At 40.7% G+C, this 112,666-nt stretch overlaps 5 protein-coding genes and 2 long non-coding RNA genes across 11 annotated transcripts in view; 3 read left to right on the forward strand and 4 right to left on the reverse strand.

Moving 5' to 3' along the window:
• Positions 1–7,584, reverse strand: part of pah (phenylalanine hydroxylase) — a 13,354-nt gene extending 5,770 nt beyond the window's left edge. The window contains exons 1-4 of the mRNA XM_034074933.2: positions 7,474–7,584; positions 6,327–6,504; positions 4,575–4,691; positions 742–925 (exon numbers count right to left, since the gene is read on the reverse strand). Coding sequence (XP_033930824.1) covers positions 742–925; positions 4,575–4,691; positions 6,327–6,398 — 373 coding nt within the window. The 5' untranslated portion in view covers positions 6,399–6,504; positions 7,474–7,584. The remainder of the gene's footprint in view (positions 1–741; positions 926–4,574; positions 4,692–6,326; positions 6,505–7,473) is intronic.
• A 1,403-nt stretch (positions 7,585–8,987) lies between these two features.
• LOC139432962 (uncharacterized) lies at positions 8,988–10,969 on the forward strand. Its single transcript, XR_011642531.1, has 3 exons — positions 8,988–9,090; positions 10,249–10,328; positions 10,872–10,969. It is a non-coding gene; the product is annotated as an uncharacterized lncRNA (long non-coding RNA).
• Positions 10,970–11,320: 351 nt separating this feature from the next.
• Positions 11,321–12,600, reverse strand: LOC139432963 (uncharacterized). The gene is made up of 2 exons (XR_011642532.1): positions 12,452–12,600; positions 11,321–11,638 (listed from the first exon to the last, which is right to left on the reverse strand). It is a non-coding gene; the product is annotated as an uncharacterized lncRNA (long non-coding RNA).
• A 14,433-nt stretch (positions 12,601–27,033) lies between these two features.
• Positions 27,034–86,718, forward strand: LOC117439237 (uncharacterized). 5 transcript variants are annotated; one of them, XR_011642561.1, is made up of 17 exons: positions 27,034–27,338; positions 33,780–33,845; positions 44,792–44,978; positions 46,734–47,171; positions 47,863–48,336; positions 53,132–53,284; positions 56,592–56,792; positions 58,867–58,943; positions 59,845–59,950; positions 66,767–66,997; positions 78,011–78,081; positions 78,301–78,411; positions 79,114–79,211; positions 82,650–82,719; positions 83,472–83,744; positions 85,481–85,526; positions 85,645–86,718. XR_011642561.1 is itself a non-coding variant. In XM_071201824.1 (16 exons), exons 1-15 carry the CDS (start codon positions 27,177–27,179, stop codon positions 83,721–83,723), a joined length of 2,697 nt encoding a protein of 898 aa, XP_071057925.1. In that variant the 5' UTR covers positions 27,034–27,176; the 3' UTR covers positions 83,724–83,744; positions 85,481–86,718. The 5 variants fall into 5 exon arrangements, 3 of the variants coding, with proteins under 3 accessions (XP_071057925.1, XP_033930954.1, XP_071057926.1); XR_011642559.1 differs by having other exon boundaries at positions 83,472–85,526; XM_071201824.1 differs by having other exon boundaries at positions 85,481–86,718.
• Positions 86,719–89,614: 2,896 nt separating this feature from the next.
• LOC117439378 (achaete-scute homolog 1a) lies at positions 89,615–90,229 on the reverse strand. Its single transcript, XM_034075290.1, has one exon. The coding sequence runs from the start codon at positions 90,227–90,229 to the stop codon at positions 89,615–89,617; it is 615 nt and encodes a 204-aa protein (XP_033931181.1).
• Positions 90,230–97,923: 7,694 nt separating this feature from the next.
• LOC117468258 (achaete-scute homolog 1a) lies at positions 97,924–98,538 on the reverse strand. The gene has a single exon (XM_034112274.1). The coding sequence runs from the start codon at positions 98,536–98,538 to the stop codon at positions 97,924–97,926; it is 615 nt and encodes a 204-aa protein (XP_033968165.1).
• A 3,334-nt stretch (positions 98,539–101,872) lies between these two features.
• Positions 101,873–111,952, forward strand: itfg2 (integrin alpha FG-GAP repeat containing 2). The gene is made up of 12 exons (XM_034075300.2): positions 101,873–102,277; positions 103,132–103,227; positions 103,309–103,350; positions 103,445–103,622; positions 103,702–103,841; positions 104,389–104,537; positions 104,621–104,715; positions 104,834–104,887; positions 105,587–105,678; positions 106,009–106,126; positions 108,002–108,175; positions 110,913–111,952. Exons 1-12 carry the CDS (start codon positions 102,182–102,184, stop codon positions 110,978–110,980), a joined length of 1,302 nt encoding a protein of 433 aa, XP_033931191.1. The 5' UTR covers positions 101,873–102,181; the 3' UTR covers positions 110,981–111,952.
• The last annotated feature ends 714 nt before the right edge of the window (positions 111,953–112,666 follow it).

Raw genomic sequence — 112,666 nt, forward strand, 5'->3', positions numbered from 1 at the left:
CCATCATTAATCTACATTTGTGCAGTGTGGTCCAGCCCGAGGCCTCAGGAAGACAATATGTCCCTGGCAGGCTCCTCTTTAAACAGGCAGGCTCCAAAACTGGCTGTAAATACCCCCTGGTCTACTTGACCATGACCAGCAGCCCTCAGTGTCTCCAGGGGGGTCAGAGGAGGATCCATGGTGGCCCTGTCTGTCTCTCTGCCGTGACCTTGGCATGTTCTCTCTGCCGGGACACAGAGCTCTTCTGTTCCTGCCGAGCATGTGGGTCCTCACACGCTAAACTAATGTCATTCTGGAAACAACTAATAAGGGGGTCTTAATGTGGGCCGAGGGCCATCAGTCTAATCGGCGACGCTGGCTGTCCATTACCCGGTCTGGCTGGGGGGTCATGGAGCAACAGCCAACACTGAGTACAGTTGATAAATGGACAATTGAGCCGTTTTGATCTATTTAATATAATAATTAATATACTAGCTGTGTGGCTCCACGGATGTCAGAGTTGGTTAGTCGGTCAATGACTTTGACCCAGACTCTGAACATCTATTCACTGCAAAATGAAGCATTCCTTGCCTCACTTGTACATGTACTTATTGTTAAGTGAGGTTCGTGTGCTAAAACACTGTGTAACATGGAGAACATGGTAAAAATACATCCTAAAATAAAATTGGCATTGGCAAAAATGGTTAATAACTGAGAAGATGGTATTATACCCATTCTCTGATTATAGTTAATAGAGCTAACCTGTGTCCTTCAGCTTGTTGCGGGACAGCTCGTGCACGGGGCCGCTGATCTGGGTCCGCAGGCTGTCGATGACCTCGTCCAGGGCCTGAGAGCAGCTGGAGTCCACGCTGATGAAGAACTCGTGCTGATCTTTCTTCATCCCCGACGGACGGGACTCGATGTGCGTCAGGTTGATGCCCTTCTCCTGAGGATCACAGGGGAAAAAAGGAGACAATGTGTGTCCTGATTTTTTGTATCATTAAACTTGGTTCTTTTTAATGTACAATGCTTTACTGAGGTCCATTCGTGGATTAAGAGTTTTCCTACTAAGACCTGTGTTAACTGGTTCTTTTCACTGTACCTACTTGTGAGTTTTTATGAAAGAGCCAGTAAAAATGTCTTAAAAGTACTTCTGGATTCATGACTGGGAAAAATAAAAGTTCAATTTTAACCTACTTAAATATTAATTTATATCTCATTACTACTATACATTGCCTTCATTTCCCCCTAATTCCAGTTTCTAGTGATTTTCTTAAAGATCTACAAAAAAAATATTTATCCATGGTCTGGTGTGTCTGGTGTTTGTGTCTTTTATTAGCTTTATTGTTGACTTGACATTTCATGTAATTTTCAGTTTGTTGTTTAGAAAGTTTCATCAAAGAAAGAAAGTGGAACAATTGCAGCGTGATTGCTGCAACAGGCTGCAGTACTTTGTTCTACCACTAGAGAGCGCTGTGTTGTAACAAAACGGATGCTTGTTAGATATGTTTACATTTACTTCATTGCTCCATGTTGGAATTGCTTTCTTACAGTAGCATGTAACAAGTTATTGCACCGGAGTTGAAAACTCAAATAAAAAAAGAAGATAAACAATAAATATATACATATTAAGAAGAAGAAATATGTATATCACAATCGAATAGAAAATATAAATATACAGAGTAACCACTCTAATAGACCAACCTATTACTAACAAAATACAAACACATGCTACTAAATACATTATATTTAAATGCAATGAGGTACAGTTTGAGAACAATATAAACCCGGGTAAATTAAATGGAAAACAGTGGAGTCTGGTTAAAAATAAAGAGAATTAGGTAGGTAGGAAAGATTCCCTGTATCGGTCCTTGTTATATTGTACCTGAGCCAGTCTACATTTGTATGAGTCCACCATGGAGGTCATGGTCTACCTTGAACTCCCTCTCGCTATCATTCTCTTTCTGTAAACTGACCTTGAGCCGGACACACTGGACTTGCATAATAAAGGAAACATAGTGGTTTAGTGCAGAGTAATTCAACATGTACTTTTTGCATTTAGGCTTTTTTCATTATGCAGCATGAACCCAAACTCTTTTGGACATTCTTCCAAATACTGTACACAATACAGATGGTGAATAGCGTGACTACATACATAAGTAGTAATAACCAACACAAATGTATTTTTACTTATGTAACTTTGGGGAGGGAGAGGGAGTATGTAGTTATCTGTCAACTATAGGCTCAGCAAAGAGGAGGGTCTCCTGTTTGCTCCCATCTGGATCCTATTATACATTTTACAGCTTTTTAAAGGCCCATGTGGTCCTAGTACATCCCCCCCAGGGACTACCGTACAGAGATGATTCCAGGCTGGCATAGGAAAGACAAAATAACTCGTTTTCTATTCACTGCCAGCAGATGAAGAGTACATATATGAGGGGTGAATAGCAATGTTGTCAAATTGAAATTATAAAAAATTCAACTTTATCACTGTAATTGTTTCCCATAAACTCAAGAATATTATTAAAAGAACATTAGACTGGCCAACACTTAACACTTTATTTCACCTTCCAAATCTAATGTAGCGAGTTCAAGTAACATCTATATCCTTCATTATTTTATCTTTTTAAAGATAATAATTGTGTGAAATTGGCTGCATACATTTTTGGAATGTATGCAGCAATGTTTTGTACATGTATTGCAAATTAGAAAAAATGATCGGAAGAGTGAAATACTTGTGTGCGTTGTCCAACTTAAAGCCCAGGCTAAATCCTGAAGCGAGCAAGATGCAGGGGTCATTTTGTCAGATTTCTGTGCAACTCGGAGCCTCCCTCTACTGTATGTCAGGCGGGTGACACCTCCTCCTGTCGCCGGCCAATGGCTCTGTACGTCACATGAACGCCACGCTGCTGTGTCACATGGGCTCCAGTCAGTGTGCAACTTTCTGACTGAAATACGGAGATTAGACATTCACAAGATGAAAACAAAACCGTGGTAAGATGCCAGTGCTGAGCTAAACGTTAGCACATGGCCAGGCAGAGCAGACGTTTTCAATTTGACAGAGAAGAAGAAGATGAAGAAACAAGTATAGGACTTTCTATTCAAAGCTGTGATTTTACTGGACCAACATGTGTAACATTACTGTAAGGAAGAGAGGGATGGGTGAAGATGGGTTGGGGGTTGTTTTGCCAACTTTATAGAGAGGCTGTTTAAAAAAAGAGGATATTTGCGGGAGGAGTAGGGGAGGATCAGGAAAGTGAGAGCTCATAGGTTCGAAGAGGTGCCTGATGTTTACTGCTGTTAGGAAAGCAGCATTTGGCACATATTGGATATTCAAAACAGTCTGCCCGCCCACATCTCCACCCGCCAAACTCACATGTTTCTTTAATCTAAAACATCTTTTGACTGGGATTTGTTTTGGATGTTTTAAAATGTTTTGCTGCAAAACGTCAGAGAGACAAACTGTGTTTTGTCTGCAGGAGAAAAACTTGTGATGTCCATGTTGAAGGTTAAACAAGGAAAGCGCTGCCAATCAGTGTTTACTTTGAGCCTTCCAACTCACATACACAGAGGCAAAAGAAATGACTGTTCTTGGTACTTTATGTTAATCAATAACTTAAATAAACAGATAAAAGACCTTTAAAGTGTCATCATCGTGTCCATCTGTTTGGATCAGGCTGACATTGACATTTAGGGATCTTTGCTTATTTCTTTTCATGCTGACAGTAAAGCACACAACTGATATCAGAAATGTATTAGGCAAAAATTAATCTGAATATTTTTAAGTTATATTGGTTTATTATTACTGATGTATTAACTTGTTTAAAAGGAACAATCCCCAAATTTGACACATTAAGTTTGGTTTATCTATCACACGTCTGGGCAAACACGGTTATAATATTTAACTGGATGTGATTTTTGTGAAGGCTGTTTGATTTTCATAGTAACCCTGGGGAGGTTAATGGATCATAGAGCCATCTGTCAGGATTGCACCCTGATACACAAACACATGAGATAAGATCAGTTTGTTTAGTTTTCTTCTTCAAAGGGTCACAGAAAGCCACGAGCATGAAAACTGCACTAAAGCAGCTACAGATAATTATATATTTGGAACCTAGCTATGTCTTCTCTAAAACTGTTCAAATCCAATTACTCATGAACTAGATCTTGTTCAACTGTAATGTAGTTAATTCATGCATTATGTTTGTCATGTTGAATGTTAATCAGTAACTTTATAACTTGAAAGACCTGAGGAAGTTTCATCATCAACTCATCATGACCATAATTGTTGACACTTTGGGAATTTAGTTTCCTGTTTTTGTAGAGATAAACAATTAAACAATGAGCTTTAGAGATCATTGTAGGTGGATATCTGCAGCTTTTCTCCCTTTTTTCGCTAAGCTAATTTACAGACTTCTCAACTAACTCTTAGGAAATTGTTTTAACAAACCCCAGTGATAAACTGCATTCCTTCATGCTGAAGCTCTATAAGTGTCAATTGTATTGTCTGTAAGCCTAAATCTTGAGGATGACTTAGCAAGATGCATCCCCTGAAGCATCAGGGCTGCTGGTCAGCAGTTAAAAAACATAATTACCTCAAAGAGCCGCAGGCCTCTGGCTAATGCTCCGACCTCCTCCTTCAGGGAGAAGATGCAGGAGATGACTTCTGACTTGTTGGTCTCCTCCTCCAGGTACATGGAACCCCTTCTCCGCTGAGAGGAAGAAGAACACAGAACTTGAAAGTGAAGTTTATGGGTGTCCTTCAGGCATTTAGATGTACACAAGCAGAATCTCAGGGGAGCCGCTTACACTTCTTCTACTGCAGGAGTGAATGAAAATAAGAGGTTAACTGGATGTGGACATTTTTTTAATTTGTTTTGATTTTTATATCATCTATGATGTGATGAAACACATGTTTCTAAATCTGGCATAAGAACAGTTTTGATAATAAACTTAACCAGAACAAAGCTTCTAAAACACCACAGTTGCCTTAACTCAGATTTTCAGATATATTCTAATTGCTATAGTTCATCTGGGTTGTCCCCTAATTCCTCACATGTGTGATTAAGTAAATCCACATTTCATGCCTTTATTGTGCATGAAATCTAGCTTAAAGGCATGGCATGTGAGGCGTCTCATCGAACGGCTTGAAACCCTCACACATTGAACCTTTTGATACTGACCTTTTCCGCTATCATGCTGGCACAGACCATATGATGCACACATGAGAGGATTTATGACAATGAGAGGACAACTATTCAGGTGTTTAACAGCTGATCTGAATATCTTACAGATGTAGGAATTCCTGCACTGACAGACTGTTATTTATCACAGCACACATTTCATAAGGAGTCTTTACTTCCAACATTTTAAAATTAAGGTTTAGGTTAGGTAAGTTAGTGAATGTACCTTTTGAAATGTACAATAACAGCATGAAAACGTATATTTGGGAAGCTTAAACACTTAATATGTTTCTGTTGGTCGACTAAAGCTCTGGCTTTTATAAACATAACATACAGGACCTTGTTTTTATCCAGGCTGCCTAAATAACTGTGCATAGATTATTTTGAATATGTGTGCTTTTGCATTGCCTTTAAAATGTCCAGGTATTTAATGATAGCACAAATTGTCCTTTTTCAGGAACATTAGTTTTTCTGAGTCAACCTGCGTGGTCTGCTGTAGCATACCTGGAATATTCCAGCTAAGCCTGCCTCTATTGTTGCATTAAAAACAGACTAGCAGAAAGAAGATGATTTACAATAACTTGTTTTGCCTAACATTTCCGTGTCATAACATAACAATACAAATAATCATTGGTGCGAGAAGTACTAAAATATTGTACTAAAGTAAAAGTATAAGTACCAGAGTGTAGAACTACTCTGTTACAAGTAGTACTGGAATCAAATTGTTACTCTAGTAAAAGTACTAGCATCAAAATATAATCACATTTCCAAAAGTTAAAGTGCTCATTATTCAGATTGGCCCATTACAGAATAATATGATATGTTTTGATTATAATTATTGATTAATTAGAGTGTTATCAAAGCTGGTAAAGGTGCAGCTAATTTTAATTCCTTTGTATGCTGCAGGGGTAGTTCATGAATTTAATCCAGGTGTAAATATAGTCTTTATGTGTTGATTATTTTTCACATCATTAAACACATCTGCAAAGTAACTAAAGGTACTAAATAAATATAAGGGAGTAATAATACACAATTTAAGTACAGTACTTGAGTAAATGTAGTTACTTTACACCACTGCAAATAATTAGCTGGATTTCTGGAAATGAAAAAGCCAGATGCAAAGAAGTTTGAACGTTATAGCAGGTATCATAACATGACATTTACCCCTGTTCCTGGCTCCTCTGTTTCTCCATCTTTCCCGTAGTTTCCATTAACTTTCTTGTGTGCTGCGTCCATCCTCTTGCTCTTCAGGTGATCACAGTGAGTGTGCTGATGCTGGACTCGAGTTCGGCTCCTGCCTATAAATCCGCTGTAACGTTGGCCCACGTGACATCACACCCCCCTGTGCGCAGCATCGGTACGGTTTGTCACGGGACGGTTGTTGTGAAACAGAATTACAATGGCACATCTGGGTTTTGTTATATGACGGACCCGGGTCTGCCCTGTTGGTTGTCAGCTGAAACATTTTCGTTTTTCTGCTAATCTGAAGCGTCTCAGCTGACTTTCTAAAAAGCCTTTGCTGAACATTAGGCTACTCACAGATATTTTTTAACTAGGCTATAGATTTTTGCTTTAAGCACAAGCCGTAAGGATCACAACACAATTGTAATACCAACACAATTGAATCATGCTGGCTAGAGTGGCCAGATGTAGTTAATTGAGCCGTTTCACACACAAAAAGTCTTACTTCAAAGTTTTACGGCAAAACTTTTAAATTGACAAACATCATATGTTTAATTCGTGGCACAATTCAAACGGGATCGAAAGATAACTTTTCTCTCGCCATTGACTTCAATACATAATTTCCGACATAAGGTCCACCGGAAAGGGAGGGAAGTAAGTAAGTAATTTTCAAATCATAAATCTATCGATCATAAATCTATCGATTAGATTTCTGATTCGAAAATTATAAAAGTATGGTAGACATGTGGAGATTATCCGACTGAACAAAACGTGATCCGTCTCTTAAATGTGTCAACCACAGACCTTATTTCGAGCTATTTTCCAAAATTCTATGGAGAAATTACTTCCGAGTTTTAGGACGCGTCACTGTGGCAGATATTATACATGTGCATGCAGGCTGCATGGCGTAGTGTTGCCATAGACTGTATAAAGGTTGCAGCAGACTGTGAGTTTAGTTAACAAAAATACATTTGAAATGCGACACATTTACCGAACAGATTTGACAGGGGATGCAGATGATACTAAACAAAGATGTAAGGTTACACGAACAAAATATTAAGTACAATTAGCAAGAATTAACGTTAGCCTGAAATGTAAATACTTAAGTAAATGCAAATAGTCTACTTACAGTTAATATCTTTAGTAGTTTGTGCTGGTGCCATTGTGTTTAATGGGCTGTCTCCTCATGATCCTTCCTGATCAGCTCTGCATCACACCGCAACCACAACCTCATCACACCCAGGGTTGCCAACTCTCACGCATCTGGCTTGTGACACACGCTTTCACTCTCAATCTCACGCTCTCACGCTGCCCAAACTATTCTCACGCCAAAAACAAGAATACCGAAGACTAGAAACGGTTTTGAAAACTTTTGTCAGGTAGTGATCGTCTTCTCAATTGAACATCTTTGATAATGTCTTCTGGCCAATCAGAATCAAGATAACGGCGTGGTGTTGTTGCAGGAAGTCCTGACGGAGAATACTTTTGCGGTAGTACATCTCTATATACATCGATCCAATATTACGTGTTGATATAAATCAACACGTAATGAAATAAGACCCCACGGTTTGATGATTGATAGGTGTGTGGGCTGTCTTTCATTTTGACACACAGAACAATGGGGGCTATCCACCCTTATCCAAAAAGTAAAGTAATTCACACAGCCTCGTCTCTCTGTGAAGAGCAGCAGGTTCAGCTTTCAGAACACAGTAACAACAAACTAAAATGGCATTCATTTTTTAAATATGTCGTGTAGTAATAAGATTTATTTATTTTTCTTCTCAAGAGAGTACCAGAATGTGTATTTTATTAGTATTTCTCCTGGGGGAGAATCCCCCAAGACCCCCTTGCAGGGGTTGGGTTTTCAGCATGTCAACTCTTTCACCTGTGGGGAAATTGCAGGATTGGCTCCAGGTCTCCCTTTTTATTTACTACAAGACAAATGTGCCTTTTTATTTCATACAGTTAAATTTGGATTGAGACAGGGAAATAATCTAAACCTCACGCGTGGCGTTTCACTGTCAAGGGGAGCGTGTATGTAATTACATCGCAAATACTGATTTGAGCTCCCCCACTGTATGGGTTAGCCCTACCATAGATTATCCAACACAAATACTATGAAGGTAGATATGGTGCAAAATGCGAGAGCGTGTAAAACCTGATGTGAGCACTTGTAGAAAAAAAATCTGAGTTTGTGTGCTTACATTTACACTTGTATAAAATATCCACGTAACTGTGAACCAAATGTACACTTGTATAAAATATCCACGTAACTGTGAATCAAATTTACACTTGTAAAAAAATATCCACGTAACTGTGAACCAAATTTGAAGTCACAGAAGAAAAAAAAAAGTGTTGTAGCTTGTAGAAAAAAAATGAACTTAGAGATGAAATGTCCACTTGCAGAAAAATACATATTTTTTAAATATATTTTCCATTACAACTGCAACTTTATTTATTACAAGCTCTCAAATCAGTCATTACAACTTGACGAATCTGCTCTGTGGCAGTATAAATCGACGAATCTGCGGTCTTGACTTTTGCTACACTTCTTGCGATAAATGTGTCGCAAAAGTAATTTTCACCTGTAGATGTGGGGGGTTGGAGCGAAGGGGCGGAGCTATCAGAACAACGAGGCTTGGGTCAGTCACAGTCACAGTCAGGTCGAACCGGATGACAGCGGGGCTAACTGTTCGCTAACGGTTCGTGTCGCTACCAGTCCGCTGACATGGCGCATCAATCAACGGTAAATGTTGCCCATTACTTGCCCAGTATTACTTTGAATATTATTATTGTGATTGAGGATTTGATCCGCTTTGAAGATCACCGTTTTATATCGTGCAGTTTAGCGGCGAAATAACGTCAGTCAGCCAGCTAACGCTAGCTCTGTTGAGTTTATGCTAGCTAAACAAGTAGTGGTTGTAGTCTATACAGCAGTAATTCATATATTATAGCCTACTGCTTTGGCACTAACGGTTGATAACCGTTTATGAAAATAAAACCAATTGAACTGTACTGAAATAATGACAAGTTTTATAATTGTCTTGGGCTCCTGCTGTGTTTTTAAAGCCTTTGTAAATTATCCATGCTATTTTCTATTTAGCTAACGTCGAAGTAGTGTATGTGAAATCAACCTCACAATAAGATGTGTGCATATTACAATTATTAATGTCATATTTCAAGATGATTACTTAGATATTACAATATGGTTGGTTGAGCTGGAGTTCATTATTGAGCTTACAAGTTAACGTCACAGTCATCTGAAGAACGAACCCTAACCTTGTTGTTTTTATTAATTGTATTACAAATTGATATCAAATAAACAGTAAGCATTGGTAACACAATTTCTAAAGTTACAGTAAAATAAAAAGGACCCTGACTCGGACAATACACAATCCAACATGTTCAACAGAAGAGAATCAGTTATATTGTTTGTACACATGGTACTTTACATATATATCTGTTTTGTGAGAGAGATTTTCTTTTCAGCAATGTAGATGGAAGGAATGGAGGCTGGAGTCCGCTTTATATCAAACACCTGAGTTTATTGAGAGCCACGGCCGGGAGCATTGGCAGGGTTCTCACACGACTTCATCATGTGATTCCCCAGCCAACACTGAAGATTACACAGAAACACAGCGCAAATCTACACAGATAATCAAGGAGGAGCCTCTATTTCGCGCGTCTTCTGATCGATAATCACAAAAACACATGGATTCAGAGACAAAGACAGTCTGTTAAAGTCCTCTGGCAGTTAGTCACAGTCCCCCAACAGGAAAGCGGAACCTTTAACCCTTTAAACCTTTAACCCCCTGCTCTAAGTTATGGCAGACCTATGTGAAACACAAAATGCTTTTTTGGTACAAACACACAACAAAATATTTCCCTCACATGTTTGTTTAAGGTGTCCAGGTGATGCAGACAGGCTGGACCAGAGAGTGAGAGACAGAACTGGACTCCTCACAGCAGTGAACTTCAGCACAGGTACAAATACTCTTTTTTCATACTGTACAAAGAATCAAGAAAGATATTGGTTTAAATGAATGAAGTATTGACTTGAATACACTGATATACATTCCATTAAACAATACTAAATACTAGATCACCTACACATCAGTTAAGTTGAGGGTTTTTTCCATGCAAAAAGTCACATTTAGATGTTAACAAGCAATATGACTTTGTCAGCTTTCTAATTTAATGTATTGAAGGCAAAGATATTTAACACATAGTGAGAACTGCTACTATTTATCTCTCAATATTGTCTGTAAAAAACTTGGTAAAAGTTATTCTTTCAGTGAGACAACAGAGCAAGCTTCTACAGTTGCACTACGTTTTGATAACAGTTAAATATTATTTTGATAATAACATATATTTCAATGTTGATGAATTTCATACTGTTCATTCATAATCTGATTACAATTAAAAAAATAATTATATCAACAGCCCCATAACACACAAACACACCTCTTTCATAAATAACACACTTGTTCTGCAATAATGTTTTATGTGTCCTGTAATTTTTGTTAGGAAAGGACATGCCCGAAAGACACGACATCTTCTCCTTCTCTGAGGGTCAAGAAGAACATCCAAGAGGAACATTAAAAGCTGATGTTATGAGACTTTAAGACCAGTACAGGACATTCACTAAGAAACTACTTTTATTGTGAAAACAAAGATCTGCACACCGAATATTTTTGTAGTCTATCAGGACCATCATTTGTTTGTGACACTGCCTGCACCTCAGAGAAGGGGTGGTTATAGTCAGGCTTATAAAAAACAGTCAGCTGATCGAATGCACCTATTTCCACATCTACACTCCATCAGCTGATTATTTCTATTTGCCTCACTTTATGAGCTTCACATCACTTGTACCTTGTACCGCAGACTTTGCAACGTCACAAATAAATGGGGCCAATCTTCAGTCAGATGTGAATGTGTAATCTAACATTTTCAGTAAGAATAATGGACAAAAGGAGTGCAAATACAAATACAATTTATTGAAATGTGAACCAAAAGTTAATCAAATGTTTTAAATAAAAAGCACATATGGACAGAAGGTGTAAACCTATTAAATGTATAAGTAAACACATTTAGTCAAATAACGTGACAGACTAGGCCTGTGCAGTTGGTATCAGCTTTGCCCAGCATGGGCTCCTTCATCAGCCCTGGTCCTCCTCGCTGAGGAAAGACCCTCAGTCCTCTCCAAACCAACAGACAGGACTTCCATCACACGGAGGTTTCTCCCTGAAGTCTCTGCTGCTCTCTGAACACCACGCTGTCTCAATCCGTCCACTCTGAATATGAGAGGGGGGAAATGAAAATAATAAATGCTTTAGACAATAAGAAATATAAAGTTGACTGTTGAGTTGCTCAGTTTTTTTAGATTGTCAATACTATTACTGTATAACTAATATCTCAGGTTAAGAGGCACCTTCAAATAAAGATTGGTCTTTAAATACATGTTGTCTTTTGAATTGTTTGTCTAAAATCAAGGATCTAGAACTGGTACTTAGTTTTAATGATACAGTCTGGTTATTATGCTGTTTGGAGGAGGCCTCACAGGTAAGAGCACTAGCTACCATCACATGTACCTTAGCTTGACTTAAATGTATTAAACGTATAGTTCAGTGATGGCAAAATATAAATAACTAATGTCATGCAAACATATTAATATTTGCTTGATTCCAGAGTTGAATTTAGCACAATTGCATACAAACGTTAAGGGATTTTAAGATTCGGAAGTCTTCGTTCTAAATAGAAAATAGCATGGATAATTTACAAAGGCTTTAAAAATACAGCAGGAGCCCAAGACAATTATAAAACTTGTCATTATTTCAGTACAGTTCAATTGGTTTTATTTTCATAAACGGTTATCAACCGTTAGTGCCAAAGCAGTAGGCTATAATATATGAATTACTGCTGTATAGACTACAACCACTACTTGTTTAGCTAGCATAAACTCAACAGAGCTAGCGTTAGCTGGCTGACTGACGTCATTTCGCCGCTAAACTGCACGATATAAAACGGTGGTCTTCAAAGTGGATTTAATCCTCAATCACAATAATAATATTCAAAGTAATACTGGGCAAGTAATGGGCAAAATGTACCGTTGATTGATGCGCCATGTCAGCGGAACTGCGGTCAACTCAGCCGTCTCTCGCATTTGCTTGGTCAAATGAGCAGCGCTTCATTTTTGAGTGCGCGATTAATAGCGTATTTACGGTAATCGCCGAGAAGTGGCGCTGACGCTAGTACAAGTGTTTATGCTATATTTGATCAATCAATCAATGATATTTGATGAGGGATACAATGATTTTTAGCCATAAGTTCTTAATACAATTGGTACTGTTGGACTCAGTACATGTTAGACTACTACCAAAAATACAATCAAGTACTTTTACTGTGTACTATTTGAGTAATACTCTGTCAAACTCCCCTCCAGAGTACAATAATGCATGTTTTCTGCCCTTTTTGATGAGAGATACAATCATTTTTTGCAATGAGTTCTTAATAAAATCGGTTATGCTGAATTCTGTACTACTTGGACCACTACTACCACGAGTACAATCAAGCACTTTTACTGTGTACTTTTTGAGTAATACTTGTTTAAACTCCTGTCCTGAGTACACAAAAGAATGTATTCTGCCATCTTTGATTTGAGATAAAATGATTTTGTGCAATAAGTTCTTAATGAAATTGGTACTGTTGGATTCAGTACTACTTGGACTACCAAAAGTACAATCAAGTACTTTTACTGTTTACTTTTTGAGTAATCCTTTGTCAAACTCCCCTCCAGAGTACTGTGAGAGAGATTTTCTTTTCAGCAATGTTGATGGAAGGAATGGAGGCTGGAGTCCGCTTTATATCAAACACCTGAGTTTATTGAGAGCCACGGCCGGGAGCATTGGCAGGGTTCTCACACGACTTCATCATGTGATTCCCCAGCCAACACTGAAGATTACACAGAAACACAGCGCAAATCTACACAGATAATCAAGGAGGAGCCTCTATTTCGCGCGTCTTCTGATCGATAATCACAAGAACCTGGATTCAGAGACAAAGACAGTCTGTTAAAGTCCTCTGGCAGTTAGTCACAGTCCCCCAACAGGAAAGCGGAACCTTTAACCCTTTAACCTTTAACCTCTTAAACCCCTGCTCTAAGTTATAGCAGACCTATGTGAAACACAAAATGCTTTTTGGTACAAACACATAAACAAAAATATTTCCTTCACAAGTACAATAATGCATGTTTTCTGCCATCTTTGATGAGAGATAAAATGATTTTGTGCAATAAGTTCAAAGATGGAACTTATTGCACGAAATCATTTTATCTCAAATTTAGTGAACATTTAGTGAACATTTCATCACTAAATTCATTTTTTTTCTACAAGCTACAACACTTTTTTTTTTCTTCTGTGACTTCAAATTTGGTTCACAGTTACGTGGATATTTTTTACAAGTGTAAATTTGGTTCACAGTTACGTGGATATTTTATACAAGTGTACATTTGGTTCACAGTTACGTGGATATTTTATACAAGTGTAAATGTATGCACACAAGCTCAGATATTTTTTTCTGCAAGTGCTCACATCAGGTTTTCACGCTCTCGCATTTTGCACCATATCTACCTTCATAAATACTCTCTCGCAACTGCCGACCCGTGTTGCGCATGCGCAGATCTAAGAACCAGTAGAAATGATAAAAAAATAAAAGTCTGCTGCTTATAGGCCAAAATAGAGTCAAAGAGTATATGAGAGTGAGAGTGTGTTAATTAATATGTTTGGCAGTTTGGAGTAAGTCTGTAGATTTGTGTGTGTGTGTGTGTTTCATGTATAGGCCTCTCACGATAATTAATTTTGTTGGATACATTTTCCCGGAAATTATTGCGATAAACGATAATATTGTCGGCACCGTTGTATGAGCATATTAGACTACTGACATAATGATAATATATAATAATAATTCAAGTACATCCTTTCAAACTGCTAGTCACATTCTCATGTAAATGGCAATTTATCGAGTTCATTTTTATTTATGGTACGATAAGTCAATTAATTGCTTATCGCGACAGGCACACAATAAAACAGTGGAAACAAACATGTGTTTGACTTTCATTAGTGAATGAAACGGTGTGCCCTTTATAGTCTGTGTCCAATATTGTGTATTTGTATATATATCCTAAGGTCCCGCTGCTGACACGACAGCAGTCATTTAGTAGAACCATTTAGTGCGCATATGTGTAATTAATTAAATTAATTAAACCCATGATATCAAAATCTCACTCCAGCCAGGTACCCCAAATTATCAACCCTGCATTACATTGCCATTACAATTGTGAGGGATTAATTTTGTCTTTACTCATAAGTGTCAAAGAATAATTCTCCTTACTCCTAAGATATTTGATCTTTCGGCCTGTTGACGTTTTACGACCAAGCCGAAGTCTGTCATCTGTCTTAAGGAGTGGGAACGGTCAGCCGTGGCTGACCTTACCAGTTTTATGGGGGTTGACTCTGAGTGAAGCTAATTAAAGGTCTGCCAAGATGAGTAGACATTCAGATTTGACATGGCAACCCACCCGTGCAGTCAGAACCTTTGACTGTGTGACTTGTGATGTGAATTTCTCCGGCCGATGATTGCTTGCAATAAACTGCCAGTGTTTGACATCAGAACTCCTGCTCGTCCTGTGTCTCCTTCATGAGTTGGTGACTCCTAAAGCATTGCTACACAGAAGTTTCCTCCACAACAATCATAATAGCATTACATTTTGTCAGAAAAGGACGTCATCAGTTCCTGAGATGTTCTAATACTGTGTAGAATTAACGTTTTCTTGTTAACAATTTCACCACCACCTTCACTGCACTGGTAGCTTTCATATGTAGAAGTTGTGAGAAAATAGTCTATAACAATAATGAAAAGGCATAGGCTATATGGTGATTGCTAGCACCAGGGACATTGGTAAATGATGTCCTTTGTACAAGCTATTCAATTAGATCAGTTACACACCATTTAGATGCAGATAAACTGTATTTTTTTTTCTAGGAATAACTATTATTATTTTTCTTTATTTCTATGATATAATTACCTTTACCACGATCTGAACCTGATTATCTCAAAAATGTTACACTAGGTAGGCTACAGGAACTGTACTCTCAGTGCAGTTATCCTTCTAAATTTCTCTGGCATTAGTTAAAGGCCCTATCTAGTATTTATAATTTGTAGAAAACAAAATCCTGCAACTTTCACATCTGGGACATATACAGACCATTGGAGACGCTAGCAGCTAGCTTAGAATAAAGCTTATAGGTTGCGCGAATATTTTCATGAATATTGTGAAATTGCTATTAATAAAACAGGACCTACAAAGGCAGACATATACGCTTCAGTAAAGACAGCAACTCCTGCTGAAACAGAAACAGATAGGTGAGGAAAGTGCAGTAAAAACTCCAAGAGCAGCAGTCACGGCCGACATACTAATGATAGCTTCGACTACTCAAGCTACACCACTTGTTTTTACCGAGTTTTATTTATCGGAAAAACGTTGTCGGACACCCTTTTAAAGAACGTAGTTGTAAGTTAAACCATTGTTGTAAATGAAGGTAGGCCTATGGCATTGAAGTGCCATAACCTCATTTACTATGTTTTTTAGGTAGTTTAGTATCTAGCCTTGTACTTAAGTGTTTTGAGCTAAATGCTAACATAATATAGCCATTAGCCAAAGTGCTAGAATCATTACGTTCATGTTTGCCATTATCGTTTTCTTGGTGAAGCGTGCGTTAGCATGATAACATGTGTTAATTATCACTTAACACTTGAGGTGCCCATATGTTAGTGTCATTAGTTTCCAGGTATTAGATCAGTCATTATTCTGACATGAGGGTGCTATATAAAAAGTGAAAGAGCTTTGCTCTATTTTTTTCCAGAGATTAGTCTTGTTTTCCTTGGTTGAACAGCAAACTTTGGCATAGTGAGATTTTTTGCAAGTCTTCTTTATTTATTTACGTGTTTAATGAAAACAATTAGGTTGAACATTTATTGTGATTCGGATATGTACATGTATGATATTTATTTTCTTCTTTTTTATTATTATTTGGTAATATATTATTCAGTCCCTGTACATTACTTCGTTTAATTCTTTCCTTGAATTTTTTTAGATAATTGATACTTATTTCGCCTTAAGATTTTAGGTATTTGAGGGAAATAAATGGAAAAACACAATAACATTTCAAACAGTTGTTACATGATTGGATCTAAAGTCACTGACTTTAGCTTCAGCTCCCCCTATAGTCAGCCAAGTAAATGCTGATGGAGGTTTGAATAGTTTCATAGAAAGGCAACAATTGATCCAAACAAAAATAACATCTAATAATCTTTATATTTCCTTTTTTTGGAGTAGACTGGATGAGTCATGCATTTGATGCGATGAGTGGCGCGAAGAACTACATCACCTGCATGTGTACACTTGAAGTATAACAAGCCTTCAGTCCATTTTTAAAGGTAAGGAGTTTAGTTTTAACATTTTCCTTATCTGATTGCATTTTGTGTCGTATGTAAACTGTGATTGTAAGCATTTTCTCAGTTTGGCATAGGACTTAATCGTGGTAAGACAGGTGCTAATCTAACACATTTTCAAAGAACATGTTTCCTTTATTAGAAAATAAAGGCCAGGCTACAACTAGCACACATCTGAAACTTAAAGAAAATCAAATTGCAGCCATTACACTATTAAAGCCATACCAAAAAAACTCTTAGGAGAAGAGAGGACACACATACTCCTACTATCCCACCTGAAACTGAGGAGATCCACAGGTGCCACACGAGGGCAGTGTAGGTTTGATAATGCTGAGAGAAAACCCCCAGTCCAGCACACAGAGAAACAGACAAAAATGTGTAAACTTATTCTAGCAGTAATAAACATCTGATCAACCCAAAATGTTTTGTCAAATAAATGACATATTATAGTTTATGGAATTAGCTGGAATATTGTATTTGATTGATAAACTGAACGTACAGTTTTAGTATCGAAAATACAAAGGGAATCACATTCTTTACTGTTACAGGTTTTATGTATAAGCCATCAGTTAGCTACCTTTTATATAAATAGGTTGACAAAATAATTCAATATATTATATCAGGTTATGTAAATAAACCTTAATGTAGAAATTGGACAGTATACATGTGTTTGTGATAGTTAAGTGTTTAGTTTAGTTTGTTTAATGTCTGGAATCATTTCATAGGCTGTTTGGAATTTGTGTTTTTATTGTGTGTTCTGTCACGTTGGGCTATTATTTATGTTCAGGATGTTAACTTCAAATGCTAAAATCCATTCTTACTTTAGTGGACAATTTAGGCAACTGTTATCAATACTGTCAAATCAAATCAAATCAAGTTTTATTTATATAGCACATTTATAAACGATTTTTGGTCGAGCCAAAGTGCTGTACATATAATAAAATTAGCCTACAGTAGAGACACTTTACGGACACAGATTGTTCAGAATATCAGTATGAGAAAAACGACACCCTCTATCCTTAGACAGGAAACACTTCCAGAGAAAACCCACAGTTTAAGGGGAAGAAATGGGAGAAACCTCAGTGAGAGCAACAGAGGAGGGATCCCTCTCCCAGGACGGACAGACGTGCAATAGATGCCGTGTGTAAATCGAAGAGATAATACATTTTGAAATATATACATATAAACAAATAAATTACTAAAGCCTGTGTAAACATAAAAGTAACCCACAGCGAATCATCACCAACTCTGTAGTTCCCCTTATAGCTTCACAAGAAAGCCTTCTGCACTCAAGACAAGAAGTTAATAACTGCCTAGATGCACAAACACAAATCCAAGTAAATGTTGCTCTGTGTCTGCTGGATGTGTAACATGATCGCCTTATCATCTTTATACGGTTAATTTATGCCAATGTTGTGCTTTCAGCTTGTTGGTTTGCCATAAGATGCTGCAATCGATACAGCTTCAAGTTGAGTCTACTAGCTTTTTTTAAATGCACATAAAATCATGCTGTAGCATCCACTTTTTCTTGCACAGGACTCATAATGGGCCACTGTGTTTGTGCTGCTTGTGTCCAGCGGTCAGTAATTTGGGACGTGATGTCACATGAAACTGCCATGGTTTTTTTTCAGTGTCCTCTTCACATTGTACAAAGGATGGAGAGCTCCCCACTGCGTCATTTACTGTCTTTAATGGTGATGGAGACAATTGCTCATTTATCACGAGAAGTGGTGCAGTGTGCGTCTACAATGGTGCTCTCCATAGGCCCTCAGTCTTATTCACACACTGAAGATCCATTCTCACACTAATGATGAGCCAGATGCAAGTCACTTTTTCTGCTAGGAATTAGCTCTTTTACACACTGCAGCTGTCCTCACTTAAAAAAACACATTTTTGTTTTGTCGTGACTTTGCAATTACATTTTTCTGATAATAATTGTAGTATAAAAGTGAATTAGGACGTCTTCAGCACAGAGCATTGCTGAGAGCAGGAGTAGCAGGGGTGCTTAGAAATGATAATCTGTTATAGAGTTGTGATGTTCCTAATTGTGCTTTCATGAGATGCTGTTGATTAATGGACTAGTTGACGGACATCCTGTGAATGTAGTCCACATGTGCACTGTCCACAGGGGTGCTGAAGAATCCACTCCAGCCTTCCAGCAGCATTGTGGAGGCTCTTTTCTGAGAGCAGGAGAGCAAGAGAAGGAGGGGGGGGGGGGGGGGGGGGGGGAAGAAAAGAAGTGGGAGCAGAGAAAGAGAATTGAACTTTGGGGCTTGCGGCAGTGCCGTTGTAAAGGGGAGTGAATGAGAGCGGGGGCTGTGCAGCCAGCCACATGGACCGTTCTCACTCGGGATAATGGAGGCCTTTCTGTGGTTCTTAACCCCCTTGTCGCATGCTGGGAACAGGCAGTCGTGCACCCACCGCTCACAACAGACACGCTCAGACACGCTCACCCGCTGGATAATTGAATTTACACCCAAGAAAGTCACCCCCTTCCCTGGCCGGGGCCCCGCTACACGTGGCCCTGACAGGAACTCTCCCAGGATCAACATCTCATCCAGGGGAGAGTCTGAGGCAGGCCCAGGGGCAGTTTAGTAAGAAAGAGGGAAGTGGTGCTATATCCAAAACCACTTTAAAATGGATTTCCATGAGTTTTGGTGCCAACACTCGTGTTCCTCTCAGGAATTAATTCGGATACTTTGTGGTCTTGCCGTCATCATGTGAAATTTTCATTCTCCATATTTGATTTATGACTTCATACCTTTTACAGTGAAACCATAGTATACTATACTTCCCAATAACCCCAGCTGTACTTTGTGTGAACTCTAGACTGATAAACAACATGTTTAGTATGAGCATTTTTGCCTATTGACATTAGCTTTTAGCGACTCCTGCCAGCATGATCGAACTGTGGTTGTGCAAAGCTGTACACATTTCCAAAAATGTGAGTGTGTGTATATGTTCCAACTTATACCTAATATTTTGTGCATCGAGTTTATTTTTCTGAACATATAATCCTTGTTTTAATCAATGCCTCTGATTTGACATTAAAACTAATGCATGCTGTCGCAGGACATGCAATAGATAACAGGCAGGCATAGTGTTACCTGCAGGTGGACTCTGTTTTTGTAGTGCCATCTTGTTTCCTACACATGTGGTAGAGATGGAGATTAGATTAGAGTGTTTTAAAGGGGGAGAGAGTGGAGGTCCCTAACTGAGGGGGATGACATGTTAAGGTTGTGATGCTTAGGGGGTGTATTGTTGATGTGAGGAGAGAGCGATCCAGACCCTCCCTCCGTGCCCTCAGGCTGATGATCCCGTCAGCAGGGGGACCCGGTTCACCGCCCTCACCAGCTCTCTGACCAAACACAAAAGGTGTTTCCTCCCTGCAGCCGTGGTCACTTTCACCTGTCAGTTAGACTTTCTCTGTGGAGAGCGTCTCCAGGTGAGCGCCGGCTAGCGGCTCCTCCTGAAGGGCCTTCTGTTCTGCCTGTTGGGTGCCCAAGTAAGGGCAAAAAGCTACTTTTAGTAAAGTTTAAACTCTCTCCTGTTCAATTCGAAAGAAATTAAATGATCACCAAAACTTGTGTGTGTATTTTAGGCCAAAGCTGAACAATGATTGTGAAATTACAGATTGACACCACCTTGGGAGTAAATTCAGTGGAGATGCTAATATTCAAATATCATTTATAGCTACATTTATTTCTTGAATAGGTAAATTCAGCACTATATCAGCCCTCTTTCAATTGTGATAACAACACAGAAATGTATGCCATATTTAAATAGTTTTCTTAGACTTATAGATGATATTCATATTTAGTTACAGACAAGTAATGTCATCAAGCTTCTCCGCAAGAAAGAGTTCAAAAACTGGGATAAATGATTAACCTCCACTGCCCAGACATTTTTGCACCATTACTAATTTGTACACATTTAAAATGATCAATACTAGAATATTTGAACTAAGCATGTAATGTGTTACTCGTTCAGAGATTTCCTAAACATGAGTCTCAGTCATCAGCGGTGTTTCATCTCCTACGTGTTTGCCTTCTCAGCTGTCCTCAGGTCTGTGTTTACGCAGCCGTCCCTGGTGCTGTAGGTGGAGGAACATGGAGACTTAATGAGAACTCTGTGACTGACCGACATTCATGCTGCTTGTCACACAATACCTGACAACACCTTCATGACGTCCCACAGCAAACACAGAGGGACTGTCACTCTGCAGCAGATAATCACTTTTGAGTTTGACAAGTCTTTTCCTCGCTATACTGTAGATGGTATGCACCTCACCTTCATGGTCAGTGCCACACTTATTTTTAGCATGTGAATTTCACAAAAATTGTGAATGAATACATTTATATCTAGAAATGATCAGAATCTGAATTCCTTTATTCGTCCCACAGAGGCCACATTTCCATTTTAAAAGCAAAGCATAGATAGAGACGAAAAAACTATTAGATAAAAGGCAGGCAAGTAGTATTTAAAATACACATTTTAAATTATTAAAATGTACAGAAGTACACATTCCGGTAGATAAGTAAGTAGCAGCAGTATTTATTAAATAAAATAAGTGTATCATCAGGTTAGTATTGGTTATAAGTATCAGTACTACCCATAATAACTTGTTTTGAGTGTTAATTTTTCACCCAATTGAAAAAATATACACAGTTTTTATTTTAGCTTCAACTTTATGTACTAAATACTTATTTTCACACTCTTTCTTTGACATGTTCAACACGTGGTCTCAGTCGGAGTAAATGTTGATGTGTTGGAAGACTTACTGTAACTCTCTCCACCAGCAGAGGACGACATTTGCCCGGCAGCCTCCCTCTCATCCGCCCCCCCCCAACCCCCCTCCTCCTCCGATCCTCTCTCTCCCCAGCGACAGCCCCTCCCATCATTGCCATAACCTCTCCTAATCCCCCCCACCCATCGTTGCCCTGGAGACGGCTCAGACGAGCAGGTGATGCATTGACGGGGAGCAGATGGTTCCCTGTGGAGGTAAGCATGGCTGAACAATGCTTCCATATTCATCATAAAGTCTCGCTTACTCTCTGTGTCTCCCTCCTTCAAATGTGAGTACACACATAACTTCAAAGCTGAATGAAATATATGCTTACACACACATGTGCACACACTCACAGATATTTGCTCAGTCGCGCTGTTTGAAAAAACGACATTCTGATGGGCCTGTCAATACAGCGGAGTGCAGACGGAGCGAGGTGACAATGTTGTTATTCCAGTCTACTGGATGAATAGAAGCTCCTGCATTCAGAAGAAGCTAATTTACGATACCTCGCAGGGACATGGTGTTATTTACTATGCAGAACTCCCCATTCTACAATGATCAATCCCTGAAGATTTCTCTCCTCATTTAAGTGTTTAAAAAAAAAAACATATTTAAACTTCTAAACCATTTCATCAAATAACAAAGAGCGTTACCAAAGGACTACAAATGTTTTAAAATTAAAACCTTATGTATTTATCTATTGGATGATATATACAAAAATGGACGTACAGTACATGATCTTGATTCCTGTTGATCCAATGTAAGATAGGGGCGAATTGACACTTGTAAGAGTGGCTTATGAAGTCACAACTTACAACATTCTCAACTGATGGCTTTGTCAATACAACAGACAGAGAAGGTGGTCATGTTTTGACAGGTTATTTGACAGGATTTGTGATGAATAGAAGCTCCTGCATTCAGTAGAAGCTAGTTTACAGTACCTCCGAGGCTGTACAAGCAAAGTAAAGACGAACAATGGGGTTGCGTTGCCTCGGCCTCGTGTTCTGCAGGTGTTTTCGGGCTTTTCACCGCAGTAACTCACTCCTCTAAAGAAGCTCCTTTTTGAGCCCCTGTCTCCCCTGGAGATAAAGTACAGACACCCCACTCTCCCTGTCTCTTTCTTTCAGCTAACTCTTGAATAATCCAGCAACAATACAGGGCTCTGAGGCAGTGTGCAGCGATTCGCCGGAGGCCTGACTTGTTTTGGAGTGGAGGGGGGTGTGGGGGGACGGCATTATGGAGATCAGCTAATGCATGTAAAACGCTGCATCCATTTTATTTGATCGGAACAAGTGGTTAAGAAAAAGTCGCCACAATGGAGGTTTTGGAGCGCTACGCTTAACCCACCACACCTGGAGCACACAACAGGGGGTGAGAGTGGCTGCCCCCCCTCCCCCCTCCTGCCTCACCCATCATCACCAGCACCACAGCACCTATCAATACAAGCTGTAAGGAGTTTGGTTGGGCTTCAGGAGGAGGGGGCCGCCTGTATTCACGGCCTGACTATGATAAAGACGCACAGTGAGGAGCCATTCAAGAGCCCTGTGCCCATAATGGAGTCACTAATAGGTGCCTATTCAGCAAGGAAAGTGTTCTGGAGGAGAAAAAAAAAAGTTTTAGGGAAGCAACAATCACTTTGTCTGCTGCCTTGTGTATGTCAAATGTATGCAGCGCTCCACCCCTCCACCCTTTTCCAACTCTTTCTGCTGTCTTTATTTCTTTCTTTAAAGAGCGTCAGCAGTGAATAGACGACATGCATAGTTTGGAGTCTTCCTTTCATCCTTACTTGAAAATAAATTCAATGGTCTGTCCTCGAGTGAGTCCAGTCCAGTGGCAGGAGTACACACACTCTTTTCCCCCTCCCTATTTCCATAAAACTGTTTGCCACATTCACAGGTGGCCAACTTTTATTTATACTATCTTTGTTACTCTGTCAGTATTAAAAATGGATATTTAATCAGTGATGGGTTTTATAGTAAGCAGATGTGGAAAAAACACATTTAGAGTTAATGAGAAAGCCTTTATTGGTTGTTTAAATCTCACAGAGAGGTAGACATTTGAAAAGAAATCTAATAAATTATACTTTATTCTTATAGTTTCCTTGAACACTGAGGAAGTGCAGCCATCAGAATGCAAATTCTTTGTATATTTAAATCATTATCTGAGTCTGAAATTTAAAAAAAGCAAACAGTGTGTTAGCCATGTCAAAGAAAACATTTAAAGATGCTACTGAACTAAAAAAGTCAAAGTTCAAACGACTGCATGTTACAAAAGTTGTTAAGTATGGTCAACCCCTCAGCCTCCAAAGATCAATCCCTGATGATTTCTCCTCTTATTTTGCTGTCTGAAAAACGATTTTGAACTTAATGAAATTAAAAACAAGCTTGACCAAGGACTGTACTCAAAATGTACTTTGTTTAAACTCTTTAGTATTTATCTATAGTTGGATTGACACTTGACACAAGTGTGGCTTATGAAATCAAAACTTACTATTTGAGCAGAATTTGAACATTTCATGATGAAACGTGTTTGTTCTGTTTGAACTTGAGTTAGCTTTAACATAGATTTGGTCAATTTGAATGAAGAGAGTTTGAAATTAATTTGTGTTTTAAAATGACACCTCCAGATGCTGTTCAAGCCCGATTTGTGCCATCACTTTGCTTCTAGCATCTATATTTGCTGCAGACCCCCCAACCTCTCCCTTTGATTGGTCCCAAGGCACCATGGGAGCAGGCCTTGTGGGTGAGCTGACTAATCTTGAAATGCTGAAACCATATTGAAAAGAGGGAGAATGAACTGAGAAATACTGGGACCATATTGTGCTGCGTGTCAAAGGGCTTAGCTGACAGATTGATGGGATGAGGAAATAACGGAGCAAACCAGGGGGCAGCAGGAGGGAGTCGAGGGTGGGGGGGGGGCCCAGCATGGCATAGTAAGCAGGGTTTGGACTCAGAGCAGGGTCCCCGCAGGCCTGCCGGGCAGAGCTGAGGCAGGTCAGCGCTCTTTGATTCTGGGTCTCGCTGCTGACAAAGGGCAGCACGCAGTAGGCTGGGCTGCTTTCCTTAGAACAGCATGAAAGCCCTTGTAATTGTATTTTTATGTGTTTGATGAGAGGCTTTGTCAGCTGTTGGGTGCTGATGTATGTGTTTATTTGTATGTGCAAGGGAGCTTTTTTGACTATTATTTAGTCTAATGGAGAAAAAAAGATTGAATGTGAATCTCAAAAGATAGATATTCACTCAACGTGTGCCAGTGTTAACCAGCGTTGCTTCCACCCGCAGACAAGAGAATGGGACGTAAGTTAAGTCTCAGTATGTCTCAATGTGAGAAGAGATTACAGTTCTAGTATCTTCATTTCTTTGTTTGTTTTTTCTGGCCCATTTGTACCATTTTGAATCAGTCTCCATTATCTCACGGTGCTTTGCTGTACCTGTCCAGCAGCACATTACAGGCATACAAAGTGAGCCACAAGCTGATGAATAAAGTGTAAATATTGAGTATTTAGCAGTTCAAGAGACAGATATTTCCTTCAGACAGAGGTTTCAAAGGATACAATAAACATTCAACATATTTCATTTTACATTCTGTTCTTGTATATCTTATTCTATGTACATGTACTGTATGTCCTGCATGTACTTGGTCACTTACAACATTCTCTGCATTATTTAGCTTATTTTATTTATTTATTTGTTCTGACATGTATATAGGTTTAGAGTTATTTCACATCTAAATGTCACCCTTAAGAGCTTTTAAGTGTTTCTCTGACTCAGTTAAAGCTTAATAAAACACACTGGTGACAGTAAATCAGGTATCAAGTAAAGCAGTTGCATTTCTCATAGTTGCATACATGGACTTTGCTTTAAAATCATACGCATTGATGTGAATGTACCAGTGTTGTATCATTTAGCCAAATTATAAAGGAGCCATTAAAATAACAATAAAACGTATCATAACTCGGATCAAAACAAATGCAATCAGTTTCAATACTGAAAGTATACAATATATGAGAAGACCGGTTTGCATTCTTATGGTTATCCAATGCAATTAAACCTGTATTACAACATCTTTAAAATATACACTAGCTTCAGCTTGCACTGAAACAGGAATTACGCTGTTCTTCATTAGAAAAAAACCTCCACATCTATGCTACAAAACTCTTCCATTTCCAACCAAACATCCCGTCACACAATGCATTTTTTGGCAGTGTCTTAGCAACTGGTATTGTGGCATCTAGATTACCCGAAAAGCACTGCAGAGCCCCTGTAGGGTCAAACAGAGGGAGACTTTGGAGAGTGTGCTTTAGGAAGGAAGATGTAAAGGAGAGTTTGATCTTAGAGGGTCTCAAGAAGCTTTAGTACATGTCATAAGTCACGCTAGGATTTTCTTGTTTCTTGTTTTTATTCCCTTGTCAGTTTCAGAGAAAGCATATTCTTCTTTTTCTTTTAAGCCTATTCTGAAAAGGTGACATGTCTTTAAAAACTACAAAGAAGTTAAAATATTTGTTTTGTAGCTGAAGTTTGACATGGTGTGTAGTAAAGGGGTGGTTGCTTGTGTCTCCACTCCAACTGTTTGGTCTGGTCACCATGGAAAACACTGGCGACTCCCCAATTATCCACAGCCCTTGTTAATATTACACCAAGAGCGTATTTACTCAGTTTTTCCTGCACTACAAATCTTAAGATGAAGAACCTCCAACTCAAGTCACTCTCACATAATAAGCTTTGATTGGAGTTAGAGAGCTGTTGAGAACGTGCACACACACACACACACACACACACACACACACACACACACACACACACACACACACACACACACACACACACACACACACACACACACACACACACACACACACACACACACACACACACACACACACACACACACACACACACACACACACACACACACTCCACTGAGCTCTGATTTGTGGAATTGATAGGGTCCATTGTTTCCACAGAGCCCACCACTGCATGCCCTGTAATGTAATTAAGGCCAGGAGATTTATGCCGCTGTATAGCAGCCCAGAACCTGATCCATGTTGTGTCTGGAGTTGGCCTGAAAAGCCCTCTCTCTGTCCAGCTGCCCCTGATTTCTGCTCTGTTCTCTATCACTGTATGGGGGGGGCAACAGTGCTGTTCACTTCTTAATCGAAAGCTTTGTTTATTGTAGGACTTCTTTTTCTGTTGCATATAGAAGGAACACAGGGTTTACGTTTAATGTGCAATCTCACAGGGTATGTGTATTGTATGTGTGCTTTTTATTCCTTCCAGGAAACGACATGCATGATGAGTTGCACTAGTTCAGCAGGGTTGTAATTATTAACAGCTATAAGCTATCTAAATAGAGTGCATTCTTTGAGCCTCCCACAAAGAGGTGTTGCTCGGTTCCTTGAATCAGTCCACTACAAAGCGTGACGGTATATTACTGAACTTTTCTCTTGGAAAAAATGGTGGTCAGTGTTTTCCTATTACTTCAGGACTTCTATTGTGTTTTTAATGAGAAAAGTGAAAGACTAGAGCTCATTGGAAATGTCTGCTATCGGGAGAAGAGGAGCTCCGGAGCCTTATTGGGGAAACACACCTTCCAGAAATCCGGATTTCAAGCGACCCCGAAGGCTCCTGGCTCGGCTCATGCATCCCGTCAGCACCTGGCTGCCTGACGGCCCCGTCTCTGCACACCAAGCTCACAGGGTGAGTCCCTCCATGCCCACCCAGCTCTTCTAAATCCACAGCTGAGCGGCCTGCTGCCGCCACCGCCCACAACTCCAATATCCCAAATGAAAGACACGTCAAACGCTGCTGAATGCGCCCCATGTGGAGAACATGTGAGAGAAGACCCGTAAGACCCGGAGCATCTGTCCACCTCTCTGACACTAATGAATGTTAAGTAGGTTAGCTGCTGGTGTGCCACTGTCCCACAGGTCATTGTGGCTGGTGGTGGCAGCGGGGCTGTGCTTTTGTCAGGGTGCGCCAACCCCCTGTGAGACATCTAAAATGGCTGGACCGCTTACTCCTGCACACAATCCCAGCACCAATAGTTTCCATATTGATCCCCCTTGCTTGCAGATTAAAGAATAAAAGGGGCTCTGTCCTGCCAGCGGGGGTCTCCACTGTCTCCCAGAGCTCATTTCAGGGTCACAGAGTCCTTGCAGCCCCCTGACCCGAACCCCAACGTGAACACACACAAACACCGGTGCGAGGCAGGACAGAAACCTTTCCAGGGATGAAGCCCATTAAACAGGATTGGTCGGATGCTCACATTCACGGCTCATTATAGCTGACCCCGGGCTTTCTCTCTCTCAATCTGGGTGCTCTCCTCTTCTGTCCCTGCCTCTAACCTGGCCCAGGGCCTGCTGAGGTGGTCACACTCGCCTTTTGTATGCCATTGATAGCTTGGCCGTTTGCTTGATTGTCTTCAGAACTGGATCTGCTCATCGGTTGTATTGCGCTGCATTGCCGAGTTCCTGTGGTGTGCTTTTAAAGTTTTTGTCTAGCCTTTAGTAACTGTGTAGCTCTTTTGTCTCAACGGTAGTTGGTTTATCGACAAATCCGGCAGCTGATTTATTTGTTGTGATCTCAAGCGCTGCAGCCATTATTTCAGTGGCAGACTTGAATTAAATGCATTTACCCTGAGAGTAGAGCAGCGATATATATATGGGTTATCAGAGTTGGTAGTCTGTTAAAGTAGAAGGTATAATGCACTTGGCAGTAATGAGTTATGACACAAGATGTGGAAGAAAATAACATTAACACAGTGCTTATGTTGGATCTCCACAGGAGGATGTAAAAGAGTAACTAATTAACTCAGCAGGAATTAACTTGCTAGCTCATGCTTTATGGTGATCTATATATTTATATCAAATGAGAGAAGGTGACATTGCATAATAAAAGTGGAACTTTGGCTGGGAAACAAACCAAATTCATCTTGTTTCCCTTTCACTGCTATCATAATGTGGTTGTACAGTTAGCCACACGTTGGTAGACACCATAAACAGCCCAAAGAGACAGCATATTAGACTTAAAATCACCATGTGGACAGAAAAAGATTCCAACAAACCCAAAGAAAAACAACCAATCAGAGTTGAGGAATCTCCATTGCAGCTTCAATTTTTAAATATTCTTACTAGGCAACGCTCAAATCAAATCAAGTTTTATTTATATAGCACATTTATAAACGATTTTTGGTCGAGCCAAAGTGCTGTACATATAATAAAAATAGCCTACAGTACTAGAGACACTTTACAGCTAATACAATTAGTAAAAAGGAATCAAAATGTGGGTTCTTGATTGCAACCAATTTAAAAAAAATTGCTAAGCTGTAAAGTAAAAGAAAATGGCTTATCTCAGTTGCCGGTGCTTGGTTTAGGCTGAACTGTTTTCAAAATGGCGGCTGGTTCACAAATGTTCTCATTGCCAGCCAAACGTTTTTTTTGTCCGATTATTTTTCTCACGCACTCCTGTCATCATATCGTGACAGTTTCAGCAAATAGGACTGAAAGTAATTTTTATAAAAGTTTCCAGCTTAATTGCAGGGCTCAAAAAGGGAAAATCCTTTAATAAATGACAATGTTACACACAGGTATATCCGTGAAATGCCGACCCTGTTATGGCACCTTGTTTGTTTCTTACTACGCCTATATTACATGTGTTAGTGAGTCTTTGGGGCTGACCTCAACAGGATGCAGCTCTGATCTGCGGCCCTTTGTTCAATGCCTGCTCCTGTAATTAAACGTTGATTAAATGCCTATTAATGTGCCCTGACTCCCAGACAGGGTGTAATCAGGTGAAACAGAATTAATAAAACATCCAGTGTAGTGCTCAGCAGAGAAGGAAGGGCTCCCATGAGAAAGACAGACAGATGGCGACAGGAATTGCCGGAGAGAGGAGAAAGCAGAGTGGGAGAGGGGATAAAGCAAAGACCGGTCACCACTTTGGTGATTAGGTCTAAATTGGTAATTTGATCTAGCCTGCTCCACCTACTCATTATTGATAAGACCCACCATATTTGTCCATATTTCCCCCTGCTGGCTCAGACCGGCACCACATCACTTCCTGTCAGTCCCACGCTGCTCTGTGCTCAATGGATCTGACAGGAAGTACCTTGAGGTGGAGTTTTAATGGAAAAAAAGAGAAAAGCACGTCATAGACACATGCACAGCGGACATCCCATCTGCTAGGAATCTCCCTAATCTCATTATCTTAATTGAACAAGGAAAAGAGGAGCAGCAATCACTTTAGACAAACCCTATATGGGATTATGTGGTGTATTGGCACTGATGGGTCAAACGATGACATCAAAGGCAGAGGAGACCATTGAGTAATGCTTTTTCATTAGAACTGATAAAATGCTAGCTCAATCTATCAATGTTTATTTATATAGCCCAATATCATAAATGTTACATTTGTCTCAGTGGACTTCACAATTTGTACAGAATATCAGTATGACAATACGACACCCTCTGTCCTTAGACCCTCACATCGTACAAGGAAAAACTTCCGGAGAAAACCAACAGTTTAAAGGGGAAAATGGGAGAAACCTCAGGGAGAGCAACAGAGGAGGGATCCCTCTCCCAGGACGGACAGACGTGCAATAGATGCCGTGTGTAAATTGAAAAGATAATACATTTGCAACATAGGTAGTCTAAATGTTTGGAAATGCATGTGTGTATAATAGGAAGATGAATCCACGAGGATATCCATCCAGGACCTATGATCCAGGACCACAGCCACGACTCAAGATCCAGGGCTCGCGATGCAGGACACAGGACCGCAGGATCAACCATGACTCCGGATCACAGCGTATATAGACACCAAAAAGAAAGACATTTGGGGAAGCTGGGTTAATCGGAACATGAGAGTACACAGGTATAGACAGAGAGAAGGAAGATGTCCCCCGACAAACTAAGCATATATCAGCAAAACTAGGGGCTGAATCTAATCAGCCCTAACTATAAGCTTTATCAAAAAGGAAGGTCTTAAGCGCACTCTTAAAACGGATAGGGTGTCTGCCGCCCGAACACAAACTGGAAGCTGATTCCACAAATGTGGAGCTTGATAAGAAAAGGCTCTGGCTCCCATTGTACTTTTAGAGACTCTAGGAACAACCAACAACCCTACATTCTTGGAACGCAATGCCCTAGTAGGACATTAGGGTATAATGAGTTCTTTAAGGTAAGATGGCGCCTGCCCATTAAGGGATTTTTAGGCGAGAAGAAGAATTTTAAATGCTATCCTGTGTTCTATAGGGAGCCAGTGTAAGGCAGCCAGAACAGGAGTAATGTGGTCCCTTTTCCTAACTCTGGTTAGTACACGAGCTGCAGCATTTTGAATCAGCTGAAGCAACTTGACTGACTTCTTGGTACACCCTGATAATAAGGAGTTACAATAATCCAGCCTAGAAGTAACAAATGCATGGACTAGTTTCTCTGCATCGTTTTGAGGCAAGATATGCCTAATTTTTGCAATGTTACGTAGATGGAAGTGGACGGTCCTTGAAATTGATTTTATGTGGGCGTTAAAGGATAAATCCTGATCAAATATAACACCAAGATTCCTTACAGTCTCACTGGTGGCCAAATGAATGCCATCCATAGTTAGTATATCTTTAGATAATTTGTTTCGTAGATTCTTCGGGCCAAGTACAATAACTTACAAATGTACAATAACTGCAAATGTAAGGTCATCCACGTTTTTAAGTCCTTGAGGCAGTCTTGAATTTTATTTAGATAATTAATTTCATCAGGCTTGATTGATAAATATAGTTGAGTATCATCCTCATAACAATGAAAATTTACAGAATGATTCCTTATAATATTGCCTAACAGAAGCATATATAATGTGAACAAAATAGGTCCGAGCACTGAGCCCTGTGGCACTCCATGGCTAACTTTGGTTTGCGTGGAAGATTCATCGTTGACACGTACAAACTAAGAGCGTTCAGATTGATAGGACCTAAACCAGCCTAAAGCAGTTCCCTGTATGCCAACTAAGTGCTCTAGTCTTTGCAATAAGATATCATGATCGATAGTATCAAATGGAGCATTGAGATCGAGCAAAACAAGAATAGAGACAAGTCCCTTGTCAGAGGCTATTAGAATGTCATTTGTGACTTTAACCAGAGCTGTCTCTGTGCTATGATGTGTTCTAAAGCCAGACTGAAAATCTTCAAATAAATCATTGTTTTTTAAGTAATCACACAACTATTTTGCGACTGCTTTCTCAAGAATTTTTGAGAGGAACAGAACATTAGAAATAGGTCTATAGTTGGCTAAAACCTCTGGATCGAGGTTGTGCTTTTTAAGAAGCGGTTTTATCACTGCTACTTTGAATGATTGTGGAACATAGCCTGATAATAAAGACATATTCATAATATTTAATAAAAAAGTGCTAATTAATGGAAAAGCTTCCTTCAACAGCTTCGTTGGAATTGGGTCTAACATACACGTTGATGGTTTAGGATAGAACCATTGAATTTAATTGTTCAAGGTTTATGGATGAAAAGCATTCTAGTTTACTATCTAGTGTACGTTTCCGGGAGCTGTTGCTAACACTATACTGGTCAAAGGCAAGAGGTCATTAATTTTGTTTCTAAGAGTAACAATTTTATCGTTTATCGTTAGCTCTGCTATCGATGTTATTTTGATACTTTTTGTATGTAGTTTTATTCTTTATTGTCATCAAATTACTTAAATAATCATACTATACTGTAGATGTAAAGATTAAGTTCCATTTAGTAGTTTTGATGGAATTTACAGTAGATCACATTTAAGTAGTAATAAGGTCATTGTTATTGATGAAGCACATTTCAGTTACAGGTTGCTGTACAATTTGTAAAAATACAAGAGCTGGAGCTTTGGTCGGGCCCTAAACAGTGACCCTAAACTGTTTTTAATTTACCAAAGTACTTTACATTCATTTCCTTATTGACTTGGATTCTGCTTTCATTGCTTTGCCCTATTCATGTTTCTTTTCACATAATTTCTCTACATTGTGGTCCCAGGCCAACCCCACCCCCAGCCACTTTATCCTTTACTGTCTCAAAATGTACTTGATTTAACATTCAGCATATAATTAGTACCAACAAGGTCATTGGGCACCAAGCACCCGTGATTTGCTGGGAAATTGGCTGCTTTTCATTATTCGGCATCAATTAAGGGTGGAGAGCCTGCGAAGTATTTCTGGCATAATGTGCATAATCACATGTGATGGGCTTTGTTAAATACAACAGGTACGGACTAAATGAAGCTGAGAGACAAAGGTGAAGAGATGGCCAGACCCGACGCTGCCCTCTAGCTTCTCACCGGGCCACTGAAAGGCTTTGAGAGTCTGGCACAAGCTGGCAGAGAGCTCCACACCAGTGCACTCCAAAGGAAAGGGAAACCCACACATGTATACACACATCAAGCTCCATTGTCCTCCCACCCTGGCAGCCCCTCTCGCCCCTGTCACCCACTCCGGTCTGGGGTTACAGCCCATGAAAGAAGGGTGAGTCCTGGGAGGATCTGCTCTCCTGCTCCCTGCAGTGGCTTGACTCTGGCGCTGACTCTGGGCTTCTGGGAGCTGCAGAGAGAGATGGATGAGCCGCTCTGCTGACTGCTGGGCATCGGCTTGTGATGTGTCTCCAGTGATTGATGAGTTAACACACTGCCCCTTGCTCCACGGGTCAATCTGACGCACCCTCCCCATTAAACCACCATACTGTCCCAAGGCAGCTACATGCTCAAAAGAAGGAAAATAAATGAAGAGCAGGCGTTTTGTTAACCGAGCAGATGTTTGAGAGCGGACTTCACCATCCAGACTTCTGCTGCTCAAACCACTGGAAGAGTTTCACAGCAGCTCAATAAGCAAGACAGAGGGGTTATTAATGCACTGGTGGGGGTTTAAATGTCTCTGAAGAGACTCTCACTGTGTGGCTTTGCATTTGTTTTGCCAGGCTTCAGGCATTATTCTCAGCCCGGGGCCCACGGAGCAGGAGATTGAGCTACTCAAGGCAGTTCATTTTCTGAACTCTTTTGATAGATCAATCTCAATCTGGCTCTGACAAATCTGCTTTTTATTTCTTAAATAAACATGTACCTGCCCTCTCTTTCTAAATGTTATTAATTTGGCTTAATCTTTCTCCTTTTCTTGCAGAGCCCCAAATACGTGTCTTTTGTCAACAAGGCCATCTTGTGGGATAGAGGACTCTGTCATTACACTGTGAGTGCCAACAAACGATTTTAAGTTAATAACAAGAAGGCCTTTTTATGTTCCTTTTATGAAATGGTCTGACCTTTTTCTAAAGCTAAATGATATACCTATTTATATCCACCAATTTATTATAAAACATGTTTTTAATGAATATCACCATTTCTGTGTCTGCATTTGTGAGACTTGTTCATTTTCATAAACAACCTATGTGAGCACAAACACTTTCTCAACAAATTTGAAGTCCTGCTGCTGGAAATCAGCTAAAGAAAACAAAGCAAAGTTAGCAATGGTGGTGGGATTAAAAAAAACATAGGTTCCAATGTAGGGGATGTTACACTGCACAATATAACAGAGGATGATTACCTGGACAGTGAACTGTATAAAGGCCCTGAGGCAGCTGTTGGAGGGGGAGATCTTTTCACAACTTAAATGTAAAAGGGTTAAATCCATAATACTCATGCCAAAATAACACTAAACAAATAACCCTGTTCTAAATTGGTTTGTTATCGTGTGCTGTACATCACACTGATATAGTAAACAGAATAATGACACTACTTCATTTATGTTTTCTTAAAATGCCCTGTGCAACAAGTCTGGTTCACTTTTATAGATTGATATGTGCAATTTGTGACGGCGGTTGTAGGGTTTACAGGATTCATTTGACTGTTGATAAATTAGTCTCATATTTATTACACTTTAAGATTTAAAAAATCTTTAAATAATAGTAAAAATTGGCCCCAGAAGTCAAGGTGACATTTGGAAAGTGCTTTGTTTTTTGACCAACACTCAGCAAAAGGTTTCAAATTTCAAAACAGAGAATAAGTCTGCAAATCCTCACATTTAATAAGCTGAATCCAGCAACATCTCAGGAAAGATACCAAAATAAAACTAAATCTGAATATTCTTTCACTGCCTTCACTCTAACAAGTGAAAAGAAACACACACACACACACACACACACACACACACACACACACACACACACACACACACACACACACACACCACACACACACACACACACACACACACACACACACACACACACACACACACACACACACACACACACACACACACACACACACACACACACACACACACACACTCTTCTTCTTTCTCTCCTCCAACACTCAAAAGTCCCCACCTCTCTCCTTCGCTGAAAAGACTCTGGGAGTGGATGTGCCACAATTAACAGTGGGGTTGTCATGGGGACAGCAGAGTTGTGTGGGCTGGCTTCCTGTCTTGGCCTCTGGTTAAACAAACAAGTAAAGTCGCTAGACAAAGATGCTGGCTGGTCCTTACAGCCTCATTTACATCCTCAACTGCCTTCAGCACTTCTGCATTCAGCAAGTTCATCGGGCCTGGCATCACCCTCTGCTATCTCTGGATCTCCTGCTATATCTCATAAATCAGAGGGGCATTGTGATGGGGAAACTGCTCCCGTCATACAGCAACACAGCTTTTACAGCAAGAGGGTCCCTGTCTAAACAGACAGACAGCCGACAAGAGGCTGTTGACCCAGCAACCTGCGTTATATAGGCGTCAAAGCTCCTGTACGGTCACCCGGGACACAAGCTGCAATGGGACGGTGCAGGACAGAATGCACAGGTGCCCAAACAAGATACAGAGCTGCAACATAAGACTATATAATATATGCTCTTTTGACACCAGGAGTTGAACTAAGGTTTTATGGTTACATTAATGTTTTCTTGGAAATTGAGTCATCACTCTACATACTTGTCTGTAGTCTGAAAATCCTTAGCGATAAACAGCGTAGTATTTATTAGACTTTTCAATACAGGTTTATCATGCATTATGACAACGGGGTGGACGGTTTAAAAATGATGAAACTTGGGAGAGATTTAGTTTTTTCACAGCCACTGTGAAGGCTATTTTTTTTTTTTGTATGTTTGATTTGAAGTAGGATTACAGGAAAAAAGACTAATAGGGTTTAGCATGAGTCAAGCAACACCCCATTAGAAAATCGATCCCTTAAAGCGGATCCTAAACACAGGACGGATAAGGAAAGTAGTGTTCAGTTTTGGTAACATTGTGAAATATGGAATTAGGCCTTACTGGAGGTCTGCCCTCCCTGATTGGCTTTGCAGTTGTTTACATGCATTCTTCTTTTAAAGTCCTAGTGCCTACATCACCCACAAAACCACCAAAACAATGCCCAACAATTTGGTTAAAAAGATTTGGTGTGTTATTCTAATATCAACTAATGTAGTCTTGAGCTGCTAGTCTCAATAAGAGGTTGAAGTTAACTTCTCTAAAATGTAGTAATATAGATTGGTTGACAGTGGACCAGCTTCCTATAAATCTTCCTATAAATCCACAATAGGCTTATGTAATAATGTTACATGAGCAGCAGTTTTGCCCAACGTCTGAAAACAGACTTTGATGTTTAAAATCGGCTCCCTTTAAGAAAAGTATCTTGATATTTCTTCCACCCCTGTAGGAAATGCTGTATTAGAGTCATATCATCCTGTTCTGTGTTGTGTTGTTTCAGGATGTGAGGGCTTCAGGGGAAAAGTCGCCGGGCCCTCTGGGGCATGTGAAGGGGGGTCATTGTCTCACCATCGAAAGTAGAAAGTTGCTCTGAATGCTAAGCTGTATCTGAGCCTGGCTTCTGACACGAGCTGATAATCAGATTTACTCCCCTGAATCCGCCGGACTCCACAATGCACCTCACTGTCGTCGGCCCCTGCTCGCCTCTCGCCGGCCCCCTCGCCAGCATCCCGACCCCTCAACCACCCTCCCTCCTCCCCCGCGGCAAAGCTAATTACACCCCGCAGAAACACAAATCTCCATGATTTAAAAAGTCACTCTTTTTCAGGGGTTTAACCTTGTTAGAGCCTAAGCCTGGCTTTCTTGTGCATCAGCTCTGTGAAGAATTCTCTGTTCCTGCAGACACTGGGACATAGACACACTTCTGTCTCTGCCTGTCAGAGGGTTCGCTCCGAGCCAGTGTAATTAACTCTGTGTGTGTGTGCATGTGTGTTATGTATATGTGTGTGTGTTCAGAGGTGAAGGGGGGTGAAGGAGCACACGCAAGTCTGTCCTCTGTTGGCCATCTGGGACTCTGACTAACTAATAGACTTCCTACATTCATGGAGGCTTCTTGTACATCTCAATCAGGGAGCTGTTGACCACAAACAGGCCCGTAATGACATTAGGCAGTTCTGGCTGTGTGAGGACAGCGTGTGGGTTGCCTGACGCCAGGAGGTCAGCCTGCTTCCTGGGGGTCTGCAGGGGCCCCGAGGAGCCCACACGAGTTTGATGGGTGTGTGCAGAAACTACCATTACCTCAGTCTGTGATGGAAAGGCCTTACTACATGCCATGCAGGGTTGGAGGAGTAGTAATCAGTAACCTTATCTAAGTATCACATCATTAACTAGAGAATGCAATTCCTGAAGAAATTGCTAGTGGGAATGCTTTATGCTGAAAAGCTGATGCTAAACTGCTATGCTGAAATGTAATGTGTAAGAAGAAAGTGAAGAATTTAGATTGAAATGATACATGAACACTGGGGGTTTGAATGTGTGATAAGAGAAGAAAAGAAAGTAAAAAGGATTGGAAAAGCAGCAGAATATTTGAACTGCAAACTTTTGAACTAACTTGATAGCGAATGATCTGTCGCCATGCCAACGGCATTTGATGACATCCCATAATACGCTTAGATGCGTTGATGGCTGCATCGTTACCAAACCTGTTTTGGGCCGTTTGGAGCATTTTCACTGAAGTTATGAGAAACCCATGTTTCACGGCGAGCATTGTGTTGCCATGGCAACGGCATTTGAAGAAATCTCAAAACTGTCCCGTAGATGTCTTCACGGCAACATCTTGTTTTATGGCGAGGGATGCGTTTCCCTGGAAACGGCATATGGTGAGATGTCAGATTTGACGTAGAGCTGTTGAGGCATGGAGAGGTGATATACAGGTGAAGATTGTGGGACGACCGGACCGTGTCCATTGGAGCTACAGCGACATCGTGTTTTATGGCGAGGGATGAGTTTCCATGGCAACAGCCTATGGTGAGATCCCAGATTTGGCGTAAAGCTGTTGAGGCATGGACCGGTGATATACAAGCGAAGTTTGGGGGACAATCGGACCGTGTCCATTGGAGTTACAGCGACATCGTGTTTTATGGCGAGGGATGCGTTTCCATGGAAACGGCATATGATGACACCCCATAATTGACGTAGAGCTGTTGAGGGCAGGACCATTAACCATTATCTGAAGTCTGCTGCTCTGAGCATGTCACTTGGAGTTATGACATCGTCGTGTTCCATGACACAGGTGTTTATATTTGAGCTAACGATGTGTCCAGAGATCAAAGGTTTCCATATGTTTCTATATGTGGTGTGGCTGAGTACTTTAAAGGGTTCATGAATAGAGGGGACTTGAATGTGAAATAAGAACAAGAAAATAAAAGTCTAAATGCATGAAAAAGCAGCAGAATATTTGAACTGAAAACTTTAGAACTAAAAGCATATCACCAATAATGTCTAAAATATGTTGAAGTCAGTATCAGAATCAGACGGAAAATAATAGGCTGAGACAGTCTGTTAAACTCCAGTGACTATGTCATTAGTCTGCTGCTCTAATTATGTCAATTGGAGTTATGACATCATCGTGTTCCATGACACAGGTGTTTATATTTGAGCTAACGACGTGTCCAGAGATCAAAGGTTTCCATGGTGATCAGTGAGAGGAGAGCATTTTCATTGTTCTGAATGAGAGATAAAGCTCTTACATGTGAACGTTTTGTTGAAGAACCGTAACAGATATCGGTGACATTTCAAAGCGTGAAGCATGTCAAGAAACTTGAGCATCTGAAGTGTACTTTTTGTGTACTTCCGGGTTAATAATGTGGCCTTTTTGGCAGATTAACTAAAGATGTGCGGCTGCTGTGGTGGGGAAAGGTGAGGCTGAATTTACAATGGGGTTTAATGGAGACATGTTGAAAGTTTTTGTCACCTCATGCCCTCAAGAGGCATTTTATTTAATTATTTTGCTTAATTTTTTTTATCTTTCAAGCTACGAGATGTTTTCCTACGTTTGTCTTGAAAAATTATGTCTCAGGAATGTAGGGTTTGGGAATTATGGCAGGTTTAAAAGAAAATATGAAGGCAAAATTAAATCTGTCCTCCACTCTGTGACATCACGCACTCTAAAATCTGAAGAAGGCCTCTTTACCAAGGTCTAACAATGTTTAATATCTCTAAAAGTACGAATCAGATTTAAAAGTTGTGTTACAAGAATAATGTCAGAAAAATGTGTAACATTTTAAAGTTGGAATGAGGTTTCTGAGTGAAAGTATGAAGGAGCAGTTAGCAGTTGAAGAAGGAGCAGTTAGCAATTGAAGTTGCATGAAGATTGTTGAAGTCTGAAGAAGTTCTCCATTGACTTCCATGTTAAAAATGTGATGAATTATGGGATGTATCTCTGGAATTATGAAAGTTATGAATGATAAAAGTAATAGCCATGGATTCCCGACCGAGCTGAATGTTTTGATGTTTGAACGGAGTTTCTGCGATGTTCAATGTGGGAGAATAAGTGGTGCAAAATAACCTGGCGGAATAATAAAGAATTTCGTGTTTAGCATAACAGGTAGTGGGAATGCTGTGTCAGTGGGAATGCTGTGTCAGCATTCCCACTAAATGAGTACTTTCACTTACTTTTGGATTACCTCAAATGTATTGTTACATTGTAATACTGCTAATAATCCCCTTTTCTTCATTTTTTTTAAGTAATCTGATTACATATTTTTTCTTTAAATTAAAGAGACTACAGTTCCCTTCTTTTTCTATCCTCATTCTGTAATCCTGTTATATGTTACTCTTCATGCCTGGTGCCATGTCAAACTTTTTCAGTTTAAGGAGTAGTGCTGCACATTTTTTCCTTTACATGGTAGTCTTAATTGATTGTAGTTTTGACTCGAGATCCTGTAAAAATATGAATGAGGCAACAAATAATTTACAATGCTCAAAGTTTGATTTATCTTCAGCAAGTAGTCCTTGTCTTGAGATAGGCACTATCACTATACATTATATCTTAGTTTTTTAACTTGTTCTTCCTCTCCATATGGACATTTTATCTGATCAATCACAGAAATGAAACGCTACAGAGGGCTGATATGATTGAAAGTAATATCACTATACTAAAGTATTATTCTGGTTCATTATGTCTGGGATCTTTTTCTTTTTAGTTTTTCCATCTATCAGGAGCAAAATCGCTATTACAAAGTCAGACAGCAAGAGAAACCAGCAGGTTGTAAACAAAACACAAGTTTAACTAGATAAACAACTTTATATTGGTGTAAAACAAAAGGTGAGCGCACCAGACAAATCAATATTTAAACATTAGTAATGTCAAGCTAATTTTATTTAAAATCTGTATTTTTTGTAAGAAAGACAAATACAGTTATTGTGCACTAACCCTGGAATGCAATCACCATAGTTAACATAATTTCCATCATCATTATGGGTTGATCTTGCACAAAAACTCATCAATGTGACCGTATATGATAAGAGACACACAGCTTTGTCCTATGCTGTATGTGCCATAGTGTTTGCGTGTGTGGATGCATTAAAAGAGCTTTTTTGCGTAGGTTGTAATGAGACACACACGTCAAGCACTCGTGCCTGGACCTGTTCTGCAGAAGGTCGCTAGTTTGATGACACCAGGCGAGTCTATCCTCACAAAGCTCTCCTCAGCCTTTTGATGGCCTGAGTGACAGGTAATGAGGAGGGGAGGAAGAGGATGGTGGAGGAAGAAGGGCCCCCATCAGAGGCTCATGTCGGGCTGTTTCTACCTCACTTCTCCTTCTTTACATCACAAGAATGCAAATCTTTAAAGCCTCCAGATCTGAGAAAGGGACTCAGTGGAGATGGTGCAGGGATTTAAAAGTTGATCCTCCCTGTGTGAGTCACAGACAGTGATCCCACCTTCCTCCCTTTATTTCTCCCCTTCTCCTCTCCCTCTTTTTCTCTCTCCCTCTGGTTCCTCATTGTATTCAGACAGATGTATCTGTGCATTTTCTGTTTGTTTATATAGTGTGTTAAAAGGGTGAGGAGCTGAACTTTGTTTTGGATGAAGCCTAAATCCAAGTCAAATAAAGTGTGCATCATTTATTACAGCTGTTTGCTCTCTAAAGGCCACAGAGGGACTGAATGCTGTACGCTCCACTCATTTTCACTGGCTGGCGTGCTGCCGGCAGCCGTCCTTTCCTCCACATTTCTAATATTGACCGTCCTGTATGCTTTTATCTCCCCTGTCCCGACAGTGTACTCTAAAGAGTTTTATCACCCTTGAGATAATTGTATGCCTCCTTTCTTTAAAAAGAAAGGACAGTTGTGGGTGTGATAGGAGAAAGCTAGAGGTAGTGTGTGTTGAGGAAATAAAGGTGTGTGTGACCTGTTTTCACGACACAAGGGGGCAGTGGTGGCACCATGCATCATTTGAATTCTCCACCAGCAGAGTTTCTCCATCAGGCTTTTATTTTGTAGTAGCATGGAACACAGATGTGTCTCAGAGGGACTTTTAGTTTGAATTGATAGATTTTTTTGGATCAGAATTAATGTTTGAATTGGTTAAATATGAGAACAATAATAATTTGTATTGTAAAAACACTGCAAATATTTTTATGTTATATATGTTCCACACCAAAACAAAGTTAGTACAATCAAAGTGTCAAGATCCTTCAATTTGGAAAAATATTAAAAGTTTTGACAATTAGTCAAAAGTGTGCTTTCTTTTTCTCACGTCCAATGAGAGGGAAATACAATTTCAATGAGGATAATCTTTATGTTTTAAAGATTTAAAAAACATGATATCGATCCGCTGCAACAAGTCCTCCAACTCATACGACCAAATGGGTCGATTGTTTAAGCCCTTATTACGACCAAATATGTCGTTTGTTCAAGCGCTTAATACGACCTATAATTACGTTTTAAAATTGTCGGCCTCTAGTGCTCCCGTTGAATGCAAACGTTACAGAGGGTTGTTTATTCACAAATAACCCTCTCTGTACAATCCTAAATTATAGGATAGTTTTGCCATTAAAACGCTTTATGGTTAGATTTCTAGCGAGAAGTATATATTGTACTTTTAGAATCCATGTCCAGTCGATATGTAGGATCTATAGTTTGATAGATATTACGAAGATGATTTGAGGTTTCGTCAGGAGAACGTGTATATGCGGCAAGCTTCCATGTAAAGTTACGGGTTGAAAACAGTATTTCCGGTGTCGACGTTTTCATAATAAAACCAATGATCAAATGATTTAACAGTGATATCTGCACTACTCATCCACTAAAAAACATCAGTTTATCCTAGTTAATTATACGACATTAATTGGTTTACATTGTGTACAATGCTTTTGTGTTTTTCCCATAGGTTTTTCTCTTTCGATTCTGAGAGACACATTTCTTTTTTCAGAGGTTTTCATAGGCTAAAATCACGCCGCAATGCACGTCGGGATATGGTGTTTATGTGAAATGAAATCGGAAAACATTTAAAAAAAATTAAATAATACTTTATTCCGAGTGTTCTTGCTTTTCTCTTTGAAAGTCATCACATAACGGCATTGTAATACACGGTTCGGCTGCATTAAATATTACATATCTGCCCTAGATATGTATTTATAGAGCCCTGATCAGAAGACCTTTTGACAAACTGGAAGAGATACCGCCAAAACTGAATACGTGACGTGGACCATAAATATATCAACAATTAAACAACATCTTCCATTTCTTTTCAAACAATACGTCTCCTTGCTGTATCAACACTAATTCGGCTGACTTTTATATTTGATCCAATTAGTAGATAGTCTGTATTTACACCATAACGGTGCACAGCTGATAGAAAGGGACTTTTTTGTAGTTTTTAAAGATATTACTGATTTTCTGAACTACCTTTCCAACTCCTCGTGCAGTTAACTAACTTACAGGTCTGTACAAGTTCATGGTAGAATGCATAAGCTTCACATCGAGAGACTGAAACTGTATTTTCCTTTAACGTTCTGTTTTCTAATTTCACAATAAAGTGAATAGTCATATTATGTTTGATATATTATTATGTTTTATTAACTAGACCACTGGTCTAAACCGCACCTCCTAGTGGTTAAAGCACGTTATTGAATTTAGTTGTTGAATAAGTTATATTTGATGAAAACATTTAAATATTAAGAGTAGCCTACATACAAAATAGGGTTCGATGATAGAAATATATAATAGAAAATATTAAGAAGATACTGTAGTGATCTCTACAATAAAACAGTTTAGTGCAGGACGTCCAAAGATATTAACAGGAGGATGTGCAAAACAGACAAACTGATAAGGCTGCATTTTACTCAGGTGTAACTAAAGTCTGATTTAAGGGTTGTTTATATTTCACATCATTAATCAGAATCTGCAAAGTAACAAAAATAAATGTAGTAGAGTAAAAATACCAGGTTAACCTCTGAATTGTAGTAGAACAAAGTAGTACATGCTGCTGTAACAAAAACATTTCCCAACTTGGGATCAATAAAGTATCTTATCTTAAGATGATCGATGGCTACTGCCATATTTGCTAAATGTGCATCTGAACCTTGACAAGTGCATGTTTCAGGCGTATCAATTAACAACAGGAGGGGTCACAGACATAAGACCAGCTGTTAAATAAAGCTCTTCTGACCTTAGCTGTCATGTGGGTATATTAATGCTGCCCATTATGGACACAAGCAATTTTCACCCATGTATTAATTATATGTTTTAAATGTGATAACACCAATGTGTTAAAACCTCCAGGGATCTATACAGTTTAATACTGGAAACTTCTAATTGTGGGAAATACGAAAACATCTTTTTAAAACTACAATTCCCAGAAGAGACGTGCCATAGAACATGTTACGAAACACACAATAGCCAGCATGTGTAATTCTGGGGGGGGGGGAGGGCTGGGCTGGACCCGTCCAAGTCCAGTTTTAATAGTCTGGCGTGGTTCCATTCCATTTCAAAGAGCTGTTTGACGGCGTAACCTTGTCGCACTGCCACTCCAACATCCAATCACAGAGCATGAGGGCTAATCACGGGGTTTGTAAAGCAAGGCGGATGTTGTAGTCCCAAACGATAGCTGGGGATTCTGGTTAGTGTAGTGTCTTCGAAAACTCTGTAGTGTCTAAACTCCGAAAAAACTATTTGTTTCTCCGAATCGAAGGTTAAAAACACAAAAGCATTGTACACAATTTAAACCAATCAATATTGTGTAATTAACCAGGATAAACTGATGTTTTTTAGTGGATGAGTAATGGAGATATCACTGTGTAATCATTTGACAGTGTGGGGAATACTTCCGGTTTTATTATGAAAACTTCGAGACCGGAAATACTGTTTTCACCCATGCTAACTTTACATGGAAGCTGCCCCATATACAGTACACGTTCTCCTGGCGAGACCTCAAATCATCTTCGTATATCTATCAAACTGTAGATCCTACACATCCACTGGACGTAGATTATAAAAGTACAATATACACTTCTCGCTAGAAATCTAATAAAAAAGCATTTTAATGGCCAAACTATTCCACAATTTAGGATTTTCCAGAGAGGGTTATTTGTGAATAAACGACCCTCCGGAGCGTTTGCAATCGACAGGAGCATGTTGTTTCTTACACGACCACTAGAGGTGCTACACTTTAAAACGTGACTCTGGGTCGTATTTAGCTGCTGAACAATTGACCTATATGGTCGTTTTTTGTAGGAGGACAGGCTGATCCGTAATGTATATTTCAGATAATACAGTGATATTTTACTTTAAGCTATTTATTTACCTTTTTTACTTTAACGTTGTAGTATTTTCAATGTATTCTTTAAATGTTTTAAATATTTATTAGTTTAATGGTTTGTTAATGGTTTATTTGCCTACTTATTTTAATATTTTCTTCTCTAAATCTTCTCTTCCAGGCCCACGATCGTCCAAATGATCGTCCCTTAATGTGTCCTCGGTTCCTGTCTCACATGAAAGCTGGTCCCTCAGACCTCAGACCTCCTTGTTTCCTGAGTTCCAAGTCCAGACCATCGCCTCCATCCCAGGGGAGGAGGCTGAAAACACACATTCTCATTACAGCCCCGCAGACACAAGCGCTGGATGGTGAGGCTTATCAACAAACACCTGTTACTTTCACACCATCAGAGCCACAACAGGAGGAGGGCTCTGCCTCCTTTGACTCCCCAGCTCTGCTCATTAACAAGTTTTCTCGCCTTTTCTTCCTCTCTTGGAGCAGTGGAGGTAGAGGCCACCAAACTTGTCGTTAGCTCTTAATCTCTCTCTGTGGTTGTGTTTGGTTAAGTGCAAATTCCCTCTCTGGCAAGGAAGTGCCCACAGCGCCGCCCTCCTGGTGCTCTGCTGCTGGGAGTGAAAGGCCCGGGGCTGGGGAGACATGCCGCTCCTTTCAGAGCCTGGCCTCTGATGTGAAGGCATTTCTTCCCGGCACACACCTCAGCCCACAGCAGGGCCCTGCTTTCACCATGCTGGGGTGTGTGTGAGTGTGTGTATGGCAGAGGAGGGGGGGCATTTCTCAACACCAGGGTCTAATACTAATTATTCTGCCATATGGTGGTCGGCTCTCGCACAATCGCCCTTAAACCCGCTCCCTTAAGAAACGTGCTTGGCTTTGCACTCTGACACATGTACACACACACACACACACACACACACACACACCCACACACACACACACACACACACACACACACACACACACACACACACACACACACACACACACACACACACACACACACACACACCCATTCACGTTCACTTGTGTGTGTAACAGATGGGAATGGCAGCGCATTGTAAGAGGAGGCAGTGCAGAAATGTGCTCTCCAATGTGTTCTCTTTATCCCCCTGTGCTGACTTCTCTTGGCGGCAGCCCCCAGGAAACAAGAGCAGATTGTCTGACACCCTCCAACCCCCCATCACACATACACCCTCTCAGTGGTCAATAAAAAAGTAGGAAGGGAGAGAAAGGAAGGGTGTGCAGAGGCAGAAGGGGAAGAATGGAGGAGGCGGCGGCGGGGAAATGGGCGGCGCTGGTTGGAGTTGATGTTTGTGGAAGAGAATCTTAGAGGGATGAAAGGAGAGGTTCAGAAGAAGAAAGAGGAGTTGGAGAAGGGGAGATAATTATTGTTTTAAGAACAGAGAAGGTTGTGCAAGGGCTTTAGAAATTAGTTATCTCTTTAGCGCTCAAGAGTATTAATCAAGTCATTGATTAGGTCACTTATCAAACAAAAACAATTGTTCTATGTTCTCTCATGCATTACATTTTATACCGTTTCATTCAGGTTTTACTTCACTGACACTCCTCACAAACTTGTTCCCAAAGTGTTTTAGGACATCTGTTAAGGACATGATATCCTGCACACAAACTCCCCTGCCCTCAGGACTGATTGCTGTTCTGGATATGCAGTTTAGAAACAGCCAGCTGCTCCAGGGGGGCGATATCTCGCTGCCATTGTTAGCAGACCGACCCTCCCAGCAGGAAACAAACATTTACTCCAGCAGTGAGCAAAGTAGGAAAGAGAGTGTCACAAGCAGACATGAAACTTGATCCACAACATCCGTCTTTGTTGAACAGCGAGAAGAGGCATGCTTTTATAATGCTCTGAGTCAAACAGCAAAATCACTTGTAGGAAAGAATAAAAGTGATTGGCCAGCGAAGGTAGGAAAATAGTAATCTGATTTACACAGAAATACATACAAAGAAAAACAGGTCCACAAATTCGAAAAAATAACATTAACAAAGATGCTCCAATTTAACAGAAATTGCTTTCATATTCTGGGATAAGAGAGATACTCTGAAATAAATAATACATATCTTTCATGTTTTTGTCTTCCTTAAAGGCTACTTCCACCTTAATCCAGACAGGAGAGGAAATCATGTGCAGATTACAGGAAGGCCCTCTTCTGTTTTTGTTCCCTCTCTTCCACTGCCTCCTACTCCCCCATCATCCACCATCAATCCAACAACTCCCCTCAAAACCAACCTTCACCCTGACTTTGAGAGACAAGAGAGCAGGCCCAACTCTGTGCCAGCGTCTCCCTCCTACCCTCGTCTTTCTCAGGAAGAACAACATGAACATCAGCAGGAGGAGAGAGCGCCACAACCTGCTGTGGAGGAGTCAGACTGGAAGCTGCATCTTGGGCCTGCTGGACCTGAACTCTCCCCGCCTCCAGCTTCTAAAACCTCACACGGGTCTCTCTCAGATTTAAGTCGTCCACCGTCGAGTATGTTCAGCCGCAGCACCAACCTCGCCAGTGGCAGGAGCAGCTTCCTGTCTGGTAAATCTCCTATTGGTGGAAGTCGTTTTAGCTTTGGCTGTAACCTCTGTAGCCTTTAGAAGAACCCATGGAGGGGAAATGTACATTTGTTACAGCAGAAAAGAGCCAAACACAGCTCAATGTTAACTAAGAAGCATGCATACAAAAAATATTAAAGATAAAAACTATTTAAAAATTACACAATTTCCGAAATACACGTATACAATAAATAGAACAAAAGTACGTTAAATAAAGTAAATATAAGGAAGCTACTCAGTGGTGAGTAGGAGCTGCTGTAACAGGCTGCCACTCACCACCGGGCGCCAGAAGCTAAAGGAAAAGACAAAAAATACTTTTTCAGGATCTTAACACTTCTATTTTTCATTTTGTATTCCAAATGAATTTCAGGTATGACTCAATGACTCCATTTCACAAAATAACATTTATGATTTATTGTACTATTTTTGCGTCATACAGGGCTCTATAGCATGCTTATGCACAGGTAGCATTTGAAGTATGTTTTGATTAGTGACATGTTTCTAAATGATCAGGATAGGAAATGATGTCAAATCACAGCTTGCCTGATGAAAGTAAAGTGGAACTGGACCCTGAACTGATAATCAGGACTGCAGTTTTCCAAATGATTCTTGCATTAGTGACTTCAGGTTGAAAATGCTTTGTTAAATAATGTTCCTTTGTGGTTTCCGGGCAGATATCCGAGACTCTGATCCAGACGGGATCTTTTGCTCTCCGCCGCTCCATCCTCGTCCAGGGATAAAGACACCTTTGGCTTCTCCCCCTCCAGCAGGATCCAACCTTTGCCAATCATCCACAAATACTACAACCACCCCTCCGCTCTATAAACCTCTATTCGGCCATACGACACCCCTAACACCTCGCCCAAAGTCAGGTGACCGTCCTCAGTCAGATAAACCTCTGAGCAGGCGTGAAACTGCAAAAGCAGAGAATCTTCACCGAGATGCTTCTATAGATCCTGCTCTCCACCCATCCTTGGAGTCTGATCATGGCCTCGTCCCCTTAACTTTCCCCTCTGCTACTTGGTCTTCGTGCCCGAGTCCACAGATGACCACCCCCCGCTCAGGGTCAGGACCAAAGCTGACCCCCTCCCCATCTCTGCTGGAGTCTAATCGCTGGCCTGTCCTGCCTCCAATCTCCCCTGTCAGAGGTGAGAAATGAGCTCTGCCACATATGGCTCTTTCACAGCCTCCTCCCTGCCAGGCGCTACCCTCCTGCCCATGTTCTTAGGGGCCCGATTATACTGAACATGGCTGGACATCCACCCGCAGACAAAGAGGCTGAGCCAGACACAGAGAATTCAAAGCATGCTTCCATAGTGAGGCGTTATGATGCTCCTGCCCCCATCAATACGCTGTGAAAGCATTGCTGTCAGCCTGTTTTTCCCACCTCCTCCCACCCCATAATAAATAACGCAGAAAGCCTTTCTTTTTCTTCTAAATCAGCAATAGAAAGGAGGGCTTTTGATGAAAAGCTGGTACCGTTTGATTCCCCGTTCAAAGGCATGAGGCCCCAACAATAGAAGTCGGGGTGCCTACCTCGTGTGCCGCAGCTCCCCCGTGCCCTCGCTATTCTCTGGGCTATGAGAGGGAGACGTGTAGCCGATGGTCATAAATCCACACTGACCAACGCTCGCTGACGGCAGAACACTGCGGAGCGACGCCACAATAGAATACCTCTGCAGCTTTCCTGCGGACACTAATTTACCGTTCCCAATAGGGATAAAGGACGGGGCCACTGACATCTGACTCCTCCTGGAACTTTATGAAAGACGGCAAACAATGTGGAAATTGTGTAGGGATTTTCTCTTTTCTATCCGAGACATCTACTGTTCTCTGTGTGGTGCTGTACTGCGGGGGGCCCGTGCTGTATTGAAGCACGCTGTTCTCTTCATAGCACACACAGTGCGAGTGTCACTGGTTCATTTATTTCCCTGCAGATGGAGGCACCTCAGCTTAGTGTGGCCTCAATGTAGCAGTGTGTCAAGCTGAAAGGATTCTGGTTCACTACATCTTGGGTCTATTTTCATGGTTTTGCCAATCATTTGTAATTGTTATGATGACTCACTAAAGTTGGCTGAGATTTCAGAACACAGCGACACAGCGAGACAGAGAAAAAAGGCAAACTCTTTGCGGATACAGGAAACGACAAACACTTCTAGTGGCCCATAAGTGATTATAGGGAGTCCACTAGGGATGTAACGATATATCGAATATCGCGATATCGCGGTAAATAAACGTCTCAATACCGTCGTGAGGCTGACAAAATCTACCTTTTTCTTTTATTATTATTTTTAAATAATTAAAAAGGAAAAAAAAACTTTATTCAACCAGATGGTCCCATTGAGATCATCGATCTCTTTTTCAAGGGAGACCTGTCCAACATGGCAGCAAGTAGATTACAACATAAAACAACAGATAACACAAAAGGACATCGTATTTACATTTAGAGACATTGACAAGTACCAACAGTATATTTATATCTCGCCCTGTCAATAAGCCTCACCTTCTTGGCAAAAACTGTATTGTTTTTGAAGTGGTGGAGAGACAATGCACAGTTTGACCCACTGCTGTTACCCATGGCCAAAGCATATCTCTCTGTCCCAGCAACATCAGTACCAAGCAAGAGAGTTTTTTCCACAGCAGGGGATTTTGTAAACGCCCAAACATCCCAGCTTCCACCTGGAAATGTGGACATGCTCATATTCCTAAAAGATAACCTTGATGATGCTGAGTGAGTGAGTTAGAGTTGAGTTACTTGTGAAACATGATTTATTCTATTGCAGGGTCTGATTATTATATTGTTGACACTTTAAAATACTACTATCCTACTAAAATGCTGTACAAATCAGATTTATTATTTAATAAAGAAAAAAAAATTCAATTTAAAAAAAAAAAAAGATTACATTGTTTTCCATTTATTTTTCAATATCGCGATAAATATCGTACCGTGGACTTTGTATCGCGATATTATCGTACTGTGAGTTGTTGGTATCGTTACATCCCTAGAGTCCACACATTGTTTTTTGGGAAAAGCCTACTCATTGTATATCTAAAGGTCTCCTATTATACTCTTTTTCATCAATACATTATAGGTCTCAAATACAAAACATGTCTCTGAAGTGTTTGGCTCGAAACACCCAACAGATCCTGCATTGTAGCATCCCTTAAACCCCTCTGTTTCAGCCCTGTTTCCAAAGTGCTGATTCTCTGTCTGTTACTTTAGATGAAAATAAGGAGCCACTCCCCACGCCCTTCTGATACCTCATTCACACCAACGCAACTCCGGTTCAAGCTCCGTGCTAGAGCTTTTCAGGTTCAGAACCGGTTCTTCGGTTTAGCTCCGGCTCTTTTCACACCGCCCAGAGTCCGACTGATGCTGCGTCGTTGCGTCATCGTTTGTGTCATGACGTAACCGTTTGCGTGCCTGCTTCATAAAGCCAAACCGCACGGAAACCTCTCACAGCTGACAACAACAACAATGGCCGATTGTGCTCCAGCTTCCTCTATACCTCTTGGGAAGACCAGATTCCCAGCTGGTCTCTTCAGTGGACCACTGTTGCTTGTTAAGTTTCTCCATCGTTGTGTACAAACTGGATAAAACACCGGCTTTTTGTTGTTGTTCAGGAGTTGATCCCGCCCCTGCTCCCGCCTCGACGTAAGCGTGACGTATGCGGTGCTTTTGCTCTAGCCGGACAATTTTTTGGTGCTTGAAACGAACCGGATTCCGGAGCTAAGAGGCTGCTCCGCTGCGGTGTGAACAGGAAAACCCGGTGCATTTCAAGCTCCAGCTCCGAACCGGCCCCGAAACACCGTTGGTGTGAATGAGGTATGAGAGATATTTGGTTAAAAAGAACACAATGGTGCTCTATGAGAAGATTCAGGTGATAAGGTGGGGGGGGGGGGTTACCTTGGTTGGTGATTGGCTAATGGTTACACAAGCCAAAAAATAGTTATGACATCATAAAGTGGCCAAAATCTGATCAGCTCATTTTCAGACAGGTTTTTATATAAATGGATCAGGACAAAAAGAGAGCAAATATTTTTTCCTGAAGCATTCAGAGTCTCTTTATACAGAGGGGACACATGTTGATGTAGAAGAAACATGAAAAGTGGATTCTGCATAATAGGTGACCTTTAAGGCCCAAGTTCTTCTTAATCAAAATCTTTTAAGAAGTTTTGTAGAGGGATATTTGTGTTCAAGAACTGATTTTCTTAGAAATAAAGACCCCTGGAAAATTAGAAAAAAAGCAGTAGATGAGGAAGTTTCTGCAGGATCCAATTGGATAATACATACTGTATATGGCTGATGGGAGTCTCATCGTCTCACTCAGCCCTTTTTGTCCCCAGCATGGTTTGTTCAGACCTCCTACAATGTACAGCGTGACCCTGAGCTGACCTGTGTTGAGCAACATCTCCAGAGTGTAACTGTCCTTGACAATGAAGCAGGGCCCTGTCCTGGCCTGGCCTTTCCTCTCCACTCTGGTCCTTTTGGCCCCGGCACAGAGAAGGCCTTGTCTGCCTTTAACTCTGTCATATCAAACCCTCTGACCCCCCCATCGCCACCTTTAACCTCCCCGAAAAAACTCTCCCTGACTTGGTGCAGCCTTCCTCATCTGCTGAGAATGACAGCTGAGTTGACAGCAGCAATATGCTTTGAAGTGTCAAGTCAAGTCCCGCCATTGTTTCCCTGAGTAGAGCACCGAGCCGCTCAAGTGCACAATAGTGCAGCGGTGTGTGTGTCGTTGTTCAGATACTTGACTGCGTGAGGGCGGTTCCATGTGTACATTTAAACTTGTCCATGTGGGCAGACACCGAGGAGCTGAGTTTGCCTTTTTTCATTTAGAGCCTCTGTATAAATTATCCTTTTGTCCGAGCCAAGCTGTTGTGCATTTCTAATGTGAGAAAAGCCCAGAAAAGCCTCTTTCAGGAGAAATACAAAACACGCCACCCAGCGAAACAGTTTCTCTAACTAATCCTCTGATTTCTAAACCAGGCAAAACGTTTTTTGTTTTGATGGTTTAAAGGAGATAAGTGATTACTGATTAGCCTGACAGTTTTAGCATTCCTTTGAGTGGTAATTTGAGTTTAGGTGAAGAGTTTGTGTTTCGTGAAGGTGAGCTCTGACTAAAGCGCTGTGCTACTTACCTGGCCTGGGGGCTGCACTCATGGAGGTCCTGGGCTTGTGTGTCCACTTGTCAGAGTGTCAAACCTGGAAGGGACAGCTTCAACTAAACCCACAACAACATGCAACCCAGATTTAAAATCTGATAGCTGCACCAGGAAACCTCCTTCAGGAGATTTGCTTTAGCTCTCTTCTTCTAACTAATCCAGTCTACATCCCTGAGATTTACTGAAATCATAACGATGGGATGGACAGCAATTTGATGCATTCTTTTTTCAAAATATAAAGCAATGAGATTATGAATTAAGTGTAAGGCAAGGCAAGTTTATTTATGTAGCACTTTTCAACACAAGGCAATTCAAAGTGCTTTACAAAAAATGAAAGACATTAAGAAAATGGCATTTAAAATCAGTCATTAAAAAGAAAAGCTAATAAAAGAAACATTAAAAGAAAAAATACATGGATAAAAGTTACAGTGCAGTTTAAGATATGAATAGTTCAATTAAACATTAAAGTGTAGTGAATCTTTTTTTTGTATTATTGCTATCTTACTAATTAAAAAGGAAAAAGATAACCTTGAAGCAAATACATCTATGTATCTTATATAAGAAAGTATGTAATATTACTTCCTACATTTCCCTTGTTGCTTGTGCTGATCATTTCTCCCAGTTATTTTATTATTCATGCACCTTTTTGCTGTTTCCTATTATTATTATTATTCCTAATGAAACAATCCGCTGTGTCCACATGTATCATTAAAGCTGCGTCCAACCCTCATCCTTGTATTTATCATCATGCCTCATTCCTCCCACTGCGTGCAGGTCGCTGTGGCTCAGCAGCGTCTCGCTACTCGGAGCTCAGCTGCAGTCAGTCTCATGCGTTCGATGAACTGGAGGCCATCGCCCCTCGGTCCATTTCCTGTCAGTCTCAGGACCTGCCCTCAGACTCATCCTGTAGCCCTTCACCTAACACAGGTACACACACACACACACACGATTTAGATTTTCCAATACTACTGTTTATAACAAATGACATCAGCCTCAGTGGTATTTTTGTTAGTTGTGTCTTTTAGTCCTAATTAGCAAATGTTAGCGTGCGAAGATGCTATGGTGATTTTGATGGTAAACACTATACCTGTTTAACATCAGTTTGTTGCCGTTGTCATTGAGAGCACAAAGCCTGCTGACATTACTGTTAAGCTCAAAGCACCTCACAAATTACCAGCTAAGTGGAGTCTTAGTATTGTTTTCCATTATTATATCAATGGTTTTGACAAAAAAAATACAACACTTTCATAGAAGAAACACCTAAAAAAAGCTTTTTAGTTTTTTTACCAAAACTCCAAACCTAAAAATGCTTTTAATTTACAATGAGACAATACAGAGACAATGAGACAATACAGAGAATACCAGCAAATGATGAGATGTTTGCCATATCAATTCAATTATACAAATTATACGTTTATCAAATCCATTGATTAATTGATTGCTTTTTAAGGTTCATAACGTGAAATTCAAACCTCTTCATCATGAGATTAACATTATAAATGTTCTATTTTGTTGTTTAAATATATCATTAAACATATTGTGTACATTACATCAACGCTCGAAAAGTTAGCTCGTGACTTTTTTTCTTTCTGGAGATGAATTATTCGGACAAAAGTGAAAAAAACAACGTAAAGCGACTGATTGCCTGAGCTGCCAACATGGTGATGTAATCAATGTCTTAATGCGTTGCTGTTTGTTTGTTGCTGTTTCCATCTCTTTGTGGCTCCCAGTAAAGTCTCAATTAGACATGCCCTCTTCCTCTGACTTCTGCCGTGTTACAGACGGGGACGGGCTTATCTGAGCGCTCACTGTGTCCGCTCTTTGTGTCGGCCCATGTTGCCCAACAAAAGCAGAGTAAATGCAATGTGTGTGTGCATGCCTCTGAGAGATAGCGTGTGTATGTGTGTCCTGGAGGTGGTTCAGTGAGCTGCCGAGAGAGAAATCAGCCAATGAAGACCTCCTCCACCTCCCTCATAGCCCGCTAATCCCTGACAAGGTGTTTAACCTGCTTGCTTGACCCGAACCTCCGTCTGACCCCGACAACCTTTGCCCCGGGGATGTGGATGGATCAGGGCGACCGCTGCCGTAGCAACCACAGGGCGATAACATCAATCCAAATGCTCTGCCCAGTGGAAGCTAATGCTAGACTGATTGTTATCACACAGAATCATTTGCATGTATATGGAACAAGGCTGATTTAGAGCTCCACTGAGCAGGATTTTTATTGAAAAATACAGATATGTTATCAGCCAGTCACAAACTGGAAGAATAATAGTTGATCCTCAAAAACATGATGGAGGGGACTAGGCCTCGTTTTAGATTGCAGAAAAGGACAATTTAGTTTAAAGCTGCTGAAGCACAAGGCAAGGCAAGTTTATATAGCACTTTTCAACACAAGGCAATTCAAAGTGCTTTACAAAAAATGAAAGACATTAAGAAAATGGCATTTAAAATCAGTCATTAAAAAGAAAAGCTAATAAAATAAACATTAAAAGAAAAAGTACATGGATAAAAGTTACAGTGCAGTATAAGATATGAATAGTTCAATTAAAACCAGCGGACCTGCAGGTTTCTGGGAGTTTGTTACAGATATTTGGAGCATAATAACTGAACGCTGCTTTACCATGTTTAGTTCTGACTCTGGGGACAGAAAGCTGACCAGTCCCTGAAGACCTGAGAGATCTGGATGGTTCATAATTTAGCAGGAGGTCAGAAATGTATTTTGGGCCTAAACCATTCAGTGCTTTATAAACCAGCAGCAGTATTTTGAAATCTATTTTTTGACACACAGGAAGCCAGTGTAAAGACTTCAGAACAGGACTGATGTGATCCACTTTCTTAGTGTTAGTGAGGACTCGAGCAGCGGCGTTCTGAATCAGCTGCAGCTTCCTTACATACATTTTTTAGTGAGACCTGTGAAGACACCATTGCAGTAGTCGAGTCTACTGAAGATAAAAGCATGGACAAGTTTTTCCAAATCCTGCTGTGACATTAGTCTTTTAATCCTAGATATGTTCTTTAGCACAGAGAGAAATAAAAACAGTGCCTTCATTGGAAGATTCAGATACAAGAAGAAAAATGTTTCTCATGTTGCATCTTTTCAAAGTATACAGCATTCGAACTAGAAGTGTGACTTCCTGTCTGACTCCGAGTGGGTGGTAACAGTATGTCCAACCCCTCGATCACAAGATTCGTTATCTGCCACTGTGTTTGTTAAGTGTCTTTCAATCGTGTGGCTTCTTTTGGCTAATGATGGGCTAATCACTGGCCTAACTGAAAGTGTGTGCCGCCACATTAAGTTACACCTGCAGTTATCCCCGGGATTTCCTCTTAACGACTCCTTCATTTATCAGTTCCTTTCTCTCACCTGAGAGATCACCTTACCAAGCGTCAGTGTGTCAGTGTGCAACTGAACACAGCCTCACTGGAGGGTGTGTGTGTGTGTGTGTGTGTGTGTGTGTGTGTGTGTGTGTGTGTGTGTGTGTGTGTGTGTGTGTGTGTGTGTGTGTGTGTGTGTGTGTGTGTGTGTGTGTGTGTGTGTGTGCGTGTGTGCGTGTGCGTGCGTGCGTGCGTGCGTGTGTGTGTGTGTGTCATGGGGTACCTGCAGCAGAGCGTGTTGTGTGAAATCCCCACGCGGAGGAAAGGCATCTCCACACCCAGCCTGCGTGGGCCGGGATTTGCATGTTCAGCGAGCCACACTGTCACTGATCCGCTTTTAATTGGGTGTGACGAGGAGAACTTGGGAGCCTGGGGGGGACAGGGGAGGCGATGGGGGTGAGATACTTTAGGGGGGAGGGAGCACAGTGTTGTGTACAGTAATTTCCTAATCCAGTTCAACAAGTTATTCAATTTATGGTGGCTATTTGCTTGTACAGGTCAACGGTTGTACATATATTCAAATTGAACGCATTAATGGCCTTTTGATTCTATGATTCCATCATTTTTGGACTTCTTGAATTTTTGCAGTTTGACTTGCAACCTTGAATGTTGCTATTATTTGTTGTTTAAAGCGTCTTTGTTCCTATTTTATATACAGCGAATAGTAGTGGACAATAAAACTTTTTGAATCTAATTGATTATATGAGGGAAATTTATGCAGGATTTTCTATTCTTCAAGGACTTATTTTATCCTCGGGACCTCCAGGACAAGCTGGCAAATCAATTTGTTCTGCTTTGTTCTGCAGCACTGAGGATAGTTTCCAGTATTTCCGACTCTGCTGTCTCCCCCCTGCAGAGCTTTCTCCAGGCCTTGCGGCGCTGACGGTGGGCTGTGACTCGGGGAATCTGGGCTCCCTGTCCCGGGTCCAGCTGCTCCTCCTGGACCGCCAGGAGCCCGAGACCCTGCTGAGCCCCTTCCCTCAGGAAGAGGAGCTCTCACTGTGGCAGGACTGGTCCGATGTCAGGATGGGAAATGAGCAGGGATTGGCTTCAGGAGGTACAGCTCTTCATGAGAAATACGCATAGAGAGATTGAGAGAAACTTATAATATTGTAAAAATGAAAGCCTTTAAAAACATAAAGGATCAAATCTAGCTACAACTTCACCCAAAACACAATAAAATAAATGTTATTTATCCCTAAAAACAACAATTTGAGCGTGGAAATGAATTAAAACAGAAGTTTTACGATTAATATATCCCGTAAAATAATATATATATTCTTATTACAAGCAGCGTGTTAAGGCCAGGGGCTAAAAGAGGAAGTTCACACTCAAAATCAACTTAGTCAGCAATTGAAGTTTTCTTTCTAACTATTGAAATGTGTTATTCAGTCTAAAAGTTAAAATGTGTGTTCTTGTGAAATCATTATTTGTGATTTTATTTATATTTTCTTTCATCACTGATAGGCAATCTCAGTTCACTGAACTCTGACGAATCTTTCTGACAGTTTGAAAGAGATCGTTTGATAAGCAGAAACCGCCAACTTAAAAACAATGCGTAGTTGTCTGTGTGTCCGTGTGTGTGTGTGTGTGTGTGTGTGTGCGTGTGCGTGTGCGTGTGCGCGTGTGTGTGTGTAAAAACCCAACATTGTAAGCCGGCCTTGAGAGTAAGAGATACCTTTATGGCGTGGAGCGGCTTTTCTTTTAACGATCCGTGATACCGCCTCTCATCTGCTCCCAGGCATGCCGCTGTGAGCTTTAACTGCCTCTACCTGAAGGTGTGGCCGCTCAGAGGAAAGGTTTATAGGGATATCACGATGTGCCATATTAATAGAGATCAAACCGCAAAAGTGGATCATTAACCGGGAAAGCCCGACCGAGATAGCCGGAGACACTTGGAACCAAGCGCTGCTTACATAAGAGAGGATAAGAAACTGAGACGAGTGTGTGCGGAAAAGCGATTCAGTCTAGCGCCTGTCGTTTATAGTCTGATAACATGAGATAAAAACTGTAGACGTTTAAAGGTTCGGTGCAACCAAATTACATCTCTTACTTAGTGGTATTAGTTAGTTAGTAAACCCTTAGTTTAGGGTTTATTTATCTAGGTTTTAACATATCTGTCGCAGAGATTTATCACACATTTTTGTGAAGATTGGCTAAGTCATTTTATCTAAGACTTTTTAATCTGTGTTCACCTCTGGCCCGCACATTATCACGATTTGCGAATAGCAACAGTTTCAGCCCCCGGTTTAAAAATTGAGAAACAATTTCTAGTCTCAAATGTTTGCATTCTTTGTATCATAGGGAGATACTTTAAATGGGGGGGGGGGGGGGAGAGTAGTATGTTATGTGCTAGGTGTCCTCAGACTGCAATAGAAGCCAGGACACTGCTGTAATGTTGCAGGCGCTGTAAACACTTGGCTTTCAAGTCTCTTTGGAGATGTGCTTTCAAACGTTTAATATCACAACTTTTACCAAATGCGAAAAGTAAAAGTAATGTTTTTTCAGACGGCCAAACAGCTTTCCAACTGCAAACAAAAAGCTGTAGCAACTCTCCGATACCAATGAAAAATGTGATTATCATCAAAACCATTGGCATACCATTTAGCTCCATTGTATCGGCATTGCTGCAGAAATCTCTTTGCCAAATATCTCAAAACCTAAACAAATAAATCTATTTGCTCGGCTAGATTTCACCAGAACTCAATGATTAAATGTCATTTTTTGCAAAAGGGAAATATGATAACCATAGTGACTTTGTGTTTTATTCGAGTGCCACCAATGTTTACAACTTAATCCGTCTGAATTCTCTAGAAGCCTGTCTTTCCTTCTCTCTGTGTCTCTGGAACAATGTTCGCACCTGGCACACGTCTGTAGACAGGTGCTCCTCCAGGGTTTTGTGGCTCTGTGTTTTGCCATTATTTGCTCAGAGGTTAAAACCATAATTGGAACTAAAACACGACATTACTCATATCTGTGCACACACTCAAGTACAAAAGATAAGTGGGGTTTGGTGTGCGCCGGGGGCTAACACTTATGTACACACATGCACGGGAGCACGCCTGCCTGCCTCACACAGAACTGCTTCCTCTCCTTTTAGCCTGACGCTGTCTCCTGTGTGCCTTTGTCAGGTGTTCTGAGGCCCCTCACAGCTGGCAGCATTTCTGAAAGGTGTGACTCCGCAGGGAAAGTCCAGGAAAACAAATCGGTGAGTGCCGCTGCCCCTTGTGAAACCGCTTTTCACTCTCTACCCCCCTCCTCCGTTCATCTATCAGATTTTCTCCAAAAGCAGGACTGCTCCTTGTCGTGAGCAAACACTAGACCTTGGATAATCAACTCCTATCACACAATAACCTCAGACCTGCCGCACAAAGACCCCCTTTTACGAACTTTAACTGGCATGCATTTATAACTGTCGTTCCAGTAAAGCGAGCCAAATTGTTGTTGATAATTGAGACACAATATAACAGAGGGCATGCGGCGTGCAGCAGGTGTGTGGTTAATCAGTCACGGGCTGGGTGGGGGGGAGACTGTACACAAGCAGGCAGGCTTTTACACCAGCTCATTGCAGGGGGGTTCACTCGGCGCAACGCCCGGCGCGGTGGGATTCTTTCAGAGGATGCTCCAGCAGCAGGATCAGACAGGGGCTGAGGGGTGAGGGGTCAGGGGGGTAAACAGGGCTTGTGCATGCTGCACTGCGGTGGAATGGACGCAGGTGCTCCACGTGATCTACGATTAATCTCCCCTTTATGACGAATGAGAGAGGGCCCCTGAAAAGCATGAATGAGACTCATAAGCCCCCTGCAATTATGTCCAACCACAATGACGGGCTGGAGTGCTCCGAGCAGGATTCATACCAGCATTTGCATAATGCACCTCACTGAAGCAAGTATCAACACACTGGATTATTTATAAAGAAGAGAAACTGATAAACCAGCGGCATGTCTGACTTGGGGAGTGGGAGGAGCTGCTGGTTCTGGGTAAGGGTAAGGAATATTTGTAATGTTCTTTTGGCGATACCCTCGATGTTCTACGAAAAGTCAATTTGTGCATAATACAAACTAGTGTTGTGCATTCGCTTGCTAAAGGTTTCTTCTGTCTTCTTGCAGGACGGGTCTGACGGGGGTTCTGGGTCACCATCATCATGGATCATAGATAAGAGTCCATCATGCAACATGTCCACACCCACCTATTCTCCCTGCAATTCCATTCCGGGTACTGTATCCATTAAATCTATCTTGATCTGTGTGTGCTGCTATGAAATATCGCCTCTCTGTTAAAACGCTCTCTTAAGAGCCTTTAGCAACAATAGTTAATCAATACAAGAGCCCTTCTCCACCATTAGCGTCTGATCTGGTAAAAGCCCACTCAGTCCCGGTCAGCTCTGGTTTTGGAGGAGCCATTGTTTCCTCACTGTCAGCGCTGTGTTTGGCGTTCCCTCGCCTCGGGTACACTTAAGCCCGCTAATCCTTTCTAGGGCCAGCTGGCTCGCAGTATCACCTATACCTGTGTGGCCCGCTTGTGCACATTCATGAATGATGGTTCAGAGGCAGCGCTTACTGTACGGACCACAAACACTGGAAAGCTGGCAGCCAAACACAGGAAACATGTTGCTGACGTACTGCTAGCTCATGGAAGTGGAGAGCCATCCTTTAGCTCAGTGGTGTCAAACCCAAGGCCACACTAGGACTTGAGAATCACATCAAGGGCATGAAATATATAGTTTATTCACATGCTTTACCTAAATTGAAAAGGAATTTTTCAATTGAAAAAAATACAAAGAAAGGTTGCTATGCCATCATAGAAGTAAAGCAAATATGATGCATCAATGTTGGTTAATACCACCAGACATCTTTTCTTTGGAGCTAATTTGACTTTAAGTTGGGCCAAACATTTATTAAGAACCTAAACAAACCACAATAAGTACATTTTCCGAAAGTTTCACACATGCTTTAGCTGATAGCTGTCTCTTTTTTCTTCCGTCTTCATAAACCACATCTGTCAGACTCAAATCACACCCCTTTTTTTCCCACCTCTAGCTAGTGAATCACTCCAGTGTCAGTCATTGCTCTGTATCACTAATGGTCCATGCTATGCTGTGTTCCTTGAGGATATTACAAACGCATCCATCATGTCCACGATTGATATGTCTGAGGGCCAAGCAGCAGCTAACCGTTTAGGACAGGCTCACAGTCTGTCTTTCTACTCCGATATTCCTTATGTCAACTTTCAAGGATGCTAAAGTTAATTATTATATTACTCAGTGATTTTTGATGATGAAATAAATCCAAGAGTAGAACTTTAGATCAGGCTGTTGCGGCAATCCATTTTTTTAAAACAAGAGACAACATGATCCTGTTGTGATTATCCTGATTTAAGGCATCATGGTGCTCCCAGCTACCTCAGATGTCAATTTTTTGTATTCTTTTCAAATGTGCCAGTCCATCAAACATGCCCAATGTATAAGGCAATCAACCAGGCGTGTGAAGGGAAGACAGCTGTTTTCATATGATCCCTTTTTTCTTCTTCACTGAGCCACTTTCGTCCCATTTTATGTTTAAAATCGAGTGAAACGTGGGAGTTTCCCCGGTTATCTCTATTTGTACTGGTCCTAGGGTGTCACCCCTTTCTACGACAGCAGGCTTCACTTCCCACCTTTGAGCCTGGCAATTCAGAACAGCTACAAACACGTTTACCTGTTTGGAAAACCATTTCCACTAACCAGTTTGTTTGATCCCATTAGAAATTTAAATTCACGGTCAAAACTTTCAACTAGCAATCCAGATATTTCTAAAACAATATCAAAGACACTTGAAGGCATTATGCAGTGTCTTGGCACGTCTGTGTAGATGGTGAACAATGATGCAACCTTATACTGTATAGCTTAAGGGGTGACTGCATCATTGCATCACAGGGAAGTATTAGTTTTCAGGGCTGCTGAAATACGATCTCCACCAATTTAAAGGTCAAAACCACTTGACTAGTCGTAGCAATTATTACTCGTCCTGTTAAAAAACATTCAGGCAGCCTAAGTTAGTCTGGGGCCCTGAAATGAATAGAAACCTTTTTACTATACTGTGCAATGTGTTACTTGATTTCTTGGTTGACCACACCTCTGTTATCCCTGCCACTAGGAATGAGCTTTATATGTTTGAAGAGTTTCTTCATTAACGAGAATGATTGATTTATCAGCTTGTTAAATGAATACAATGTACATCCATTGTCATGGCACACAATGTTTTCAATTCCCTGCCGCTTTAAAACGTTTTTCAGCTCCTTGCGCATTTTACGACAAGGCTTTCCCTGTTTAACTGCCCCATAAGAATTAGGCAAACCTCGACTAGGGAAAAAAGATGTCCCTCGGAGGATCATGGTGATGGCTTGTGTGCTTTGACCTTTGGTCGGCCAAAGGCATGGTCACACTCTATGTGGGGCAGAAGGGGGGGGGGGGGGTCATCAGCAGGGCGTGGAGGGGTCACGTCTGAGGTCACGGTCTCTAAAAGATGCCCAGTGTGTGGCATGTCTTTGTGGGGAAAGGTGAGATTTGGTTTCCCTGGAGGTGCGAGCAGTTCAACCTTTGAATAGAGCTTCCTCGTAATAGAGGGAATGACCCCATCACGACTCAATGGGTATGAGAGAGTCGAGAAAATGGGACTGAGACGCTGTTTGCATCTGCAATAGTTGATTTTAGGTTGAAAATGTTGTTTTTATGTTGAAATGGCTGAAGTTCAGTTGATAAGTGTTGGTTATTTATCAAGCAAAACAACCAACAATGTACTTTCCTTTAGTTATATATCCCTTAGTTATCCTTTAGTTATATATGAAATGAGTATGTATAATTTGAAATTGTTCACTTGGAGTGACAAGCCAACAGAGAATAACCTCCTAACTTTATTCCACATTGCCCTAGAGAGCATTTGACTGTCTGCTCAGACAATAGGCCTTACTGTTTTGATGTGTGAAAAGCGTCTCTATGCTAACACGTTCACCATTAACGACTTTATGATGGGTCAGTGTTGTTTAAACAACATTGTAAAATGCAGCTTTGGTATTGTTCGCCTTTTGGACTGTTTGTGCAAAAAAACGTTTTTGTCTTTCTTTTCACTCTCTCTGAAATATTGCAAACTAAAAGTGGTACTCCGGATTCATTATTGCAATTTGGGGAAACTCACAACACATTTCTTCAAATGTTGTAAAGCTTCTCCAGAGCCACGGAAAACCTTGTGCAATGGTCTGAAAGGGTGAAAAGTGTTTAAAATCACCAGCACGTCAGAAGATGAAGAATAAGAAGAAGGCAGACTATTAATACACAAGGGCAAATTCAATTCAATTTTATTTAATTTTTTTATTTATCCTGATTAACCATTTTTTCTGATGGTTTTTCAATTTCAATGAATTACCCACCTGTCTCTAAATAAATCGTCAATTGTCGAGCAATTCTGAGATTAAAGCACAGCCGGATATCAGCTGTGATGAGATGCTCCTGTTCCCCAGTGAGGCTCATGTTTAGACCTTTGTCTGTTTCTGCTCATCAGGAATTCATAGGTAGAATAATCCCCCCCCCCTCATAATTGTTTCTTGACTGTTTCCCCGCTGCCCCGGTCACTCTGCCTTCACTCCAGTGTTTAGCATTCAGCTGCTACTAAAGATGTTAGCATCCAAATGAATGTAGCGATGTGCTGGGCCACAAAGAGCACTAATCTGAACTGACCCTGGTGGATTGTTCCAGAAAGCTGAGGAAGCTACGGGACAGATTAGCCTCCAGAAAGACAGAGATGGTGCAAGCAGAGATTAGTCGTGTACTAAGCAAGGATCGTTTCCCCCACAGAGGACCACACACTGACAGTGTAGCCATGTCACCATTGTCTCTAAGCCACCATCTCTGTGGACTCATTGGCTATTGTCTCTGAAATCCTCCAGCGATTCCCCAAAAACCTGGACTCAAGCCCTTTGATTGGCACTTGTCAGGGCTGATAGAGAGAGTGACGTGTTGGGAAAGGCTCCGATAAAGGAGCCCTGAAAGGAAAATCCCCTCCCCATGAATAATAAATTGGTGAGGATTTTCTATTCTGCCTTTCTTCCAGCAGATAGAGGAGTGAAAGCTCTGGGTGGCATCAGTGAATAGCCTCTGCACGCTGATTGTCTCGCTGATGCTCATCCCTTTCCCAAACATTTGAAGAAAGAGATACAAGTCCGACCTTCTTGCCTGTGCCTGGTGCGCTGGATGGTAAAGGGCAGGCAGTGTGTGTGTAGCAGAGGGTCGGACGTAGGGTGGGCGGTGTGTGTGTGTGTGTTTATTGTCCTTGCCGGCCTTTTTTAGATCAGCGAGGGGATTTGACTCGGCCACTCGCAGCCAAATCCAGCTATCTGCTGTGTTCAGATGCTGCTGTTGGTATGGTAACCTGCTCTGTGTGTTTTTAGATGGGCTCTTGTTTCCAGCTTTAACTGACCAGTAATCACTGCTGAGCATTCATGGATTAGGCCACGGTGGAGGTTAGGATAGGAGGGTTTCAAAAGGAGGAAACCAAATCCTGAATAATTTGTTGCGGTTTCAACCTGCTTTAAACTTTTTAAAGATGGTACATTACAAGATCTGTTTGGATTTATAGATTCAGTGCGAGAAAAAGGATTGGACAGGTTTTCTTTCAGTTTTGAGTTGATCCAGAAGTTGAGCATTAGTTTTACTTAAAGGGGACCTATCATGCAAAATGCACTTTTCGATGTCTTTTATACATAAATATGTGTCCCCGGTGTGTCAGGGAACTCACGCAGCATCAGAAAATAAAACCCTCTTTTCCTCCGTACCCAAATCTCTAAAAACGGGGCTACAACGGAGCTGATCCAGATTTGCGTCCGATATGACGTAATATCGGAAATGTAGGCTGGCTTTACACCCACCCACGGCCCTATCGGAAACAATGCCCGACTGTTTTGGATGTAATATGGTCGGTGCATGTTTACATTAGCATCACTAACACTCAGAGCTAACCTGTACTGGAGAGCATGTGTGTGAAGAAGCAGGAAATAAAAAGGAACTCACCTTGTGGTTTAACCGGCAAGAGAGAAAGCCTTTGAGCTCCATACTGTTTCAGAAATAATCCTTGATAATCCATGATATGGCGTTTCATCACCGCAGTATTTAGTTTAGACAGTAGCTGCCGGTCCTGCATGAGCTCAGCCCCCTCCTTTTTTATTTGTTATCAATTTAAATCTTTTATCAATTTTAATTGTATTAAAGCTTTATACCCAAAATCAGCACTTTTGAAACAGGAAGTGAAATAGAGGGATATGAGGCATGGCTAGAATTGGTGATCTGTTTGGTATTTTGAGCAAAACACTTCATAGACATGTTTTTGATATATTTTTATATATCTGAGACCTGTGCTATTGCCTAAAAATAGCATGATACTTTAATTAATCGTCAGGATAATTTTATTAAGAAAAAACTCCAAACATTTGATGCAACAAGCCTCTGACATGAGAGGATATTGTAGCTTTCTACTGTTCAATATGTCTGCAAAATTAATAGCGTTGGATTCCCTTTCTTTTTATCAGACAGAACAACCAATGTGAAGACGTCACCTTGGAGACTCAACACAATACAACTAAAGAAAACACAAGGGAACAAGGAAGACGTCTTCACTCGGCTGACACTCAATTGCTGCATGTATAGAAAACACAATCAAATACAGAAATGCTGCAAGTTGAACCGGAATAAAAATATTGGGACCAAGTTTACAGAGGACACTAAAAACTGATTTACATTTGATTGTGGCTCAAGGGCTGTGTCGAAAGTGCATTTTTTGTATACTAGTTATGACGTAGAATTAGGTATTTAGTTAATTGACACGGCTTGTGGATGTTGTGTACGTGAGAAAATACCCGTATATATACTTAAATAGTAAAAGTATGCGGCGCCCACTTACTGCACCAACTCAACTGCCCCACAATGCATTGCTTCTGAGCGCCTTGAGTCGAGCTAAAAGCGGAGTAAACTACTCTGCTGGTAAAATCACTATTTTCGAATTTATAAAACATTTCATCAATCAGTTAAATTAAACAACACATCAATAAACATTTGATAAATATCTTGTATTTTATGAAGTTAATATATGATTTTTGAAAAACAGTATTTTCTCATCACATTCATAATGATGTCTCTAGAGATATCCTAGACATTTACTTTATGTTGCAGATTAAAAGATTAAGACATTTGTAATCTCTTGTCAAATGACGGGTACATTTCTCATCCCGTCGTGTGTTTTGGTGACATTGAGACTCGAGCAGGACGATGAGGCGGACGTGAGCGTGTGATTGTGTGCAGCCTGGTGGAAGACGGCCTGTCAAATGAGACATGGCTGCATCAATCTGGGCTGCTGACCTCTGTGCGCTCACTGACGGGAAAAATGAATCCACGCCACCATGTTGGGAAGCCTCGATGAATCTGCTGTCAGCTTCCAAACTGGTCAAGCTTTCTCCTCCTTATTAATGAAACCATCTCAAAACACATCGCATTTGAATTATCGCTCATGCGAAGTACCACTCACGTTTGCATAAGTAACAAGAAAAGAATCCAAAACTCTGATGGAAGACAATCAAAGCCCTCCTTAAGCTCAAGTCTGCATTGATGGCTCTTTGTCTCTGCGCTGCTACACCTAGAAGTGTATTCTGTGGACTTTATATTCACAGATAATGGGGCTCTTAATTGGCTGTTTAAGTTTCAGGGAGAGCGTCCGTTCCTTAGTGAGACCCTGAAAGGGCTGAAGGGAAATGTGACTGTGGTATTTAAGAGAACAATGTGATGAGAATTAGTGTTTGTTAGAGGAACTGAAATGGGTTTTCAGTGCTTTTTACCAAGTGGCTACATCCGTGTGGACGACTATGAATACAGATGTGTTTCAGGACAGTATTGATTACAGTATTTCTATATAAAAAGCCAACCCCTGTCCGATGCAATAAGAAAAAAGACTGCTCGATGCAAGACTCCATTACATTTCTAAATGTATTTTATGTTGTATCTCTCCGCTTCAGGTTCAGATGAAGGGGGCCCCATCGAAGAAGAGTCCAATTATCCTGGTCGGGGGGAACAAGTCGAGTACTCTGACGGAGGAAGGAGGCCCGGGAGTCTTGACAACAGAATTCAGGAGATTCACAGAAGGATGGAGGAGAAGAAAACAAAGGTGCTGAGCATTCTTTCCAAACTGCAGGACGAAACGCCTCATCAGCAAAGTAGCAACAACGGTCGCTCCAACTTCGAGGACTGTGAGTTTGTTACGTTATCAATACAAGATCGTTTAAACCTCACTCCTACTTTGTCCCTTTTAAACCCACTTCCTATTTTGTTTTTTTATCATATTCCTTGAAGCCTAGATATTTTGAATTCTCTACATTTTCACGTCTTTAAATCTTTCATACTAATTTTGAAAAACATGTGCTCTTATTCATGCATTAAATGAGACATAACAACAGCAAACACACATGTTTAGACCTTGGGCAGACTAAATCAGATTAAACCTTTTACTAAACCTATTAACCTTAACCTGTCTTACACGTGTAAACCCCGACCTGGCAACACTCCAGATGACAGTTAGCTATAAAACAAAGCTAAATATATGGAAACTTCCACATTAAGTTGCAGCACTTAAGCCGTTCTTCTCACAGGCTGTTTTGGTCCAATTTGAATAATACTGTACTTGGAAGATCATCTTTTCAACCTCTAGCCACCACAAGTTCCTTTCCTTTGTCGTCAAATAAATATTTTCAACGCTTCAGGGATTCATCGATGGGCTATTTAGCACCAATCAAACAAGGTGCTCTGTGATTCATTTATATATTGACTTTTCATTTAATGTTTGTTTTGTAGGGGTGAATACAATACACATCCAGGGTCCAACGTCATACCAAGAGATAGATAGATATAATAAAGTGGCTGAATAGATTTTGATAAGAATTAATCAATTTCTGAAATACTGTAGATTTAAAAATAACTAAACCCTGGGTTCTCCTCCTCCTTTTAAAGCTGAATCTCTCTGCTAGCCAACACTCTTCTTTGCCTTGTGGTTCAAACAATAGACCGTGCAGGGAAAAACACAAACACCTGACGCTTTTACCAATACTCCTCTCGACTCTAAAAATGTCCCCTCATCAACACTTGAGCAGCCTAATTCCTGGCTTCCCAGCTTTTGTGAATGCGCTGGGGCTGGTGAGTCCGACAATAAGCATCCACACCTCAGGTCAAGGCTGAGGGGCCGGCCCTCTACAGGGGTGAGTCGGGTTAGGGTCCTCCCAGTGAGTGCTGGGACCATGAATGGGACTGATTGGACTGGTTTGTTCAGACGGTAATCAAGCAGGATGAAGAACCCTGCAGCTGTTCTCAGGTTTCTACAGCAAGGTTATTACTAATGGAAAGCTTTTGTTGTGTTACAGGAGTATGGACCTGGGTCAGTGTATGTGTGGCGTTGTATTCCTCTAAAAACCAGGTTGTTTTAGAGATATGGTTTAAAGTTGGAGAACTAAGTGAACAATAATGCTAGCACAATTAATCAGGATGGCATGCAATCTGTTGATGGATCCATTACTTTGTTTCAGGCTGGAACAACTATTGGATGGATTGCCATGAAGTTTGGAAAATATATTCATGTTCCCACGAGTATGACTTTGTGGATTTTTTGACTTTCTCTGTATCACTACCATGAGGTTGATATTGGTGATTTTCAGTTAAACGTCTCTTAAACATAAAGTTTCATCACCACTTTACCATACAATTTGGTTCAGACATTTATTTTCCCCTCAGGCAGAATTATATATATACTTACAATTATAACGTTAGGGATCCATGTTCTTTATTAGTGTCTTCTTTGTGTCTATATACCTGTAACGTTAAAGACACTCCCATCAGCCTCAGCAGTACTTTGTTTTGAATAATCAGCAAACATTAGCACGCTAACCTAGCATGTGAACATGGTAAACAATAAACCTGCTGAACATCAGCATGATAGCATCATTTCTTGGAAATGTGTTCTCATGCATATCGATTCCAAACCTTGCTATCACGGTGAACATAAACACGTAAGGTTGGATTTACTTTTAAAGAAACATAACACTTGAAGCACAAAGACAATTGTCAGTGTGTATTTTTTTTGCGCTGTGCTCTTCAGAGAAAGACTCTCACTGACTATGCTCTTGTTGATGGGTGTGGTGTATTTACAAAGCGTGTCCTGATACAATCTGTCATTATCCACCATTGAATATTCACCGGGGTCCTTTTGTTTTGTTGTTGTGTCTCAAAGCAAGCATGTACACACGCCCGTAGTTTGTGTTAGCACAAAAGTGTTTGTGTCCGTCCCTGTGTGCGTGGGTGCGTCCAGCGTGTGTTGACTAGCTCTTGTGCAGACCCTTGTAATTGTGGCCCTCATTAGGCTGTGAAACTAACTGGTCATAATTGTCCCTTATCGGTCCAACGCTGAGCACTTGCCAAAGGCTTCCCAAAACAGAGAACCCCCCCCCTCACACACCCATGGACACACACACACACAACGTTAACTTTCTGTACCCTGCCACCATCCATTCACTCTTCACTCTTTCAACCAACTTATCTACTCCAGTGTTTGTATTTGTGGATGTTTTTATTTATTCTAGCCACAGTTGTTTATGTGACATCTGCACTTTTGCTGGCTCCTTAGAGACAAATGCCTCTCAAAAAATCAAGTATGGTGGGCCAAAGATTGAGTGGTAAGTGCTTATTGTCCCTCTTTATCTTTGGTTCTAAATTCTCATATCTAGATATCGTGTTATATAGTTGTCATGGCAATATATTAAAAAAATATCCACATCATTAGATCGGAAATAAAAGGACATAGATTGTTTTGATCATTGATTTTTATTATAATAAAAAAAAGCCTTACATTCTCAAAGCAAAGGGGACAGTGAAGATAGAAGGCAAGGTCAAAAATAAGTAGACTACTTAAAGAGGCAAGCACACATTAATACATTTAAATCAAATCAAATAAATACACTTCCATGATCAAAATAGGAGCAGCATTATGAAGAAAGTGAACATATAAAAGCAGTGAAGTAGCCGCCAGTCATAGCAATAATAAATTGTAATAAATCAATTGTAAAAGAGTGTATACAGCAGCTTTAATCAGTATTAATATAAACTGTGAATGGATCCGGTGAGTACTATTTTAAAGGGGTCAATAGTAGGGACAAACCCACAGAGATTTATCTTTGTCAGCTTTTACTGAACTTTTCAGCTTCTTTCAGCTAATTGTTTTGGTTTGCTAATGTATGTATTCCCTTTCTAAACTTTTAAAATGTGACACTTGTGTGCAGCACAGGCCGATCAGACTGCACGGGTGTAGGTAGAGTACAGGGTAACACTGATGTCATGTAGCTGTGGTCTCTTTTGTGTTTCCACCGAGCAGCAGCTAGCGTCTGTTAGCACCTGAGTGCGGTGTGAGGGACTCTGTGGGTTGTCTCTGATGAATGTCAATGTTGATACCAAACACCTGGGGGCCTTGAAGCCAGCCTAGTGTTGACCCCACCCACCTCTAGCCTATCTTCCACCTGAGGGCACAGACATAATTGTTGTTGAAAAATACTGCGGACAGAATGAACAAGAAAGACTAGTAGCTTAAAAAAGACATGAAGGGAGGTTACGGGTGTGAGGCGTGTGTGTGCGGGGGGGGTTCTCTAATGCGTGTTTTGGTACAGTGCCTTTATGTAACCCCTGTGTGCTCAGCCTTTGGTCTGGAATACCTCTATGTATTTACCATCAGTCCAGAAGCAAACAAACAGCTCGCCTATTGATGAGCGGCGGCGTGGAGTATGCACGCTGTATTCACAAGAGAGAGAAAAAAGGACGGGGTAGGGGCAGAGAGAGCAAAGTAAATCTGTCAAAGAGTCTATTATACGATGTCCAAACAGAGAGCGCCCTCCACAATGGCCTTATTAATGGCACAATGTCAACGAACGCCAGGCAATAATAGCAGATGATTTTGCTTTGTGAGGTTATCTCTGGAGATCTGGTATTGCATAGATGATTTGGGCTCTCAAGGGCGTATCAGTGTGGATCTGCGGAAAGAGCTGATTGGGCGCGCGAGTGTGTGTGTGTGTGTGTGTGTGTGTGTGTGTGTGTGTGTGTGTGTGTGTGTGTGTGTGTGTGTGTGTGTGTGTGTGTGTGTGTGTGTGTGTGTGTGTGTGTGTGTGTGTGTGTGTGTGTGTGTGTGTGTGTGTGTGTGTGTGTGTGTGCAGTAAGTTGTGGTTTGTGGTGAGGCACATGGCGTGCAGCCAGAGACAGGAGTGTGGCCGCTATGGTGTCTTTGTTTGTTCTTTTACCAGAGACATAACCCCCCTTGAACACACACACACACACACACACACACACACACACACACACACACACACACACACACACACACACACACACACACACACACACACACACACACACACACACACACACACACACACACACACTCACTCACTCACACACTCCTCAGTCTTTTTGGAGAAAGTGAGTGGGAGGAGTCGTGTGTTCATGGAACAACAACAGCGCCTGCAGGAGAAGGCTGCAAACACTGTTTACCACTTTACATTGTGGTGGCCAGAAACACCAGCACACACTCCCTAGTGCACTCAGAATATTGATGTACCAGTCTTTGTAAGAGTCTGGATCCGTTGCTGCCTTCCAATGGATATTGTTAGATGTGGGTACAACAGCAGAAGTCTATGCCGTCATGGACATTAATGTCGGCTACTAGCGAAGCCAATACATTATCAAGCAATGTGACAGGCAAAAGATGAGGCCCTGGGTACTATCAACATTTACCTATTATAGAATTACCAAGAAAAACTTGATATGACTGTAAAAATGATATAATAATTTACCTTAACTTTAAGAGTCTGGAAAAACTGTGAATCGGTTATCTTATAAACTTGAAAAACGCTGTTATTTCGTAAGATTATTTCTTGCATCACCTGAATAATTCGGATGGAAAATCCCCAGTTGTAATTTCATGTTTTAAACCAAGGAATAAAAGAACAATGAATACCTCTTAAATGACAGAAAAATGCACTTAAACACAAATAAAAACAGATATCTTGAAAGTGGTCTAAATTCATTACATATGACAAAAACAATATAAACATTCATGAGATGTTATGAATGTGTGAGAATCTCTTTCCTGTGACAAGGACTCAGTTTACTTATCCTTTAATCTTAATCCTTTAATCTTCATAGGCTCAGTTAAATATGTATGACATACATATTATACAATATCATAGCATCAAACTCATAGTAGAGAAGATAGAAAATAAACTTAACTGATACATTGATTTTCACTACATCAATGCCTATAGCATTTACTGCAGGTGTTTATACTCTTTGTGCATATATGGCTCCATCGCTCCTCCTGCACCTCCTGCTGGTCTGCACTGCCTCTCCTGTAACGCTTTTATCAGATAAGATTTCAATCTTTACCTTTGATGTGGAGCGTGGTCCGAACGCGCAACAATAGCTCATTCTATACTATTGTGAAATGATACGCTTGGCCTGGTTCACAGGTCTGCTTTGGCGCTCAAGACCTCTCACCTTCTTATATTACAGCTCCACACATCACACTTTACGCCTTTGTCTTGCCGCGTTCAGGCATTATTTACAGCATCATCACATGTTTGAGGACTTAAACCAAAAGCATCCCACAGACCCATTTCTCATCGACATGCTGCGGTTGAAAACGGTTTAGACTCTTTTTATCTCTCTGTGTGTGAATGCTATTTGCTCTAAATTCGCGCTCTCAACCTCGTGTTTCGGGGCTGTATATGTGGGGCATGTTGCACTCTGACATTCTCCTGCTATTAGAGAAGGGGGTCATCTCCTCTCCACCGCTGAATGTGACCTTTGTTAAAGGAATTATGGGACACTTTATACAGTGTGATGATGAGCAGAAACAAAAGTCTGGGATTAAGCGGGAAGGAGAGAAACAAACAAGTGAACTCATTAAAAACACAATAGGCCCTTGTGTATTTGTGTGTGTGTGTGTTTTATATTTTATATAAGCAGTCAGTAGGGCTGAGTTTATTTTAAAGGTCCCATGTCATGCTTTTCCGGTTATTACCCGTCCCCTTGTTGTTATGAAGGTTTGTCTGCATGTAAACGGTCTGCAGAGTCAACAACCCTCAAAGTACACCCTATAGCGAGTACAACTCTAACACAGAAAATACCTGTCTATGTTGCCCCAGAACGCCGCGTTGGAGATTTCTCATTTTCCATTGTTTGTTTCCTGGGTTCTGTGACGTGTGAATACCCAAATCAACAACAAATGACCGGATTGGCCGAAATGGACCAATCCGTGGAGCACCTCACACACCAGGATCCCTTGGCTAACTAACAGGGAGTCCCATTGACTTGCATAGAGCTCCCTGAACGCTGGTAATAGACGAGTTGGGATGGCGGAGAAATGCTCTCCGCAGATCCATTCTCACAGCGTTATAAACCTTTTTCTTACTCAATATCAAGCCACACTTATTGTTTTTACTTCGGCTGTGAGTGTTTGTGTGTGCTCAGGATGAGTTTCGCTTGTTCTCGCTGTATCGCCGACACGGAAACCTGTCCGCTCCTCGCAGCAGCTCGCAGCAGCTTGCAGCAGCGGCGAGCAGCAACGAGCCTCGCAACGAGCCTCGCAACGTCCCGACCAATCAGAGCACACTGGGCTCACAGGGAGGGGGGGGCAGGAGCTCCAACAAGCCGTTTAGGACAGAGAGTGAATACCTGGTGAATACACATACTATACAGAGATGCTGGATGAGAAACCAATGTGAGTTTGGAAAATTTCACAATTTAAATCTATTCTAGTAGACCTCAACAATGGAAATATGATCAGTAGAAATGGCCATGACATGGGACCTTTAAGATACAGTACCTGACTTGATACTAAGATAATACTTTGATAATTGTGTAATATTTCTCTACCAAAGTTTTCATTTTAAAAGAAGCCAAAGTTACCAAAAAAGACATGATCTTTTAACACAAACAACCAAACAATTAATAATTAAATGCAGTTTAAATTAATGACGTTACTTTTTCTTTGCGGTGAAAAGTTATCCAAACTAGAATGACTTTGCGGCTAGCATGTATTCTCTTCCTGTTTTTAATGCAGGATGAGTCGTTTTTAGGTATATTTGTGGCACGAAATATCTGAGCTGTTGCTAGGAGATTAGACGATGTTGCTAGGAGACATGCCTTTAACTTCCATGGTGACCTACTGACTGGAGCTCCTCTTAGTTCCGTAAAGCCGTTAAAAGTTGATACAAGATGTCTTTTTAACACTTTTAGCAAGCAATAATGCTAGTGATGAAGGTGCCAAAAGATGTCCCTTTACAAAATTCAACATTAACAACTATTAATGACGTCAAGGTCTTATTAATACTTTTATTTCTTTTTTTATAGATTTTTATAACATTTCGGAAAGCAGTGAAAGAAGAAGTTTCTAAAAAGTGACGTTTGTTTAATCACAACTAAAAGAGCAAAACACAAAGATATGCAACAAATTCTCACATAAGAGAAGTTGGATACAGAAATGTTTGGGCATTTTCGATTGAAGAAATTATTTAAACTATTATCCAAACAAGTTGCATATTGGATTTTATAATTGGTCTATTTTGTTGCTTTTCACATTTTGGCCCTCCAGTATTTCCAGTTTTTAACTTTTAAGTCCTGCCCCGTGGAGAACACTAATTTAACTAATCTCGCTGCTTTTAAAAGTTATTTAATTCCAACAAAATGTTTTTTTCATGTACCCAAAGAAACGATATATGAAATATTTGATACCACCTTATATCAGGCAGTTTTGTTACTCAGAGCTACGGTCACTTTTCAGCTTTACCAAAAAAAGCATTACAAAAGGAAGTATAAATCATACACAGATGACTACCAATAGGTGTCAGAGGAGCAGTCAGCGGTGGTTTTCATCTGTCAACTGCAGACATGGAAAATGACGTCCAAGTGTGTGTTAAATGAGTTGTGACGCACGGCTGGTTGCAGCCCGCAGACCGGGGCAGGAGCCGTAGTTCTGCAAGAGAAAAGGAACAAAACACAAAAACAAACGCCAGTGAAAGAGTGAACCTCCCTGCTCATCATCATCATCATGGCCCCATTCTTCGTCTCTCAATTGCAACTGAATCACCTCGGTCTCATTACAGATTATGGCCTCAACAGAGTGACTCTCCCCTTTCTCTCGCCTCTCTCCACACAGTCCCTCTCTTGATTAACATTTTCTGCTAGGCTTCACACCAAAGGCACAACCTGTGCGCTTTAAAGGCAGGGTGAAAAAAAAGCCATCAAGCGCTGGAGTGGAATCAGATAAGGCTATCAGGCAGGAGGCTTTACCGCCTCGCTTTGTCCTGCTCCTCCACCCGCCCTTGCTTCCTCCCTCAATCTCTCACTCCACTGCACCTTTTGTCCGGCTGATTCCCTGACGGAGTGCTCCCCTCAGCCAGGACCCCCCCGACCTCCACCACTGCACTTTGTATGGGGCTGTTTGTGTGTGTTGGTCTGATGTTGAACTTCCTTACACTCTGATTCTTTCAGCATTTTCTCTTCACCTTAGTATACAATTTAAAATCGAACTTTTAACATTATATGTAATATTTTCAAATCAAAGTCAAAATTCAAGCCAAAGTCAACTTTATTGTCATTCTTCTGCGTGTGAGACAGACAGGCAGATCAAAATGCTGTTTCTCACAATCCCGAGGACTAAAAGTTAAAATATCACATTTTGCCTCCGAACACATGCTTTTCAGACACTGTTTCAAAAGATATCTTATATCAACTCGTATATCTGTATAATATTTCATTTCTTGTCATGTATTTGCTTGATTAAATCAATATTTCTACAGTGGCAAAACATTAAATATAAAAATGGCCCTGTCAGAAAGCAAACGCGAACTTGTCTAATGTCGGCCTGAAACCATTAAATGATTGCCTCGTAATGTGTTGGTACATATTTAATACAAACATATGATGCCAAACAGATTCGTATTGAGCAAGATGAAAGCAAAACAAAATAAGATAACTTTATGAATACTACTGCACAATGTAATGAAGATTCATATGTAGCAGTATCTGTTAATCATACATGTATATGTTATGTGTTTATCAGGTTAGATCCTGATCTGCAAAGTGACCCATGACTAGAAGAAACGTATGAACCAGATCGAAACACATAAATGAAGTTAAATACTGTTAGTGCTGACTTTTGGGAATTTGGCTATTTTACAATGAATTCCCTCAAAGTGAATTTAAGTATATTATGTTAGTAAATGCTCCTCCACCTGTGGAAAAAACGGTAGACTCAAAAGATAATAATGCATCTGTATGTATCCACACACACACACACACACACACACACACACACACACACACACACACACACACACACACACACACACACACACACACACACACACACACACACACACACACACACACACACACACACACTCATACCATGTATACATCACTTCAGGAGACATTGCATTGACTTACATGCATTTCCTGGAGACTTATCCTAACCTTAACCATAACCAACACATGCCTAACCCTTACCCTAACCCTAAACCTAACCAAGTCTTCACCCTAAAATTGATGATTCCCCTTATGGGACCTCCATTTTGTCCCCATAAGGGAGGCGAGTCCCCACAGGTGACTATGTAAACAGATTTAGGTCCCCACAAGTATAGTAATGCTAGGCCACACACACCAAACAAACATTTGAATGGATCTCCAGTATAATATTGAAGTAGAAAAACACTTTTAAAATATAAATGTTTCCATTTCTGTGTTGCTGGCTCACTTTCTCACTTTCCTCCAGATGGCCAGAACCTCAGTTGTAAAAGAGAGAACGTGGATCTATTCACTCTCACATAAGCTTCCATTTCACTTTAGCAAATTGACCGGTGCACTGATCCATCCAGCCACGGTGTGAATGTGTGTTGGTGTCTTTTGAAGAGCTAGGACTTTCAATCTGGTCCCATGCAGGCTGAGCAGGGGCTGCAGATCAGGGTCCTGCAGCCCCTGCTCATCACAGATATTTGCAAACAGATGCGTGAAGCAGACTGCAGGTTTTTTTGTTGATCAACCAAGCTTTAACAAGTCAAGTTGACTAGATGTGAATGTAACATTTTGCATGTGAAAGGACGAGGCCGGGGAAGGCCTGGTTTCGATTAGGCCTAAGCTGATAAATGGCGGATTCAAACAGCCCCCCTGCTATTGGGGAGAAACCCCAAAGGTCCAGGGGTTTAAGTCCAGACTGATATCAACTCTGTGGCTCCTCTTTCTTCTCCAAACCGATGAATAGATTCATTATTCAGTAGACTCATTCTCATCTCCTAAATTGAAGTGGCAGCAGCTTAAAAGCCCCCATTTTCTAACTCCTTTTTTTTCCAAGTCACTTTCCATCCCAAATTTGCCTACTGAAATATTCATGGGTGTGGTTAGCCTCTGTTTGCTCCCCCTTGGGTAATCATTGTTTTTATATCGGACACCTTAATATTCATAATTTGAGCTAAGGAAATCGCCTTTTTGTTTAGCTTGTATATAATAATAGGACATGGAGTCTTTAAAAAGGCAGTAATATGAGATTAGGTACTATTTGATGAACACGTAGGACTGCATCAATTATATTAAAGATCAATTGTTTTGCCAATATTTTTCTCAATTATCTGTTTGGTCAATAAAATGTTTCATATGATGTTTAAAATGGTTGAATATTAGATTGCATAATTGGTCTTTTAGAGCAATTCAGAAGTTCCAGTTTCTTACTTATTATTCACTTTTTCTTTCTGTTCATGCTGTCTTCATTTCCCAGAAGAAATTCCCTTAGAATAAATACTTTTTTCAAGCTCTTGGCCGCTGTGCCTCCATCATCTATTCATCTCAATTTCTTTCTTTATATGAAAAAAAGAAAGACTCAGCAGCCAAGTGCCACTCTGCCCCCCCTTCATCATGGCCAACTGGACGCCTGTGAACCCCTCGCCCTGTATTGTCCACACTCCATGACCCTGGTGTGACCAGAGGAGAGAGATATTGCTCTAATCCACTCCGCACACACAGAGAAGCCTAATTCTGTTACTCAGGCTGGAGCCCACTGTTGTGTATGGTATAAAATGTATTGCACAAATGAAATATTGCTCTTGTGCAGTCAGAAAGTCCAGTTTATATGCATTCCACAAGCTCTAAAGGTTGATCTTTGTCTTCTTCTCTTCTGTTTGCAGTCGACTTTTTGGCAAAGTATTGCATTTTCAGTCAGGAGAAGCTGGCTGAATACAAAAGAGCTTTTGAAGCAGTAAGTGAAAAGGCTTTTAAACCCTTTTTATATGGATATCTTCTTTCACTCACTGTAATGTGTTGCACCCTATTACGAGCAATGAGACTTTCCTCAATGACGAGGATGATAGGGCTTCAACTGACATTTAATTTCAGTATTTTCTTAAATAGAACATTAAGTGTTTGGTGTACTTATTGGATCTTTAATTGAGAAGTTTTATTTTGTATTTCTTTGCAGGAGGACAGTGATGGCGTCGGCTACCTCTCCTGCCTGCAGGTTCTACTTGCTCTTAAAAACATCATCCCACCAGAGCTGCTGTCGGACAAAGAAGAGATCTATGTCTATAGGGTACCGTAGACGCACCGTATAAAAAGAATACATACATTATTATTTTTTTTACAAACTTTTTAATAAATCCATAGTGAACAGATTGTTAAATTCTCTCTATCAAGTTGTTGATCATTTTACATTAAATCATGAACGTTCAATAACGCTTTTGCAAGAGATCTAAGCTTTTATAGGTCATTTACTGCAAATAAATATGAAAGTATAGCCTTTTAAAAGAAAACAAAGTTGCAAAATAACATTTTAAACCACATGATGGAGTCTCTGTAACATAGCAAAGTCAGGATGCGAACATGTCGATGTTGAGAAGGTAAAATGTTTGCTATGGTCACCATCTCAGTGTTGGCATGCTAAAATGACCACATAACCAATGTAGTACATCTTGAGCTGATGGCAACGTGTTCGTTTTGCAGGCCTTTACTTTAGTCTTGAAATTGGAAATATCTTACCGTGCTATAGTGCGCTATAAGTCAAATCAGAGGATCACCGACGTACAGTTAATTACAGATTTGTGTATCAAGTTTCTCGGCAATCTATTAGGACTCAAAACCACACATTTTAACCTTTTGTCTGGGCTAAAGGAAAATGTCAGGGCACCCCCAAATCATCACTCATCATCTGTGGATCATAACATGTCATGGCAATCCATCCCATACCTTTGGAGATGTCTCAGTCTGAACCAAGGTTCTGTTCTTTTTGTCTTAGATCCTGGAGATGGTGGACTTCAGAGTGACAGATGGGCTGGTGGACCTGAGGCTCTTTGCTGTGATTGCGAGCCTGGCACAGAAAATAGCCACCATGGAGTAAGTGACCTTCAGCAGACACACTCTGAACTCCTCAATAAAGCAGGAAGACGAGTCCACGACCTGCCATAAATAAGAATAAGTGTGTGTGTACGCACATTTGTTCCAGCGATTTTGTCGATGTGTGGGGTTCTCCCTCTGATCCTCTTCTCCTTGTGACTTCAAACGTATGACTTCAGAAGTCAAAGTCATGACATTGGATGAGATAATGGCAAATGCCTGAGCACTTAAAATAATGATTTATATCTTTTTTTTTATTGAATATATGTGCTTGCATTTTTTGGGTAGGAGCACTTTCTGGACTCAAAAAGAGTGTGTATCTTTGCATTTTGATACATCTAAAACCCTTTACTCTAAAAAGCAATCCTTTTAAACTTAAAAATGCCTTTATTGTAATAAAAACCATGTTAGACCTAAAGAAGAGCAGATACTTTTGCCATCAAGCTTTAATCAGGGAGTAGTGTTTGAGGTCTATCATGAGTATGCGATAAAAATATAGGCATTTTATTAATTGAGTGCCTTGACATTTTTCGTATGATAAATACATGTGGTTATTAGACTGGCTTTTAGAACAAAATAAACATTTGAGGAGGTATAAAAGCATTTGTGATATTTTCTTGTCAAAACAGTTCATTTTGCAAATATTATACAGATTAATTTATAATGATAATTCTTTGCAGCCCTACATTGAACCCAGTGCAGACAGAAAACATGATTCTCTATAACCCATATGCCGCAGATTCCCACACACATCGCTTTTTTTTTTTTTTTTGCCTGAGGGGGTATAGCTTCCTACAGACAGGAGTGTGTGGAGCCATGCCTGCTCTGGAGGTCTCTGAGGGTCAAAGCCTGCTCCCGAAGCCCTCACCCTGCAGTGAGAGCTCCCTCTCAGCGAGGACGGGGTCAGGGTCATGGGTCCTCTGATTTACGGCCTGCCCTTTGTGTGCCGTATCAGAGGAGGACTGGAGACTGGAGCAGAGAAACCAGGGTGTCTGCTCTCTATGGAGGCAATTATAGTAATGATAATGAATGACCATATTAAACCTCTCTCCACAAAACTCCCTTTTGCAATTTAAATAATAAGAAGATCAGGGTTCATAATGCCGGCTCCTAAACATGGCGAAAACAATAGCATCCTTCTGTCATCTCGTCCCAACTGAACTAAATTGATCCTCTTACCTGCTTCACTTAATCCTGTTGTCTCTAATCCTATTTAAGAAATGAGCTGCAACGGTAGTTACACAATCAGATGTTCTGATCATGTAAGACTTTGAAATCTGAGGAGGTACTTCCTGAATTTCTTCGAATATTTATTTTTCTTCTTCCCATTTTACCTCGCACTAATTGCACCGTTCCCCCCGTCGCTCTCCTCTTTTCTTTTCAACTTTAACTGTCCTCCCCTCTCATGTCTCTAATCTCCCCCGGCCCTCTTGTTGCCTACCTCTCGCCCTTGCTGTTTTGGCCCTTGACTCAGCCCATCTGTCCCTGTGTAGCATTGTGCTCCCCAACAAGTCCACCTCACACAGCGCCACATTCCCTCAGGGCAAGTCACATGACCTGCCAAGAAGCACATTGCCATGCAGGATTCCCAAACGGCATCAGTGGAGCCGTCAGTGTTATTGTCACTGTCCTTAATGCTTGTGTGCTGTGTGAGCGTGCATGCGTGCGCGAGGAGAGTTACTGTAAGCGTCCTCGCTCCGGGAAACTCTCCGGACTAAATTAGTCAGGGAGTGGAGGAGCACTAATGATGGCACTGCTGGACAAAATACTTACATCTCTTACTAAACTGAAAGTAGAACAACTCTGACAACATGTAAAAGTCCACATTTTAAAAGAGGGAGTGAGTCAATCTGCCCAATAGCCACAAAAAAAAGAATGTTTGATTATGTATTATATTTGCACATCTTTACGAACTGCTTGGTAGCCTGTGAAATCCAACAATGAATCAATAACGTTTTATATTAACCTGTTTAACCATATTAACCAATATTTGTTGTTTATGTTTCATGTAACTCATCTCAATCTGAATTTTCAAAATGACTAAATTGATCAAATAAATGTAGTGGAGTTAAAAGTTACAATATGTGCCTCTTAATTTTGTCAGGAGCAGAAGTAAAGACTAGCAGGAAGTCTAAATACTCAAGTACAAGAACTTCAAAATTGTACGTTATTGCGACAATTACATTAATTTAATTTCTCTCCACCTCTGAATGTTGGTGAAAACATGACACAGCAGAAACTAGAGCAGCCCCCCGCCACAGAAACAGTCTGGCAACACGAGTCCCGCTCAAATATATCCCAAAACAACTCTCAATTCTGTCAAGTCAAACTAGGTCAGAATGTGTTTGCATCCCTTCACCCCCCGCAGGTCTGTATACCAGCCCCCCAACGAGGAGAGCGCCAAAATGTTGGGCATTACGTAAGCGAGAAGTCTTCTGTGTCGGCCCCAGCAGGGGGCCAGAGGAGGGCGGGCCAAAGGAAATGGGTTAGGCTGCTATTATCATCCCCTCAGTCCATCAGCGGACCCCAAGCACCTCGTTTACGCTCGCCATTATCACGCCAGTGTCCTTAGCACACCAGCCTTCGGACTCTTTTTCTGCAAACCAAGTGCAATTAATGATCATTAGCTGCCCTGTCTCGCCTCATCCCCGTCAAGCCCCCGCCTGCACCGGGTTGGAGGACATGGGCCAATCACAGTGCAGGGAGCAGTCAGGCGTGCATTGCACTCGTTGGCCTAGCGCTTGGCTATTCTTCCCTCTTGCAGGCCATTGAGCGAGGAGGGGCTCATTAACACCGGGCCCCTCGTTAGAGCCGCGCTGACGGTCGCTGTGCCACACGCTGCAGAGGACAGCTCTGTCCCAACACAATTGGTCGGGTCTCCCTCCAATTATCCCAGTGGACCTACATTTTGTTGGTCTGCCAGTATTCACATTGCACCAGAGTGTGCCCAGGTCCAGATTCCCCTCCCTAAATAAACCTCCACACGATCCCCCACCCACCCTGCTCCAGCACCCCCCAACCACACCCACTGTCCCAAAAACCAGTTTTATCCGTTACTGTGGCGGGGTGTCCACGTGTGCGCTCGTATTGTTTGTCCGCCAGGCCACTGTGAGCAACCACAATGGGCTCAGAACACTTTACCATCACAGAGCTCTGCAAACACAACATTGCACTGGATGACCCGCCAAAAATCACCCGCCACCGCCGAGTGTCCTCAATATGTCTACAGTGAGAGCCAAGTATTCATCAAAAGCCAGTTTGAACCGCACAAGGGACAACATATATTCACCTCCGCTGACCATTCTTGATGTATTCTCTGTCTTCCCCCCACTTTATGAAAATGCAACACTAAATCAGAAGAGCACTTCTTTGGAAACCATGCTCACATGTTAGCAGAAGCAACTTTAGCCAATTGATCACTTTTCTTTCTTATTCCAGTGAGTTTATGCGATCACAAATCACCAACATGGACTTCCGCTCCTTAGAAGTGAGGCTCTTCAAAGCAAAGGTAATGTAAAGGTTTGGCTTAGATTCTCTTGAACTGTTTTACGTGTGCTGAAAATAACTCCCCACCACATGTTTGCACTCTGTTTTCACAAGGTGCACTTGATTACCTTCGCGCAGTATCAGATTAACTCTCCCATGAGTCACATTCACGACACAAACAATGTCTCTGCCTCTCTTTTAAGGCTCCGCAGGTATAATTATAATGTAATAAATACTAGTAAACACTTTGAAGAGCAATTCCAAAGCATGCTTTGTAAAGCTAGCTTTTTTTTCAATGAAAGACACTCAGCCCTCATGCATAGAAATGAGGGAAGCAAGCCAGAGAGAGAAAGAGAGGGGTGCTTTTCCCTTTCATAGATTAGCAAGACACTAATCTCATTAAAGTGCCCAGCAGTGAACATGCCGTCCACTCCGCCCTGCCCTGTAATCAGCCCGGGACACACGGCTGATCTCAGATGGATCGGGACTGGCTAGCAGCTGGCCCAGGCCCGGCCCTCTTTCATGGAAGGAAGTCCTTACCAACTGAAAGGCAGGAGGAACATGAGAATCGGCAAAATGCCAGAAGGATTATTCCCCCTCCCCCAACAATTATCACCTTGACTGCGTTAACAGTGCAAACAGGTGCACTCAAACAAGGCAGGTAATACGAGGCTACCTGAGTCACACACACAAACACACCCACTTGTGCTTAGAGTGAGGCCAATTGACGTTTTTACACTGTTATTTATGAAAATTGTTATTATTATGATGCAGCAACTGTTCCTGTTCCTCCTGGAGGAGCAGCATGGGGACGCTGGAGCTCTGCAGGGCTTCATCAGCACGGAGCAGCTTCTTCTGGAGCTGAAGGCCGGAGGAATCCATCTGGAGCAGGAGGAGGCCATCAGGCTGGAGCTGAAGAGCACACCCCCCCTCGACCTGCTGGACTTCCTGGCCCATCTGCCCCTCTTCATGCTCATCCACAAGTCTGTCATCGCCAACCCTCTCGATGACTACAGCAACCTCTGAGCTCTTTCACTGCAATGCCAGGTATCAGCCTCACTGCCACGATACAATCAGTACTGTACGAACAGAGAGCTTAGATTCAAGGGAATGAATTAGGCACTGTGGTATTATGAAAAAAGCTTCACAACAGCTTCTCCGAACTCTTTCCGACATCCACGATATCTCAGACTTGGAGAAAAGAACTACAGGAATGTCAACAACATGTTGGAAAGATAGCTGCCAATATAAATCCGCCAAGAGCCAAAATAGTCAGCTTTTGACATATCTGATGCCTTTGGAAATAGTGTTATAAATTACTGCAAGCTTGTTAGTGGTTTACAACAAAATAAACTGTAAAAACATTCAAATAAAACGTGTGCTCTTGTTTTAGGCATGGACAAACTGTGTTTTTGGGCCAGCTAGACATTTTAAAGGGGACCTATCATGCAAAATGCACTTTTTGATGTCTTTTATACATAAATATGTGTCAGGGAACTCTCAAAGTGACAGAAAACGAAACCCTCTCTCTTTTCCTCTGTACCCACAGCTTTAAAAAAAAAAAAAAGGGGGGGGGTGCTTGTCACTACCCGATAGGCGATGACTGCAGAAAGGATCAATTTCCATAGACCCCCATGTTAAAATGCCCAACTTTACAGCAGAAATAAACATGTTTACATGCAATACAAATTATTCGGGATATAGTTAGATTCCACCTTCATGATTATGAATTGGTGAGTGAATTTTTTTATAACGCAACCCTTTATTTATATTAGGTCTTAAAGTTTCTGCATAAATTAGGGCATAGTCACTTTGATGAACAGGTACGTGCCTCACTGTCAGCTAACAGCAACTTGTCCACTCTGCTAGGCTACAACGTTAGCTAGTTGTAGTTACTGTACTTGATATATATACAGTTTAGTTTATGATTCAGCCTTGGGTAATACTTTTATAGTCTATCGCTATGACGCCCATAATGTTAAACGGGAGCAAATGTTAAAAGGGGACTGTTCTCGCAGGGCTGCAAAAGAGGGGCTATGAGCAGTGTGAGGCATGGCTACAATGGGGGATCTGTTTGGTATTTTAAGCAAAACACTTCACAGACATGTTTTGTATAGGTATGGCCCTACAATATATGTTTCCAATATAGAATAATAGGTCCACTTTAAATGTACTTAGTTTCACTTATGACTTCCCCAGAAAGCTTGATATTTGCATCATCAATGGGATAATGAGAGATGTGTTTCGAACATTTATCAAGAAAACGCACATAAAGCTGTTTCCTCTTGCCACATTGAGTCTTATATGGCTGTAAAGTGCTGTCTATGGTCCTGAAATGTTCTGCAGCACTGAACAAAGTATTGCATTAGAAACAGCTTTAAATGTGCCACAGAACTATTATATTATTTGCAATAAATAAATGCTGCTTTGGCGGCGAGGTTCATTTCCTGATGCAACAACTGCTTATTGTTCTGCAGTGAACAACAATATTTGAGCCGCTCAGCCTGTTGTTCTCTTCCATCCAACTTAATCAACACTGATGAATGATATTCAATAAGATATTCATCTGAAATAGTTTGAGCCATTGTTTTGCTTCAGCTTTGCCAATTAGATTCGGCCTTTCTCCCCTGCGGTTCGTACACGCTCGACAGACATAGAACATGATGCAGTGTGACAGGCAGCAGAGCAGGATGGTCACATCAGGAGCGTTTTGTACACAACATTTGTCATCATGGAAAAAACCTTCACTAATGTTGAACCTGTTTTTTTATTGACTTTTAAAGGTCCCATGTCATGGCCATTTCTACAGATCATATTTCCATTGTTGAGGTATACTAGAATAGATTTAAATTGTGCAATTTTCCAAAATCACATTGGTTTCTCATACAGCATCTCTGTATAGTACAGTATGTGTATTCACCAGGTATTCACACTCTGTCCTAAACAGCTTGTTGGAGCTCCTGCTGGAAAAAGAGAAATGTCCAACGAGGCGTTCTGGGGCAGGATAGACAGGTATTTTCTGTGTTAGAGTTTTACTCGCTACAGGGTGTACTTTGAGGGTTTGTGACTCTGCAGACCATTTACATGCAGAAAAACCTTCATAACACACAAGGGGATGGGTAATAACCAGAAAAGCATGACATGGGACCTTTAATGTTTATTGTACTGCATGGAACTTACTTTTATGTCAAATGTATCAGAATTAGATTTCTTCATTTATTTCTGGGGAAGTTGGGTTTTGTGACAGTTGTGCCATTTTAAAATATAATAACAAATAGATAGATTAAATAAACTATTATACAATTTAATACAAGCATTTATATAAACATAACATAAGAAGTTAAAGTTAGTATGTTCATTTTAAATAATAAATAAGGTTAAGATATTTCTAAAAACATAAGAAATTAAGTAAAAAGATATATAAATATTACTATCGACTTTGTCTTCAGTCAGCATTTTCTTCCTCATTTTACTTTCACTTTTGAAACACAGGCAATTTGTGTATACTACATAAGGTTATTTATTCTTTTTAAATGACAGTATTAGCTCTGACACAAAAGACGTCTCCAAAGTTTAACATTACTCAAATAGTTTTGTTTGGGCTCTTGAGAACTGACTTTTTGTGTATTTGCGCCATTTATTAACAGCTACATACTTGTACTGCTAAATCTACCACAGAGCTGAAAATGTTGCCCTTAATTTCTTCTTCAAATCTGATACTATTTCTAATGATATAATACAACAACAAAATCTATTTAAAGTGAGTTGTATTGTAAGTCATTGGGAAGCAGGCATAAACATTCCAGTTATGTTTTTGCCTCAAAGAAAGATGTCCACATGTTTGCATACTGATTGGTAGGAATGAAACCCCCCAATAAAAACCTGTTGCCCCCCCTGACCAGAAGCCTTAGTTAGGACTAAGTCAATGTTTACAGTGAATTAGTGCTACAATGCTACATCAGAAACAGCAAACCTTTTTCTACATGTTTAAGTGAAGCATATGAGTTGAACCTGCTAATATGCTAAACATCGTAGTAAAGTATTTTATAATCACATGTATGCATTAACTTTGGTCTAATACACACACAATGTACTTAATTAACTTCTTGACATGTTGTTTGTGATTAGTATTCATTTGTATTTCATTGGCTATTTGTATATTGTCCTTTATTAGAAATGAATTGTTCAATTATCATTTATTTGTTTATCCAAATAAACAAAAGAAATGAAAAATGCCAATGGATTTGAAGTGTGTTATGTTAAAAGCCCGACTAACTGAAAAGGCTTGTCAATCAGAATAGGGAACACAACACAGTATTTTTGATTTAACATGATGAATGTGCTAATCCTAAATATTTAAAGACGTTTTAACATTACCATTCCATAGCTGACGAGCACTTTGGAAACCAGTCATACTTAAAGATTATACAAATCTGGCGATACTTTTGTAAACATGTTCATATCTTAACCAAAATACAATTAATCCCTTTAATGATTTGTATTGCTGTTATTAAATGACTTGGGACAACTATGTTTTAAAAAAAAACATAAGTCTATAGTTTAAATGGAAATTAATAAAATGTGCTAATGTATACTACTCTGACTAGTTCTGCCTCACCTTATTTTTGCACTTTTCAATTTTTCAAGGGACCCCCTTATGGCCCCTTGGTGGTCCATGACATCCTTTGAGAAATCCCTGTACACGCTATCTCTGTGGATGAAATGTAAAATGTTGGTAACATTCCATTTTATGTTTGATTCAATAAGAGTCAAATGTGGAAATTTCGTAATTTTATAAAATATCTAAGTTAAATATTTCAAAACTTTAAAGACCAGCTAAAGTGCTCTGACACACACACACACACACACACACACACACACACACACACACACACACACACACACACACACACACACACACACACACACACACACACACACACACACACACACACACACACACACACACACACACACACACACCCCTTTCCAGGTGGTGAGTTCTTGTGTGTTCAGCCTGCTGTCATGAAGCACACGCCATCAGCCAGTTCAGCTCTGTGTCTCCACTCGACCACCGCACAGACCCATTCACTCATTAGAGCAGACACGCGTCCGCCGGCAGCCTCCGCCCTATACCTGTCAAACTTAGTTTTGCAGAAACACACAAGCTCTACCTCCACATCTGTTGGTGGTCGCAAAAGTGTGGTCATTCCACTGCCATTCCCTTTGTGTAATGTAAAGTATGCTATAAGACGGTTCAATCAAGTTTAAATAAGTTTTAATCAAAGTTTCACTTCATTTGCGAAGTTTGGATGAAAAATAGGCTCATCTATTATCTATATTACTGCTTTGGTGCTTTCTTAAAGTGTATCCTGTTTGTGTGCACGAACTTTATATATCGTGAATTCACTTTATTTATATATATATTTTAATGCAAGGAACAGTTAACGCCCCGTTTAAAGCTGCACCAATCTCTTCGTGGTATGCAGATCAAACTACGAGGACATAAAACTCGACTGAAAGAATTAATAACTTTTTTGAAAGTGATACATTATTTTTGCTAGGATTCTGATACTTTAAAATACCAAATTTAAGAAAAATACGTCGTCAGTCATTGTATCTTACGGCCAAAGGGTGTCATAACTGTGCATACTTTGAAATAAAGAGGGATGCCTTTAGTTTTACGCAGTTACACCAGATTTACTTTTCGCTCAACATGTTTGATTCTATTGTAGATACTGTCCAATTTAAAAACGGGATTAGGCACCCTCGGACATTATGACCAGAGACTGTAGCTATTTTGATGTGAAATTGACTGACTTGACTAGCAAATAAAGCGTGCGTAAAGTGTGCGTAAAGTAGTTTCATTTGATAGCTCCCTCTCGCTTTTTTCTCCAACTACGTTGAAAGCTGTAACCAAAAATGTCCCCCCTCCTTTGAATACACCCGAAATAACAAGACAGAGAAAATAATTCAGTAGCAAATCATTTTATTGTTGGACTAGATGTGTAGAAAATATGCTTATAAGACTTGTCCAACATCAGTTTATGTGAAGACAATAAGAGCTGGCAGTGTAAAGAGACAATGCATGGCCATCGCGCTCGGTTTGGACAATAGCTGCATACGTTTTGATCATTGTGAACTTCATAACATAATGCAATAACATGGTTTTGCTATTAAATAAGACACATTGGTGCTAGAATAAAACTTCGGAGTGTCAAACTCCTTCTGGAAACCTCATGAACAGAAGAGCCAGAGAATAATAGACTACACGTCTATAGGCAGGAGGTATAGAAGCAACTTCGTAATATATAGACAAAATATATACAAAAGGATGTGTACAAAACATCTATAAATCTCTTACATACAAAATATCTTAATATATTTCAAAAAAGCGTTTGATATAGACATTTATAGAATAAATCCTCGACTTGGAAGCATTTTCTGAATTGAAACGTCTGCGAGGTTTACCAAAGGGTTTGAGTTCTGTGATTGGATTTAGCATAGTTAAAGAGCCACGTATTAAAATGTCTTTAATGTGAAGAGCACGATTTCACTTTTTTTGTTTATCATGGGCACAGAAGCGGATTCCCACGCTGTCAGGAGACTCGTCTTCCTTTAATCCTTTGGCGCTGATCTCCGGCCTGAGTTTTTAGGACTTTAAGGCCGTGTTTGTCTGGGAGAGCCGGGGGTAACCCGGGACGAAAACACGTTTACAGTGCGTCTTGTTCATGAGGACAGCCTGCCTCCTCCGGGACCATCCCAAGCGCACCTCCACAGTAAAGTGAGTAGATCTATACATCTGAGGAGAGGAAGGAAATAAAGGTTAATGCACTGTTCAGGACTGTTATTTGAATCATCTATAATCATGTATGTTATAAATTCTGATATGAACTTGTCTTACCTATTATAGATGCTCAGAACCAGTTGGTGAAGTCTAGCAGCTCCTGCTCCTCCGGACTGAGGGCGTCGTATGAGCCCTCGTCCGATGAGTACGAGGACACCGGTGAACCTGCCATAGAGTTCATGTCAGCGGTGTATCCCTGCGACATGGCGGGCGACAGGACGCCGGACTGAAAGGCTGCGCTCACCGCGTCGTGTTCATCCAGCAGCTGCTGCAGTGCCCGGATGTACTCCACGGCTGAGCGCAGCGTCTCCACTTTGCTCATCTTCTTGTTGGCGGCTCCGTTGGGGACGTGCTCGCGCAGAGTAGCGAACCCGTTGTTGACCAGCTTCACCCGGTTACGCTCCCTCTCGTTCCTCCGTGCCACTGCGTGCGGCTGCTGTGGTGGCAGACTGTAGCCAAACCCCGCGAAGTTCAGTCTCCGCTTGCACCGCAGCAGCTCCGGGGAGGATGAGCGCTGCCTCTTGGGCTGCTTGGAGCCTGACTTCCCGCTGCTGCTGCTGCTGCTGCCACTCGGGCTCAGAGGGACGCTCTGCGCGGATGAGAAGAAGCAGGCAGGCGGCATCAGCTGCTGCTGGCTCATGTTAATCTCCATTTTAGCTGTGTAGTCCATTCCCAGTAAAAACATAAATAAAAAAGATTCAGCAAGTCTTGAGGAGGTGCGTCCCGCTCGTGCCGTTCACGTGTTGACGTGTGCTTGTTTCAGTGGGGGCAGTCCTCTGGGATGATGCCTCGCGCACTCCTCAAAGCTTCTCTGAGTCCTCGAGTTGAGACGCCACTGCTTTTCAATGCGTCTGGATGTGGGACTGGCCACGCCCTCCGGTCGCGTGGATTCACCTTGGGCTCCTGCCCGGTGCCGGTGCATTGCGCGCGCCGGACGCGTGCCACTTGAAGCACTAAACAAACAGTCAGTGGTGAGTTGTTTTCTTTTCTATCTCAGTGTGTCAGTGAGTTGAGCGGCGGAGCGGAGAGAAACGTGTCCAACAAAGTTTTAGGACAAGAGGCAGTACATTAAAACAGTGTTTGTTCCAAACTGTTGTGTTCATTTTAATGCGTGAATTAAGTCAGACCGTTTTACACATTTTTAAGGGTTATATGTCCAGTTTTGTAATTATTATTATTTGTATCACTGGGTAATTTACGGAACCTTTGAGAAGATAGAAGATTTGACCAAATATCAGCCCATCAGTCATCTGTGCTGAAAAGTCATAGTCATATGGACTTTTTTGAAGTTAACATCAGGACTTCCTTTGTTTCCCGGTGCTGACGTAGACCACTTTAAGTTGGTTAAGATGTTTAGAGAATTCACGAATTACGTTTCAAAGTCTCATGTCAACAGGTGACATCAAAACAATCACACCAAGAGAGTGTATTCAAAATAGATTCTGATCATTTATAGAAAATAAAGGGAAAGTGTTTTGAAGAACAGATGTTTGGTCTATTTTAAAATGTCCCGGTTCCTCTGAGTAATAGAGCTTAAGAAATGAGGATCTGTACAAATATCACAAGGTGCACTTGATTACCTTCGCGCAGTATCAGATTAACTCTCCCATGAGTCACATTCACGACACAAACAATGTCTCTGCCTCTCTTTTAAGGCTCCGCAGGTATAATTATAATGTAATAAATACTAGTAAACACTTTGAAGAGCAATTCCAAAGCATGCTTTGTAAAGCTAGCTTTTTTTCAATGAAAGACACTCAGCCCTCATGCATAGAAATGAGGGAAGCAAGCCAGAGAGAGAAAGAGAGGGGTGCTTTTCCCTTTCATAGATTAGCAAGACACTAATCTCATTAAAGTGCCCAGCAGTGAACATGCCGTCCACTCCGCCCTGCCCTGTAATCAGCCCGGGACACACGGCTGATCTCAGATGGATCGGGACTGGCTAGCAGCTGGCCCAGGCCCGGCCCTCTTTCATGGAAGGAAGTCCTTACCAACTGAAAGGCAGGAGGAACATGAGAATCGGCAAAATGCCAGAAGGATTATTCCCCCTCCCCCAACAATTATCACCTTGACTGCGTTAACAGTGCAAACAGGTGCACTCAAACAAGGCAGGTAATACGAGGCTACCTGAGTCACACACACAAACACACCCACTTGTGCTTAGAGTGAGGCCAATTGACGTTTTTACACTGTTATTTATGAAAATTGTTATTATTATGATGCAGCAACTGTTCCTGTTCCTCCTGGAGGAGCAGCATGGGGACGCTGGAGCTCTGCAGGGCTTCATCAGCACGGAGCAGCTTCTTCTGGAGCTGAAGGCCGGAGGAATCCATCTGGAGCAGGAGGAGGCCATCAGGCTGGAGCTGAAGAGCACACCCCCCCTCGACCTGCTGGACTTCCTGGCCCATCTGCCCCTCTTCATGCTCATCCACAAGTCTGTCATCGCCAACCCTCTCGATGACTACAGCAACCTCTGAGCTCTTTCACTGCAATGCCAGGTATCAGCCTCACTGCCACGATACAATCAGTACTGTACGAACAGAGAGCTTAGATTCAAGGGAATGAATTAGGCACTGTGGTATTATGAAAAAAGCTTCACAACAGCTTCTCCGAACTCTTTCCGACATCCACGATATCTCAGACTTGGAGAAAAGAACTACAGGAATGTCAACAACATGTTGGAAAGATAGCTGCCAATATAAATCCGCCAAGAGCCAAAATAGTCAGCTTTTGACATATCTGATGCCTTTGGAAATAGTGTTATAAATTACTGCAAGCTTGTTAGTGGTTTACAACAAATTAAACTGTAAAAACATTCAAATAAAACGTGTGCTCTTGTTTTAGGCATGGACAAACTGTGTTTTTGGGCCAGCTAGACATTTTAAAGGGGACCTATCATGCAAAATGCACTTTTTGATGTCTTTTATACATAAATATGTGTCAGGGACTCTCAAAGTGACAGAAAACGAAACCCTCTCTCTCTTTTCCTCTGTACCCACAGCTTTAAAAAAAAAAAAAAAAAAGGGGGGGTGCTTGTCAACTTACCCGATAGGCGATGACTGCAGAAAGGATCAATTTCCATAGACCCCCATGTTAAAATGCCCAACTTTACAGCAGAATAAAACTGTTACATGCAATACAATTATTCGGGATATAGTTAGATTCCACCTTCATGATTATGAATTGGTGAAGTGCATTTTTTTATAAAACCGCAACCCTTTATTTTATATTAGGTCTAAAGTTTCTGCTAAATTAGGGCATAGTCACTTTGATGAACAGGTACGTGCCTCACTGTCAGCTAACAGCACCTTGTCCCTCGGCTAGGCTACAACGTTAGCTAGTTGTAGTTACTGTACTTGATATATATACAGTTTAGTTTATGATTCAGCCTTGGGTAATACTTTATAGTCTATCGCTATGACGCCCATAATGTTAAACGGGAGCAAATGTTAAAAGGGGACTGTTCTCGCAGGGCTGCAAAAGAGGGGCTATGAGGCAGTGTGAGGCATGGCTACAATGGGGGATCTGTTTGGTATTTTAAGCAAAACACTTCACAGACATGTTTTGTATAGGTATGGCCCTACAATATATGTTTCCAATATAGAATAATAGGTCCACTTTAAATGTACTTAGTTTCACTTATGACTTCCCCAGAAGCTTGATATTTGCATCATCAATGGGATAATGAGAGATGTGTTTCGAACATTTATCAAGAAAACGCACATAAAGCTGTTTCCTCTTGCCACATTGAGTCTTATATGGCTGTAAAGTGCTGTCTATGGTCCTGAAATGTTCTGCAGCACTGAACAAAGTATTGCATTAGAAACAGCTTTAAATGTGCCACAGAACTATTATATTATTTGCAATAAATAAATGCTGCTTTGGCGGCGAGGTTCATTTCCTGATGCAACACACTGCTTATTGTTCTGCAGTGAACAACAATATTTGAGCCGCTCAGCCTGTTGTTCTCTTCCATCCAACTTAATCAACACTGATGAATGATATTCAATAAGATATTCATCTGAAATAGTTTGAGCCATTGTTTTGCTTCAGCTTTGCCAATTAGATTCGGCCCTTCTCCCCTGCGGTTCGTACCGCTCTACGACAGACATAGAACATGATGCAGTGTGACAGGCAGCAGAGCAGGATGGTCACATCAGGAGCGTTTTGTACACAACATTGTCATCATGGAAAAAAACCTTCACTAATGTGAACCTGTTTTTTTTATTGACTTTTAAAAGGTCCCATGTCATGGCCATTTCTACAGATCATATTTCCATTGTTGAGGTATACTAGAATAGATTTAAATTGTGCAATTTTCCAAAATCACATTGGTTTCTCATACAGCATCTCTGTATAGTACAGTATGTGTATTCACCAGGTATTCACACTCTGTCCTAAACAGCTTGTTGGAGCTCCTGCTGGAAAAAGAGAAATGTCCAAACGAGGCGTTCTGGGGCAGCATAGACAGGTATTTTCTGTGTTAGAGTTTTACTCGCTACAGGGTGTACTTTGAGTGTTTGTGACTCTGCAGACCATTTACATGCAGAAAAACCTTCATAACACACAAGGGGGTGGGTAATAACCAGAAAAGCATGACATGGGACCTTTAATGTTTATTGTACTGCATGGAACTTACTTTTATGTCAAATGTATCAGAATTAGATTTCTTCATTATTTCTGGGGAAGTTGGGTTTTGTGACAGTTGTGCCATTTTAAAATATAATAACAAATAGATAGATTAAATAAACTATTATACAATTTAATACAAGCATTTATATAAACATAACATAAGAAGTTAAAGTTAGTATGTTCATTTTAAATAATAAATAAGGTTAAGATATTTCTAAAAACATAAGAAATTAAGTAAAAAGATATATAAATATTACTATCGACTTTGTCTTCAGTCAGCATTTTCTTCCTCATTTACTTTCACTTTTGAAACACAGGCAATTTGTGTATACTACATAAGGTTATTTATTCTTTTTAAATGACAGTATTAGCTCTGACACAAAAGACGTCTCCAAAGTTTAACATTACTCAAATAGTTTTGTTTGGGCTCTTGAGAACTGACTTTTTGTGTATTTGCGCCATTTATTAACAGCTACATACTTGTACTGCTAAATCTACCACAGAGCTGAAAATGTTGCCCTTAATTTCTTCTTCAAATCTGATACTATTTCTAATGATATAATACAACAACAAAATCTATTTAAAGTGAGTTGTATTGTAAGTCATTGGGAAGCAGGCATAAACATTCCAGTTATGTTTTTGCCTCAAAGAAAGATGTCCACATGTTTGCATACTGATTGGTAGGAATGAAACCCCCCAATAAAAACCTGTTGCCCCCCCTGACCAGAAGCCTTAGTTAGGACTAAGTCAATGTTTACAGTGAATTAGTGCTACAATGCTACATCAGAAACAGCAAACCTTTTTCTACATGTTTAAGTGAAGCATATGAGTTGAACCTGCTAATATGCTAAACATCGTAGTAAAGTATTTTATAATCACATGTATGCATTAACTTTGGTCTAATACACACACAATGTACTTAATTAACTTCTTGACATGTTGTTTGTGATTAGTATTCATTTGTATTTCATTGGCTATTTGTATATTGTCCTTTATTAGAAATGAATTGTTCAATTATCATTTATTTGTTTATCCAAATAAACAAAAGAAATGAAAAATGCCAATGGATTTGAAGTGTGTTATGTTAAAAGCCCGACTAACTGAAAAGGCTTGTCAATCAGAATAGGGAACACAACACAGTATTTTTGATTTAACATGATGAATGTGCTAATCCTAAATATTTAAAGACGTTTTAACATTACCATTCCATAGCTGACGAGCACTTTGGAAACCAGTCATACTTAAAGATTATACAAATCTGGCGATACTTTTGTAAACATGTTCATATCTTAACCAAAATACAATTAATCCCTTTAATGATTTGTATTGCTGTTATTAAATGACTTGGGACAACTATGTTTTAAAAAAAAACATAAGTCTATAGTTTAAATGGAAATTAATAAAAATGTGCTAATGTATACTACTCTGACTAGTTCTGCCTCACCTTATTTTTGCACTTTTCAATTTTTCAAGGGACCCCCTTATGGCCCCTTGGTGGTCCATGACATCCTTTGAGAAAATCCCTGTACACGCTATCTCTGTGGATGAAATGTAAAATGTTGGTAACATTCCATTTTATGTTTGATTCAATAAGAGTCAAATGTGGAAATTTCGTAATTTTATAAAATATCTAAGTTAAATATTTCAAAACTTTAAAGACCAGCTAAAGTGCTCTGACACACACACACACACACCACACACACACACACACACACACACACACACACACACACACACACACACACACACACACACACACACACACACACACACACACACACACACACACACACACACACACACACACACCCCTTTCCAGGTGGTGAGTTCTTGTGTGTTCAGCCTGCTGTCATGAAGCACACGCCATCAGCCAGTTCAGCTCTGTGTCTCCACTCGACCACCGCACAGACCCATTCACTCATTAGAGCAGACACGCGTCCGCCGGCAGCCTCCGCCCTATACCTGTCAAACTTAGTTTTGCAGAAACACACAAGCTCTACCTCCACATCTGTTGGTGGTCGCAAAAGTGTGGTCATTCCACTGCCATTCCCTTTGTGTAATGTAAAGTATGCTATAAGACGGTTCAATCAAGTTTAAATAAGTTTTAATCAAAGTTTCACTTCATTTGCGAAGTTTGGATGAAAAATAGGCTCATCTATTATCTATATTACTGCTTTGGTGCTTTCTTAAAGTGTATCCTGTTTGTGTGCACGAACTTTATATATCGTGAATTCACTTTATTTATATATATATTTTAATGCAAGGAACAGTTAACGCCCCGTTTAAAGCTGCACCAATCTCTTCGTGGTATGCAGATCAAACTACGAGGACATAAAACTCGACTGAAAGAATTAATAACTTTTTGAAAGTGATACATTATTTTTGCTAGGATTCTGATACTTTAAAATACCAAATTTAAGAAAAATACGTCGTCAGTCATTGTATCTTACGGCCAAAGGGTGTCATAACTGTGCATACTTTGAAATAAAGAGGGATGCCTTTAGTTTTACGCAGTTACACCAGATTTACTTTTCGCTCAACATGTTTGATTCTATTGTAGATACTGTCCAATTTAAAAACGGGATTAGGCACCCTCGGACATTATGACCAGAGACTGTAGCTATTTTGATGTGAAATTGACTGACTTGACTAGCAAATAAAGCGTGCGTAAAGTGTGCGTAAAGTAGTTTCATTTGATAGCTCCCTCTCGCTTTTTTCTCCAACTACGTTGAAAGCTGTAACCAAAAATGTCCCCCCTCCTTTGAATACACCCGAAATAACAAGACAGAGAAAATAAATTCAGTAGCAAATCATTTTATTGTTGGACTAGAGTGTAGAAAATATGCTTATAAGACTTGTCCAACATCAGTTTATGTGAAGACAATAAAGAGCTGGCAGTGTAAAGAGACAATGCATGGCCATCGCGCTCGGTTTGGACAATAGCTGCATACGTTTTGATCATTGTGAACTTCATAACATAATGCAATAACATGGTTTTGCTATTAAATAAGACACATTGGTGCTAGAATAAAACTTCGGAGTGTCAAACTCCTTCTGGAAACCTCATGAACAGAAGAGCCAGAGAATAATAGACTACACGTCTATAGGCAGGAGGTATAGAAGCAACTTCGTAATATATAGACAAAATATATACAAAAGGATGTGTACAAAACATCTATAAATCTCTTACATACAAAAATATCTTAATATATTTCAAAAAAGCGTTTGATATAGACATTTATAGAATAAATCCTCGACTTGGAAGCATTTTCTGAATTGAAACGTCTGCGAGGTTTACCAAAGGGTTTGAGTTCTGTGATTGGATTTAGCATAGTTAAAGAGCCACGTATTAAATAATGTCTTTAATGTGAAGAGCACGATTTCACTTTTTTTGTTTATCATGGGCACAGAAGCGGATTCCCACGCTGTCAGGAGACTCGTCTTCCTTTAATCCTTTGGCGCTGATCTCCGGCCTGAGTTTTTAGGACTTTAAGGCCGTGTTTGTCTGGGAGAGCCGGGGGTAACCCGGGACGAAAACACGTTTACAGTGCGTCTTGTTCATGAGGACAGCCTGCCTCCTCCGGGACCATCCCAAGCGCACCTCCACAGTAAAGTGAGTAGATCTATACATCTGAGGAGAGGAAGGAAATAAAGGTTAATGCACTGTTCAGGACTGTTATTTTGAATCATCTATAATCATGTATGTTATAAATTCTGATATGAACTTGTCTTACCTATTATAGATGCTCAGAACCAGTTGGTGAAGTCTAGCAGCTCCTGCTCCTCCGGACTGAGGGCGTCGTATGAGCCCTCGTCCGATGAGTACGAGGACACCGGTGAACCTGCCATAGAGTTCATGTCAGCGGTGTATCCCTGCGACATGGCGGGCGACAGGACGCCGGACTGAAAGGCTGCGCTCACCGCGTCGTGTTCATCCAGCAGCTGCTGCAGTGCCCGGATGTACTCCACGGCTGAGCGCAGCGTCTCCACTTTGCTCATCTTCTTGTTGGCGGCTCCGTTGGGGACGTGCTCGCGCAGAGTAGCGAACCCGTTGTTGACCAGCTTCACCCGGTTACGCTCCCTCTCGTTCCTCCGTGCCACTGCGTGCGGCTGCTGTGGTGGCAGACTGTAGCCAAACCCCGCGAAGTTCAGTCTCCGCTTGCACCGCAGCAGCTCCGGGGAGGATGAGCGCTGCCTCTTGGGCTGCTTGGAGCCTGACTTCCCGCTGCTGCTGCTGCTGCTGCCACTCGGGCTCAGAGGGACGCTCTGCGCGGATGAGAAGAAGCAGGCAGGCGGCATCAGCTGCTGCTGGCTCATGTTAATCTCCATTTTAGCTGTGTAGTCCATTCCCAGTAAAAACATAAATAAAAAAGATTCAGCAAGTCTTGAGGAGGTGCGTCCCGCTCGTGCCGTTCACGTGTTGACGTGTGCTTGTTTCAGTGGGGGCAGTCCTCTGGGATGATGCCTCGCGCACTCCTCAAAGCTTCTCTGAGTCCTCGAGTTGAGACGCCACTGCTTTTCAATGCGTCTGGATGTGGGACTGGCCACGCCCTCCGGTCGCGTGGATTCACCTTGGGCTCCTGCCCGGTGCCGGTGCATTGCGCGCGCCGGACGCGTGCCACTTGAAGCACTAAACAAACAGTCAGTGGTGAGTTGTTTTCTTTTCTATCTCAGTGTGTCAGTGAGTTGAGCGGCGGAGCGGAGAGAAACGTGTCCAACAAAGTTTTAGGACAAGAGGCAGTACATTAAAACAGTGTTTGTTCCAAACTGTTGTGTTCATTTTAATGCGTGAATTAAGTCAGACCGTTTTACACATTTTTAAGGGTTATATGTCCAGTTTTGTAATTATTATTATTTGTATCACTGGGTAATTTACGGAACCTTTGAGAAGATAGAAGATTTGACCAAATATCAGCCCATCAGTCATCTGTGCTGAAAAGTCATAGTCATATGGACTTTTTTGAAGTTAACATCAGGACTTCCTTTGTTTCCCGGTGCTGACGTAGACCACTTTAAGTTGGTTAAGATGTTTAGAGAATTCACGAATTACGTTTCAAAGTCTCATGTCAACAGGTGACATCAAAACAATCACACCAAGAGAGTGTATTCAAAATAGATTCTGATCATTTATAGAAAATAAAGGGAAAGTGTTTTGAAGAACAGATGTTTGGTCTATTTTAAAATGTCCCGGTTCCTCTGAGTAATAGAGCTTAAGAAATGAGGATCTGTACAAATAATGGGCATAATTCATATTAAAAAGTAAAAAATATGTTTATCCTCTATCTTTTGATTTTTCTTTGCAGCTGCGGCTGTGGTGCTGAAAGAAGTCTCGTCTCTGCGAAACATCCAGATTTGACATCCTCCACCACCACGCTCCTCATGCTGGAGTCTTTCTGAGAGCTCTCGTAAATCAGATGCTCGCTGGCGTTTCAACTCAAACGGGGTCTAATTGTATTGTTAACATTAGTCGCGTCTGAATACCGCTCATTTGAAGGACCATTGTGCACCAGAGGCCGAATGTTCCACTTTGATTAGAGCAGATCCTTAGCCTGGAACAGGCGGAACGGAGGGGCGCAGAACTGCGGAGGGGCCCTCAGAAGCTGATGGGAGGGGCTTTGTGTATGATTTGATACACTCGATAATGTTACTGTAGCGTGGACGCGGAGTGTTCTGTCCATTATTGTCGCTTTGAAAAGTGCACAATGATAAAACACGTCTGTCCGCGCGGAACAAAACCAAGACCAAACTGTATTACCCTCTCTTTTTGTCAGTGTGTTTTATGTGTGTGTATGTGCGCGTGTCTGTGTGTGGGTGTGTTTATGCTCGTGTATATGTAGAAAGCTCTATAACGCATGAAAAATTAGACATAGTTGTTTTTCAGTTTTTGCGTAATTGATCAGTTTTTGCGCATTAGGCTCTCCCCAATCCGCGTTTCAAGGCATTCCCTGCATGTGTACAACTATTGCATATGTGCGTGTGATTGCGCGTGCCCGTTTGATGCGTGTAAGTGCAGTGACAGAGAATACCAGCTCGCTTCACTTTCTGTACTTCTCTATCAGTGTGTGTATTTTTGTGCGTGAGTATAATATATTCTGTGTGTGTGCAAGTGTTTTTCTGCGCGCGCGCAAATGACCTCTGTTCCCCCTCTTTATTTATGTGCGAGAGGGGATTGTAATAAATTGTGCAATTTTTCAGTGGCATTCAAAATCAAGCTTGCATTGAGGAACCCCCAAGCCCCCCCCCCCCCCTCCACACACATACACACGCACACCCCACCAATACTTTTCTTTTATATCCCTCCCCCTTATTCTCCCTCTCGCCCCCTTATTTTCGCCCAGCAAGAGAGTTTAGAAAAGAAGCGTGGGTTCTATTCAGCCTCCCCCTGCACCCCTTCACCATCGCCCGGCTTTCTGAAACCTATCCATGCCCTGTCAGTGTTCTTCCAGAGTCCAATTAGCGCTTTGTGAGGACTCTCTCTCTCTCTCTATCTCTCTCTCTCTCTCTCTCTCTCTCTCTCTCTCCCTCTCCCTCTCCCTCTCCCTCTCTCCCCCCCCTCTCTGTTCTTCTTCAACTTCTTGAGGGGCTTTCCAGTCATAGCTGAGTGTAATAATTAATACGACATCTGGGCGCGTGAGTTCTCCTTTAACCACTTTCTGTATGTTTCTCTTTTCTTTAGGGAGTTCACTGTGTGGAGACAATAAAACAAAAACTCATAAGTACCCATATCATCCATTTGTGTGTGATGTGAGGAATACTCTTCAATTGATTTGTCATTAAAAATAGTTTTGTTTCTTTCTGCAGGTGCACCATTAGTTATGGATTTTGTTAAGAGACTATTTAGCATTATGTTAAGGCAGTTACTCTTGTTATCTAACATAATAAATGCAGTGTTTGAACTAGTATACAAAGGTTATTAAAAACTTTTGAAGCGGTAAATTGTAATTATAGAATATTAGATCTTTGAGTATAGATTTCAGAATTACAATTGTTTTATGACGAATTGTATGTTTATTGGTCTATCATCTAAAATAAGTTTTACTTAAAGTAACAATTCACTTTTTTGTGATCAGATATAGTTATTCGTTTTTCCCACCATTCATATAAGGGCACAGGTATACTTTGTGTGTATCACCTATAACAAGAATAAGTGTGAAGAAATAAATGGTGGAGGTCAATGTCCAGGTGTTTCCCAAAGAACCAACATTATACCAATTCATAGCTGGACCCCTGCCTCATCTCTGTTGTTAAAATGAGCTGTTTTCTGCCTGACAATAAAGTTGTGATTGAACGTCTCCCTCTAGAGGACAACAGTGGCTCTACACTGGGAGTAAAATACAACTTTCCCCCAAGTTTGCAAAACTGTACTTCCAAGCAAAGTTATAGTAGAAAAATGAGTGTTAAAAGATTGATACATAAATAAAAAACCAAAACAAATTAAAACGTTTCATCAATTCCTGCCCTGGACACAAATTCTAAACATGGTTTTTGAAAATAATCCAAATCTCTTTTTGCAAAAGAACAACTCTGGATTTGTTGGGAATTAAGAATCCATATGACAAAATTCGAAGTGTTAGCCATGGCATGGATATGTTTTTAATGTGTCTATCATCCACATCGAGTGTAATAAAGAACATGTTTTTGTGAGAATAACCGGGCAGATTTTTTGCGAAAGATACAGTTGGTCTCTCCTGGGCTGCCGTACTTTCTGAGGTCACATGATTTTGTTTACGAGGAAGTAGCGAGCCACTATACAACTATTAAACATCCATGCTTAGCACCAATTCAACACACATATATTAAAGGAAGCATTTAGGTACAAATGCGGTGTTATATCTCGTTCTTTATAGGAAGCAAGAGTTAATTTGATTCCCTTAACATATGAGCTAAAATTAGCTGAGCTAGCTTTGAGACTCAGGAACTATTTTTGCCTTTTCTAACTGTAATGTAAACAGCAGCTGTCCACATGTTTAAGGTGGTTTTTTAAACACAGTTTTCATTAGAAGATATGCGATCTGTAAACTACGTCCAACGTGTCAGCTTGGACTTTTCAGGGACTCTGTTTCCTCATGCTATCTGTCTGGGAGATGCAGACAACGACTCGGTAAGTAATATGACTTTTTTTTATTTAAGATGAATCTGTTTATTGCTTGTGAATTATAATGATCACTGTAACACCCACAGCTGAAATTAAGTGTGTTTACTTCGAGCAACGTAAACAAACAAAGTTGGACAACGATGCTTATGCTAAAATGATTTGCTTTGGTGTAAAGCTGTGATACTGCAATACTTTAAATGCACTGTTCACATAAGGGTTTCTCTCTGCATAGTGAGGCTATCAAGATGTGTTATCTTTAGAAGCTTACTTTTTTATTTTGAAATGTTGAAATATAAGTAGGCTACTTGAAGGTCTCCTAATTGGACCAATATTCTGTTTGTAACAAATGTGTCCCTTTTTCTTGTCTTGACATTCTTGTTATAATACTTTTAACAACCATGTTCACAGCTGTTCTGACAAAAAGGCAATTGTGAGACATTATCTTTGGCTATATGACACTTTGATTAAGTTCTTTCTCAATTTTTGTAATGTTTTGTAACCAAAATATTAACCACTTAACCAATATTGAATAGTGGTGGAAAAAATAGCCCTCCATTTTATTTGTATGTGCTGATGTACATTAATAGTGCTAGTACTTGATATAAAACCCACACTCTTTAAAGAAAATGAGGTGTAGTCTGCATATTGACCTTTTCGGTGAATGCACCTGAATATGTAATGTCAAAATGTCATAGCTTTACTCAATGCATTGTTTTGGGAGTGTTATTTCAGTGTCCATGCAGCTTTTGATATTGATTTTGTCTCCTTGATAAAACACATGGTTTAAACAGGACCTAAACCCCTATTAAAATCACTTTAATGTGTATAACAAATGTGCGTTCTGTCTCCATGCACTGCAGCTGAACGAGCTGGTTGTAGGAGACACCAACGGGAAGCTGTTTGTGTACAAGAACGATGACTCCAAACCCTGGGTCACAAGAACCTGTGTGGGCATGGTCAGTACAGAAACCAGAGAACGTTTATGGTTTAATAAAGTGTATTTCTTTCTCTCATAAAAATGTGTCTTATTTTGCCAGCTGACCTGTGTTGCAGTTGGAGATGTGTGCAACAAAGGAAGGGTAAGTTATAAAGTGATACATGATCAGCAGCAGATTGTTGTGAATATTTTGTGGGTTATGTTCCTAACATTGTGCTCTCCTCTCTATTTGTCAGAACTTTGTGGTGGCCGTTGGTGCGGAGGGCTGGTTCCACCTCTTCGACCTGACAGCTGCCTCTGCTAGTAAATCAGATTCATCCAGTCAGCATGAATTCATGTCCGCCGATGACCAGAAGCCCCTCTTCACCCAACATATTCCCGCCAACACTAAAGTCATCCTCATAAGCGATATTGGTAAATAACTCTCTTATATGTTATTTGTTAAGTGTGTGTTGCTCTGTGAGTCTGACTACAGATTGTGTCTGTGTTGTAGATGGAGACGGCCGCAATGAGCTGGTGGTGGGATACACAGACCGGGTGGTGAGAGCGTTCCGCTGGGAGGAGCCGACTGAGGGCTCAGAGACGGGAACCGGTCAGCTGGTTCTGCTAAAGAAATGGCTTCTGGAGGGGCAGGTACACTGCATCTCATTATTATCTCAACATATGGTGACTGAAAATGTAAGGTGCAAACCTTAAAACGGCGTAATATCGTTTTTTAATAGAACACACAGAACATATGGTACATTCAGAGAACTTATTAGACAAACATTTTTGCTGTATACTAAATGGATAAAGGGCTGGTAGTTAACACAACAGTATTTATTATTTATCAAATGTCAGTAGACTCATAAGGACAGTATCATTTTGTCATGCCTTCATTCAACATATTTATAACGTCTAAATAAATGTGTATTTTTTTTTGCCATTTAGTATTTTAAACATGAGAAGATGTTGGACTTATGTTACAGTGGAACACATTTTGGATGCATCAATACTAAATGAATTAAAAGCATTTGGATTGTGTACTAACCGTCAGTTATTTAATCAATAGAAGACATCGCCCTGGGCTTTTCTAACTTGTTTTGGACATTATTTAACTTTTTGATCCTGTACTATTATTATCTTACCATCCATTCCATCAAAGATACATTCAGTGGTTATTGTACTGTCTGTGGTGCAGGTGGACAGTCTGTCGGTGAACCCCGGTCCGGAGGGTCTGCCGGAGCTGATGGTGTCTCAGCCCGGCTGTGGGTACGCCATTCTGCTGTGTTCCTGGACCCAGCAGGACTCCTGCAGCTCGGGGGAAGAGGCCCCCCCCACCCCCGGGAGGTAGACAATGTTCAGACAAAAGCTAGAGAGGTGTAGACATGAGAAACTGATATTAAACATGCTTTAATTCCGTTTGCTCACAGTGAGGAACCCTCCAGAGATATTGTTCTCCATCTGTCCACCGGGCGGATACACAACAAGAATGTCTCCACGCACCTGATCGGCAGCATCAGTAAAGGTACTGCCAGTTAGTCATCTATCTATATGTTCCTTTACTATAAACAACACTTAATATAAATCACTTAAGAGTGGCAACCATAATCTTATTATGCATTTCTTTATTTGTTTTTCATCAGGTTCAAAAGAGGAGTCGTCTAAATGTGGGCTGTTTGCTCTCTGTACATTAGATGGTAAGTCATTCATTTAAAAGATGTTCTCTTTTTGGCTGTAAGATTAATATAGTTGTCATGTTTCCTTACTTGGCTACTTCAGTTCAAATCAACTGTCAATTTGACTATTGAGTTGATTTAGTTTTGTCATTTGTTTGTCACACGGGTGAATATAAATAATAAAGCTACAATGATAAATTGACTTATTGATAGTACATCCACTAAAAAACTATCTTCAACTATTAATGATAATGAATATGAATAACTTTAGGTTTTGTAGTGACTAAACAGAAATGAAATACATCACCATGGACTGTGAGTAACTGGAATAGACATTAGTAGCAGTAGTAGTGATGCTATTTATGGTAACCCCCCCTCAGTGTAGATCCTCCAGCTGGAGACTGCATCAATATTTAAAGCAGAGGATCCAGTGGAATTATCATCACTTCAGACTCACTGACAGCATGATGAGCCATCGCAGAGAGAGGGAGTTATAAAACATCCTAAGAGACATATGGACCTTGCTCTTGATGTCTAAAAGAAGTCAAAAACAACACTTTGTATTTGAAGAAAATCTAAATTATTCTCGGGGCTGAAAATAAATGTTTGTACATTTAAATACTCTTTTCATACTTGGGAGTTCTTTATTTCTAATAGATGCACATACCAAATGATAAACTGCTTTGATATGATACTTACCTCTCTTTGAACATGTTCCAGGCACCCTGAAGCTGATGGACAGCTCGGAGCAGCTGCTGTGGTCGGTCCAGGTGGATCATCAGCTGTTCGCTCTGCAGAAACTCGACGTCACTGTGAGTCCGTGTGAATTAAGATACAATTATTTTCAACTTCTGATTTAAAATAGACTTTAACAGCAGTCAAAATCGTATTAATGCTGTTTTCACTCATCCCCTTGCTGCAGTTATGTATAGTTGTATTCTCTGACATCGCTATTAGCACACATGTGACCACTCAGAGGCTTAAACCTTTCTGAGAGGGCAGTTAAACACTTTTATTCCTCTTTAACGATGAATCACATTTTAATAGTGATTGTTCAATCACCAATTAACATCAGAATTTCAAGTAGTTTGGAGAGGCTCTTCTTGTTTAGATAATCACGGCGAGGATGTGTGTGTTGCCAGGGAGACGGCAGAGAGGAGGTGGTGGCGTGTGCCTGGGACGGTCAAACATACATCATCGACCACAACCGGACCGCGGTGCGCTTCCAGTTCGACGAGAACGTCAACGCCTTCTGCGCGGGTGAGAGACCTAATCATATTTCTGTTTTTATAATCAAATGTTAAACAGCCTAAAATCACCAATTAAACATTTATCTCAGGTGACTTTACAGTGTGTACAGCAGACTACACCCTTTGGTCTTACCGTTTCTTTACATTACATTTCATTAAGCTGGCACTTTAATGCAACCAAGACCAAAAGGCAAGAATACTGCACGTACATTTCAATAAGTACAGTGGAAAACCTTATTTGGCTTGTATTTTCAAGAAACATATACTATAAATATAACTTTATCAATTTACAAATATATAAAATCTAAGTTAAGAATACAATGACATTCTGTTACTTATGTTATTTTGGATAACAACCTAAAAAGGACACCTTTGACTCCAAAGTTCTTTGCATCTTCTTTTATAAATGTGACATGTTCCCAGAACGTGTTTATCTTATTAACTCGATGGAAACATGTTCTCTTGCATATTCTACATTTAAAACGGATATCTGGGTTATTATTGCAATAAATGCATTTAGCTTCTCTGCAGTAATATCAGACACCAGTAGGTGGCGTCTTTTGCTTTGGTTTCACTCGGGTCTTCTTTTCTCTCTTGAGTGTCCTTTTCAAATATCTCTGCAGTGTTTGAACAAGCCACAGTTTATTTAGAGAGCTAATATGACACACAGACAGTAGTTAGTGGAGTGTGTGTGTGTGGACAGTTAACCCCTCCCGTCCTCTCTCTGTGAACATCAGAGCAGATTGGATGGTGTTTTCTGTGTTTGTCTGGAAGCTGCCACAGAGACACATTAGCAGCCAGGCGTTGCTGATGTGTTCATTGGGATTCACATAGCACTATATCACAGCTTTGCTTCCAACTATTTATCTAATTACTTTTTTTCAGAACAAAAGCAGTTTTATTTCTTCTGCTGCCCACTGATTTCTTTCAAAAAAATTAATTAAAAAATTAAGGGCAATACAAGTAAAGAGAAGACTTGACAGGAAATTCTTTTAACAATACATTAACAGGAGATACATATACAAGCATACAATATGTCCAGTAAGGTCTTATATATTAAACCCAGACAATGAGAAATGTTATTTACCGTATCTATATACAGTATTATCCTCTGTACAGTATTACATTCTGTTTTATATAATTCTTTCTAACCTAGTACATAGTATTCTTATTCATACATTTCACTGTCCCCATTATATCACCTGCAGACGTTTTTTACTGCACTATTTGACTTCAAAACTCCTGAATTGTGGAGGTTCACAAAAAGACTAGGGCCTTCTGAGGGCTTAATGATGTGAAAATACCCAAAACATATTCATGATGACGCATTGCCTGAAAAAAATGCAGACATTTCCGATGGTGGATCCGTGTTATGTGTGCTTTTCAGTGCCCTCTGAAACTCTGCCCAGAAAGGTTTTATCAGTGGAAACTCCCAGAAAATATGCCCGTGACTGACTTCCTGAAACCCACATTTGGTATCTCTTACAGCGAAATGTGCTCTCTGCTTGGATATTATAGGACTCAAAAGATAAATGAAGTGTTATGTGTCATACGGACCCTAGCTACTGTGCAGTTATTGGCAATGGAAATCCCAGGCTTTTCAACATTTTAACATTTAATATACAAAAATGAATACATAAAAAGTGCAAATGGTGCAAGAAAGAATCCTGGAAAAAAGTATATGAACAGAAAGTCAAACCAAATTGGAATAAAAATACCACTTATTGTTAATGATATATAAATGTGTGGGCTGTAAACAGATGAATATGAAGACACTTCACAGAGCGGTCAGAAACTAATGAAACATTTCCACCCTGCCTGCTTCATATTGAGTCAAATGTTTATTTCATGTGTAGTAAAGAGGCTCCTGTGTGACTGTCTGCAGGTCAGTACACCTGTAAGGAGGGCAAGAACAGCCCCTGTCTGGTGTACGTCAGCTTCAATCACAAAATCTACATCTACTGGAAGGTGGAGCTGGAGCGCATGGAGTCCAGCAACATGCTGCGAGTGCTGGAGGACAACCCCGAGTTTAAAGAGCGTCTGAAGCTGCTGGGAGTCGGTGAGTAGAGTCAGTCATCAGCTCTGATTGGAGCATCCTTCATCACACTCACCCTGACAGCTCCTCTGCTTGTTGTTTTAAATTGGACACACACTAACTGTGGCTCTTTGTCGTCAATTAGTTAGACATCCAGTTACACTCAGACCCTGACCTGAATACTAATGAGGAGGGAAGAGTAAAACAGTCCCAACATGACAGATTTGTACTGCTTGCATGAGGTCTCACGCAGCAACAATATTCACCAATGTTCTCACATTCAATCCATTCCTCTTAGATAATAATAATAATAATCCTTATATGTATTATAGCGCTTTATCAATGACTCAAAGCGCTTTACAGATACACATACAGATCATACATACATGTAATGGTCATCTACTGTGGACAATACCCACAGGAGCAAGTTCAAGTGTCTTGCCCAAGGACACAACGGCTTTGCAGACGCAGCGGGTTTCACCCCCTTGATCTGATAATCATTGCACAGCGCCACACCGGCCATCTTCACACCTCGAAGTCATCGAGGCGCTTTTACAAGTACACATTGATATTATACATGTACTGTGGACAATACCCACAGGAGCAAATTCGGGTGAAGTGTCTTGCCCAGGGACACAACGGCCTGACGCAGTGGGGGCGGGAGCGGGTTTCGAACTGGAGCTCACCAACGATCAAACGCACAGATCACTGCGACCACTGAAGATGTTATGGTACTACTGTACAAGTATCTTTAGATGCGGTCACTTATTTTTCTCTCCATCCATCTGAAATATTTCAAAGACTATTGATGCAATAACATGTTGGTTCAGACATTCTCTTTACCTTTATTTCATTTGAATATGTATTAGGTTTTTGTGTATACAAACACAAGTATTGTGAAATAAACGTGTGACATTTTTACAATCAGAAAAAGGAATTAAATAAAAGAAAAAAAGAACAGCCGTGGTTGCCGTAAAGAAATCTAGTCTTTTGAAATGTATATAAGTTAGTCCTTAAGCATTTCAATAAATCCTTATTATAATCCCAATCTTTCTTATCATTTATCCACATTGTTTTATCTGGCTTCTCCTTAACACATCTTTGATTTGATTTTTGATTTGATATACTTTATTAATCCCCTTGGGGAAATTGTTTCTCCGCATTTGACCCATCCTAGTGTTAGGAGCAGTGTGCTGCCATTTTGAACAGCGCCCGGGGAGCAGTGTAGAGAACGGTGCCTTGCTCAGGGACACCTCGGTAGCACTTGGTCTTGCCGGGACTTGAACTGGTGACCTTCCAGTTGCCAAGCCAAGTCCCTATCGACTTCGCCACCACCGCCCAAACACTAATCTAAACACAAACGCACAGGGAACGGTCAAAGAGCTAATTCACTCATAATAACCCTTAAATCCAAAGACTGAAGTGTTCTTAGAGAGAAAATTGCATTCATGCCGTCCGGCTTCTTTCCAAACACAATCCTCCTGACAGACACTAAGTCCATACGTTGGTTAATGACTGTGAATGCACACACAGGCTATTTATCTCCTGTTCATTTCCTGAAATCTGAATTATAATACAAATGAGTCTTTTTTGTCTGCATGGATGACCAGCTAGCGGAGCGCATCATGTCACAAGAGCAAAGCTAAATGAGTGGAAACCCATGTAGTGTGGAAAAAACGATGATGACACACATCACATGTTCAGTAGGAGAAGACGTTGCAGCTGATTGTGTGAAGCCTCGTGATGGTGTTAGCGAGCTTCCTGCTGCCTCTGTTAATAATTCAACCTCTGGGCCTGTTCTGTTTCTGTTGACCCGGATTTCAGGGTGGAAAATGTGTGGTGTTGCAATCCAGGTACAGAGAGGAGAAGACCGTTTAGTACAAAATAAAACCAGGAGGATGGGATATTAGGATTTGCATCTTAGAAGAACAACAATGGGGAATGTCAACGAAGGCGAGATAAAAGAGGCTTGAAGTGCATTTAATATTATGCAGTCTTAGTAGCTCTCTCTTCTTCCCTGCTGTTTGTTTACCTTGAAAATAGTCCGTTAGTGAAAGGGTGATGATGAAGAGTCTATCAGTTCTTCATCACAATCTGGGAACGTTTCTGAACATAGACACTTGCTGCTATGTTCAGCTGGTTTCCATTAGTTTCTCTATAGCTTACAATGACATACTTGGGCTATTTTAAGTATATGTATGGTCATTTTCAGACACAGAATTTCCAAGATTAAAGTCACAAATATACGTTAAAAAAACTCTCAAGGATCCAGATTGCTTTAATTTGCAAGCTTGCCACATGCACAGTGAAGTGAAGCGATGGGACAGTAGGAACATGAAGATATCCTTCATCTGTCCACAACAGCGTATTCACTCATCTATGTTAGTGTTTCGTTTCCCTTCTGAATAGGCCAAATTCGCGGCAAATGCTTCTGATAATATGGTGATCCTAGGCTAAAATCACAAGTGTTTCCTTATTGATAAATGAAATTGCAAAGTTGAATTTGATGAGTTAATCCCACAAAGGCATAATAACCAAGAAGCTGGTGTGATCAGTTTGATTCAACCAGCAAACTGAAGTGCAAAACACAATTCTTTCATTCGTTCATTTGGGACTCTAATCTCAGAAATGCGTAGTTTTCTTAACCAGTTTGCCTCCCTATCAAAGAAGAACAAGCTTTAACCGGCAAGAAAGTCCCCTTAATGTTTATCCTGTCACACAGTGTGAGTGTGTGTGTTAACGTTTGTGTTTTCCTCCACAGATACTGAGGACCCGGCAGCAGTTAGAGCAGCGGTGACAAATGTTCTCTACAACGATTTGCACACTTAACACACACATCGACACACTGCCGTCCCTGTGTCCCCCTGCCTGTAAATACTCTGTTAATAAACACTGGATGAATGTGTCCTGTGCCGCTTGTTATTGTGTTCCCAGCAGACGGACGTGTCAGGTTCAGGTTTCTAATCGGCTCGCTGCTGGCTGTACAAAGTGACTCGCTCATCGCTATTCATTAGCCCAGGTTGCTGAGGGAGCAGAACGGCATGAGGTACAATGCAGGGGACATTTGGAAAACAATGTTGACTGAGTGAGGAGAATCAGCTTTGGCATTATGCTGCTGTCTGAAGTGCACATTTGTTCCTTTTTTTGTTAACCTTCTTGTAGGGCTGCTCAATTAATCGCCATTACGATTATGGCTTGCAACGATTACGAAAACAACGTAATCGAAATAAAACGATTATTTTGTTGTTATTATTATTACTTTCTTTTTTTAATAATTTTTTTTTTTTTGGTTTTTCAGTTGAATTATACTTAAAGTTCAGGGTAATCAACTGTTAAAAACATACTGTTCATTTTTTTTCTCCAATAAATGGATGTTTTCAAAGTCAATGAATAATCACATTTAATAATCGCAATTACAATTATTGACCCAAATAATCGAGATTATGATTTTTGCCATAATCGCGCAGCCCTACCTTCCTGCATTAAGTCCTGAGAGTGCAAAATGAGTCTTCCGGGTGGAGAATTAGGTACTTAATTCTTACTTACTAAAGGTATTGCTGTAAGAAGCATGAAGATGCAAACAATTATAGCGTAGTTCCTCGTCATCACTATTATATCACCTTGCACTTTGGCCTTCTTGACTAAATCGCCATTGCAATATAGCGCGAAATTGGAACTTAGAAAACAAAGTATGCATTTTTAAATGCAGCCGTCATAAGGTTTTCTTTTGTCTTAGAACTGTCTGCAGCTCAATCCATGTGATGTGTCTGATGTGGGTCATAATAAATAGCTCGGAAATCATGCTGCCTGCAGTATTCTTTGGTAAAATGCATTTGACTTACTTTGTTTTGGGCTGTATAAAGCTTGACGGCTATCATGATGTATATTTGCTTCACTAATACGGAGGTTAAAAGAAATGTGTGTGAGTGAGACGGAGTTAAAAGTAAAGACAGAAGCAGTCTGGTTGGTCACACACATTCAATAAATATTAATTATCAATAACCAAAATACATTATTTATTATAACAAGTAAACGTAAATGTTAAAGTTACATGCAATTAAAATACTTGACCCTGGGGGGGAATGTGTTGAAGAACAAAATGAGAAACATTTGTTAAGAAATCATCATTTGAAATTGTGTTTTACAAATAATGTTTATAGTTATTTTCTCATTCCTCCATTATCCAATTTCATATAAAAAATGTAATACCACAAAACCGTGACAGTTTATAAAATGCTAATCTCTGCATTCAAATTGGCGACCTGGTGAAAAAGATCAAACGTGTATGCAATTACCCACTTTATTTTTATCCTGTGAAGCCTTTTAGCATTTTCTTTTATCTGGTGCAGGATCCCAAAGATATAAGGCACTTCAGATGAAACATAATACACATTTATTTACATGGCAGTCAGCGCCTGCAGGGTGTGACAATGAGTTAGTGAGGGATTCACCCACTGTACCCAACGGGGGATCCTATAACCATCCATGCACACTGCCTCTCTTTCTCTCATGCAA

Source organism: Pseudochaenichthys georgianus, chromosome 23, assembly GCF_902827115.2.
Source record: "Pseudochaenichthys georgianus chromosome 23, fPseGeo1.2, whole genome shotgun sequence".
Classification (NCBI taxonomy): domain Eukaryota; kingdom Metazoa; phylum Chordata; class Actinopteri; order Perciformes; family Channichthyidae; genus Pseudochaenichthys; species Pseudochaenichthys georgianus.

Coding starts and splice junctions, on each gene's coding strand:
- LOC117439237 (XM_034075063.2), top strand. CDS start 27,177: ATGTCTGCTATCGGGAGAAGAGGAGCTCCGGAGCCTTATTGGGGAAAC. Junction 44,979..46,733: donor GCAGACACAAGCGCTGGATG/GTGAGGCTTATC, acceptor TCTTCCTTAAAG/GCTACTTCCACCTTAATCCA. Junction 58,944..59,844: donor AAGTCCAGGAAAACAAATCG/GTGAGTGCCGCT, acceptor GTCTTCTTGCAG/GACGGGTCTGACGGGGGTTC.
- LOC117439378 (XM_034075290.1), bottom strand. CDS start 90,229: ATGTTTTTACTGGGAATGGACTACACAGCTAAAATGGAGATTAACATG.
- LOC117468258 (XM_034112274.1), bottom strand. CDS start 98,538: ATGTTTTTACTGGGAATGGACTACACAGCTAAAATGGAGATTAACATG.
- itfg2 (XM_034075300.2), top strand. CDS start 102,182: ATGCGATCTGTAAACTACGTCCAACGTGTCAGCTTGGACTTTTCAGGG. Junction 104,716..104,833: donor GATCGGCAGCATCAGTAAAG/GTACTGCCAGTT, acceptor GTTTTTCATCAG/GTTCAAAAGAGGAGTCGTCT. Junction 105,679..106,008: donor TGCAGAAACTCGACGTCACT/GTGAGTCCGTGT, acceptor GTGTGTTGCCAG/GGAGACGGCAGAGAGGAGGT.